Source organism: Eufriesea mexicana, unplaced genomic scaffold (assembly GCF_001483705.2).
Source record: "Eufriesea mexicana isolate 0111107269 unplaced genomic scaffold, ASM148370v2 scaffold474474898, whole genome shotgun sequence".
NCBI lineage: Eukaryota > Metazoa > Arthropoda > Insecta > Hymenoptera > Apidae > Eufriesea > Eufriesea mexicana.
In genome coordinates this window covers 75,925-188,149 of record NW_016907983.1, presented here as the reverse complement: position 1 = coordinate 188,149, position 112,225 = coordinate 75,925, and the positions used below count along the sequence as shown (strand labels likewise).

At 38.5% G+C, this 112,225-nt stretch overlaps 6 protein-coding genes and 3 long non-coding RNA genes across 12 annotated transcripts in view; 6 read left to right on the top strand and 3 right to left on the bottom strand.

Annotated features, from left to right (window-relative positions):
* Positions 1-3,770, top strand: part of Chro (chromodomain-containing protein chromator) — a 6,450-nt gene extending 2,680 nt beyond the window's left edge. Inside the window, exons 5-8 of the mRNA XM_017905401.1 lie at positions 3-190; positions 293-375; positions 475-2,808; positions 2,940-3,770. Coding sequence (XP_017760890.1) covers positions 3-190; positions 293-375; positions 475-2,808; positions 2,940-3,037 — 2,703 coding nt within the window. The 3' untranslated portion in view covers positions 3,038-3,770. The remainder of the gene's footprint in view (positions 1-2; positions 191-292; positions 376-474; positions 2,809-2,939) is intronic.
* Positions 3,771-5,764: 1,994 nt separating this feature from the next.
* On the top strand, positions 5,765-7,557 carry LOC108551284 (uncharacterized). Its single transcript, XM_017905388.1, has 6 exons — positions 5,765-5,861; positions 5,925-6,189; positions 6,282-6,469; positions 6,689-6,919; positions 7,038-7,163; positions 7,251-7,557. The coding sequence occupies exons 1-6, from the start codon at positions 5,775-5,777 to the stop codon at positions 7,371-7,373; spliced, it is 1,020 nt and encodes a 339-aa protein (XP_017760877.1). The 5' UTR covers positions 5,765-5,774; the 3' UTR covers positions 7,374-7,557.
* A 1,099-nt stretch (positions 7,558-8,656) lies between these two features.
* On the top strand, positions 8,657-11,408 carry LOC108551276 (uncharacterized). The gene is made up of 10 exons (XM_017905377.1): positions 8,657-8,668; positions 8,730-8,833; positions 8,908-9,103; positions 9,199-9,420; positions 9,687-9,857; positions 9,951-10,092; positions 10,169-10,336; positions 10,416-10,677; positions 10,744-11,064; positions 11,132-11,408. The coding sequence occupies exons 1-10, from the start codon at positions 8,657-8,659 to the stop codon at positions 11,406-11,408; spliced, it is 1,875 nt and encodes a 624-aa protein (XP_017760866.1).
* A 2,164-nt stretch (positions 11,409-13,572) lies between these two features.
* Arf79F (ADP-ribosylation factor 1) lies at positions 13,573-15,908 on the top strand. 3 transcript variants are annotated; one of them, XM_017905960.1, is made up of 5 exons: positions 13,573-13,948; positions 14,805-14,976; positions 15,116-15,225; positions 15,322-15,447; positions 15,673-15,837. In XM_017905960.1, exons 2-5 carry the CDS (start codon positions 14,829-14,831, stop codon positions 15,835-15,837), a joined length of 549 nt encoding a protein of 182 aa, XP_017761449.1. In that variant the 5' UTR covers positions 13,573-13,948; positions 14,805-14,828. The 3 variants fall into 3 exon arrangements, with proteins under 3 accessions (XP_017761449.1, XP_017761457.1, XP_017761464.1); XM_017905968.1 differs by having other exon boundaries at positions 13,575-13,667; XM_017905975.1 differs by lacking the exon at positions 13,573-13,948 and having other exon boundaries at positions 14,829-14,976; positions 15,673-15,908.
* A 3,379-nt stretch (positions 15,909-19,287) lies between these two features.
* LOC108551724 (uncharacterized) lies at positions 19,288-21,449 on the top strand. The gene is made up of 5 exons (XR_001890497.1): positions 19,288-19,368; positions 19,448-19,554; positions 20,093-20,336; positions 20,472-20,520; positions 20,594-21,449. It is a non-coding gene; the product is annotated as an uncharacterized LOC108551724 (long non-coding RNA).
* Positions 21,450-32,285: 10,836 nt separating this feature from the next.
* Positions 32,286-34,746, bottom strand: LOC108551739 (uncharacterized). 2 transcript variants are annotated; one of them, XR_001890501.1, is made up of 5 exons: positions 33,928-34,746; positions 33,559-33,798; positions 33,351-33,483; positions 32,760-33,282; positions 32,286-32,685 (listed from the first exon to the last, which is right to left on the bottom strand). It is a non-coding gene; the product is annotated as an uncharacterized LOC108551739 (long non-coding RNA). The 2 variants fall into 2 exon arrangements; XR_001890504.1 differs by having other exon boundaries at positions 32,286-32,867; positions 33,331-33,483.
* Positions 34,747-37,353: 2,607 nt separating this feature from the next.
* sog (chordin short gastrulation) lies at positions 37,354-100,216 on the top strand. Its single transcript, XM_017905992.1, has 8 exons — positions 37,354-39,507; positions 75,234-75,337; positions 83,470-83,599; positions 90,472-90,537; positions 90,620-92,416; positions 93,806-93,957; positions 95,055-95,378; positions 99,383-100,216. Exons 1-8 carry the CDS (start codon positions 39,381-39,383, stop codon positions 99,575-99,577), a joined length of 2,895 nt encoding a protein of 964 aa, XP_017761481.1. The 5' UTR covers positions 37,354-39,380; the 3' UTR covers positions 99,578-100,216.
* Positions 69,468-70,053, bottom strand: LOC108551751 (uncharacterized). The gene is made up of 3 exons (XR_001890505.1): positions 69,994-70,053; positions 69,788-69,906; positions 69,468-69,719 (listed from the first exon to the last, which is right to left on the bottom strand). It is a non-coding gene; the product is annotated as an uncharacterized LOC108551751 (long non-coding RNA).
* A 4,593-nt stretch (positions 100,217-104,809) lies between the features above and the next one.
* Positions 104,810-108,192, bottom strand: Agxt (Alanine-glyoxylate aminotransferase). The gene is made up of 7 exons (XM_017905730.1): positions 108,124-108,192; positions 107,311-107,510; positions 106,433-106,633; positions 106,188-106,345; positions 105,810-105,965; positions 105,138-105,485; positions 104,810-104,963 (listed from the first exon to the last, which is right to left on the bottom strand). The coding sequence occupies exons 2-7, from the start codon at positions 107,491-107,493 to the stop codon at positions 104,810-104,812; spliced, it is 1,200 nt and encodes a 399-aa protein (XP_017761219.1). The 5' UTR covers positions 107,494-107,510; positions 108,124-108,192.
* Between the last annotated feature and the right edge of the window lie 4,033 nt (positions 108,193-112,225).

The following is a 112,225-nucleotide window of genomic DNA, read 5'->3' as shown; positions in this document are numbered from 1 at the left end:
CTGCTGAACATGTAGCTACGTGTAAATATTTAATAGACGAATTTGAAAGGAACCTTGCTAAACAAAAAGAAATAAAGGCAGCTCAACAGCAGGCTAATGCAAAAGCAGCAGGACGAGGGAGTCATCCTGCTCAAAAAACTGTTATAAAAACAGAAGCTAAACCTGGGCCAAGTACTGCAGCTCAAGTAGGGTAAGGCAATTATGTTTTACCCATAAAAATTTTTTATAAAATTGTTGGTGTATTTTTTATAATTAATGAAGTTATATTGTAAATGACAAATTTTGCATATAGGCGACCTATGCGTTCAAGTAAATCAAAAGCAATGGATCAAGTAAAACAATGGTGTGGTTCCATGAAAGATGAAGATAATGACCGTATGTGTATTTTTATAATATAACATATATTAGTGTTTCTAATTTTTTTAAGACCCTGCATGCATTGCAAATGTAATCAAAATTGATGAATCTATTTAGTACTAGGTAAGAGAAGGATGGACTATTCCGAGAGCGATTCTGAGGACGGTGGCAGTAGCGCTGCCAAACGAGCGAAAGGCGATTCAGGTAGTGACGAAGACTGGACTGGAGAGTCTGAGGAGGAAAGATTATTGGGTCGAAGCGACGTCATTCAGCGAGCATTTAATCGTGCTAATGCTCAGTCAAACGGATCTAACAGAGCAAGTGGTTCGTCTACAGATCTTGCAACTTCATTGGGACTTCAGTCTCCCGAAGGAGCAAAATCTAATCAACCACCGGTTTTAGTCGCCAATGCCAAAGGAGTGGTGAAAGTTGATCCGAAGCAAATGCCAAACTTAACGTCCGGCGTGTACGTAATGTCACGGAAAGATGGCATCATCAAGTTGGACTCGTCCCCTAGCGGGAAACTGACAGTAAAAGGATCGCCGACTACACAAGGTGTTTTGATGGTTCAAAATCGAGATAATACTAACGTAGTGAGAAAACAAGTGATATCTGCATCACAATCGAATTCTGTTACGCCGGTAAAAGTGGTTTCTAAAATGGATGGAAGTCAAGTAGTAACGCAGATGAAAGTAGTTTCTAAGCCTGTTACAAGTAAAGCAGGAGGTACACAGAAATCAGAGCCTATAAAGATCCAGCCGAAACCAGATCCGACACAGTTACCGCAGATACATGTCGTGACCGCGGTGCAGGCTCCTATAACTTTGCAGCCAAGAATAAGTACAGGAATACGTCCTGGACCTGTTACAGGCCAACGCAGTGCGGACGGTCGTCCTTTGTTACCGAGACCTCCACTGCGTGCGACAACACCAACTAGCGTACTTGGAATTGGATCAACAATCCGCACACCTGTTAGGGCGCCAGCCCCGAGACAAGTTCAGTCCCAGCAAACTCGTCAGGTGCTACAAAAACGTACGACGGCTGTAACTACGCAAAGTAATTCGGTGAGTTCTGGAAGTGTTACTCAGATTAGACCGAAATTTACGGTGCTTAGTCCACAGCCAAAACAAGTGGTAAAGTCTGGAACTAGTCCAGTGCAACAGGCTAAACAGTCGCCGAAAACACCAGTTGGTAAGCCACAGTCATTATTATCTCCGCAGCAAAAGTTACTAATGGCAAAAAGAAAAGCTCAAGAAGCAGCGGATATGATTAAACCAGGTGGCCGTGGCCTCCTAGCAGCCGCTCGTGCTACCGCCGGCCGAGGCAGAGGGAAATTGGCTGAAACGTCAGCGGCAGCTACTCCAGGAAACAAACTGAAAGAAAGTAAATTGGCTGAGGGTGATGGACTTCACATGGAATTCCACGAGGTAGGCTCTGAAGAAAGTAGCAGCGAGGGTGAACCAGAGCTTCCACCTCCCGAAGGCGACACCATTGCCACTACGGAACCTGATAGCCCTCCTAGGCCCTTTACTCTCTGTCCGTTGACGGGACGTATCATTGGACCAGATGGTGAACCCGTTGAACAACCAGCCGAACCAGAACCCGAACCTGAACCTGCAGGAACACCATTGTCCACTATCAAAACTGCTACAACTACATCCGAGAGTATAGATGTCACCGCCACAACCACCACCACAGAATTGGTTCTACCTTCCCTTGATTCTCTTACAGAGGGTGGTGGAATAATGAGAGTCGAAATGAGTCCAGGTGGAACGACAGGTACGATTGTTCAAACCAGTGAACCAGCGCAGATCAATCTGACGAATGTATCCGTTCCGGCACCGGATCTTCCATGCTTGGACGATACAGCCCCTGCTGTAACTACACCAACCACAACCACAGCCACACCGTTAACAGAAACAACACCAACCAGTGAATCTTCTATTGCAGCAGGATTAACTACAGCTACAGTTACTTCAACTAGCACAATAGCAATCGCATCTACTGATGTAACCAAGGCTGAAGAAAAATTACCGGAAGAGAGGAAAGTAGCTGAAGATACATCGAACTTAGTAACAATAACTGGGGAAGACGGTGTTGTTTATCAAGTAGCAGGACAAGCCGAAGATGGTCAAACATTATTGGTGACGCGAGACGCTGATGGCGAGCAACAATGTGTATATGTTACCACAGAGCAACAAGGGGACGAGGGATCCGTATTAACGTTAGACCATGCTGTGGCGGAAGCTGTAGCTCAATTGATACCTGATCAAGTAAACCTGGCCTCGCAGTTTTATGTGAAGGAAGGTGGAACGGAACCTACAGAAAATCCAATGGTCATGTCTATCATGGACAATACAAATACGGGGGATGTGGCGGAAGGACAGGAAGACGGTGATGGTCACGGCCAAGTTGTAGCTCAAGTCGTACAAGCGGAAGAACCTACTCCAGGTAATGTACCAAATTTAATCATTTGTGTTGTGCAAATTTATAAACTAATACACCAAAGAGAAAAAATAATAATAATCAAAAAGAACTCTGCTGTTGAAAATTAATATTAAAATTTTATTACATTATCTTAGGTGGCACTAGAAGAGTAGTCCTGTTGTTACCTGACGGAAATCTTATGATGACAGAAGTGACGGAAGAACAATATGCTGCGCTCGGACTTGGCAAGTGAAGAGACACTTAACGTTAATATCATGCGGAATGAATAAACGATCATGCATCGAACTATACAATTTACAATGGAAGTTGTACGCTTAAAGGGTGACCGTGGGTTGTATATATGTAAGAACGTTCACTTCGTACAATTGCAATGGATAAAATTATTTACAATTTTTCCAGCTAAAACAGATACAATGTGAAAAACGAAAAGAAAGAAACACATAGCTGGTGTATTGTAAAAAAAATAACAGGATCGCAAATACAGAAATCTAGAATTTAGATTAATGGATAAATGATTATGTTTTAGAAATTCATGTTTCAGTGTAAAATTCGCCCGAATTTTAATTTTTATTCGTTTAATTTATAAATGCGAGGAGAGAAAGTAAACATATTGCATCTTCGATGAAAACAATACCATTATACGTTTGAACTAAGCATTGTATTTGTAGGATAGTGAAGTATAATCTGGGGTTTTATATTTTCCACACAATAATAGGCTTTTAATAAAGACCTTTATTCCCCTGCATACAAAGTCCAAGCTTACATGGCGCGATATATTTAGTCAAGTTCTAGTGGAGTCGCGAGGAGTGTATTGATAGTTATCAAGAAACGAATCGGCGCTTCGAAATGTAAATATTATTAAAAAAAAAGGGAGAAAATAGAAAAAAAATGTCGAAGATTTGGACTACTACTTCTATCGCGATCAATTTTTACATAAAGCTTGAACCTAGTTTGACTCTGTGCTAATGTAATTCATCGTACAAGATCTACATAAATTATAATTTAATAGTTTCTTTTGATTTCTAGTTTAAATTACACTATTGGACTTTCGTACGAATTTCATAAATTTGTACGTTGTAAATTACTTACGCGAACGCAAAGAAAAAAAAGGAAAATATTTCTTCTTTTCTGCGTTTCATGGACTGTGTATGCTTATTCTTAATAACTTAAAATAAGTGCACTCTTATAAAAAAGAATTAAACACATAATTTCTGAATCTATAAGGCTTTAACAAGAAAGAAAAAAAAAGAACAAAAAATACAGTGTTGTTTAATGGAACATCACGCGCGTCTCATTATTATCAAGCCCATTCCTTTCCAAGTTGATCGATAATTACACGCGTACAATTAATCGAAAATTTGTTGAATTTTTACAATGCTTGTCAAAACACAATCGCTTTTTACGCTCTATGCTTTTGTCAAGCAAAAGTGTATTAATTTTTTATATGTTAAGAGGAAATTTATGTAAACGATAGACTGTCGTACGCATTAATGCGACGTAGTGAAGTTGAGGATCATGAGACGTTTCTCGCTTGTTTGTATTATTAGAATGTACAAAGCATAATCTGTAATGTCTTATACGCAAAGAAAAGAAAACAAACGTGAAAAAACGTACATATAACTTCTATGCGTATAACATAATTATACATATATATATACTTGTATGTATGTATAATGTATATGAATTTAGAATTACAAACAGGCAAATGAATTCTTTGTATTCATGAATTATGGATTATGGTAAACATAAACAACATAAATAAGTGTACCTTATGTGATTGTATCGCGATTACGTCAAGCGATGTCAGACGTTTTTGTCGATGTTAATAATATAGAGTTAAACTAGATTCAAGCCATTAATTATAAGCAGTCTGAGACTTGCAATAAAATAAAGAGAAAGAACTGCACGGGACGAGAACGATTATTAATTATATCTCGGTATAAGAAGAAACTATTTTGCACGATGTACGGCCAGGAATATAAAATCCTAGTATTTTACTAACGTAATCCTTTTGTACATAGAACTTCATTCTCTAAACCTTTATATAAAAAATCGTTTCCAAATAAATCATAGTCTTAAAATTAATCTACATGTTCTTTTTATTTACTTATTGCGTTCTGACCATTTATTTTCTAAGCAATGTACGTACATTGTCAAATTCTGTTTAAAACAAAGACATTAGTAACTAAGTATGCAATGTATCATTTCATTTGTTAATGGCAATGAAAATTTATACATTTTGTTCACAAAATGGATTCTATAAGTTTCACCCACGTGGTAAATAACGATGAAAACAAACATGCACGATCTGTCCAAAGGGAACTTCAAAACATAATGCAATACACGAACAATGATTGGAAAATGTCGAACAGTTTTGTCAAATTTACCCAGAAAAATATGGTTCTGCAGTATAAATCAGCCTACATAGTCTGTGTTAGTACCTCTCTACTTTGAATAACAGCTACCAAAATAGCTCAACAATAACAATCATTTTTACAGCCTCGTAAAGATAAGTTACAAACTGTCTGTCCAACTGACATAAAATTTCTAAAACAAAGCGTTCAAGAAAACACAAAACCTAAATACACTGAAATATCACGCAGTGATGATTTCGAAGAATACAAAGCAGACCTAGGTACAAGACTGAAAATCTCATTTAAAATTGAATGAACTATCGAAAACTTTTCAGATGCACTTCCTAGCAAATTAACGATAGAACGACCAAAATTGAGAACCCTGGACGAATACGAAAAGCTGATGAAATTATCACGATTAAGGCCAACGATAAAACCTAGATCAAAGCCAACGCTATCGCATATTACGTCCTTGCCAAAACTTCGTATCAACAAGTATTTGTCAAAAACACATCAAAATTGATTTACGTTGTGTAGTTTTCAATACCATACGCCTGAATTAGCGAACGTTTCAAGTCACGGCCACATATGAGTGCTCAGGCGAGGAAGAGTATAATGAAAGCGGATGTTCAAAAGAAGATATTGGTAGCGAGTACGAGTTGCGTGCAATTTCGAAATTTCAAGCTCAAGAAGTTGTACAAGGTTTGTCTTGGTCGACTTCCTTTCCCGTGGACGTATTTCATAACCGACATTGTTGTTTGACAGAGGATAGTGACGTTACAAAACGTTAGCAACAAACCAGCAAGATTTCAAATAGAAAAGAGACCGTATCGTTCCAAGTTTCGGATTATAATAAAGCCGGTGATCGAAAACAGGAGTATTGTTCCACCAGGAATGCAGCTGCAATTGATCATTCTGTTCCGCTGTGACGATATCGATACGCCGGAAGAGATGTTGGTGTTGAACGTCCAACATGGGAAGCCATTAATCATTCGATTACGTGGATACAAGGATCCTCCAATTTTATTAGGTGAAAAATTACTGTAAATATAATAATTAATAATAAAATAATAAAATATAAAAAAAAACTGAAGTAACATGTTCCCCTGATTTTTTAAATAGGAACTTGCCTGTCAGAGAAGATCTCTTTCAGATACTCGGATACAGATTCAAATGCAGAATTGTTGGACCAGGTTTGGCATCCTGAGATAGCAATGTCATTCGATAATTTAGATGTACGATACATTCTGATTATTAATAACGACCATGGTAGCCTATTGTACCTCACGTCTGACTTCTTATGGTGCAAGGTCATTCTCCTGACTGCACTAAAAATGGTTTTGTATTTGAGATCTTCCTTTTTTTTTTTTATCATTATTTACACTTTCCGGACTTGTTCACTTTTTCGGTGTCGTCCTTCCTAAAATATTTATAAATTAAAAATAAAAATGATCGAACGATATAGTCGGGGGAATTGATCTTGCACGGGTAGAAATCTCGATTTTATAGCAAACAAATAATAAAGGAAGATTACTTTTACACATATTCGTGACCTTGATTTTCAGTCTACTACATCGAGTAGCACCGAGAGCCTATTCACAGACATACATGTAGACGATGATTTCGTAGGCATGACTTTCGACTGCAAGAAAGGTTTCATTGGCGAAGAAGTTTATATACCCATAAAATTGAAAAACGTCGGTGGAGTAGGACGATTCTTCATAATGAGCGAAATCGACTGGTTTTCTATGAATATCTTAGTAAAGTATTTTCCTATTCCTTCTATTAAAACGAGATTAAAAAAATATTCGTTTATTATACGTTTTTAATATCTCTATCTTTACCTCCATTCGTATCCTGACTTATATTTTCTGACAGGATATCACCGATAAAAATATTTTAAAATTACCCTGTTTTACCTTATGGCCTGCATACTTTTTATTGAAGGGACAAGAGGAAATAACATTCCACATGCATTTTTCGCCAGAATGCTATGGCATACACGTAAATGGAAAATAATTCGTCTTACTATAACAACATTATTAATTTCGTTCAACCCCATTATTCGATTATCATATTTATTTCTATTAGGTGGAAAAAATGTACATATTATGCGACAACTGTACTCTATTGGCAACGGAAATAATTGGAGATGGATTAATATACGAGCCGAATTTCATCCAGCTTAATAAAGTACCTATACTACAAATTTGATGCAAAATATAACTACGTTTTGTAATATTACGATCGCTTTGGGCACATGACAGAAAAAGCAATTAAAATCAGCAAAATTACAGCAACTGAGGAAAGTAAGACCATCCGAGAGAGACATCGATGAACGAGCTAATTACTACATAAACCTCAGTTCTAATACCACCGATGGTATCGAACAATGCATAATTGCCGTGAAAAATATGAGGTAATAATTTTCTTTCCAATATATCATAATCATATAAAGGGATTCCGATTATTTCCTACGCAGTGAAATAAATATGCATTTTCGCTGGAAGAAACGAAACATACAAACTGACAAGGAGATGATAAACGAAGAAAATTATTTCCCCTTTGAACTTCTTCACATTAAGCCAGATCGAGGAGTTTTCGCTCCAATGTCTGTTCACAATTTCACCATAACCGCTGAATACAAAGATCTCCGACCAAATTACTATCTTGCTGTTCTACAGTGAGTATGTTGCTTAAAAAAAAAAAAAAAAAAAGATTACGAATGACAACATTAATCTCAAAGTATTCTCAAATCAAATTATTTTTAGATTGTACGTAGAAGATATACCTCTTGAAGCGATTCCAGAAAATACAGATTTAGAAGTCGAGGAGTGTACGACAAAACGACGAAAATGCGCAACTGTAAAGCATTTTATTTGATATATTTATTGATTAATAATGGAAGGTTGAAAATGTTTTAAACGAGTACTTGTCACCAGTCTGTAGATATTTGGGTTGACGATGTCGAAGTTTGGTTGCACTACTTGATGGGCACCGAGAGCGAAACGTGCGTGGTTTTTAATGCTGAATTAATCAATAATTATAGATTTCCACTTTTGGAGGAAGCATGCCAATATTTCGCAAACACAATACAATTTATTCCACGAGGAATCGAATGATATGCTAACACTGTATCAACCATGGAATTATTTTTAATTAAATTTTGATTTTTAATTAATTTTAATTATTGGAATTATTTTTAAAATTTGATATTGTAGGCTCGTTAATGTCCTATTTTGTTAATATCCTATTGCTACTAATTTGCAAATAACCTATTTACAAAAATTCTCACTTGTTACTTCCTCCAATAGCGAAGAGTAAAATAATTATTGAAAATTATGTTTTAATTGACCAGTGATCGAACGTCTGAAGAGATCTTGAGACACATCATGGAAACGCCATCAGATTACGAATACCTTCAGCGAGATTACTATGAAGAAAAAGAAAAAAATGAAATAATAGACGAAATAGAAGCTGAGGAAGAATATAAATCAATGTGCCAATTGGTAAATCTTAATTTCTTACTCTTGTTTATCATTTAGAAAATCATAAAATCCTACCATACAGGTAACAGATGAATTATTTTCTCATTACGATCTGATGAACTTAAGACAATTCGAATCACTGTGGCAGGAGCATATAATAAGTATGGGCATCATTAGACCTACAAAGTTTGTAATTTCAAAATAATTCGCATTTCTCTAGAAAATTGTGTAATTACTGTTAAAATTATCGTGTACAACAGGATTTTGTATATTGGTATTGAAGAAACTTACATTTTAATATTAAGAAACCTCGCGAGTAACACTTTGAATTATTCTTGGGGTGAAGTTAATGGTCTAGATTCGACGATGATGGAACTTTGCGTGTGCCCTGAAAAGGGAGAAGTGTTGGCTGGAAATACTCAAAGAATGAAGATAACTATCACTCCCATAAAAGAGGTACTCAATATTTGCCTTCGTGATTTTCCAAAAATTTAATTTTGGAAGGAATATTTGATTTGATTAAACATTATTATTTCTTCTTCAATTTGTAGGGAATCGTGCAATCGTTATTTATACCGTGTTTCGTTGGAGATTCGCGGAAAATAATAATGCTGGGAATCGAGTGTGCCATTGAATCCCTTTATGTTACATTCTATTTTCCCTTAGACGACGAAATGCCGGTGGAGCTGAAGAATAATTTTATTAAAGTCGAGTGGCGAGCAGACAGTTTTCAACTTGCTTTCGACCTGGCAGGAAAATCTAAAAAGCACATGGTATGTTTAATCATAATTTTGGTAAAGATTGCGAATGAAAAAAAAAATACATTTTAAATTTTAAGTATCTTAATCTAAAATTAGCTTCAAATTTTCTCATAAATTTCTGTATTCAAAGTTTTCTAGGATAATCATCTGATATAACGTCTCATACATTTAAAGACAGAGATAGTGTTAAATATCGCTTTTTATGAGTTATGGCAACACACTTTGCACGTATGTTGTAAAATAATATGCACAATTAATATGATCGTTCGATTTTACAGAAGATATTAGACGTGTACATAATGAGGGAAGAACGAGAGTTAATGAACACGAATCTGGATCAGGGAGAGATTCTCAAGGATGCTGCAGCAGGTCCTTCAATGGAAGAAGTGACTGCTATGGAATCTGGCGAGCAATCCTCCACGACTATTCGTACCTCAGAAATCATTCAAGTAATTAAAAGTTATCATTAATTTCCTTCTAGTAAGCAGAAGATACCATGTGAAATACCGTAATGGTATAACGAGTATACTGAGTAATTGTAGATGAGCAATGTAATAACGGAAAATGAGAACAATTCGCACGATGTGGCTTCTTTTGGAAATATTGTTCCATTTTGTAAAAGATATCTACCATCAGTTCCACAGCCTGCTGTAATAGAATTTTTAAACCTGCCATTGAGAAAAGGTATCTTCATTAAGATACGATATCTATAAAATAGATATGAGTAGTTTAAAAAAAAAATAATAATTGCGATCTGCAGTGCAAAAGAAAACTTTTATAATAAAGAACGAAACATCGATATTGACTAATTTTTGGCTACGTATAAAGAACTATTACCCCATCACATGTTCATGCGAAAGGAAGTCGCAAGAGGATCGGATCAAGTTTATCTATAAACGCGTCTTTAGTCGACAAAAGGAATTAATTGGTAAGATATTAATTCTCTTGTTAGAACTTAATAGATTCCAAATATATTATTATCTTTGCAATATCTCTTTTGTTATTAGCGGAAACACTGTACAAAATAAAACAACCTGGATCAGGGGTTGTAATTTATGTTGCCCCATTAAATTCGGATATAGACTCTTTCAGTGCCATACCTGTGGATATTTACGTCTTTGCTGATACATGGGGTATTTATGTGGATGAATTAGAAATAAATATTACTGGCTTGCCATTGTACTCTATAGGAATATGTGTACAAGTCTTTGGATTACCAATTTCATTCTCAATTTCTGATAGAAATGAATTTAATATACCTGTTATCAAGTATGTTCAGAAATTTATTATGCTTTAGAAAGTGCAAAGTCAATGTTCTTAAAAGTGTGGTTGTAGATATGGTATTGAAGCTGTAGGTACACGTCTACATCGTAGAAAAGTGTTATTGACAAATACAAGTGTGGTACCTATAGTTATTGATTGGCATACATTTTTAGTCACACCAGCTGTAGAGACAAAGCCTTTTAATGTAGCATTTGATTTATGTACCCCATTTACCGATAAATTAGCATCAAGACTTAAAGCTAGTAAGCAGAAAAATGAAAGTGAATTACATTTAGAAGAACATGCAAATTTTCCATTATCAAAAAATTTAGATACGTGTGATTCTTTTGAAATCAGCAACATTACTGATATTACAGTGCCATCTAGTTACATGTAAATATTCTAAATACTAGTATAATGATTATTAATAAAACACGATTATATTTATGTATTACTTTAGGAAGTTTCCATTCGTGACATCAGCCTACATGTCTAATAATGAAATTTTACTTAAACACCTTCCTAGAAGTTTCACTAATGACTTAAAAAGAAATTATAAACACACAGAAAATGAAATATATTCAAATTTCTATGCATCTGATCAAAGTGAAACAGAAGAGAAAAAAACCATAGAATTAAAAATTTTAATACTTCCTTACTATGGTTTAATTGATACAAAAATTTGCACAGTAAAAAAATACTTTTATTATAATAAACTATTTAAGAAAGAGTTCTAGAAACATGAATGATAAAGAAAATATTTTGATACCTTCCAAGGTTACACCCAGAGAAATGTTCATTCTACCTAAAGGTAATGCTTCTTTAACTATTGACATACAACTTGAAAAATATAAGGAAATTAATAAAATAAATAAACTCATTGAAGGAGAATTTTTTTGTAAGATTATAGGACTTCTGCGACTTGCCCCAAGTGATGTGTTTGTAATTAATTGATAATACAAATTGATTTAAACTATTCACAGTGAATTACAGGGTACTTTATAATAATGATAGGTACAAGGATAACTTTTATGCTAGACAGATTGGGACCTACTTGTCTTCTATAGAACTTGATGTTACTGCAGATATTATTAAACCTCAATTAGATTTCAATATTTCTAAATCTGATAGGACATTTATATGCTATGCTAATGAAGTAATGCAAAGTCGTAGAAAGAGATTAGAGTATGTAAAAATACAAAATACATATATTCTGATTCCAGCAGTAATTATGTATTACTAGACTACATCTAATATTTTATTTTTTAGTCTAACTAAAACATTTTTCTTGTATAATAATAAAAGCAATATAATAGAGATAACTTTGGAAACGTTTGAACCATTTCACATTAAATCTGTTTCAATTTATGCAGAAACAAATTTATGCAAGTCAGGAACTATATGCATAAATCCAAATGGATGTGCTGAAGTAATTTATATCTTTATTTATTATAATAGAAAGTTGTAAATATTATTTCTTTATAGGTAGAAATAGTATGTGTTGTAGAAGAAGAACTAATTCAAACCATAATAAATACAAGTTCAAGTCAAGATTTACATAATCCAAAAATTACAATAAAGGAACTATTATACATTATATACTGTGATAAACGACACGAGGTATTAATAACCTTTCTCTATTGTTTGGCTTGAATTAACACAATTATATATTAAATTTATATAATTTCAGAATGTGGAATTAATTTTGCAAATATATTTGCCAGTTTTAAAACTATCATCATATACATTAGATTTTGGTCTTGTTTATATACATGATACAAAGAAATTAACATTAACTATCAAAAACTTATCAAGTATATTCATATTTGTTATCTTTTTTAGTAATTATATAGAATAATATCTACAATAATATAGTACTTTGACTAATTTTGATTTTGACAGTCTGCAGTTTAAAATTTACAATAAATAAGAAACACAAGAACAAAAATTTTATGATTGATCAAAAATGTGTAACACTACCAAATCATTATAGTCATGAAGATTGGTACACAATCACAGTTTCTTTTCAACCAAAGTAATTTAATTAATTATAAATATTTTGTTGTTAATTCTACTAATTATAATACTCAATAATTACTGTATGGACAGAAAACCAGGACAATTAGTTGAAACATTAGAAATAGTAACAGATATTCCACATAATACAGAAGAATGTCAACTTTATGGAGAAGGTACATTAGATGAGAAATATCATACTCTGAGTGTATAAATGGAAAAATAATTCTAAATCTAAAAAAATTGATTCATTGAAAATAAAAAAAAATTTGCAAACTGAAATTAACTTAATACATAGCGTTATTAGTAGGATTATACTGTATAAAATGATAAATGCGCAAAATAGAATATAAATATTCATACCGATAACATAATTCCAGGATGTTACATAAAGCGCAATACAACAGGAAAATTGAAACATTTTAACTCAAAACATATTGACACTTAGAGTACTACTACTCTTACTCGTAACCGGCTTTTCATTATTTTGATGAATATTTACTTTTTATTTTTACAAAAATGACAACGATTTAGTTAACACGATATAATTATATTCATTCACGACAAAATTAAAAAATATATGAGCACGAACATAACTTTATATGTGATCTTAATCAATGATAAGATACTTTGTTTTTCTTTAATTACATTATTGGAATTTGTAATTAGGGGACAAAACGCATTTTTGCTCTCATGAGCGTAGGCCTTTCTATGAACAACGTCTATTCACCTATACACTTTCGGAATTTTTGATGACTTACTGAGTTCCTTGGTATCGCCACCTACCGAAGTAAACGCGAATCGTCGAAGATTTTCTCCATCACGTGACCGGCTTAACCAATCGGAGAATTTTGCGGGCCCTATACGTGGCATAAGGTATGAATCCTTTCCACGTCCGCCATTTTGACATACGGTACTTTTCGAGAGTGTTGGTTTTATGTTTTATCGTTTCTCGTGAAAATAATCTTTTTTACTGAAACGTAAGTAACGTAAGTGGCTTATACGGGCAACGTGACATTAGGGGAAAGTCTCAATACTCAAACAACGTTTTTAAATAATGGAACTTTGAGCGGGGAACCTTTGACGATTTGCTGGGGAGTAGGTCGAAGGTGACAGACAACCGGGTGTACGAAGTGGCTTCGCAAACCGCACAATATCTTCCGCCTTGCTCGCAATACTTCGGTATTGGCGTTTTAGGTAGCCGATCACGTTTTAAAAGTGAATAGATCACCAGCAAAACGCTCTAGAGTGATCCTTAACGGTATGCTAGTCCGATAATCATAGCGATGTATTAAAATGAGAATCAATAGCGGGCAGCGTGAGCATCTCGTGCGTGCCTCTACACAATTTTTTTTCTCGTTCAGTTCAATTAAAATCTATGATTTACGTTGTTCACAATATTCATACTTTACCGTTAGTCTCTCGGAAATATGCAGGTTAGCTTTTTGAGCTTTGTGTCAGCGTATCAGTATTTTACGCATGTTTGTGCTCTTCAGCTCCGTCTATGTAATTTCGTTTTTTTCATGTACGAAACGTGTCTTTTGTTCACTCGTACATACATATTTAGAATTCGTTACTTTAGTTGATTGGCCCGTTTTTTTTGTTCCATTAAAGTTATAATTTATTTCGAAATTATATTATTATTATACGTTGATCGTATATACCTTGTATTGTTACATATGTCGGGTACATATTTCTTCAAACAAATTTTAAATATCAAAATTATACGATATTGTACGATAAATAAGTTTAGATAATGTTATAATTTCATAATCATGTGTTTCATTCTTCGTGTTTTTACAAACGATGCTCGTGCCCTTGTTAGTAATTTTTCAATAAGTTATTTATTCACAAATGTTTATACATATCTTTGAAAAAAATACAATTATATTGTATATATAAAAGTTGTTTAGCTTTACAAAGAAGTTTAACTTTACTTAATGAAAGAATAAAAAGTTACGAGATATACATTTAAATAATTAGTGATATTTCAATCACGTGGTATATACATTAAATAAAGTATTACTTTATTTTAATTAAGTTTTTCAAACAATTTATTTTTATTTAATTTTATGTATATGATTCTGATATTTTAGTTTATTATTTTGTTATTCTAGGTATTTACATAATCAGCACTAGCCATGGGGAATATGTTTGCAACATTATTCAAAGGCCTTTTTGGCAAAAAAGAAATGAGGATTTTAATGGTAGGCCTTGATGCAGCGGGTAAAACCACAATTCTGTACAAATTAAAATTAGGGGAAATTGTTACCACAATTCCTACTATAGGTAAATATCAAATTTCTTTTATAGATTTAAATATTGTAAATACACACTGTTGATATTTATGTTTTTCTTAAATATGTATAGAAAAGAACATTTGTATATTTCACAACATAGTTCACTAATTATACATTATGAATTTTAGGCTTCAATGTAGAAACAGTTGAATACAAGAATATAAGTTTTACTGTTTGGGACGTGGGTGGTCAAGACAAAATCAGACCTCTTTGGCGACATTACTTTCAAAATACACAAGTATGCAATTCATTGATAAAGTTGCTTTTTGTGCTGTTGATTAAATTTCAGTAAGTTTCATAAAACTATGTTAATTAACTAACTTTTTACTTTCAGGGACTGATATTTGTCGTCGATAGTAATGACAGGGAACGTATCGGTGAAGCACGCGAAGAATTGATGAGAATGTTAGCAGAAGATGAACTTAGGGATGCAGTACTCCTTATATTTGCTAACAAACAGGTGAGACAGTTTTTATCATTAATCTATATAGAATTGTCTTTTATTTTTATGTATTAGAAGTTAAAATGTTTTAAAAGCGTGTAATATTTATTATATAAACATTGTGTGTTATTTACATAAAATTTAAACATGCCAGGGAATTTATTAATAAAGTACACGAAGAAATAGATTTAGAAAACAGATTATATATTTAAGGCGGTTTTTATTAAGTAATTTATGTTTTAGGATCTCCCAAATGCAATGAACGCAGCGGAAATTACCGACAAGTTGGGGCTGCACTCTCTCCGCAATCGCAATTGGTACATTCAAGCAACGTGTGCTACAAGTGGAGATGGACTTTACGAGGGCCTCGATTGGCTCTCTAATCAGCTCAAAAATGCCAATCGCTAATTGGAACGTTATTCTGTCAACATTCAGTTGCTATATTAACATCATAAAATCAGCTGCACACCTATCCCCCCCATGAATGAATAATAATATAAAAAGAGGTAACACTAAGTGCAAACCATGAGATCTTTTTTGATCTTAAAGTGGAGGGTGGAGATTGTCGAAAGTTGTCATTGTGCCAGGATGTTTTTTGGGGGGAGGGGAGTGGGGAAACCGGCCGGAAGCACACATTCGAACGGCCACACAAGACTATTGCCTTGTGCAACTTATTATTATAATTATTATTATATTAGCATTATAGTTACACTTTTTACACAGAGATACCACGAGAAATGTGGAAAACTTGGAAGTAATTGTATTAAAGTACCTAACTCTGAAACATACAATACACATTGATTAATTAATAAGTTGAATATCTTTAAAAAAAAAAACTTAAGAACAAAAAAGTGAAGTACCCACGGTGTTGTCAGTTTGAATGCGTTGGGCATACTGATTATCATAATGTAGCTGCATATTGTACATTACATTATATAAATACGATGATAAAAATGTGATCAATAGATGAGAGAATATTGCTCTGTCCACTACATTACAAATGTCACATCGGCCCATCAGTTGACATGAAAAATGCAGTGAGTGGTAACTGACGGTGCAATGACTTACTGTTTCTAGTTACAAAAGTTTGTTTCTATTTTTTTAAGTTTTCAGTGGTATACGTCGACAAAAAAAGTAAAAAAAACAAAACTATACAAAGTGGTTGTCTTACTGCTTGTGACTATCAGCAGGTGTTGTAATTGCACCCTCCTTCACCTGCTCGCGATAAACCTAACAGTCGGTCAACCATGTATATCTCAGTGTAAAAGAGATATCATTTATTTATTGCACCTTGATAAGGTAAAATTAGAATATTGTCAACATTCCGAAATTATGCATCGATCGTGGCGGGAAATGCAGATAAAAAAATTTGAATGAAGAAAAATATGAAAGATGGGAAAAATGTGGAATAAAGTAAAAAAGTAAAAAAAAAAAAAATTAGGAAAGAACCTCTCGCAGCAAAGAGAGATAGGCCTCGCAATTTCTAAGCCAGCAATCCAAACTGGTATGGCAGTTTGCCAGATGAAGCCATTTTCGCAAAGCCCTTCAATCTCCTAATGTTTTCCTATCCTTAAAAATACATTGTTTTTACGAAATAATCTTCCCCTAATTGATCAAATCGCCTTTCCGTCATATGCGAAGATTCGTATAATTATATATGAATGTTTAAACGATTTGTGAAATATACTGTAATTGTGCTTTATGTAGTCTATATGTTATTTGCCGTTAAAATAGTTTGTTTTTGTTCTGGCTGGTTCATCAAAGAGAAATTATGGAAAGTCCTGCTTTCGGGGTGCATGCATATTGTGCAAGGAATGGCAAGGATGTAGGAACTTTTACAACGATACGTGAACCGATAACAGAAATTATTACTATTGTTATTTACACCGGACGAAAACAAACACACCTCTATCCTCGTGGCTTCGCGCTCAGCCTGCACGCGTCCCTTCTTCAGATGATGGTACTTCAGTTACACAAGCACGATTACCTTCCTTTTTAATTACTAAAGACTGTGCACCGCCTATATCGCATGTTTCATTTAGCAATATAAGTTCCCCTTTTTCTGAACAATTAACGATACATTAGTTGTGGATAAATTATGAATTTTAAACTTTCATTTTCATTTTTTTAAAAACAAAGGAAAAAAATTTGTAACATTTTCTTTATAGAAGTATACTTATATATGAGAGATTCTTTCGATTTCTAATAACGTGTGTATATTTAATGACTGAAGATAATAGGGATTTTAATGAGGATATTATTTGCTCCAACTCTGTCAGAACAAAAATAAAGAACGTAATATTTAAAATGTACTATATGATTTTTTACCGACACTACGGATGTTCAACTCATTATTAAAGAAGATATGCTTTTATCATAAAGCATTGTTGTTTTTTCAGAACTTGCATTCATCTTCATTAATAGTGAAATACTGTATTGAAAAATCATAAACAGCCGTAAAAGAATTATAGACAAGAACTGCTGCGTAGTTTGTGTTTAATTTGTTTATTATATACGTGTGCATAGAATTTTGTAGTACCAATGAATGTTTCTTTTTTTACTTGAACGTGTATGAATTTGCTTCATATTTTTATATCGATACATTATTTTAATTACCGTTCAAATTAATTAGAAATTGATATTAAAACTTTTGTATTATATATATATATATAGACAACGATAAATGGGTTAAATACTTATAAGTTACATTCATGACATCGCTCCTATGTGCATGACCTCAGTGTCGTGACATTTTCTCGCGTGTAATCTTTGGTGTATGAGTAAGTACTCAATACGGTGTATTGTCATTTAGCTTCAAATGTACATTATCTGCACGAGTGTGAGTGAATCCGGTTTCATTAAGTCTTTGTTTGATAAATAAACGAAATAAAACCATTTCAACCTTAAAGAAAAGTTAAATTTTGCGCGCTATTGCAAAATTCGAGATTCGTTTATTTTTATTCGACTATTCAATTAAGATTTATGTATATGACGAAAAAGTATTTCACGTACAGATGTTTATACAAATGTATTAAATAAATCTTTAGTCTAGTACTGACTTAGATAGTCATCAAAACTATATAATTGATATTTATATAATTAAAAATGATTTCTTGATAAATGACAGACTTAAAAAAAGCGGTGAACATGTGTAATTAAATGTATACTTTTATTGATGAAAATTCATGATCTCTAATATTTTTATCAAATATTTATATTCATAATGTACAGTAGAAGTTAACGGAATTCTGCAGATTTATTCACATTTTTATGTGAAGATATTAAAAGTAAAAATATCTTAAAAATTTTTTATGAATGACATAAAACAATATATGATAATACATTAATTTCGTCTTAAAGGCAAATTATAATCAATTAAGATATTTTAACAATAAATATACATTTTGTCATTAACGTTACGAATAATTAGTACAATGATTAAATCGATTTATTAGAGAGGAAATCATACTTCATTAACATAAACTATAATATCGATATAGCAATAATTCTTAGCGCTTTTTATTTCATCAAAAGCTACAATTACGAAAAAAAGATGGCGCTATCAATCAAATGGGGCCACCCGTTATTCGTATCTATCTAACTCACTTCCTATTCATCACGTTCATGGTTCCCGTGCACTGCGTTTGGAACGCAGATATGGCTTGTGAAACAGCGCAAAGCCGGTGCCTCTTATATTTTTAGAATTATTAACAACCTGCAGAGTAACGATCACGTATTGAATGTCAGACGAAGCTGTTTGTGATAGATACGCCTCGCAGACGGCGCCAGGCTTCTCGTTGGCAATAATGAAGCGTTCGGTACTCGTCATCGCGGCCTTTTAGATTGCGCGCGCGTGCACCTCTTTCCAACCTCCACGTAAACTGTTGAACACCGAATAAAAAATAGCAAGTGAAAAGTTCGTCAATTACGGACAACAAGGTAAGTGAAAATCCTTCGCGAAATGGTAATTGTTCGCACGGCATACACGTACATTAAACACTATCGTTTCAACTTCGAGGTTATCGTATGCACATACACACAGTGCATCACGAGACAGGATATGAATGTCTTTAGACGAGTTTCCTTTCACTGCTTGAATAAAAACCAGTGGCACATCATGTAAAGGTAAATTTTAGTTGATAACAACAAAATTTTTCCATGTTATTCATAATTTTTTACAAACATAATAAGACATTGCTCTACGCATGCCAATTAAAGCGAGGACATTAAGAAACGTTTCACTCGACACCTTGCAGTGTTACACTGCAAAACAACAATCAACTAATTTAATATTAAATTTAAAAAGAAATATCATTACGTATAATTTTTCAGATTCTCGGTATGTAAATATCCGCGTATCCAAGAAAATCCTGCACTTGTATCTTCCTCATTCATCATGTCTTAAAAGTCAATTTTCCTTCAACGCTTAAAGGGAAACGTTTAAAACAGATATATCAACGTCGAATGTAAAAATCTGTCGGTATATGCAATTATTGTTATTGATGGCGCTCTATATCTAGATCATGTCAAAATTTGAACGACTTTCGGCCGTGAAAGCTTCAAGTATAATGCATTTCATTGTCAGGATATGTTTAGCGAGATGTTTTCTTCTGACATGCGGTTGCAATGCGTTCATGATTGCTTCGCCATCTTGTCCTCGTAGAATGACGTTGCCAAAAATGCGACTCTTGAAAACTCCTGACCGGGCCACTCTATGCATCGTACGATAAACTGTTTGAGTTTACATGACCGTCTGTGTTTTCCCTTCGACGAGGCATGGTTATCAATTTCCATCGGACATTGGAAAAATATTATTCCAACTCGAGGCCAGATTGTTACTACGCAGCCAGGCGAAATTCCGAGGGGATGATTTTTTAAGCCAGTTTTCACACTTAGAAATTTCGGAGGTACTTGTCAAGTCAACCTTTCACCAAATAATCTTCTAGGCTGTAATTGTTATTGGAACAAATAATTCTATATATTTGGATTGAATTAGAGGTTCAAGACATACATAACCTGAAGTATTTTATAAAATGTTTTAGCCATTGAGATAAACGAGGCGATGTTGATATGAAACGTAAAATGAAAAAGGTAAATAAATAATTTCACATTATACTTCAAAATATTTCTTTAGATATTAATTCTACGGATATAAATATTTCAGGAAATGCCTACTTTGTACTGAAGCCTAGATCCTGTCACGGAAACAAGTTAAATCACTGGTATCTAGTGCATTGCGTTCGATTTTTTGTCATCACTAGGTTGTGATAAAGATTACAACTACGTACAGTTAAATCGGGGGCGAGATTTTAGCTGTTTTACTTCATGGTTATCGGCTGTGCTATGCAAAAACATAACGTACACGTACATAATGCTACGAGAATGGCGCCAACATTCCCATCTGACGACGTATATGCGCTGTAAAATGTTGGATCGCGTCGCACTCGGGTGCCGATAACGGCCGTGCGTGTGGGTGGTGTGCTACATAGGGAATATAAGACTGAATCGGTGGCGGAGAACGCAAGTCCGATGTATAATGTAGGTAAATTCTAACGGCGTGCAGGAATGTCGCATAATTCAGCTATTAATTGACGCCTGATTGCCACTCATGCAAATCCGATTAATGGAAGCGGTGATTGTCGAGAAATAAATGTTTCTCAGCTGCGTGTAGAGTTGTTGCCTTTGACATTTTCAGCGTTGTTCATTCGATGAAAATCGGCCTTTCCATCGTCCTTTGGTTGGTCGTTAATTGGCGCCACTGGAACTAAACTATTTATAATCGCGCCGTTTATGACCGATGTATTTTCATGGGCGCAAAAAGCGGAAATAGGTTTATGAGTTCGATATCAATTTCGCGAACGTCACGATTGAACATAGGCTACGTGATTTACTGATTGCTCTCGCCACGCGTACCACGCATAATTTATTTTACAGCCCCGTAATTCACGTCGTCCACTCGAATTTACTGATATAGGCTATCCACTCGGACATGCCGCTTTTGGATGATGAAATAAATTTTGTTACTGTACTGTGATCGTCTCTAACTGGGATATTTGTATCAGTGATTAGAGGAACATGCTGAAATTACAGGTTTAATGGTCACTATCGTCTTTTAAAATCCTAATGAGTGTCAATTTGCATAAATCAGTTGCAATTTCATTGGCACCCGTTATTTCTATAAAATAATTTCCGTTAATTAACAAGTCACCGTAAAAATTTATCTCAACTTTCACATTTGCTATTCTCTTCTTTATTATAGAGAAATACCAACCAATCGCGTTGATCTAAAATCTAACCTCAATTTTACTGGTCTTCCTAAACTTTCCAAAAATCGACATAGGTATTTCCATCGAATTTAAATCTTATACTATCAGTTTCGTTACAGCTTGCAATCAAGAATTTATCGTTCAGAATTATTTACACGAGTCATCGCATATTTCGTCAAATGACTCAAAACACGTCGGAAGTCCAATAACCAGAATATGGAAGGCAGATGAAGCACTTGATAAAGTTCTTGCGGAGGCACCCGAAATCCCTGTCGACGGTTCCTGAAATATCGGCAGTCAATTTCGACTGTGTACTTTATGGCGAACTCGGCGGTCTTCCAACATTCCTTTCATACGCTTCAGAGAGTTACGAGCCATCGATCTTACACGTGTGCAGATAGCCGGCTGGATCCTTCGAGAGATAACTTCCTTCGCGAAAACTCTGAACTGACTTTTCGTCGCCGGTGATCTTAATGTTCGCGTAACGTGAATAACGTTTCGATGCGTATCGGCCATTTAGGTATAAGTCACTCGATGCATACGCGGGAAATTTACATAAACACGTGCACACGAGAGCTGAAACGTATCCAGCGTAAAGCAGCGAGGAAGGATCGGCGCGGTAACGATTGTGCGCGTGTAGGAAGAATAATACCTACGACGTCGTGCGTACAGTCAACTGCAATAACGACGATTTTAGACGCTGTTTTATGAACTGCTTGTAACTTAAATCTATGTTGTTCAATAGTTCCTTTCGAAACATGTTCTATTTATAAGTTCATGTAAAAATTTGGTGATGCAATTGCGTGTGTAATGAATTCGCGATTGCAAATATTATTTTATTGTTCTCGACGTTAATTTGAATAACCAAAGACTTGTTATCTTAAAAACTTCATTTATATTTCCTTGTTTGTATCATAACGGAAATAATAAAATTGGAGAAGGTTATCTGGCGTGAAAAAGTTGTTCGAAAATATCGAATAATAATCTTGGTAGGGAACAAGATTTTTCAGTAAATCGGTGTTGAAAATTCACTGCGTGCATGTAGACTTAGATGTGGCGCCACCTATATGACGACCCAGCGAACTTCGTTGTACCTATTTGCATGATAGTTCATTATGTATTAACCAGCGGAAAACGAATAATAGAACGAGTAAGTTTTGTTTCTCTAAAAGTTACTTCCCTGTTAATATAAAAGTTGTCGGTAGTACTTCTTCCTTTTGTGCTATAATTGTAAATATTAGAAATTATTATACGTTATCAAATTACTGGAGTGTAATATTAATTCGCATATATAACCGTCTTGTGCAATAGCTAGTTCACATCCTTTCTGAATTAATTGAAACCGTTGATTGTTATCAGTGATACTAACTACCCTCATGATATATATTGTGTAAAAATTACTGATAGGTTAGTTGTGCTAGGTCGCGTCTTTTTGCGTGAATTGGTTTGAACATCATTCGACGGATATGTCGATCTAATTCTAAGAAGAGCCGGGTCGGCATGAACAGTTCAAAGTGTTCTGGCGTTACTGTACGAGCGAGTGTGCGTGATAATCTCATCGGAGCGTACATGAATACGCGAATGCATATGCGGCCAGAGGCGTGGACTAATAGATCCACGCGAACGTATATTTGTGGATGCAGAAGGGCGAATATTTCTGCCTCGAATACGTAGGCCTGGAAATTGCAGGGTGTGTACTTAGACCGATTATGCACATATATTAAGAACGCTTTATTTACATACGTGTATTTCATGTTTATGTACTGGAAGCATAGTGGAGAAGTCGTTGACAGTGCTTGACGTCAGAAGAACAAGAAACAGTTTTTTCTTAATACACCTTTTTCGCATGACTGAAGTTCTTTCATAACGCTATCATAGTAATGAAATTTTTAAATTTAGTTTAACAACTATTTATCAAAGATATACTTAGTTATTTTTCAATCTACTCACGATCAAACGTTAGACAATTTATTAGTTAACCTCCAATTTCGGCCAATCTCAAATAGTTCGTGTAGATTTCGCACCTTAAAAATAATAGTATGTTTTATAATAGTCTTTTTTACTTTTATTTAACAGTATAGTCGTTAGATTCTTTATCTCCTTTATATGATATTACTTTAATTCCTTCGTTTACAATGTCATGTGAGACACGTGGTAAGAAACTGTAAGAGCCGTGGTGTAGGTAGAGCCCAATGTAATCATGGGTCAGGTGACTTTCAACGACGTTTTTCTGTCTCAGTTACGTGTTATTCTTCACAGAGATCGGACGAAATGGCTCGTCGTGTCCGTAGTGTCTCGACGTATTCAACGCTACTGTTGACTATGGCACGCGCCATCGGTATCATGATAAAGTAAGGGGTTAGCTCCAACTGCCGTATATTAAATTTTCGTGATACGTAACTGCAAAAAAAGAAATCAGAAATATTTTGACGAGTAAATATATGTAAGTATAGAAAACTACGTAAAATATTTAGAGTGCGTGATATTGTCAACGATCAACTTAATTAATTGATCGAGAAGAAAGTATCCGACTTCGAGCTCCTATTTTCTTGTTTCAAATAGAAAAACGTTCTCGGTCATGAACGTGCACTTGTAAGCGAGTAAAGATAGTCGTTTCCATAAAAGACTTTCAGCATTTAGAATCATAACAAGTATCTAGAATTATCGATAATAGCACTGAAATCGCAAATGTCGAACACAATAATAAGAGGTTAGAATCACTGTTCTAACAATACGCTTGATGCAAGAATTTACGAGCAGTTTCTAGTCTCCGACTGTGACATGAAAATGTACAAAAGTATGACTAATTAATTGTTTAAGTGAAACGCCGGTGAAAGCTGGTCGATTATAACCGATTGACGTTTACGATAGATACAGCATTCTTTTTCTTCCACGATATGTATATGTATATACCATGTGAGTTACCGACCGAGTAGCTGCTGAAAAATATAATCGTGCAGCAGTGATTGCGTCATATGGTAGTGTCCATGGTGAGAACTGAAATAATCCTGAAATTATCGCGATCGGTATCGAGACATATTTTAGATAATCGTAACAATTAACCGACGACGGGGTATTGCGCACTCGGTAACGAAAATTAATTTTCAGGAATGTTGAATCGTGAATGAATGGATAATTTATCAAAATGATGAAATTACTCTGTTATCGGAATACAACTCGTTCAACAATCGGGTTTAGTGCCAATTTAGAGCAGAATAATACACACGGACTACGATTACCAGTAGTAAAAACTCAATTTCTTACGTCATTTATCGCTAAAATCTTATATAGCGTACAAAACAGTTGATTCGTATCTAGTGGAAAACGTGGTTCTATTCTCGATGGTATTTTAAACCTAACTTACAGACTTGCGACTATGGAATGTACTAACTATTCAAACTTAGGCAATGATTGAGGTTAAGAAAATTTGTTGTCGTTTGATAAATTGCGACACGAGTAATTTGGAATTTGGAATTGTTGCAATTTGGTGTAAAAATGAGGTTGAGGTTAACTACATTTAACCATAATTAATCCTGAGCAGTATAGGTTTAGTGGTAGACATTGAGGTTAGGTTTACAGAATCACGAAATCATAAAAAAAAATGTTATTAAAACACTTAAACGAAGTACAAAATTGCAAAAGGAAGCAAAAGATAGTCAAAGTGAAATATTTTCAAAACTTCTTATTTCTTATTTCTTCCTTTTCCGAATAATAGGGTAGAATAATAAGTTTCGTCACTGAATCTGGATACTAATCCCGCAAAAAGAGCAACAGAGTAATGGAAATTCGCGTTTCGCGAAGAACCAGCACGGAACTAGTTTATCAAAAACGAAATTTTAATGATCAGCCAGTTTATTTTACTTTCATTGATGATTTATGCGTAATGCTATCTCCTCTCACGATGGTGCGGAGGTTGGTGGGAGGTGCGGGGAACGTTAGAGACCATGAGCGAAAGAAAAAGAAGAGACACACGGTTGTCATAAATATCGAGTCTGCTTTCTAAACCCGTCGCTTCTCTTAAAAACTAGCCTTACCACTGAACCTCTAAATCGAACGACACCGAGTCAGCCGTGACAAGTGGACATGCCGCGACGCGATACGGGGCTCGATTTCGCGCCGGCCATTCACGACTCCACCTGAAATTAAGATCGATTTCACGTCTAACGAGCGTCGCCCTGGCCTGGGTGTCGTTGGACAAATAAGAAGGGCGGGGAAACGGAAAGATGAGATTGAGCCGGTTGGTCGTTCAACCGAGCCAGTTACAACGGACGGCGCCCATGATCCGGTCAGTTTGGTGAGAAACGTGAGAGTAAGTCGCCCGTGATGCGAGGGAGTGAGACAGACGGATTCAGCAACGAAAGAGGGACAGAGAGAGACGAACAAACGACGAACGAAAAAACACGAAGGGGATGGAGTGAGACTCAGATGCGAGACAAGATACGAAGACACGGTTGGAAGTGAGGAAGAAAAAAAAGCGCCAAGAGAAAGACCACGGTGCGAGAAAGAAGGGAAAACGCGGTTGAAAGAATCGAACGAGAAGAGAGAGTGGAAAACGTAGGAAGAGGAACGGAGGTGGTATGACTGGCTGGGAAACTGGCGAGCAAAAGAGGGAGAAAGCGAGTGCGTCGAATACGTGGGATGGATAATACTTCCTTGGCGCGTGTAATGTACTCGTCCGGCGGCGCCGGCGCCTGCATGCATTGCTCTTTCTCTCTTTTTCTCTGTCCTGCGGTGAGTATTTCACTCTCTGTCTTTCTCTGTCTCTCGTCCAGTGTATTTATAGTATATTATTATTATAGTATGTTTACGCGACATGACACAGATTCCTCAGTGACGCCCCCTGGGAAACCTATATGGTTATGTCCGGTGCACGCCAAAATTTTCGGGACGCGCCTAGAACGAGGTTATGGTTGACGTTATGACGCACGACATTTCGTGACTTTAAGACCGTTTATTCTCGGTTGGGAACGTAAACGAACGTTGTTAACACGGAGTTTCGAACGAAAGGTTATCGTTAATACATGCCAGGACATCCGTTAAGCACATTCGAGTCCTTTAATTATATGCCGTGGTAGGGAACAAGAATGACGAACGGTACGCGCGTTGATTTTGCTATCGATGCAAATGTTGATCGACGGTGTTACCGTGATTACAATACGATTATGGTGGATCGAATTGCGTCGTTTCTTATGTCTTCAATGCTATTACCGTGTGTTGTCGAGATTGAACGAGTCAGCAGAAATCGTTAAGGAAAGAAGGATATAAAGGTTATGTACACGTCGAAATAGCGTGTACATAACCTCGTAAACGTGTAAAAATTCGTCGCTGCCTATTCGGGTATTTTGGTTAGGTTATTGATTTATATGGTGACGCGCGTCGTGATACCTATAGTTATTTAATGCAACGACGACAAGAACTGGTGTTTACTGTCGACCAAGAGGAAGAGAGGAGGAGGACAAGAGGAATAACAACCATGTCAGGTCTGCGTACATTTAAATTTTTACTCTTCGGCGTCGTAATTAATTGACCGTATTGCCGACAGGCTCGACCGCGACTGTTTTTATTCTGATCATTTATCAGTAATGAATTTGTCTCGACGTTGTAAATAAAACTAGCAGATTTTTCTCCTATCCGAACTCAACGTTTTCCGCTACAATCGACTGTAATATTCAATCGATCGGATCGATGTAACGTTTTGATTTATAGGTTATGATTCTTTTCTGGGAATATTCGAAATATCCGCCATTTATAGTTCAAAGTCCTTGGGAAAAGATTAGAGCACGCCAAACGGTCGGTACGATCGCGAGATGCCCCGAAATACAGCGATCGTGGCGCCGCCCTCGATCCGGTTTGATTAACGAGTCGCGGTGCCGCGAATAGTTAGACGAGTAATAATAAATCTTTATCGCGGTCTCGAAACCGGCCGATCCTAGTGATTCGTAGGAATATATAAGCGATGGCTGATCGAATATAAACTTACAGGACGTCGCTTGTTCGACGTGTTTGTTGTTCTATCGTCACCATGATAAGATTCGTGACAGCCCGTAGAATAAGATCGACAAGGTTAATGGTCGGTTGGTTTTACACCGGGGATGTATTTAATCGGATTCGTGTATGATTTAACCTGCTTGTCGTGCTGAATGTTTAATCGAATAACAAAATAACACGGAAGCAGTATCTCTTATTTTATTTTTTTTTAAATTAACGAGTTGGTAAAAATATCACTTATGAATAATAATGTGTTGTTTTTTCACCCGATAAACTCGTATTTAAAGCAAATAAAAAATAGTAGTCGTAACAACTGACATTTACTCGTACTACGTTGCACTATTTCATTTCTAGGAAAATGGCGTACGTATTTCAGTAAAACATGAATTATCAGATAATGTATCTATCGCGTAGAATGTTTTCCGTGCAATTAGATTTCGAGGAAAGCGTTTTGTATCATATCTACCTCTACTTGATGCTAGATATATCCCAAAAGCGATCGTTACGGACGTTTCTTGTATGCAACCGATCACTGTCGAATCATCATTAGGCATAACCTCACTTGCCGATCTTCGCAACTAGTTCAACGTCAGTTTTAGAATTACGTCAGGTTAGATCAAATAATCGAGGTTATCGTTTCCCGATTGTTTAAATTCGCTAGTCGGGCCCTTTGTTCGAGGCCGATTTCGATTTCAGAAATTTGCACAACTGGCGTCAGTCCAATACGCACGGCGACTTATTGCGGAGAAGCGGATGCAGTCGCTCGGTCGAAACAGGAACACGCGCGCCGAATGCGCCGATCGCGGTTCCTTTGCGTTCGTATTTTCTCGATGCATGAGCGGATTCCGTCGATAAATCATTCAGCCGGTATTGCGGGAGGAATGTCAATCGCGACGCGCTTAGCTTCGCTTCTTTAGTTCTTTTTTTCGAAGTATTACCGTAGTGTAGTTACGTAGTGCGCGCGAACAGTAGCTTGCATTTGGAAACATACGTTTGATCACGATGCGTTATAAAACGTATAAGACGTTTACCAGTGTGTTTATAGAACTTAAAATATTAATTTTAACGAATGTATCGGACTGAATTCTGCCCCTAATTTAGGTAAGCTTTGTGAATGAAGTAAATTCTAGGAAACTGCGAATATCCTGGAAAACCCAGAAAATTTTAGAGACCTATAAAGCCTACACGTTGCCAAGGCCTTATTTTCTGGGGAAAATCGGGGACCCTGGTCCCTGTAGAACGGTATTCTTTATAGACTCTCGTTGTTAAATACAGGGTGTTACGGATTTTAAGGTTCCCTATGCTTCTACGAATTCTTATTGTTACTATACTGATTTGCTACAGACACACCTGGTGCTCTGCATTGAATCCCGTCAGTATTCTCTGTTTTGTGTCTGATGCAACGAACTTATAATCTATTCTGAATGGTATGGACTCAATACCGGTGTTACGGATACTTAAAGTTCTATATGTGGTTCTATGATTATGATGTATGATTATGAACCCTCAACGTCATGTATCAAACTTCGCAAACCGTTTTAGACTGATCCCGTGAAATCTTAGTATCCTATACATTTTTGCTATTCTATTGCATAGCTAATCTAACAAACTCGCAAAGTTTCATAGGACAAAGTGATTGGAGTAACAATACTAAAGTACTAAAAGTATTTGTGGCGGATCCGCATTATCGGTTCATCCGCCTCGCAAGCCCCAACGACAAATCCCACGGAACCCTTACGATCTTCACCGTCGGTAACTTCGACGTATACCCACCCGTTACAAAACGCATAACGACATGGTCGTTTTAAAGATTTCAGATTCCACGACGCACCGCGATTAAGGACTACGACGGAGCATTCACCATCGGCATTCACCGAGCACACCGTTTACCTGAATGAACGAGCGCGTCGGGAAAGGGGGGAGTATTTTCAAGAATCGCTGCCGTGTATCGCGTTGTGCCTGAGCCGAGGCGTGCGGGCAGGTGTCTCGACCGAGGCGCCGGAAGGTCGTAAACCGTTTCGGACCACGAGGTTTCTGCCTTGGCGGGTACCAAGCGGCGGGCATTATTTACACCTCGTGGCGCGCTGTAAAATCGCGTATACACCCGTGTTCCCTCGCTGTCCGCGCCTGGATGTGTTCAGGTTCATTTAAATTACAGAGGGCGACCGTTCCGGGCCTCTCTTTCTCTCTCGTCTCTTTATCTTTTTCTTCCTCTCTCTGTGTATACCTCGCGCGATCAAACGTGCTTCCGCACTCAACGCCCGGATTATCCGGTTCGTGAACAAGGAAAAGAGGCTGTGGCTGGCGTAGCTCGGTGAAACTACCAGCGCTTACCAGTGGTGGTAACTTTATTCATCGGGCCTGCGGGACCCGGTTCAGTTTTTCGTAGAATCGGCCATTGTCTCGGAGATTAATGGTGCCGCGCGAAACCGTTCGTCCTGCGGACACGAAGACTCGAAAGATTTCGCTCCTTTTGTGTCGCCACCATGCGCTCCCTTGCCCCTTTAGCTTCTCGCAGCTACGAACGCGCGGGGTGACCGGCCTCGTTTCGGGCCCATTCAACCTCGGCTCTCTGCAGCCACGCTCTGCTTCTTCTCGAGGGGTGAATCCATCGACAGTCGGTCCATAGCTCTCTCTCTCTCGGCCTTTTCACGCGCGTGCCCGCTCGTGGGGGATTTCTTAATTGCCGGACGAAATTAATCACCTGGGCCCCAACCGATCTTTTATACACGACGAAATCGCGATTCGGCCGATTTAACGCATTCCACCACACTGTCTGGCTGGAAGACCACGGGTCTGACGTCGAGGTGGCGAAAACGAAATTATGGCGCGGCATGAGACCTACGTGTGGTACCGACGATAGAGGGATACTTTGTCTGCTTTCTCGCTGATGCATCCTCGGGGTGAGTACCTAAGCAGCAAAATTTATGGATGCAGATTATTTCAGCAGATAAAATTGTGGGTAGAAAAATTTGTCGATTAATTTTTGTGTACCTCTTTCTATCTTGCTTTAAAGATGTACTTGTGTTGTTTCTTACATTTTCTACTCGTAGTGAAATTTATGTGACAGCTTTGATGTGCACGTGTTGTTATTATAGTTATTATTGTTTTATTGTCATTCGGAATCGCTGTTTTATTTCAGATGATTTAATAAAAATCAGATATTCTTCATATTTTAGTAAATATATATTCTAATATTTTATATTCATTCGCCCAGTTAAACACTTGCACGAATCTTTTTGGAAATTTATATTTAAATTGGAATTTCATATTTTTGAGAAGCAGTCATTGCAAATATTGGGCAGGGATCATAATCGAATAGCTGTATTTCTGATATACTTTGATCTACGATCTGCGACAGCATGCACAAAATCACGTGTGTTATTGTTGGCTTGAATTCAGATAAATGTTTATAGTTGCTGAAATAACTTAACAACGATATTTTTTCTTCATTGGAAGATGGCTCTCAGAAATATAGTAGTTTTCATGATTATATATTCAGATAAATTCCAAGTTGCAATGGTAGTAACAATTAATGTAATTACCTCTGTCTTTCTCTATAGACTGAATCAAGTGTAAGATATATAGCATGCAAATGAGAGATATTTAGATATTTAATCTTTGGTACTTAACCAATTTTGTTTATTCTTGCTATATCATTGTGGCTATTATACTTAAGCTTGATTAAAATCACGATGGATAGCGTGTGGTTATTAACAGGGTTACTTTGTATACAAATTTAATTTTAGATGATTATTCAGTAAAAGATACAGGAAAATATCTGAAACATGTATTAAATTACAATTTTAATTCTGAACGTTTGTATCTTGACAATAATAAGTCGAACATAATTCTGATAGTAGTAATGCTCTATTTACTCAGTAGTATAACCATATCCTTGGTCTGACTTATTCGTTTTGTTTTATTTTATTTACAAGTACTCCTTTTCGTGATTTTTAGAATCTTCAAAAAGCTCAATAATATTGCTAGAAATGCATAGAGAATGCCCGTTGCGCAATTGCATCAACAGATAAGTTAAAAAGGAAGAACAGCCAACGCGTTGGAATTGGCTGCTTTCGCAACTTTACTTATGTAGCAGAAACATTTTATTCGATGTATAAATGCATATTGCTTCATGAGTACATAAAACCCATTGAATATAAATGGCGTTTTATATTTTTCTGCCTGTGCTCAATAAAATGTCAACGGAGTAGCCAATCTAGATCGCCTATCGAGCCTCAGTGAAAGTAGAAAAGAATTAATATCAGATTAATTTCTCTTCGTGCAATCTCTAGAGACCACTGAATGAATTCACGGCATTCCGTCCATTAATATTAAGTATTTTTCAAGGTTTACCACAGTATTATAGTGTTTCTACTTCGAAAATTTTCCTCCCTTTTTTAATATAAAGATGAAGCCATCAAATATATTTTCCTTGACGAAGTTTATCAACATCACACATAATTAGTAAAAGTTCTGCAAGTAATTAGATATTAGTCGAAATTCTTTGAGATGATACTTCAATAATGCAGAAATATAAGTTATAGATATTCTATAAATATTAGATAGAATTTAACTTAAAACTCGAACCTAAAATGGAGGGTAACAATTGTAAAGGATGAGAAATCAAATAGTGCGCAGCGTGAATGTTGGTGCCAGTCGAAAAGGGGGGATCCACATTTGGAGTGCGCCGACAATACCTCGCTCCCCACATTCCACGACGAGTCGACAATGAGCATTGTGTGTCTCCAGCGCATTATAGGTGAGCAATGGCAGGGCTTGACTTTTTTCTCGGTTCTCCTCTGTGCCCGATCGCGAGAAGGAATATCATTGTTAGAAGGGCAGCAGAAGGGTCTACTAAGCGTTACATCCGTTCATCGAGCGTTGAATAGAAATACTCTCCTCCCTTCTACGCTTGTTTTTATTCTCTTCCTATCTTATGGTCCCCCTTGTGGGGCACCCTAAATCGCCAAGAATCTATTAGATTTGTCATAGCCGTACGCTGTGAATAGTCGTCGGTTAGATGATCCTTTTACACCCATCTATCTTTCTCGTTCTTTCATTTTTTCCTTGTACCTTCATCCTGTTTCCTTTTCCCTTTCATATGCCTGTTGTCGTCTCGGTTCGTTTCTTTTCTGCGACGTCGTTGATCTCCTTTTTTTCCACTCTCTGTCAGTCTCGTACCTGCGGAAACACAAGATGCAGCGTCAGAATTCGATCGTAAAGCTGTGCCACAAAGAGATCTCCGATGATTCCTTGAAGTAATTGAGCTTCTTCTTGTTTCATTCGGCGTGTGGTCCGCGCAAATGATCCTCTCTCGAGCGCCACCGTGGACGACACGCAGCAGCCGGCCGTGATAGGGAATTGAAATAAATCATTTCGTGTCCTTTTGTGCGCTACTAGCAGTCCGCCTTTACCCTTTTTCTTTCTCACTATGTATGTTTTTCATCTTTGACTGTTTTCGATCGAAATCTCAAATTGTACGATTTTCATTCCATCGAGCAACTAACTTTCCTCGACCATGATAGCAAATGTCTCTTTTTACCAATGTCGTTGTTATTATTAGGTATTAAAATGAAGTTTTTTAGCGATCGATGCACTGCAAGAAATAATAATAAATTATAATAGGTTAAGTTATATATCGTACCGTACAATTTTAATACACACTACACACGTCGATGCACTGGAACAGATGTAAGCATCGCGAATGTGGATCTTTACAGTGTTGGTTGCACTTTTATGGCTTTATTTCGGATACCGTATCACGGTCGAAGCCAGGCATGTCCACTAAATGCGCAGACTACCGAAAAATATTAAGATTATTATAGCGAGTTACAAAATTAATTCTCATACATGTGTGATGCAATCTACATACATAGGTAGTCTTGTTGACAATGACACCGTTCTTTAGTGAATCATCTTCCATAATTATTTACAAAATAGGGAATCTCCTCGTGTTTTATAATCCCTTTTTACGCCGCATAGTTTTTTCTTTCTTTAATTAGCTTTTATATATATCTACCTTTGAGGTTATAGAATTTGTAACATGTCTGTCGTCTATTCTGATTCTTTAAACCATACCCTGATTCAACTAAACTAGTGTTACATTCGTAAACTGTAACATAAATAAACAAATTAGATAGGTAAGACACGCAGACCATAAGAATTGCAAGCTTTTCCGTCAACCGTCACCCGAGGCTACAACAACCAATCAGACGCAAGAGATGTATGCGTGAGGGATTACCTTCGATCCGGTGCGCATCAACGGCGCGCACGAAACATGTCAGAGACGCGTAAACGTTGCGGGAAAGAATCACTGCGCGGTTTATCGTCGGATTAGATGTTTTATTGCGGGAGCTTGGTTCCGAGACGGTCCACGAAAATGAAAAAAAGAAAAATAACAAAAACATCGCACATCTCCTTGTCCTCCGTTCGTATATTGAGAAAGAAAAAGAGAGAGAGAGGGAGAGAGAGATAAATAGATAGATAGATAGATAGAGAGGGAGAGAGAGTGATGCTCTCCGGCGGTCTGTCCGCGAACAAAATCTGCCGTAAAATTCGTTTCGTGGCGGAAGATATTTTTCTTGGAAATGAATTCACCGAGCGTCGTCCACGACGAATGTGCATCCGGCTTAATGCCCTGCTGCAGAACGAAGAATGCCGCAGGTATCTCACGTGGAATCTGCGAAAGCGTCGTCCCCTCTCGCCTTCGAACGCGGGACGACGCAGCCTCGGCCTCTCTTCGCCATTTTTCTTTTCTCACCTTAAGGCCTCACACGCACATGCTTCTCTCGCCCGTTCCCCTTTCTCCTCTCCACGCGCCGCTATACCACCCCCACCACATTACTTTCGCGCCCCGTCGTCACTAGAGCCCCCCTCTATCCTTGTCGCTCCCACCACTTTCCCCTGCTACTCGATCTCTCTCCCCCTAGTAGGCTCTCTTCTCTAGTTAACCGTGTATGGGCAAAAAGTATAACGGCGCGACGATGAGACGGCCGCGCCACGATGTCGACAGACTGTCCTGCGAATTTTTACAAGCCGCTTAGCAATTAGTCACCCCGTCTTAGGGACGATTTCGTAACGAGTTTGCCGCTGCCAGTCTCGCTAGTGGAACAGAAGACCGCGAGGAGAGGGAGATACACTCCTCTGTGAATCTTTTCTTCTCCCTCTTTCTACTCTTTTTCTTACTCTCCCTTCTCGCCTGTGGTTTCGAATCTGTATCCGGTCGATCTTTGGTGTTCGAACTGCCAAATAAAGGATGAAAAAGAAACCGTATTCCTTTTGAGAACACCCTTTGCCGTTCTATTTTTAGATCCGAAGTGAGATTCGGGGGAGTAACGTCGAATCGAAGGGTCCCGCCTGAAATTTCGTTAGAGAAGAACATTAAGGCGGACCCTCAGAGGGTGACGGTGGATGGAAATCGCGAATTACTTCGTCGTCGATTCGTAGATATAGATTATGTATAACTACCTGTTTTTACGTATGCGACGGGCATACGGTGGATTTGCATCGTACGCGCGTCGAACGCATTTAATGTCTACGTCATTTCGACACGTGTCGTGAATCGACGAGAGAGCCGAATGGAAACCACCACGATCGCGCCTCCATTCACGGTATCACGCTCGGCTCATTGATGCATTCCCATGGATACTTATCTTTCATGTATCCGGGAATTTTCTTTGTCGCTCGACGCTTTCGTAAAACAACTAATCGCGACATCTAGGTTCCATTTCCATCGTGTTACATCACTGGTACAAAAAATAGCGTAGCATTCCGTCATGATATTCTAGTTTTTATATAGCCATAAATAACGATGTCCAGATCTGTTGTCGTATTCCGTTGCTGCAAATACCCATAAAATGATGAATAAAATATTAATCGGTATGTATTAAGATCAAATGTAAAACTAGAAGCCGTTTACAGTTTTCCCTTGACGACGTTAAAAACATCCGCGAAATGGAGTAAGTACTTTTTTGCCTACCTTCACCGGAATTCCCGTTTCCGTAACTTCGCTTCTATAAATCATAAAAGTGCGTTATGTCGTCACAGCGGGAGCTTCTCGCTGGATTATGTTAGCTGGACCGATCGGTAAATTGTACCCAGCGAACAGGAGAAACAATGCAAGCACGTGTGGGTACCGTATTCCGAGCCGCACATCTCTCACGAGCGCCACCTTTCGCATTGCTTTCTAAGGATTTGTAACCTCGTGCAAAAGTCTGATCGTATCATTCGCGAGACGTTCCTTTTTTCACTCACACGCCGTGTCAGAATTTGAGGTTAGATGAGGACAGCTTAGACTCCGCTTCATAACCACCAGTTTCATAAATGGTCGCTGTAGATAGGTTAGAAACCGTTGAATGATTAGGTTATACAACATGCGTCTAACTACTTTCGAGTCACCGTAAATAATATAAATCGTATATGTGTAAATATTTTTAATACAACCGTGAAAGCGAGAAAAGTGTGGATGAAACGATGAAACGGCAAGAAGTTACGTTTCATACTTGCCACTCTGATACCGGTGTGTATCCACCGCGTTCAGTGGTGCGCACGGATTCCGCGACGATAGTAGTGGTGCCAGCAACCGAGCGCGATGGTGGTGGGAATCGCGATAGTGGTGGTGGCGCGGTAGTGGGGGAAGCACCCACACGCGCGGCACACTCTCGCACACCTCTTGGACAGGGCACAGTCATTCGCGACACCCACCGCGATCGAGGTATCACGCGAGTGGACGACACGAGTTCTCTCGGTTTAACCCCTGTTCTTCTCTCTCTGCCGTTTCTTCGCATGTATATGTATATATGTATATATTGTATATATACATATACGCGTCTCTCTAGCGACACTCTAAGAAGAGAAGCTAGCCGAGAACACGCGACGCTGTATCCTCTATTTCAGACCGTGTATACGTGTATATAGGCATGAAGGAACGTGACGCGTACGCGCGCGCACTTGCACGATAACACGGTACATCGAGCACGTAACGCATACGCACACACGTAGATGCGAGCACGGGTCCCGGTGCGGCAGCGTGGTCGGCTATCCCCATAAAAGCGACGGACTCGACCGGCCTGCGGACAGTTGTCATCGTTGACTACATCGGCGCAACGTGTCTCTTTGTGCTCTAGCCGCGTTTCGACCGGATTACCGAGATATATCGGGGTGGTAACCTTTTCGACACGGAAACGACACATAGAGATCCGTGTATGCTTTTTCACGACGAAATTTCCCACTCACGCGAAATCCCGCGATTATCTCGCGATGCTCCAAAAGGCATGAGATGTACGGATTAGTTAAATTCGCGACCAGAGACAGCAACGGGAGGCAAATAGCGAAGAACAGAGGCATGGTGCTAGCCGGTTGGAAGAATCGTACTATGATCTCACGATCGAATGACTGATTTCGAAGACGAGAGTGGAAAAAGGGAACCGATAAGATCGGCCATTTGGTTGGTCGGTTGATAACGCGATATCTCGAACGATCGAAATCGACGTGCTATAACCAACTGACTTGCTCCGTTTCACGCAAATCGAAATCGAGAAAGATTGTGACCGGTCATTAGCGTTCGATCAACTTACGACTTACTTTCGGTGATTACGGTATACAGCACGTGGTTGAAAACTATTATAAGAGAAGAAGAGACGAGCCGGTAATACCGGTGCAAGCGCCAGACAGAGCGACGCTTCCGCGGGCAAAGCCGTGTTCTGTCTCGTCTTTCGTGTGTATAGAATAACTCACACGCAAAGGTGCGCGCGAGTGTCCAAGCATATACACAAGGACGTAGACTCGTACCTGTGGACAACGTGCGTGCACACGCGTGTACGAAAGCGAAAAAGCGATCCGTGGTGGCGCAAGCGCAAAAGCAGAAGCTTTTTCGAGCGAGCCAGCCGGAGGAGAGACGGTGGTGCCGATGATCAGATACATCGGATTCAGTGGCGGCAAGGGCGTACAGAGCAAGTCGAGTAACAGCTTCCCACCAGTCAGTCACTCACGATCAGCTAGTCAGTCACGGCAGTCACGCGCCGACCGTGTCAGACGCACGCTGGTCTGTTGGTTCACGTGGAAAGAGGCCGGTGAACAGCGAGATATAAGCGGGTGAGGAAAGAATTCAGTGCGAACGTCGCTAATTGGAAATCGTGCGACTGTAATCGGACTTGCTGCAGGCGGTATATAATACGGGCACGATATATTGCCACGCAGGCGCGATGCAACGTTTCATGAACCTTGTCGAGATTCGGTGTCGATGATTACATTCGATACGGAGAACCGGCGAATGGAACGCAAGAGGCAACACGCGCGTATATTCTGAGCGAATCTTATCGGTGTCAAAGACGATCGAGAACGATCGCCGCCTTTAGTTTTACCGGTGGTCCTTGCGTAAAGTCGCGGTAATCTGGGATAATCGTGGCCGTGTCAGATGCGCATACCGGCGTCGTTGCACCGCAAGGAAAGAGACGACAACGGATACGGGGCTCATAGGTTAAGAGAGTTAGTGAGGTGCGGAGGTGCGTGGAAGAGTGCGCCGGTTAAAACCGTGACAGAGGGAAGAAGAGAGAGAGAAGAGTGCCAAGCACGGTACGGCTCGCTCGCCTCGCTCTTTCGTGTCCCTCTCGTCTCGAAACTCGTCGCTCGTTGGTACCGCCTTATAAAACGCGCGCACAGTAACACGGAACGTGCGACGACGACGACGACGAGAACGGGAAAGAATAGCGGCGGGGGACAGACAGAGAGTTAGAGTCGTATGAACTCTCCGTGCACTCGGTAAAACAGAGAAATAAATAGTGATAGTGCAAAAAAGCGACGAACAGAGAAAAAGAGTGCGCGGCAAGGAAGAAGAAAGAAAGAGTAAGATAAATAGCAGATCTCCGTGTGTGTGGAGCTGGTCGAAAGAAAGAAAGAGAGAAAGAATAACGAACCTGCGTGTGTACCTTAGCCTATTAAGCCGTCGGATGCGCTCGTTCAACGTGTCTCGAACAGTGCACGATACCTCGTCGCGTTATCTGTAGTAAATATTGCGGCTAGCACACGGCCTCTGTGGGTCCGCCGCTGATTGTTCTAATCATTATCGCACACGTTCACGACCTGTGTACGCGTACTATCGTCGTGTTCGTCGTTGCCGTCGACTTTTTCGTCATCACAAACGTCGTTGTGGTATCCGTTGTGTCACCATAACGTTATTGTTATTGTTCACGAACGATCTCTTTGTATCGTCGGTGTGCCTTCGCGCGATAGAGGTTCGAAAAAGAATCGGGAAAGGTGGTGTGAGACAACACGCAGTGCAGTAGAGAGTGCAGAAAGTTTTGTGCAGTGAACGTTCGTTAATAGACCAGTGCCACGGCTCCGAAGAATATCAGAGAAAGGGCACACGCGTGCAGAGGAGGGTAGAACGAGACAGACAGCTCGTGGAGCACGCGAAGTGAAAAAGAGATAGAAATAGAAAATACGAGAAAGAGAAACGTACCGGTGAAAAAGAGACAAGGGAAAACGCGCTATATGCGTTGAAGCACCCGTGTCCGAGTGCCAACAACGAGACAGCGAATTGGACATACGCGAGTGCAAGCGTGACATATAGAGAGAAAGAGAGAGAAAGAGAAAGAGAGAGAGAGAGAGAGAGAGAGAAAGAGCGAGCGAGAGAGAGAGATAGAGAGAGAGAGAGATTCGAAAAGACATCGCGAAACTTTTCGAAAATTAGCGAAGATGCATTTTCACGGTAGTTTATTATCGATTTTGCTTATCGTCGTTTCTTGCCCTCTGACTGTTCGTGCACGCAGGGTCGCGCCCTTGATCGAGGAGGACTGGGCTAGGAGACCTCATCGCGCCGCCGGTAAGTCGCCATTTCAACCTTTCAGTTTCAACTTGGTTCTTTTATCGCATTCTACGGGTCATCGCATTTTTTCCTTACTTATATAGTCATTTTCATCGAGTTTATTACAAACGTGACTACTTTTTCCTCATATTTCTATGCCAATATTCCAGTATGCGGTATGCTTCTGTCCGATGTCTTTGGTTGTCGTGATTTCGTCAGAATGCGAGCAGTTTCTTTTCCTTTAAAGGTTAGGGAACGCTCGAAAATACCGTGACTCTCGAACGGCAGTCTACCACATTTACGTAATGAGAGAGTCACGTAAAAAAGGCGGGAATCGAACTCTTCTCGTTTATCTACTTTGAATTGCTGCCGCGTGTCACATTCGTTTCCTCTCTTTTGCCAGCGTTTTTACCGGTAATCGTTTTGATTTATCCCAACCACGGAAATACCATAATCGATGTTTCTACGTAACTGTATCCAGCAATAAACTGAAACAAAATTTTGCATTAGTGTATTTCAGAAAAGTAACAAAAGACGACTGTCCATGGATGTAACAACTAGGCAGGAAGCAATGTACTGGTTCTTAAACACCTCGTACTGACCCAGATGTCAGAACAAGTTAATGGATGTGTATTGTAGTTATCGTGCAAAGCTACTGCGCGACGGAACCGTGAACCTCGATCTCCAGTTTGTTCGTTTTTCACACTTGTCGCGTGTTCTTATTTCATAGAATCGGGGATATGGTCGATTCCATTAGATACTCTACATCTCCTTTCTATAACTGTCCTAGGTAGTCCATGATCCGTTTTCATCGTCGTTTGACACCGTTCCCTGTAATATTTTAATAAATCGTGTAATTAAATTTTCTTGTCAAAAACAAAAAGGATTTCATTCCGATCTATCGTGATTTGTTGTGTTGCAAAATACAAGCACGAGGCTGAACAATTTGAGCAAAAATGTTTCGAGCGAGGAAATGCGGTTGTATAGCCGGGGATTAATTACAGTTGCTTCTAGATTACGTAGCGTAATACTTACCTTTAATAACGATCGAGTTACCATAAGGTATCAAATTCAGATTCTAGTAATCAATTTAATGGAGGAACACCGAAAATCCAGCAGGGAAAAACGTGGATATAATCCTAATCCAGCTCGTGAAAGTCACCAACTAATTAAACAGTTAATTCAACTTATTAATAGGAAAGAACAGGTTTTTCCAATTATCGAGAAAAGGGGGTTAAGTCTCCGGTTATATGTGACGCGTGATTCCCGGTAAAAATTCGATACGCATGCGCAGCGCCGTTAAAGTGCGCGCTGCGTCTGCGCAGCTTGCCGAACCGCGTTACATCGAATTTTCTACCTATTTCTTCGTCGTGCGTTCGCGAGATATACTGACACCGATCGAACAAAACAGGTATCGGAGAATAACGTGATGGAATCTCGTTTTAAAAGCATGTACACGTCGCGGATCATCGCGACGTCATTTGTCAAGGGGGATACAAAGCACAGGCATACGTTATATCGCCTGTTAAAGCATCAATCTATAAACATACCTACCATAACAATACGGTGTTCAACGCGCTCACATTTTTACGACGATGCGTTTCGATGTCAACTTTGTTGCCCGGATCGAACCGTGGCTGCGTAATTTTCTTTTCTGTCGCATCGTTCAGATTGCACGTATATCTGAACAGCCGATAACCCGTTTAACTGCACCCACATACCGACAGTGGTTTACGTTCGAGTTGAACAACTTCTGAACTATACGTTGACCCGAAACCCGTAAGAAAGAGAAGGAGTAAGAGAGATCTAAGATCGTGTGCAGACTGTCGGGGAAAATCTCGTTGAGATATCGATGGCAACTGAAAAGTAGAATTTCATTGGTCCATTGTGAATACGAACGTTACAGAGGATTTTTTCTCCTTTTAACGATATACAGTACTTACTGAAATAAACGAAAAATATTACGTAAACATCGATACGCGCATAACCTATATCAGGTCGTCGTATGTAACCGAATGTTTCGCTATATGTCAAACTCTTTAAACGATCTTGTACACGTGAACCTAAATAAACGGGTATGTCGTAAAATCTCAGAATTTCAAGGTTTCACGAATCTATTTTATTTATTCTCCATTTTCATTTATTTCAAATACTGCATGCCCTTAAAATTCATTACCTTTTCTAGACATCCCCTATTGTGAGTTGTTCCTTCAAACAGGTTTTTGCAATCGTTTCAATCTTTGCTTCGTATCAAACGTTAGGGCAAATGATCCGTAGTCAATGAAATCCTAGAAACTATCTAAATGCTCCGTTGTACCAACACATTGTCCCACAAAGTATCGTAGATGAAGAAATCTGAAGGCCTCTGTGTAGATATAAATCAGCAAAGATTTCGACAATCAGCCAGTAATCAGAATCCATCTTGCTTTTCAGTGTTGACATTTTGATCCTTCGCTTAAAAATCTCCATGGTGGAAATGTTCAACGATCCTCGAAAATCATTATCTTGTCTCCACCTCTCAACAGAGGAAATATTTCAATATAGTCAAGGTACTTGAGCGCACGCATGATCTGTAAATTGATAGCATATCTGCTATACGTTGAAACGTTAAACAATAATTTTAAGAACATTTTAGTGTAATCCTTATTATTTGTTGACACAAGCATAGAGATCTTTGTGTATCGATAACCATCGAGAACGAGACTCGTGCTGATACGATATTTTCCAATTGAAATTAGCTTCAGAATCCATCAACGAATTATTTGTTCTTACTTTTACATACGCTAAGATGATAGGATATATCGGGAATACTTCTCCAAAGTTCCTCTCCTTATAGACATTGTTGCTGGAAGACACCATCAGCAACGTCACACTCGATTACGGAATTCTATTTGTTATTACGTGGTGTTGGTCATACAATTGCGCAATGTTTTTGCAGTTTCGATTGTAAAGCGTATCTCGAACCTTCGTCAAGAGTACGTAGAACAAGGTCGACTCGAGAGGACGTAACGTTAATTTTTAACAAGGCAGAGAGCGTGTCTTGTGCCACTCCGAACTTCTGACTTCTCTCGCTGTGATTAAACAAAATTTTTTGTCACAGCACGGATCATAGTAATAGGATAACAAAAGCCATTGCGTTGTTAATTTTCTTCTCCTAAAACGACATTTATATAGATATGAATATAAAATTTTAAGCAAGCTTGCAAAATTATTTATTTCGATACGAAACAAAAGTTGGTAATCACGTTATTTTTGGGGGGGAATAATAAAATCGACGAAAGTCGATGAAGAGGACAACGAACAGTGATCTACAGGCTTTCATTCGGCTATTCTATACGCGGCTTAACACAACAACCGACACAAAACTCGGTATCCGGTCGCGTTAACCGTGCATCGTCGCAAAGAGAGATCTAAGTGGTTCGTTCTTCTTTATAAGGATCTAGCAGTGTCCAGTATCGTCTGCAGAGTCTCTTTCTCTACTGTTTCCCTCTCTTTCGTGTCCGCTAGAGGCTCTCTTACTCCCCTTTCGTACCTGTTCCACAGCTACTACCTTATCTAGCTTGTTGCCCGTACACCGGATAAAATCTGCCACCTCGAAAATCGTATTTTACGGTGAGATCTAAATGGAAGGCGAATTTCGTCGATGGCCGATTTTATTATGAGAACCGAGTCGACGGGAACGACGATCGAGTGCCTTTAGATACCGTTTTATCGCCAGTGACATCACATTGCAGCACTTTATTCGGTTATCATGGCAACAATAAAAACGGGAGCAATGATATCTTGTCGTGAAGCAAATTAACCGATGATTACTAGCTATATCTCAACCGTCTCCGTTTCGTACAAATCCGACTTAACAAATTTCGAATCCGTTAGTTTAATTTGTTCTAAAAATTATTTCATAATCATATCTTCATTATTCGGTAGTACGCCTGTTAAGACAGGAATTACAAGGAATTCCTCTTACCCTTTCGTTTAATGCTGCAGAACTAGCAACATCTCTGAGAAATACATGGTAGTAAATATAATTGTCTTCCGTGGAATTCGTCGTCTAAGGGCAGAGGATTCCTGAGAAAATCGGTGCAGAAAGCGTTTGTCTTCGAGTTCAGTTTCCTTAAAATCTCTGATACAATTAAGTTAACAGTACGAACTAATTGCAACCGTGCACACGGTGAAAGAGAACGTCTGACATCTTGGAAATGAGTTTCGGTGGTCTAGAGGAGAAAATAAAATTGGATTAGCTCTAAATGCTGTTATCGGTAGTCGATTTTTGATGGTAAAATACAAGAGGAAATCCCCGGAGCAACGAGTCCAGCTGGTACACACTTGTGTATACCTGCCTGACCTACCTTAATTGATTTCTGGTGGCCGTGAGGTTAATTACACGACTACCTGTCGATACACGTTATTTCCGCGTGGATTACCAACCGTTTTTGGGCACGCTCACACAAAGCTTCGAATGATTGTTAGGGATAATCGTTGGAGACCTAAATCATAGAACGAGGGTATAAGGCAGTGAAAAGGAAAACATTTGACAATTTTATTTTTCAAAAGATACAAAGTATGTTTGTTCCACTCACCTTTCATTCTATGTTATTAATAGTAACAAAGAAACGATTCTGCTTTAAAGCGTGTTCTTCATTACGTTATTAACCTCTTAAATGTTGCGTTTAATTTTGAAGGTCTATAATCGTGTGCTTAATTATTTTTAAACAGAGTTAGTTCGTCATGCTGTAAAATTGAAGGGGATTATAACAAATTGAAAAATATCGTTAGTTATTTTTTCGAAAAATGTCCATTTTTGTTACTTGTAGGTCCATTAATATCACTTACGGAATTTAAAAGTCAATCGATTCGTAAACGAAAATAAGATTTGGAATTATAAATATATTTATATTAAATTATCAAATGTTATTATTATTCTAAAATGTGTTGCAATTACGAATACATAATTTTAATTTCACCCATATTGTACCTTAAATAACGAAGGCAAATTATTTTTTCTCCATGAAGAATATACTCAACATAAATATCGAATTATATAGGTTAGAATTTCTTGGAAGAAAATACATACTTCTCATATATAATAAGGTTAGTCAGTAAGTACAGTGTTAATGTATCATCTAATATTACAGATGGCATTCGCATCGATGCCACCCCAAGCGTAAAGGCGCGTCGCTAATCTAGCTATTCCGATTGGTCGAGGCAATCCTTGACTTTTTCTCGTTTCGAATTGCTTTAATTCTATTTTCCGTAAATCTCACCGGAAATACATTACCGTGTAGAACTTGGTCAACGTATTAACGCGGATGAAGATGTTCACTGGAGCATTCCGTATTCAGCATCTGTCGGAAGGGAAGAACGGTAACAAACTTAGAACGTACATATGTCATCGGAAGATTTCTATCTCTATTCAATACCTTCGCTCTTCTTTCTGTTGCACTCGCTCTCCTCCGCTTTCTTTTTCCCCTGCGGCCACCTGCTTAACGTAGCACGGCCGGCGCTAATCTCAATTAGGCTTTATTGCCGGCTTGGCGACGCTGGACGACGGCGAGTTTCATGCACGGACGCTGCTTAATGCGCTCGACGCGACCTCACACGAGCATTCCAGATACACGGCAGAATCTAAGAGAAAGAGAGACGAACGGCTCGCCGGCAATGGAGAGTAAGACCTACCTGAATACCGCCTGGAGCGCTGGCGAGGGTTGTTGATCGAGAATTTATCGAGACTAAATAAACTGGAGAAATGGATAATTAAGGCGGAACGACCGATCGACGTAGAAAGGTCGGAACTCGACGTGAGATCGAGACATGCACGGCGATCTTGGTTGGCAGGTTACTTTTTTCCCTTATCCGAGGTTATTGAAACGTTATGTGCGCGTGTTCGTCGTTCTTGCACTTATCCGGAAGTCGATGCGCGTTCGATGGATCGTTAGTACGGCACAAATGTTTGTATTTGGTGCGTGCTCGAAACTATCGGCATTATGTGTCATTACGTGCAGCATCGTTAATTTACAAATCGATTTATGAGCTCGTACATAACCTTGATAACGACTCGTGGTATAGGCTGTCTAGCTCGTCCCAACAACTGTTATTGCACCCGAGACACAAAAAATCCGGCATTCCATGGAAGAAAAGGAAACGAAGGTCACCTTGAAATCTACTAACGTGTTTACCAAGAAACCACCGTGTTCGGTGTCTTACCAAACGACTTCCGGGAGAACCATTTCTTTATGTTTCATTCCAGTTAATCGTTCTCGATATATCATACGTAATTTTTTTTCTTTAATATAATAATTAGTAACATCCTGAACAAATACCGTTCAAACGGTATATAGATATACGATTATGCACCGAGAGGATAAACGGCGTAACAAATGGACTAACACCGCCATCTCGTTTCGAACTTCGCCAGACGAGGGAATAACCTGTAGCAATGCATGCTAGAAGGTTCCCTATGGTTTCGCGTAAATGGATCTTATTCACGTGTAGCTCTTTCTCTCTCTGCCTCGGTCGGTACTCCTCATAGTCGCTGCACACTCACCGCGATTCTCGTTACACGATTCGCGGCTAATTAGCTGCAGCTACGAAGACAACGTGGCCGTTGTGCGTTAAAGAAGTTTAGTGAGCCAATGTGCGTTTTAAAGTAGGTAAATTGCAACCGATCGCCTCCGGCGGTATTACAGTTCACGCGCACGCATGTGTCCGACGGCTCGCTAATGTTCGGGATGTGGCTCTGTTATTTGTCAAACGGGGGTAAGACCAAGGCCTACCACCTTCGTAAAGCGAGTAGTTTGCCCTTGTACGGGGAAAAGAGCGCGGCTTTCGCGCGATAGTGGAAAAACGGTGACGATACATCGTTGCGATGGGCGCACGCTCTCGCGTGTCAAGAGTCCCGAGTAATAGTCCCTTCACCGGGAAGCTTTTTATTTCGCACGACAAGAGCTGTTCCTTTGTCACTCGCCAATAAATTCGAGATGAATCTCGCGTGTGTCTCTTGTTTATTTCAATTATTCACCGAACGCGGGATGCAGCGTGGCGCCGGGCCTGCCACCTTGCGTTAGGAAACCGCGTAACGCGCAATTATCGACACACGTCCCGAATAAGAATATCGTGTTCGTGCCGAGATCGCGTTTTAATTGAGAATTCCAATGTCACATACGTCTCGTGATTCTATTTATTCACTGGTCACCTCACTTTTCGTCGAAACTAATTTACGCAAATCAACTATGTTCGCACGTCTCTTGGAATTTACGTATAGTGCGCTATGGAACATTCGCGTCGCACCACATCGCGAATTGGTATACACACTGTGACATCTAACATCGATGCCTAACCAAAAATCCCCCTGCGGGCGGTGCGAAATATCGGCAAGGTAGGAATTGTTTTCTTCCTTTTTTTTTTCTCAATATAAACATTTTCATTAGCGCGTTATGTTTTTCTATACGTGTTTTTCGAGACTTCAAAGTCGAACTTGTTTTCATACTCGGTATTACATGTTATTTTATAACCTTTATTATAATATCTTATGTTATGTTTCCTGTTCATTTTCACATAGTCGATGTTTTATCTTCCGTACATATCAGAATTTCTTTAGAAAATCTTTTCTTGAAATCTATATTCGATGATGATTCCGATCAGTTTGTTGAAACGCGTCTTACGCGTCATTCCATAACTCGTGTCTGTTTATGAGAGGATACGAAGTAGGTGGTAATCTAATTTTCAATTTGTTACATCAAACGCTATTTGTAGGACGATCGTTTCTCTTCGGTCCAGCGCCCTTAGCGTCTAATCTTCGTATGATTATGGCGTTCTTGATGGCGTGCACGCATCATCGCATCGATGATGACTACGATGTAAATTCTATTAGGTCCGTTTCGATCTTATTGTCAGTCGAGTTCAAATCCAATAATAGAGCGCGGTCGAATAAACAGGGCACGGCTTGTCCTTGATATATCGACCTCCTTACGAAAGCTCCGACGTATTTTTAATTCTCGAAATCACTTGACCGACAAATGTGACTGTTTCTCGCGTTACGCACACAGATGGGATGACTACGTTTCATTCTCGACGTTTCTCTCCCTTTCCCTCTCTGTCTAGCCGAGTTAGAATAAACGGTCGCGCGAAAAGTATGGCGGTCATTTGATTCGTCTAGCGACGCGTCTGGGATATTTTTTACTCCGAGGTATTCTCGGTGCTGTATTTCATTTTTGTCGATGCGACGTTCATCGCGTGTTCTAGAATGGTTTCACGCGTTATACGTCTTTCTTTCTTTGTCCGCTGCACGGACACTCTAATTTAGAGGTTATGGTCGTTACGGGTTTTATTTTTTCTCTTAACGCGAATATAAATTGCGCAGTTTTAAATTTCAAAATTATATTGGATATCGGGTTTTGAGTCATTTCTATTTTTTTTCATAAGTTTTCACCAGTTCTCTTTCATTTTATTTCGTTACGATTGACACGTGTATGAATATTTAGATATTTTATACCGTCGGAATCTTACATTGTCAAAAGAGATTACGTGATATATCATTTAGATGTTATCTCCATTTGCGTTGACTTCTTAAAGGTAACTACGTATCAAATGTTTGATTTTATCAGGGTGTCAATGAAATTTTAAGTAGTTGTAATTGTTGCATCTATATTTGTATATAGTTTATTCTAAATCTTCTACGTACTACTGAAAATATCCTGTCGATTAATTTCTAATCAAATTGTTCTCTCTACTTAATTGCGATTAAATGGTATATCCGCGAATAAAATGGAGGATATTAAAAGACATAGGTTAGAAATAATTAACACGCAGGATAGGAAACCTAATGAACGATTTCGTGTACTTGCATATATGTATATATATATACACACACAAGGATTCATTTGCTTGTACGTACGTATCGGTGTCTCACGTGTTAGCCAATATTAATCAAGCTACTTCGCATTGCGGATATGGTTAATCGCATGACAAATATATAGACATCTATATTCGCTTGGCTCGAGTCGAAGAATTTATATAGGGTCGAATGCGCGAGACTCAGCATATCTCAAAGGATCATACGTTGAGTCACGTGTGTTTTACTGGGACGTGCCTCTCGATTTATGAATAGGTCTATCTTTGCATTCGGCACCGGCACGTGAACGCTTTGAAGAAGTGTGAAAATAAAAAAAAGGAAGAAAAGAAAAACTCAAGCAAACTCGTGATTCCGCGCAACTGTCGTTGTCGAAAATTAATTCGTTTTTCGAATAATCCAAAATAACTTGGTCGAGTCTTTCGAAAATCGAAGTTGGAAGTAGCACAACGGAACAAAGTTACAGAGTCGAATAAGTCGTGTATATGAATTTGAAATAAAATATGAAAAATAAAAAGTACGAGGTGCATTTTGATTAATTGGTTCCTTAAAATTGCTAGTTTAATTCGAGAAAAAACTAACCAACGTAAGTATACTGATTCATCAGCTTGTCATTGTTGTGCGCGAATTGTCAAGCGAATTGTTTGCCATCGAAAGTAAGGTTATTTGCAAGAGAGCGGCGATATGATAAACACAAGTGTCGCGCGATGTTTTGACTTGCCCGAATACTTCGGAAACACGATATCTCGCGCTTGTTTATTTTAAGAAATCCGTCCGCGCGATCCGTGCACGCGCCTCTTAAGCGAGAAAACCGGATGGGTTTCTCACGCGGCAATTGAACGCGCTACACCCCAAACCTTGCAGACAATTTAGAAGCTTTTGCTAGATTCGTGTGCAGATCTCTTGCTTGCGCGTTGCGGTCGGTAATTTTCGCTTTTTCATCGCACAGAGCAATTTCTCTAACGGCCAAGATAGCCATTGCTGGTCTCTCTCTTTCTCCCTCTCGCGCAAGAAAGGCTGCATTGCTGAGGAGAGGACCGCGTATATTTAGACGGGCTGCAGACACAAAACGACTTACCACTACCTCCGCGTGTAGCTCTTCGTTCCACTCCATCCTTTTACTTGCTGTCTTTGTCGCGCGCGGGAGCTGCTCGCGTTTTTTCTGGGTTTTATTTCCCATCGCTTCGGCAATCACGTTCAACGAGCTATACCGCGTCAAATCGCGCTGCGACGAATCCCTCGCGTGCTTGGCTTTTCTCCCCGCGGCTCCCTCTCGACGAGTCTACTGACGATCCCAAGGAGTTCACACTGGAGATGCGTCGGTAAAAAAAGAACGGGCAATAAGTCGATGCCTAGTCGGTAATTTTTTATCGAACGAACCGCAACGTCCGCGACTAATAAACGTGGCTGCGAGTTAAAACTTAAAATTAATGGTCTGAAAAGCAATGCCTTGCCGTCAGGAATGATGCATTCCTGGTTCAAGGTTTTCGAATCCAACTTGCAAAGGTAGTCAAATAAAATGTCCTGTTTTTTGTATATCAAACGGTTGACCGTTGATTGGTACACGCGGTAGATAATGTAGAGTAAATAGAATTACGCAAGTCGATGAAAGCGAGATTAGTTCGCGGACTTCTAACCGTTCATTAAGACGCGAGCATAATGCTATCTGATTGATGATTGAATCGTACCGACCGGACAGGGCACGGCAGGATACACGAAATAGCCTGTCCGCTAGTAGTACCTATCGAGCACTATTTAGGTGTGGTTTTGCACCCAACGCATTCCATCATCCTGATCAATTTTAGCATTTAACGTTTTCGACGATCGCTATCAGTGTCGCGTGAGTTATTTCCGCGTTGCGATCGATAATAAATTATTCGAAGCACAATTATCATTGCAGCAAAATTTGGGCAAATCTAAATGCTTCGCATAATTATGTGAGTTAAAGTAATTGTTACACGAATTTCTCGTGCGGACTATTAATTCTTGACACAATATAACATTGTAACATTCCTGATTCTCAAGTCACATCTCTTGGTGAAGAGATAATATTGTAATTTGCGTGCAAGAGCCAGCTTATTCATTGGCAACCCGCTGTTGTGACATATAATGACACGCGATGACGATGCAGTATCTCGTGGTCCATCGGCAATTGCGTCATTCATCTTCACTAATAGTTGGCGAATAGCAACAATTTTAATTCGCATGCGACCTGTAGGAGCGACTGTTAAACACTCTTATTATTACCATTCTTGCTAACAGAGGCGCTGACTTGCAACATTTTCCGGTGGGTAATCGGAACCTGCCAAATTAACGATTATTTGTACATTAGTTGTTACAAGCAAATTTTTTACCATCCAATTAATATAAAATCATCTGTCATCGTGCAAAAATGGCTAGCTTTCTTGTTTTCTATTGGTTGGTGAGCGATCGAATGACGAAAAAGGTGGAAAAAAGAAACAAGCGAGTTAAAGAACGAAAGGAAAGAGAGGTTAACTCGTGCAAACTTCTCAAGTCCAAATTATTTATCAATTATTTGTCCTTTTTTTTTTGTTCTTTTTATACAGTGTTTGCTTCTAATGTCACCAGGCGCAACGAAACAAGATTGCTTTATGTATGCACACCAAATGTACACGTGCAGAACCTTGTATTAACCTATTCACGAGATGTACTCGTACCCAATTTTCGCGTACAACTGTATATTAAGACTGTTTTGTGCAATATTATATTTTTGTATCCTTTTTTTTTTCTTATCAGTAATATACCTTTTTCTCCATGTTTCCTTATCTCATATCAGTGTCGCGAGATTTCTTTCGCTAGTGATCGTATCGCTGACGCTATAGATGAATGAATTCTCCATACATTGTAAACCAGAGGGAGTAGGTACGCTCGCGGTGATCGAGAAGGAGGAATCGCACGCGTATTCCAGCTACCGTGGGTACTTGCCGCATCGTTGTAAACTATTGTGACAGTGAAACACAACGGGTAAACAAAACTCGTGCGTAATAGATCAAGCGTGTCGTACTAAAAATCATCGTTATATATATATATGTGTAATAATTTATGTGCATAACAAACGATGTCTACCAACTATGTACCGTTATTTCGTCTGATAAACAAAACTTAACCTATAAACTAACCTGTGTCTTTTTGTTATCGGTGTTTTCTTTTCAAGTAAAATCCATTGTGTTCTCGTACAACAGTGGGAAGAGTTGCGGTGATCATTTAATTTCTCCTACCTGAAAGTTATAGAGAATAGTCAAGGTTATAGCTATCGAAAACTTGTTTTGTTAAATATATTGGGGGTCAGACAACACGCCCATGCATGCGTGTACGCATGCAAGTTGGATGACAAGTTAATACACGTGTAAACGCAACAGATGAATCTAATTACGGGACGAGACGACAATGACACCAACAGTCAACTGTTTAACATTGTATGCAGATATACGCCAGCGTATCGTAAGAGAAGAATGCGTTGATTTCGTCGAAGTGCCAGGAGAAATTTGCTCTTTGTACGTGAGAGTATCGTCTGTCGGCAACGCGGCCGGAGAAATTGCGGACAGCGTCTTTGTCGTCGCGTCGTACATTCAACGACATCGATGCAGGAATGCATGACTGTGAACCGATATTCACGGACAATCATGTCGAGTATAAGCCACATTGTAACCAAATGAAACAATGTAAATTGCGGGCTTTAATTCCGTCTGGGTTATTGATGATCATTTATTATGTAGGCGAACATCTCGTACTTAACACCGCTATGGGATGGAGAAATTACCAGCGCCACTCGTGTAATTTACATTTTGTTCAGTGTGATTTCGATCGAAATAAACAAAATAAAAAAATAAAAAAGAGCACACAATACCCATCGCTGTTCCGAAGTTGTTAGACTGTAGAATGTGTATGCAGCGTTGCGAAATCCCTTCGTCAGATGTACCAAGTATTAGGAATAAATAATTCTGGTGCAATTATTGATCGGTAATTATTTATCTTAAAGTCCTTACCTTTTTCTGCATAGTATTTGGTCGTGTCTGGTTTTGGGAAATGAACAAGAGATGGTGAAACATGACGTATTATCGGTAGGCGGGTGTGATAAATAGACCTCGTTTACTTAAGTAGTTTGCCGTGTGACCAGTGTACGAGTTTGCAGCTTCCCCTTCTTTAATCGATCGAAACAGACTGTTCAGGAACAAGTATAGGAATAAATTTAGGAATAGAAATAAGTTTGGATATTCCATTTCAAATGTTTAATGGAGCAATTATAGTTATTAAATCTCTGAAAATAAATAAATATTTAAACGTAATTATTCTAATTTAACGTGGAAATTAACTACACGTGACAACAGTGCGAACATAACCAAACACGCTTTCGTTGTAACTAGTCTCTCACAGTCAATTGTAAATCTATGCGTTCTTAATGACTTAACGATAGGTCAAATACGTGATTCGACTAATAAAAACGTAACTGTGAAATATGAATGCATAATTGATATCCTTTAAAACGTTGGTAATCCGATTTGCACTATCATTTCGTTTTATTACTCGACCAGTGTATGTTTGTCGTGACAGCCAAAATATTGTTGGCACAACGAAACATGACTAACGATAAATCACACTTCGTGTCGTAAAGGTTCCGATCGAATTTCTTAGTTACTTTTGAAATTGGAACGTGTTTGAAAATTATAGAAATCAAAGGATTAGGTTAGGTGGTGTAAAAGTCGGATAAAAAATAATGTGCGTAATGTTTACGTATCGTCTGTCAGTAAGTGAAACTTTGTGCTCCTACCTGCGAAGAATTAAGCTTCTTTCAAGTTCCTGGAAAGCTTGTGTTTTCAGCATTACGAATAGATGAATAAAGAATCGATAGCGTGCGGTTTGTTTACATCGGTAACCAGACCGTTACATTAGCCTGGTTGCCTGTTCTGCGTACATTGGATTGCTTTGTTCGTTATTCGTTGTCGAAACATAGGCACTGCTCCATGGCGGAATTTTATTGTAGAAACGTGATGCCGTTAAGCGGTTTACTTTTTCTTTTACCAGTACGAATTTGTAAAACCTGTTCGGACTTTTTACGAGGCCGTCTCGTAAATAAATAGAAATACGTGCAACATCTATGGTTGCATAATTTCGCGTGATTCGAATTACCGCTCGACCAGGGAAATTTCAGTGACGATAACAGAGGGCGCTAAGGTTTTCGCCTAGTGGAATACAAAGTGGTATATTACATTTCCATTACACACATTGTTTCTTTTCGACTGTATTACGATAGTCAATGACGCATGTACGCTTCTATACGAATACTCAGTATATTTGTTTAAAGCAGCATCTTTTATGAAAGTCACGTTATCTTTTTTCAAATGACCATACTAGAAACGAAATCGTCGTGTTCGTTCATTTTCTTTTATACTCGTTTACACGCCATTCGAACGTAACGTTTTTACTCTTTCTGTCAGCAGTTTACCGGTCGTACGATCGGGATTCTGAAAAAAGGCACCGGCCTTCCATTTCTCTGCGGGGCTCGTCGTGTTTCTGTAACAAGTCACGGGGAAAAAACGAAGTACACCGACACTGACGTGACTTCCAAATGGCGGGGGAGGGCGGGGGAAGTATCGAAAGCAAGACGAGTCTCGATGCGATTGGATCGTGTGAACCAGCCACTCTCGATTCCCTCTTTCATTCTTTCTTCCTCCTTGCCTCTTTTACTCCAGTGTCTCGCCTTTTTTTCATTCTCTTTTTGTCCTTTTTGGCGCCTGCTTGCATTGCGACGCTCGCCGCATTTCGTGGCACATACACCTCGACTACGTGAATGCTACCTAACGAATCCAGCGACTCCTAACCCTGTATTATTTTCGATACTCTGCGAACACGTGTCTACCTAACCATAATATCCTACCAACTGACGGATTTTTCTTTCTCGTGAAATATCGTGCATTCGAATTGTATTAATACGATTTATCGAAATATAATAATAACAGCAGTAAATCGTTATATTACGTAAACCGTTTTACGAAATATGAAGCGTATTCCGTTGCATCAGTCATGTTTACTCGGATGCAGCGACTCAGTATCCAAATTCAAACGTTTCGACGCGAGCCTTCAAAGCGGGAAATGACCATTTCCATTGATCGACCTATTTTTTTCACGATACAACCCTGTATTCCCGTTTATATCGTGACATTTGCCGTTGTTTTATTCGTCGGTGCACGCAACGTACGTGTCTGGTGAATTTTAAAGCGACGGCCACGAGCCAAGGTGAAAATGCACCGGCATGCGAACTACAGTCGAAAGTTTATATCCTGAACGTTAAGTGGGTGTATTACGTGAATCGAATACGAGTGTCACGGATGATTTACAGAGATGAATCCCGTTTGATGGAAGACACCTAGCAGCGCGAGGCTTCTCGATCGTTGCTCGGTTGGCGCCTGCCAAGTCGCACCGTGCAACCTAGCCTTCCTAGTTCCCACGTGCTCCTTAAGTCCGGTTCTCACGGAGGCTCGTGGAATCTGGTGGCGATCTGTCGCTCGCGATTGTACGATTACGATTTACCGATATGTCTCCCTCATTGTTAATTCGTTGTTATTAAACCATTGAGAGGTGATTCGAAAGAAGTCATCGCCGAAGCCTTTTTTGTGCTTTTGCGCGCGCGAAACCGGTTATCGATTTTATTCACGGGATCCGGTGATTTATTACTGTTACCTTTATGGGTAGAGGAAATAAAAATTCGATTTTTTGTCTAGATCGACGATATCGATGATTTGAGGTTTTGTGATTCGACTTCTTATCTTCCCTTGGTTTTTGTCGTTGTGTAAGTTAAACCGTCTTGAATTATTCAAATAATCCGATAGGCATCATGGTATTCTAGGTTAATAATATAGGATTTCTCGGTTTTGAATCTCTAAAGAATACTGTTACGAAATATGTGTTAAATATGTTCGTAAGGATCGCTTAAACAGTCTGGTTGTTGCATTATATAAGTGATTCGACATTTTCGAAATTTTCCGTTCCGTGTTTGCAGGTTTTCGAAGAAGAGTCGTGGCACATGATTAAATTACGTTCGAAATCATACAGTTTCTCGGTAGACCTTAATGATCAAAGCTGTGTTATCGGAACCTGCTGAATGTTCCTCAAATGAGCCGCTGCCTCTGATTGGTCGCTAGTTATCTTTCATCTGCAACGAGATTGCCAGAACTGTGCGCAAACAGGCTTCCTTAGAACCTTGAGAGCGAAGCCTGCAGCGACGTGCTTTCCCGTGGAATTCTGCGTAACTTGGTTAATCCGTGACTGAGTGTTGTGCACGGATCGTATGGAATTTCTTCTGTGATTCAATCCGAGGAAAAACACGAAAAAATATTTCCACTATTTCTACCAATTATCAGTACTTCTCTTGATAAACTCACGAGAAATCTTACACGTTGAACTGCAAAAAAATCGATAACAATCGAAGTAGGAAATATCAAGAATTGAAATTACTTTTAAGAAATATCGAATCTTCAAATTTTCAAATTTACAAAATTTTTAATTTTCAATTTCAGATCAAAGATTTTAGATTATAAATTAAAATATTCACCGATCTACAAATTCCGGGATTCGAATTTCGAAGAATAGAAAATTTCGAATCCTTTCGAGTGAGGTTATGTAACACGTGGTACGGAGGAGAATTTGTCAAAAGGTCGTTTAATTAATTATCGAAATTAATTATCGTCGAGAGATCTGGTCGACATCCTTGAGCAGAATTTCTCGCAGCCTCTTCTAATTCTAGGTAGCGATCGATTACCGTTCCAATTCAATAGGATGAACGTTCTTCAAGCTGCGGAGTGGAATGTATTATTCATTATTATTCGTTTCCCAGCGCGTCTGCCTTTGCGCCGTTGAACCTAGTGGAGAACCAGGAGGAAAACTACTATTACCACTACATAATCGTTGCTGTCCAATGATTTCTTGTTATCTCGTAGGCGTGGTATTTCCTATAGTGAAACGAATCTAGAATAATTTTTCCCGACGCCTTCGAACGTCGTTTTTCCGTCAGCACAAAAAATCTACCCGTTGAACGTCATCGTATAACCCACTATCTGTCCAGCACATAGCAATAAACTTATTCGACTTTGCAACCTGAACGATTATGTGTTATTACCGTTTTTTGCTTCCTATTTTTTCCTTCCCCCTTTCCGCTTTACAAATTGACAGTTGATTAATGGACGCGTCGGCGTTAACAGCTAGAAATTCGGGTAATTCCATGTTTTATAACTGTCACTAATTATGTATGATAGCAGTCGTATTTATTTCATCGATAGCGACTATTGGTTTAGCGCGATCGTATAATTTGATTTGTCGAATGTCTCCTAATGTAGGATTAGTACAGCAGAATTCATTCATACCTTATTCTATTTTTTTCCGTTTAAATTACGAATACTGATTTCTCTTATCACGGACATTTAAATAATCTTATCCCGATAATTTTTTATATTGTAGATTGATATACGATTATAATAAATCATAATTTGCGACCAATAATTTATTGGTGTTTTTTTTTGTCCATTAACCCATCTAATATGATATACATGCATGTATGTATTATTATCGATCGAGTTAATACCACAGTCATCCAGAAAGTATGTTTGTAATTCGTGTATAGAAATCACGATTTGAGGTTATGAAAATTTCGGTGAAACTTTTTGTTTCGTGTTAGTCACCGTTTTTAGCGCGTCTATCAGCGTCTCTGTTAAAGATATGGCCACCTATATTGATCAAGTGAAATGAGGGAGGACAAGGTAGGAAACCGACTCAATCGGTCAGTTTTCTTGGCTTCAGAATTGACACGTGCCAGCGTGAGCTTGACAGTAGTACGAATGAGCCACTCGCCGACGGCAGATCACTCGTTGAACAGATTTGATTTAAGTCAGCCTTAAGTCTTGGCAGCTTTCCAATACTGTTAGCCGAATACAATGCCCGTGTGTAGGGAACTTTTCGTTTCATCAAAGCGATAATCTCTTAGTAAACTCATGTTTAATATCTCCAAGATAATGTATGCGAAACAATCTCACGAAGTTTATAGAAATGTTTCTATTATCAAAGGTGTTTAATTGGATTTTTGAAATAAGTAATTGAGGTTATGTTCATGTATTTAAAAAGTTTTGGTACGTGAATTTCACGGTTAAAATGGTCTAGACGTATTTTAACGTAAAGAATGCCTTCTGATGTTTTCAATTTTGTGATACTCTTGTAGCAGTATCGTTATCGACATTCTTTCAGGCATATCATTTAATTCATTGCAGACGAGCACGAGAATGAGAATCCATTTGGCGCCGGAAATATAAAAGTTGTAAACTGATCTAGGCGATTATCTGTGACACTTGCAGATTAGCAATGCGAAAAATGATCGCTATTGGTGTATTATAGCACCGTAGAACTAAAGACGTATCAGATCAGTCACGTTGGGATGCTAAAAATAGTTATCATAATCTTGTACTTTTATTTAAATAGATCACTCGGTTCAAAGGCGCGCTCGTTTTAATTTCGTTTATTCTAAATTTAACTAATAATATTCAAAATTATAATAACTGTAAATTAGATATATATTTCAAGAAATATATTTTACTCCATTTTCTTGTTTTCTTTTAAGTAACACATAACTAGTTTCAATACAGGGATTTAACAATAACCAAAATACCCCTCCTTAATCAAAATAAGTAATTATCAAATGTTATACAGGTACTCACACATTGAAGTTTAGTTTCGTGAAATACTTTGAAGTTATGATCCACAGTTATGATCCACAGTTATGATCCAACAGTTTGACAAATTTCTATTTATCAACCTATGCTGCCATTGCAAATCACTATGTCGCTAAAAAATACTTAAAAAGATTGGATGATTCTATAAGCATAAAGCTTTCGTCGATTTCATCCTCTTTGGACCCACAGTATACTCGGGAGGCGACACGACGTACCTTCGTACGGTTAGCTCGCACATATACCTACATACCAGGCTTACGCTCAGCCATGCATATAAGTTGCGAGGCGTAGGTATGCTTATCAGCGCAAACCGATGGTGGGATCGGCCGAAAGGCTTGGCCAATACAAATGCATCGCATTACGCGTGCACTGACTTGAGCCGCAGCCGCAAGGTCGGCATTTCTGACGCGCGCATGACATCACGTAGGCGTGCACGATGGAATATATCGTCTTCGCGTATAATATGCCATCGACGGGTACGTCTATTTACTGCTTCGTACGATTGCTGCAGTGCACCCTATGCTCTCTTCCTTCTTCATACGCTTCGATTTGTACCGCACGATCCACTTCCATTTCATTAGATGTCACTGGTACGTTGATGGAGACTGCCACCATTATCCGTCTTTTTTTACTCACGATTGGATCGTCGTTCGTGGAACGTCGTTAGATTGGGAAAAGATTTGGATTGTTGTTTGTTACAGGGTACGAAGATGCAGATAGCGAGCGTTAAGGCTCGGTGGTTGGAACGATGCAAATTATACGACGTTGCTTGATCGAGACTAAAGGGCGACGCACAATTGACCGTCTCCAAAGCCTGATTGACGCTGCCAGTCTGCTTGTGGTACGATCTCAATCTGTTCGAATATTAATCGGTGCCATTTGAATGGGATAAGGCTCAATTCTCAACGATACTCCACGGCCTGGCCGATTACTCAATACCGTTCGGACGGACATAAAACCTGATTTACAATGATGTTCTAGTCATGGACGTGTATATCCCGATCGAATATGGTTCGTCGTGCCTTCTCACCGATCTAAAGCATGATTTACATTTGCGATCCGCTCGTGCTGTTGTTACAATCTGAATATCAATAGTTCAAAGTTTTTTCTTCTAAAGTGAATAGAAATTGTACGGTGTAGAGGGAACGATATGGCAGATCAGTGTAAATCAAACTTAACCTTTAGCTGGATCCCATCACTCGTATCCACGCTATTTCTTCTTCTTGTAACGCCGAGGGATGATTCTGCATACATAACTTTCTATTTATATTTCAAACAAAATCTGGAAAAGAAAAATACGATAGAAAGCAAGAATTACAGGCATTAATATATTACATACGTTTCAACTTAAGATTACTTTTTTCAATCTTACGCTATTTCCCTCAAATTAAACTACCACAAAACTGCCAGCAAATTCGTTCTTCCAGGCAATTGCTGTACACCACTCGTACCATACAATTTCATTCCCCCAAGCATCCGTCTGACCATGCTAACGAGACAGCAGCGTCGATCGTCGGGCTCTGTTAATTACCCTGCCTCTGAAATAATACAGTAAAAGTGTAACGAATGCGGTGGCTCGCGTTTGCTTCATCGTTTGTGTAACGAGCGATGATAATCGCCCCGCAAGAAATTAACAGTGGCGGCGGCGGCGGCTCGCACGTGTCCGAAAATACAACGTAACAGAGATAACGTCAGAAGAGTAATCACGCCGGTAACCCCACGCTCGTTTGTTTCCATCAATTTCATGCGACCGTGGGGTCATCGTTGCAACGGGGGTTCACATACCACTTATTGCCTTGAGTCACTCAATAATATCGCTGGTATTTTTACTGACCGACCTCACACGGTAATTCTTCGTTACCGCAGTCATTCGCTGATGGATGTTGCGACGAGAACACGACGTCCATCGTCGTCTGCTGCTGGATGTCAAAGAAAACATGGCAGGAAGACCGGAGGGTGGGAGGCGTAACGATCCGTTCTTCTTTCCGACTTTTTGCTCGTATGGCCATGCATTGCCTGCTTCTCTCTACTCGTGCACCAGCGTAACGGTCGCTGTAAAGAGAGAGGAACGCGTGACGGCTAAATCCCTCGCGATCATTCGAGTTATTTAACTGCGGCGCGACAGATGCGTGCGGAGGAAAGAAGAAGGCGAGTATTAACAGTGACTTTAAAGAGCGATGAGTGACGAGGCCGGATCGCGTCCCAACGGGGAAGAAATTGAGGAATCCCGAGTCGGTGCTCCGCTTTACGCATCTGGGCGGCCGAGAATCACCGGAGCTTGCGTCTCTGTCTCTCTTTCTCTTACCGTCTTTTCTGCTGTCTGCTTGTGAGTTCTCTATTTCCCGCCTCCCGTATGACGCGTTCCTTTTCAGCTTCGGCTCGCTTGCGGTGCCGTCGCGTGAATGACCGAGTACCGTGTCGACGAATTTTTCCCTACGGACGCACGCGACGTAATGGGCAACAATTGAGTCCCGACGTGGACTCAGTGGGAAACTTCGTAGACCACTTTATGAGCAACACAGAAACTTGGATCGTCTTTCTTTAATCTTGCATAACCACCGAGGAATCGAGAAAACTTATCGTTGAAATCTAAATTCCAGTTGGTACATGTCGCTGACGGATACTCGAGATGATCGGTTCGGAGAGAGTGCTCTGTAATTTGTTCGAATTATCATATGATCTTGACACTTGGAGCAGTTAATTGTTGAAAGAAGGAACAATTAGATACGATACGAATGCAAAAATTGAAAAATGGAATTAGCGATAGTCGCGGTGGAGCAGCAACGACTAATCTGACGGGCGTGTTAAATTTCAGAGAGGAGAGAGTAAGCAGAGTCGACCGAGTAATTTTCATATCATGGAACAGGCTTTGCGTTTGCAAGAAATTACGATTTTCCAATCGTGCATTTAATTTGTACATCTGGCAGACATTCCGCCGTTTCGTTTTACTTTCTTTGCCGTGCTATTTATTCCATCCACCGTCCAGATAGCTTTTTCTCCGTAAATCTTATTTCTGCTTTTTCCGTTAATTGAATTTCTCAGCTTCGAACGTGTCTGTCTTTATCATTGCGTCTTTATGTTCTTATCGACGGCACCTGAGATGAAATAATTTAGTTTCGCGGCATTTGTAAATTTTACAACAGTTAGTATATCCTTAAGAAAGGAACTCGATGTTAGTAGCTTGGTATATATTAAACTTACCCACTATTAGCGGAGAGGACGAATGATATAAATTTTGGTGAACAAAATAGAATAATTTGGGAATAATTTTCTAGCAAGATAGAGCTTGGCATTCCGGAAATGTAACCACAAGATTGCGATCACTGAAAGGGTAAATGGGATCTTAGCGAGTAACAGCCACTAACAGTTGACAAACATATAACCTGTATATATGGAACGATGTGTTAACGACTTAATAGTATTAACTTAATAGAATTACCGTCTGTAAATGTATATATCGTTACGAACGAGGTCAGAAATCTTCCACAAATTTCACTTAATTTCTAACAAAATATTCCATCATTTCAATACAACAATATCTTATAATACTCCATCAACTTGTCGTAACGATGAATGTTGTAGCTCTGGAAAAAGAAAAAAAATATTTGTTTCTTAAAAAAAACCTCAGGTTAACACCATTTTCTCTCAGCATTCTTCAAACCTTATCAGTTATCATCTTTGGCCATCCGCTGGAAATAGTTTCACGGCGCAACGCGTTCTCCTCTTCCCTTCTTTCCTTTTTTTCTCTTCTTCCCTATAGCAGGCTCTAAAGCGGATTCCGAGGACATACGTTAGTGTCTGCCAAGTATTCCAGAACAGAGTGTCGGCGCCTAGAAGTCAGAGCATTTATCCATTGGGTCCCACAAAACATGTCTCCGGGTGCGTGCATTATATGAAAGGTACGATATACATAGCACGTACGACAAGTAGTAGGGGTAGTGCAGTGGCCCGTGCCGCCTGAAATACACGAACAACCGACTCTCTGGCACTCGACTCCATTCTGAGTGTGGCAGCTCACCGAAGAACTCTCCCCCACACCCGGGACCTCTCTTCCCCTCCTGTTTCGGTCGTTTGCTCTTCAAATGCATCTTCTTGTTGCTTGCTGGCCTCTCCCCGTCCTTTCTCCTTTTCTTACCCTCCTCTTCCACCTCTTCTGTCTTCGAGAGCTCTTTACACTTCGACAGTGTCCATGGTTTTCTCGTCGAAGTCGTCCCGAAACCATCATTTTCTATCACATTCTTCTCCACCCGTTCAGCAGAACTCTAGCAAGGGAAACAGAGAGTTACACCAGCGACATTACCGACATTTTTTGTCTCTCTTGCTCCCGCCATCGCTTCGTTTCGCCCCGCCTTTTTTCCCTTCATTGCATGGTACGCGGTCATGTCGAAAGGGACAGACAGAAGTTTCGGCGAAACGTGAGAGACCCTTGACGAATGGTTTCAACGCTTTCTTACCGCATCGTCGTATTCTTTACGAGACTGTTTCTGCTCGTGCGCCGCTGGGTTACGTGGCCCCTTCCATTTGGCACGTGTTATTCGCGCGCACGATACACCGTAGCCTACACGTTCGGGTCGTCTTGCTATAGTGATGTAAATTCTTATGAGATTCGTTCAGTTGCTATTTCCAGACTGAACTTTTGATATGGACTATCTGAAAAATTACTTTGCATTATGATTCTTGTCAGTCAGGATACGTCAAATATTTAATAATGGTCTCGTGATTTAGATCCTACTCAGTTTCGTGTTTGTGATAAAATATAGTTAATTAATAACAGTAACATTTCTAAATATATATCGACCAAATAACAAAGAATAATGCGAATCTGATCTTGATTTGTATATATTCACTTTTAAATCACAGGCAAACCGTCTTTTCAAAGCGAAGACATCGCACAGATTCAACATCCCCATTCCGTGCGCACTTAAAAAATATACTTTATATGCCACACAGTCCGAGGAATTTACGCGCTACCTAAAAATATCGTGTTGGTATTGCGAGAGCAAAAGTAAGCTGGCGAATACGCGCGTGCACGCGGAAAGAAAGCGTTTGTTAGATTTTTAAAAAGGCCCAGCGTTCGTCGCTAGTTACAATCTAATATTTCCCCACCTCGTTATCAATAAACTCTCCTATCCCTGACTACATAACGTCTGCTTTTGCCAGCGATGTGACGTACACCGGCCTCTTCGTCGAACTCCCCTTTTCTTCCCCTACTCTATCCCTCCCCTTTGCTACCATGCTTGGTCCCTTTTGTATTTTTTTCCGTCGTGAGTTCTTTCTCCTTTGAATTCCCGTTCCACGCGTCTTGCCAAAAAGAAACAAATAATTTTGCGGTGAAACCAGTCTACTCTTACGTTACGCGCGCGTGCATTTGTTGGAAAAGAAAAAGAAAGAGAAATATAGAACATTAGGTGCTTCCGTTCAGCAGAGACAAAAAAAGGCTTCGTGAAATGGAACGGAGACGACTGACCAGGATCTCATTCCGTTACGAAGTCTGCTATTCCGATCTTTTTCCCTTCGTCTTCTGCCCTTTTCCCTCTGCGACGATCGTGAGGGCGAAAGTGGTCATAGCTGGTCTAAATGCTTCTTTTTTCTACAGAGATATATTTTCAGTGCAAGGGTTACAAGGAAGTCAGAAAACGAGAGCGAATTTTAAATTTCGTCATATTTCGTTCCACGAGCGAGAAGGCGAAAACGACGGCGTCGATGTGCACGATGAGCACCGGATATCGTACGTTACACGTTCGCAAGGCTGTGTGCGAGAACGTTCGGATCGATGTGATTCGCGACGGGTGCGATGCGTGGGTGCAACGAGCACGGTATGCTGTTTATATTTCGAACGAATAGGATATATTCAGTTAAAAAATAAACAGGGTAAGATGGAATATGAATAACATCTGCTAGTGCATTCATTCATATACATCTTCGTTCGTTATGTAACATTCGTAATGTAATTTAAAATCGAATGTTCAAAACTCGCTCTACGTTAAGAAATTTTAGGAAAAAATTAACCTTAAGGTCCTGTGGGATATCATTCTTCAACGTCTTGGTAAAAAGGTTAGAAAAATTAACCTCGAAATTGCGAAGAATTTCATTCCTCGACGACTGGATAAACAGGTTAGGATGACACCCTGCGTATGTTTTTCAGGTTAGGAAGAACACGTTTCCATGAAATCGCGTTGCCTGAAATTGAGTTATTGGAAAGTAAGAAATTCTGGGAGAATGCGAAACGTAGAATGTAATGCGAGAGCATTATTTCTTCGTATTGTTCCCGCTTAATTTCTTTCCGCGTCTGTGTAGTAGGTGGTAACGGTGAATGATTGTGCACTACATCTGAGAATCGTTAATTCCGCAATTCGTTAGAAAAACCATTATCGAAAAGCAACGTGTCACAACATCTTCCACACGCGACATATAATGCTGGGTTGCTGAAAACGAAATTTCTGTCGTATTTGGGTTACGATAGATGGAGGAGCAGGCGAAACAAGGAAAACGGCGAAAGGTGGAGTGCCAGTCGTCGTCGAACCGTAGAGAACTATTCGGTATAGATGGAGTGGGGTGGGGAGAAAGATGGCGAGAATAAGAGGAAAGAAACGGGAAAGTCTATAAAAGGAAATTGAACGGAGGTGGAAATGAATATAAGGGAAAAGAGGTGGAGACTGTGGAAAAAATTGATAGGGGGAATGTAGGAGAACAAGGGGTTCGGTGAGGGAGGTATAAGGCGAAGACAAGTTAGTATGGTCGGTGAGCAGATAGGCAGCAGTGATCTCGGTTGTGACGACAAATACGGTCATAATTACGCGTGTAAGGAAGTGTAACAACGAACCTGTCCCTTTTCTCTCCGGAAAGGTTTGGCCATTTTCGGATAACGCCGCTGTCATTGCTTGCAGGGATAACGTGGGGATTTTTCTGTAGGCACTCCAGCCTCCGGCTGACTTATCACGTCGTCCGATCTCCAGCAGGTTTCTGGCGCCACTAGTCACGCGAATTTCAATGATCGCAGTGCACTGAACGTATGAGTTTGACGCACATCTAGAGTCAGTCACAATCAAATGTATGAAGAACATTTTCGTGTTATCTATTTTCGCATAAGGACAGTTACAACATCAATTACATACTTCAGTTACACGAAGTAGAAGAGAAGGAATTATAAAAATAAATGCTACATGTAAAATCTAATGCCGACCACACCCATGATCATGCAAACCGATGACCAACCATCCTACACGAATAATCTGCACGTACATACATCGACTTGGATCAGCTCGAATATGAACGAAAACCTGCATAGTCAGCGTTAACAATCATCTTAATGTAATACTCGAACGTTTAACAAGTGGCAGAGGAATGACAGAATCCGCAGACACCGACTGTATACTTCGAATCGGCTTTTCCTATATATGGATATAAGTGTGCACAGGCGCGCACGCAGCAATGTGGTGTTGTATCAGGGACAAACAATGACGACGATGATGACGCCGACCTGGACGACGTCTGTTGAAAACGCTTTGGCGTGGTCTAGGGTACACCAGCGGCAGACACCGCGTAATGCTTGGCGTAGTTGGTGAATGGCCCCTTGATCCAGATTTTTGTAGGGTGATTTTTGCACACTCAGGGCCACCTATATATAGCACTGGGCACTCGACATTGCATCGCCAGTTGCCGTCTCGACAACAGCGTACGGCCAGGGGAGAGAAGAGGAGGCCAGTCTCCATGTTATGCCTTACTTCGTGTTCTTCGTCTTTTCTTTAGTCATCTTTTCTCTTTCTTATTGCTCTCTTTCTCGTTTTCTCTCCCCTTCTATTCTACTTTTTCACTCCTCAGCTTTATTTTTTCTACTTGTTGCAACTAATTCTCCGGATTTTGCTTTCTGGTAGAATTAGCCCGTTTTTTCGTACACGCTCCTTTTTTACACTCATCACCTGCTGTGTTTCTTTTTCTAACAAGTGAGTCAACTTATCTTAGTCAATTCAATGCACCGTGGCTGGGTATGATTTGTCCTTGTTTAGTGCGCACGCTATCTATGAACACGCGATATTTCGTTCTCTGCGCGTCGCATGGCGTGCGTCGAACTGTTTGTTTATGGGAAGTGGTTAGAGAGATCATTGACTCGTTTGTAGCTTCTCAGCTAGTGTAACGTGTCGGCAGTGTTCCATTAGTTAAAAACAGTATCGTTGACAATGACTAATGACTAAATTTGGAATCTTTCACCGATCAAAAGTTTCGATCCTAACCTATAATTTGTCACAATTTTTTCATCATAATATCATAATATTATTCTTTGCTTCCCAATAATATAGTAGAATTAAAACGCAGTATATGATCCAGGAAATACACGTGCACATACATCATAAGCACATATAAAATTTTGTAGAGAACAGTGCTATTGGATCTGGTCACTCGTATATCAGACACGAAAATATTCTATCTTGGATCTAGTTTCGAGTTTCACTATTATGGAAATGGTAACAAAATTTTTAAAAATTACCGCACTGTAAATATATGAATTTGAAAAAAACATTTTTGACGATCTCGATTTTTTGTTTTTAGGTTATAGAGGAATCGCGCATACGTTTCAATCGAACTACGTCTTTACACTGTTAAGAGCCGTTTCTTCCACGTCTGTAAAGCGACAGCAACATATTTCTTCGTGCGCCCCTTGCAAAATCGCACCATTTGTCATAACTCTTGATGTAGCATTAACATTCCCGTTCTTGAGCCGCACTGGAACTGTTCGACCCGGACTGTTGCGATCGGCTTGCAATATTTCTGTTCCCTCGCGTCCGTTTCTTATTCTGTCCATAATTAAAGCCGCATCAACCATTTGATGACATATTTTTGCGCATTCTGTTTCTCTTGTAACTCCACGTTTGCGTTGCTGAATTTTTCTAGCGTTACTTGGTTTATTTACATAGAATGAAATTTACTGAATATTTTTGAGTTGTTTAAAAAACGAATATACGTAGCATTACTAGTTGGCCAGGAACTTTTGACCTTCCACGTTGCTCGTCGGCATTTCCCTTCACGCGTACCGAAAGAGATTAATTGTACTTCCAAAGCCTCCGGCAAATAGGATCACCTGCGGCTCTCTTAGTTGTTCCACCTCCTACGTCGATGACTAGGAGAAACTGGGGAGAAATTTTACGTGTCCGACGAAAGTAGAATTAAAACTTAAGCGAAAGATGTAATTTTCTTTTTCTTGTAATTTACAATTTCGATTTCATATAACAAGGAATTTTACTAGCTTTCCACTATATCAGTGTATTATATTGCTATATCGTTTTTATGGAATTATGTGTAACTAGAATTTAATGTTGCACAAATTCTCAAGTATATTTTTATTTACATGGAATAACAGATGTTATAAATATGTGTTTATATATATGTCATTACGTATTTTATGGATCATGTTACTCCAGAAAGCATTATCGTAGCCAGTCGTTCAACTATATCATTCGTTAATGGATAAATTTATTCCGTGTCAGTAAAAAAAACATCGCTTCTAATTCGGCATTGGTACGACACGAAGAAGGCGGTATTGTTATTTTCTCGACAGTAATACATTGCGCATATGACAGCCTTTAAACTTTAAAAACAAGATGGAAAATTTTTAGCAAATTTTTAGAAATGTTTGCAATTCGTTACAGTATTGTATTTTATATATTTCTTTTTATCAGCAAAAATCATACAAAAAGAAATTTACAAAATGTTTATAAAAATAAAGGAAAATATCCGATTTTCATATGGCAATAACGTTGTATAAAATTACATTGGAAATAATGGCGTAGTTAATAATACCTACAAGTGTCGAAAATGCCAATTCTAAATCGTTTCATCGATTCTATAAACGCAATAATGATATTTCATTTTAGTCGTATAGATATTTTAGTTTGAATTGCATAATTGCTTTTCATTCGATTCTTGATTGTCCATTTATATTTCATAATGTTCTTCGACTTCTAAAGAAAATTGCTGAAATCGTAGTTAGAACGTGTAGGTGTGTATTGTGTTTGTTCTCAGACAAGAGAGTATTTTCGAAATGAGTGTAGCTGTGTGAAAACATCGCTGGCTACGTGTGGGCAGCGTCATCACGGTTCTCGTACTACGTTGCCGGGGCGTGCGCCCCGAAGCAGAATTGTGGAGGTGTGTCGCCTACATGCCTGCTCGCCCAGAGGCTTAGGCCTTTTTCATACGGACCCAAACATTGAACCAGATATTTTGCTTGCTATAAAAATAATGAATTACATTAATAGCACGTTTATGCTAATTTAATGAATTAATAAACGTCATCACATGTAAAAGTTAATTATATCACTCGTTAATTAATACAAATTCATATTACCCCAGCGAAATTAAATTCGGCATACTTCCCTAACAAACAAGTGATTCTGATACAAGACGATTGTGCTTTAAATGGAATAAAAATTTACTTTGTTATAATGAAAATTTGCAAATGGCCGATATAAGTTCCTGGTTAAAATTAAATTATATTTTTAATTACCATCGATCACAGTGGCATAATTTGTAATAAAAGATTCAAATTCTGACTCCCCCAGTTTCTTCCAATAATCAGAATGTAGACGCTGCATACAGTCCAAACGAGGCCGAGGAGTACTTGATTTTAAATCCTCTGCATATTAATGCCGATCGAGGACCCGGTGAGATATATATTCGGTCGAGGCGCATGTAGGCGTACACCTACGTGAAACCTGTAGTCGAGAGTGCAGGTACGGTCGCGCAACGACGTCGACGTTTTATAACACAGCAGTGAGACAGGCCAGGATGTGTCGATGTCGAAGAAGAGAAGTCGCGAGGAGTGTGTGTCGCCTACGTGCCTACCCACTTGAAGTGTCAGGAGACCAACCTATGACAAAGTGGCTCGCAGGATCAGACCGGAAGACGTAGATATTGCCCTCATATTCGGCGAGACGATGCTTCACGGCCAGGGTGCGTTGCGTAAAGGCAATGTCGACGACACCTAGTTCGCCACGCTGTTCTCTTTCGTTCATCTCCATCTTTTCTTTTTATCTTCTGTGTTTTTTAGTTGCTGGTGTTTTTTTCCTTCTCCATTTTTGCGTTACGATTCCGTTGTAAGTTACGAAAACGACACGTTTTATTTTCGTTCAACTTCCTCCCATGAGAAATTTCTATCCGGAGGTTATTCTATCATCTTGTTCTTTTTTTGAACCTTCTTCGCTACTGTAGTCACATCACTCGATATAATCCATTATTGATTTAATTCCAATTCTAAATGGTTTCAAATCTGATTTTGCTTCAGAGATAACGAGATCATGTAATTTCGTTCTGAAAAAATAAATAAATATAGATAATCATACAGTCGTCATAGTTATACGTTTGGACATCAAGAATTTGACCAATTTATGTCCACTGGGGTGGTCGTTTGATTTTTAAATGCGAATGTCACGTGTTGCGTGAACTGATCTTATACATAGATCTTCTATGAATATCTGTCGAGCGGCAAAGAAGAGAAAAAAAGCTGGACCTATCTTTAGAAGGTATCCCGAACTTCGCGCGTGTTCGTCGTTATTCATAAATTTTCATGTTAAAGACCCGTGGCATGGTGATTTGCTTGGTTGGTATCATAGGTTTCTCTACATTCCAATTAGCTTTAACGCCAGTTCTCGTTACATCTAAAAGTTATTTTGCCCTTGATTATTTTCTTTCTCGCAATCGACATCGGATAACAATTGACTTTTACCTTGGTATAACGTTTCTGTCCAAACTAAAAATGAAATTATAAATCTGCCTTGAAGTCACGGTGAAGCTCTAGACGACTTTACTCCCTCGAAGCGTAATTCGAATGTATTTATTTTCATCCTGCAACAATGTTATTGTTTAGAATGGCAATGAAACATTAGAAATCGTACAACTGAGACGTGTACGTGCGCGTTCAGATAAAATAACCTCGATACTACTCGGTGCATCGCAATGTCACGTGACGTGAGACCGTATACGATGGTAAAGGTGATGTGAAACTCGAGACGGAGATGAGCAAGAGCGCTACTGTACCTAGAATAAGAAAGAAAGAGAGTTTGAGTGAATGTATAAGAAGAGGGAAGAGGGAAGATATGGCAAATCGTGAAATAGGGGGGACAGGAAGTAAGTGTAACGTGCGAGATTCATGGAAAAGAAGCGGGACGGAGAAAAGTGGAAAAAGCGAGGAAAGAAAGTGGCATGTGTTTGTCGTTCACTCACCCGGCTATCGTGTCATTTCTTTTCCTTTTTTATCCGTCGTCGGTAGAGAACGTTATTTATTTTAGCGAGCGAAGACGTACTCATGGCACTGCCATGGAACTATCTAGGGAGCGATGTAGTAGGGAACGACATACTGCTTCGAATGCAAGTGCGATTTAAATATCCTGCCCCCAGCGGAGGGTTCTGCAACTAAGTAAAGACAGTCGAATTCGAGCAAGAAATATGGATTCGCACCGATAGTTACCACGTGATGATTTTTACTGGATTCGCCGGTGTTACGTCTCTCGAACAACAGAGAATATATCGTGAATTTATGTAACCTAGTCTCAGACGAAATTAATATCGCGGTCGAGGCGTGTCGCACCTCGCCTGAACGGTTTATCGTTCTCGAAACTGGATGTGTCCCTGGTCGCATTTCGAATTTCGCGCTCAAGCAAAAAATAAAAAAAAAAATGAGGGAAGCATATATGTATTCGTTGCCACGTTTTCCGCAACTTTCTTCACACCAACGTGTACCATATTCTCGTCCAGTTTATCGAATAACAACGGGAATAAAATCAGGATAAACGTTTTACCGTTAAAAATTTTGGAATAGTCTTTTGACGTCTTGTATAAAATAGCCATCGGCTGCATTTCAACAACATTTTATGGTAAAAACGGTTTATAGCGGCAAAAGTGAGGCACGTTAACGTATCCAATCCTCGCAACATCGGACGGGCGAGTCAACGGTCGACGGCTTGGATATTTTAGGATTAACAGTAGTCTATCCTGTCGTATTTTTCCTAAACGAACCCCGGTGAGGATTCATCGCGGTTCATCGAACTCCCAGCTTAGAAGCGCCACGCGTTCAGCGTTATCCTAGACCGACTACGTGGCTCAGAATAGTGGCAGAAACTGTGTTCCTAGAATTCTTGATGAGATTCGCGGAAAGCTAAACGTAGAAGGAATGAATGGTCCACAGATGATGCTCCATCTTTAAATACCAAATTATCCTGTAACCAAAATTGCTCGTGTGACGCATTAAAGTTTACCGTACCCCATTACCGATTTTCTTTCATATATTATCAAAAAGTAATAAATAATATTGACCTTGTACTAGTAATTTTTTCTTCTTCCTAGATACAATCAAATTTTAACTAACAGCGTAAATTATGACGCATCGTTTTCTGTGATCTCCGTTTTAACTCTAAATCAATATTTATATGACCAAGCGATAACAACCGTTCATGCTCCTTCATCAGAGTGGAGAAATGAATTTACAGAAGCGTATTTCAAAGATGACGTCGTAACTGGTGTCACCAGCGACCGTTTCTCCTGTTTTTGCCATACTCGAAATGAACAACACTTGAACGTTTGAGGACGCCTGTTTTCATTACGTGTCTCCGAACACTGTATTACGTCGTCGCTTTCAGGATGGCCCTGGTTGTCGTCGTAGTAGTACCGCGTTCGAATGGCCTCTTGGTTTTTACGACTGCACTCGTCAACTTTCATCGTGTTCCGTACAATTTTTCTGCCAACCGAGGGGAAGAGGAACGCGTTACGCGAGAGGCCTTCTCCATTTATGCAAATCGCGGTCAATTTACGGACGCAGCCACGACGCTTTTCCATTCGGCTTAATTTATGCTAATCCATTTATGCAAATATCTCGGTAATTCGCGTGAACGCCCTCTATGCTGCTGTTCTCCACTAGCATCTTTAATTTTGTTAAAGCGTGAACAGCACAAAAGAGCCATTATGCATGTACAAAGGAAAATAGTGAACACCGCCATAGGGCAGGCTATTGAATTTCTGATTGGTTTACCGAGAGGGCGCGTTTCGCGTTTCGCGAACTCGACAAGGAAGCTGCGCTAAGCATGAACCATGGCGATTGACCTGTTCGAGATAAAGCCCACAAGATTTAACAGTTGATAAGTTATAGCAGCGGAGTTAACGGTCTATGAAACGTTGGTATATGGGCCAAATTAGCACCGGTAGCTCTATACTCCGTGTCGTCCACTTCGCCACAGCGTCCTATTCTCATCCTTCCAATAATAGATTAAACGTTTAGCGAGATTCGACGCCTATGCTCTCGCCCTATCGCCAGTTACATTCCGTCCCCTGAGTTTAGGCTTACGTGGTAAGTTGTAAGTGCAACGGTATCTATTTACCATTGGATCCTATTTTCATTATGTGGCAGATAACAAGAATTTCTGTAAGAGAGATAAGATTATTAATAGAAGAATAAAGCGGTCGCTGTTGAAAAGTGAAATTTTAACGTTTTCCTTTGAACCGATTCCTTATTGATAAGCTTCGCATTATGTATCGCACACGAATTCTGGAGAAACGGGAGTTTAGAAGGGCGAGAGCCGAGAAAGAGAAGAGGTCCATTAGGAGAATGTCAGATCGGAGCGATAAAGAGCATCGACCGTGCACGCGCGGTGCGCCAACGGTTCTCCCTGAAGCTTTTCTCCGATTTCGATGCTTCAGTGTCGGGATTAATTCGTTCTTTGGCTTTGTCCTCGATACTCGAGTGATTTATTCGATTCGTTGGCGTACTTCGTGTTAAACAGAAGAAGGAAACTGAGCCGGATGAGATGGATAGAATTCATCGAGTTTGTTGGCACCACTGCTTCCCATCGTTTGTTATATTCACGCCCCATCAGTATATAAATCTATTCACAATTTTGATCTATATTTTCTATTCAACTATCGTGGGTCACAATTTTCCATAAGTGTGTCAGACTAGGTGCAAAAATTGTTTAACACTCCGCTGTATAATGCTCAATCAAGACACTGATGCGAACACAGAGAACGAGAGAGTTATTGGGCGGATTTAGATGAATGGCATTGATGATATATGAACACATACGAATAAAGAGTGAGACGATGCGACAACGTAGCATTCGACTCGCATATTTGCGATGTGGTGGCGTATCGAGGTTCTCTTCTCTCGGGCTTTCCTGGTTGCTTAGGACCGACTCTGTGCTTAGAACGACTTAGTACACACGGTGCAACGACCTCGTGCAACGAGCCTTACTGTGTATCTTTCTTCCTCTCTTTCTCTCTCGAACGCGTACACATCTAAAGCAAACGGAACCCCCGGACGAGTCCAAAGAAACCGATCTCCGCTCGTTCTCTCGTTTTCTCGTTCTCGCAACTTGGAGTATCGCGACATTTGCATCTTATTGGAGTTTTGGATAGATTCAAACGTGATTTACACCAGGCTCGGCTAATAGGTTTGTTGGTAATGTTGCAGGAATTTCTAATATTGATCAGCGTACAATCTGTTGCATTTTATTCTTGGCTTTGGGCACATTCTTGTGTCTTGATCAATATGGTACGGTTTTACATTGAATACCTGGGATTGTTTGCATTGCAGCTTGGTTAACGTTGATTTTGAATCAACTATGCTATACTGATCTTTGCTTTCCCATGATAGTAAACGTTATAATCCACTTTTCTTGTGTTATTCTTCTTCAATAGTCGATGGTCGTTTTTATTAAAACCACTTAGTGACCTACGCATTTTTATGAGAAAAGGAAGAGAAAGAAATTATTAGAACTTCTGTAGTAACACCTTTCGTGTAATAAATTATTAAAATTTTTTTACCTATAGTCACTTCTCACTTTTAGTAGCAAATCACTTGCAATGATTTACAATTATCCATTGATAAAATACCAACAAAATATCGGAAACTATTTTGCTTCGTCACGTGACAGGTAGCACGCGAAGCCGTATTACACTACCTGTATAAAGCGATTGATGTTCCAGTCCCGAGAAACTTCTTCATATTGAGGTGTGACACGCACAAATCCCTTGGTTACAGGGCGCGTAATACCTCGGTGGAGGGGATGAAAGTGACTTCTTAGACGCGCCGATAAGTCGCATAATCCGACAGAAAGTGTCTGTTATTTTCGGTACTAGCATGGTCGAGCATTTATTTTTACACGGAAAAATAAAAAGACACCGTAACGTTTAACAGTCATACCCAGACCTAGCTGGCTCTTTCCTCCTCCTTATCCTTTTCCTTTTTCTTTTTTTCGTATTGCGGAACAAGGTGAATCGACGACACTGTTAAATGAGGCAACGGCCTTGCGAGAATGGTTCACGATCTTTTTTCCTTCTTCCAAGATCGCCTTCTGCCACTTTCCCTTCTCCCTTTCTCTCTGAGGCCGTCGCTTTCTTCTTTTACACACCGTCTCATCGTCGTCTCGGCGATTTTTAAGCAGCGACCAAGAACGTTTGCTCCTCCTTCAACCACGATGATGATTCATAGGCTGGCGATTAGCGTATCCCAGCCTGGGAGAGTCATTCATTCTGCGATTTCACTTTTATCCTATTCTGGAACATGAAAGGATTATGTGGTCGTATTACGTTAAAGTTAAATGGAAGATAATTTTTCTTTTTGCAAAAATTCGTAGGTTAAGTACCAAATTTGATAGGTTAAGGTCATTTTCTGTAAGGAGTCGTTATTGTGTACTTGGTATCTCATCGGTTCATGCCACTGTTCGAGAAAATGATTCCTCGATTACGTTAAATAGTGCACAATATACACTTACTGACAAAAGTTAAAAAACGACGTCATCATTTGAGAATTTCGGTATATTCTTTATCTTCTAGGATATATAGATTGAAACTAAAAATAGCATAATAAAATAACATTCCATACATCAGTAAACAATGAGTATTTTTTCAACATACTTGTATGTAGAATATATAGAATATTCCCAAATTACCAAACGATTACGTTGTTTCTTAACTTTTGTCAGTAAGTGTATATTCCTAAACCTTTCTCCACTGGAACGCCTTCTTCCCTCTCCTAACCTCAATCTCCACTTTCTGTTCGCTTTCAAATATTTCAGCCTAGCCATTTTTCAAGCCGTTAAATTCATGCGTATACCAGTTGCTATTACACTGAAATAAAAAAAAAGTGAAATTCATGATACCAATTAAATACTTCTTTGTTACAGAATGTACGTTCGGCAAGCAGATACGGGAACTGGGCACCACTTGGTTCGCGGATTTGGGCCCGCCCTTCGGAGTCATGTACTGCATCAAATGCGAATGCATTCCGGTACGTATTAAAGTGGGTGTGCCCACACGCATTCGTGCGTGTCTGTGTGCACGTATCGAGTCCCCCCTGTTCGTTGAGTCCGACCTTTAACCCCCTCGCGGCGAGGCTCGCCTCAAGCCGCACGTACAACATTACGTTTCTATGTAACTGGTCGACCTGACGCGACTTTTACGGAATTCACGTCGACTATTCGTGTAGGTACACGAGTGCCGGAACACCCTGTTCTCTGCTACTATAGCTCGTTTCAAAGTTCCTCTAGTATATATTCAGAAAAATTCCGTTATTCCGACTACCCCATTTTGATAGCAATTAATATTCTGTTATACAAGAAATCGGTAACTGGTGCCCGCAGACTGATGCATCGATGTTATCGACGGTCTGGTTTACGATATATAACCTCAATTCCAGCTCAATTGAATTGTTATCGTACGTAACTCGTAAGTCGTAATTTAATCAAAGACTTTAAATCGCAAGTGATTTTTTCCAATTTAATTTTCTATAACATCGTGCGATTTTGAAGTTACATACACATTTAACCTTTATAAATTTTATTTTGTTTACTTATCGATCTATTGTTTCGTTTCATTTCTATATTATTGCACTAGCATCGAATAATTTATCTATAGTAATTATTGTTCTCATATAGTTCTGTTTTTTGTAAACGAAGAAAATTCTGGTTATAGAAAGATCAAATATGTTAAATGTATACGATTTACTTGGAAAGATCATAAAGCCTGTAGTGTGTATAAGTTTCCAACTATCACTGTGTAGGACTACCTGATCCATATCGACGCTTTCTTGGATCGCTTTTTCCGAGAAGGTCATAGAAATGGCATTGCCCTTTGGAGAGTGCTGTAGATCGACGTAATACGCGAGGCACGGACTAAATCTCGATCTGGGTGACGTGACCCACGGAGACTTGACGTGCTTTCTAATCCCATTCCTGATCCGAGACAGACTGGCGTCCGCTTCTCAGTTCGTCTACTACTACGGAACGTGCGAGGCGCATATATTGCTCACGTATCGTTTTACGGGTATATTGTGACACGTCATACCGTGTCCTTTAAACTCTGTCATGGAATTCCTAATGTTCCTGTAACATTTGATTATCAAAATTTAGTATGATCAACGTAATCGATAAGATTAAACAACTCTACATATTGTCATCTATTAATTTGAAGACATAAAAGAATTTAGATTTTTATATTAATATTTTTAACATTCATGGAGCCAGTTTCTCATCTTATGTATTTGCAAAAAAACGAAACGAATCTCAATCAGAGATCGAACTTATCATGGAGTATAGCTGAAAGAAGATGAATCGTTTGGGCGTGATTGAACATCTGTGTCTGAAGCTCCATACAAATCAGTATTGTCATGTTCCTTTTTGTCGATGCAAACGTGTCGAATGATGGGTTGGTAGTCTTGTATTTCCGATGCAATCGTTGATGGGCCGCACCTACATTTGGTTATACATTTTGTCACGTGTATACATGACCTCCAGTATTAACGGAGTTGCATCAGTATGACGCAAAGAATGCCGAATTAAATTGGTTCCGATTGTGTGTTCCAAGAATATATTTCTTAGTCTCGCTTAGTCACTGTTGCTTTGGTTTCTATGATCGTTTTCTGCAACATAAAAAATTAAATTTATCTAATTATATTTATGTAAAATACGGTACTTTTTATGGATTCATTACATGCAACTATAAAATAGCTAATGAATATAATTGGAAAGAAGTATCGAAAAAAATCGATATACAATTCTTGCATGATCATGATCGATGTTATTAACAGAAGAATCTATATCAATTTGTTTTGCATTTTCATTAGATAAACTCGCTTAAATTCTTATCGCGCAATAATCGTCATTTGCATTTCCCACATACGTGTCACAGGGTAATACTGCTTTGTTTGGCATTCTATATGCAATCAAACGATAACGTCACCGAGTACCGGCACGTCCCTTGCGCGCGTGTCATCGATGTTCTTACCTTTTCGCATGGACCGACAGTTTTCAATGTTGCAATCCATATCCATTGCCTGACTTATTGCATTTACATGAAAATCTAAATCATTTTTTCTAGCCTTGGCTGTTCTCATTTATGGCGTTTTATCATACGCAGTAGATGCACAACTACGTTTTCTAATAGGATATCGACGATGATAGAACGTTTTTATATGATTTAATTAATTGAAAATCGTAAAACATTGTTCATTTCATTCGCTGATTGAACGACGATGTATCTGTCGGTATTTATTGGACACCCTGTATATACCATCGGTCGTTACGATCGAACATAACGCGTTCGATCTACGAACGATGCCTGGTTGCTAAATCGGGTGTTTTTCTTATCGCCTTTTCTTGCAGACATGTAATAATAGGCTCTGCGCTAATGAGCGTGATTTTGAGTAGATAAAAGACCAGCCCCTGTCGATTAGCTTCGTTTAGTGGTTCTCTTCCGGACTTTCTCGATGAAAGGCGGAGACCTTAATGTTTTTTACTTCGTTTAACTGCGTAGCATACAATTGCCTTCTTTAAAATTGCTTCTAATCAACGATCTGTGATTTTTGTTTCTTTCTCTGTATCTCTCTTTAAAAATGAATAGAATTTTCTTGAGAAAAGTAGGCTTTCGATGGTTGAACGAGTAGGAATAATCGTTGTTAATACTGAAACATTAATTTGTATAGAAACATTTTAAAAGTACAATATTACATTAAGGAACGATAAAGATAGATTTTTATCAAGGGGAACATCTTTTATCCTGCGCAGGAACAAAAGCGTCGTTAAACGATGATCCAGTCGAGATTTTGTTCACACCCACTTATGCTCGATCCACTGAAGCAGAAAAGAGACAACGATGTAAAGGGGATTCGAGGGGGACTTTGATGCCCACGACTTGTCGGCCGCCTTGTATCGTCAGACTATTAAAGATACTCATCTCATTATACAAGATCCACCGACGTCTCCCACGCGATGATATGTTCGTTCATTCTTCTTTGCCATTCACTTTTCCTCTTCTTCCATTTATCCTTATTTGCATAATCCGATCTGTAAAATGAGCGTGAAAATTCCTGTTACTTTCAGTGATACATGTGCATACATAGAATGATTAATTTTATTTCCTAGTTATTGCAAATGAATTTTAATAAATACCTCTTCACCAGCATTTCTTAGTACCTCTTTCTAGTCATTTCTGCCAGGAAAATGAACGGTACAAAGATATATGCAGCTGCAAACATTTCATTAATTAAAATGGACAGTTAAATTGTATATGATTCGATTGTCGATAATGGTATCGCAGATGTCTGTATAAAACTGATCATTAAAATTATGGTCTATTAGGAAAGCGGTTAATTACCATTCAGCTGATTCTCGAACGCTCTATTCAATTATCTATTGATATTACATACCTTGTTGGTAACATACACATAAATGTGCAATATTTAGTTGAAATCGTACTTTCAATTACGACAGTTATTGAAAGAAAATGATGGGACACAATTATTTTGGCACTCCATGCTTGTCTGTCACTATGGCTTTGAATCGTGTTTATAATGTAAACAACATTAGCAGATTTTCACCCGAAAACGAGAAATTCGATCTTTCCCCGAGTGCTCGTGGCTTAGGTTGTTTACACTGTACTGATTCAAATACGTGGTTTACATCCAATGTTTGCTCTGTCACTTTACACGACCCTGTTTATGTACAAACATCATGGGTCATGTTATATCGAAGAGAGCGTTTTTCCTGTTGGATGCAGCGCGCAAGCCCGGGCGCGAGGCGCGACATCTGTTGAATTACGCATCCAATTAATGAAAATAAAAGTAGAAGTAGATGCATTAGCATACATTATACGATTAATAAGTTGTTAGATGAAAAATATACGACAAGTTTAATACGTCGTTTTCATTTACGTTTAAGAATGAATTATGACAAATGGTTAATCAGCTGTACTGAATAAATTTAAAATAAAATTATGTTCGTGTTTTGAACCCTTGTATTATGACGTGTCTATCTCGACATGAGCTTTTCATGCCAAACCGGCTCAAAATCAGCTATACTTATTATACAAGTAAAATTTATATAAATTCTAACAATTTTCATAATTTTAGTGCAAACCAGGCGTATGTATAGTGAATAACTGGAATTAAATGTTTTTACCTTGTGTACCTTGTGTCATTTATCGACAGGATATTGGCAAGGAGAAAGATAAATAATTTCCATGGGGTCCAAAAGTTAAGCCGGCTGAGTCACATTGAGGTTAATAACATTGGGTTAATAATTTGACCTTCATACAGTTGATTGTGGGTTAAAAATATGGAAATAAATTTGGGGTCAATCATAAAGCGATTCGAAGCCCTCGCCCTGTGCGGTTCAATTAATGCTCTCTATCATAGTAACGGGTTCTGTCGCGCATGCATTTATCGTCTGGACAGAACGGTCACGACTGTCCTAATGGAGTTTAATTTAGCCAATCTTCATAAACTCTGTCCTTGACTGGTAACCATTCTTACGTATTTCCCTATACTACTGTCTTAAACATATCATTGTTTTTGTCAGTCCAACAATATATCATGAAGCAATCAAAATTATAAAATTTGGAAGAAATAATACATGGTGTCAAGCTGATAAATAATATTAAGGCATTCAGACACTTTGGTACGTGCTTCTTCATCATTTTCAATACCATAAAGAGTCTTATATATATATGCATGTATGTATGTATGGGTGTATGTATATCTGTTCACACGTTACAGGTTGAAATATCAACGGCAAAAAGAAGGAATGAATTTTACAAAGGAAGTATGAGTATTAACATAGGAAGAAAAGAGCAAGAAAATGGGACTGGACGATAGGTCGACTGAAAGGGAAAATAGAGTGCGACTGAAACAGAAAGAGAAAAAGAGAGAGAGAGAGAGAGAGAGAGAGAGAGAGAGAGAGAGAGAACACGCTGGTAGAGAACTGCTCGGACCCAGCGGCTTATGGACGGACGCGCGAACTCTATTTTTAGCTTCGGTGGAATGACAGTCCCTCTTCAGTGTATATGAGGAGCTATTGATAGGTCGCGAGCTTCGTGTGAGCAGTCAGGCAGACACGTCGCGTGAATCACACGAGACGTCGTTTCTTTACCTAAAGTTATACATCGGGCTACTATCTACCGTTATACATTTTACTTTTCAACGGTTACGTTTGGATATACTCAACACACTCGTTTGTTTAATTTACTTTTAATACTTAATTCTACTTTTTACTTATTTTTATTTATTATTGTCCGTTATATTCTGTTCCTTTTCGATGTATTATTATAGGTATCAAAACGTGTCGACTAATTATTAATATTATTTACGCGAAGAATGCAATAAAAAAGGAATATATATACTGTTCTAAACGCTCTGTAACTACTCTTATTGACTGAAAACGGAACATTGGAATACTACGAACGGTTACGGCATAGATATAAAAATAAGTAGACAAGAAAAGGGAATATCCATGTCTAAATGAGTTCCGTTCACAGCCTCTATATCTAGTAGGTATATAACCTAATCTTTGCATTTCTACCTATGTATATAGTTACAGAGATGTGTAGTCAGTTTCTCTACAAATAATTTCAACATACATACGAAAGAATAATTCGTTATACAAGAATAGTTGCTCGTTTATACAGTAATTAATGTATTTTTATATATATATATATTGCGTTCAGCTCGAATTATATTTTTATATCTTCAAACAGGACATTTTCAGGCTTCTCAAAGTAACGCAGTAAATTATGATACACAACTGTCACCCTAAAATTAGTTAATTTTATTAATAAGTCATATCCAAGTAAAGACATGGTAGGTCAAAAAACTTGAAATTTTTCAAAGATGTGTCTAATAGTAAATTAGAAATTACAAGAGATTGGTAAATTTTATTACAAAATGGTATTAATTAAAAAATTTTCTTTTTTAGTAAGAGTATCTGGGAAAGGAACCATATAATAATTTTCACGCGCAAATCAACACTGATCTCCGATCTACGCGGTGCAAAATATTTGTCTCGCTTCTATAATTATTTTTTACATAGCGTGAGAATAATGAATGGCTGTCGTAGTCAGAAAATATCGTAGGTGGATGATTCACGCTAACCACATTTCTTGAATAGCGAGACGCTTTTTAATGGAGACGATCGCCCAGTTCGATCTTCCTGTGCCTCGCAAAAACGTTCCCATTACATCGTGCACGAGCACTTAACACACTCGTCAGTCGTTTGGTTGCGATATTAACGCAGCCGTGTGATATTTTTGGCCACAGCGTCACACGGCTATATTTACATAGTGTTTGCAACTTCAAAGAATATTCAAAACTTCCTTAAAGAGAAAAAAGGCAGAAATAGATACAGAAATAGCAATAAAGTTCTGTAAGGACTACAAATTTTCGCATAGCCTTACTCATCTGTATCCCACGTTATCTACAGTGCAATTAGATACCTCGGGGTGTTCCCGATGAAAAAATTCACGCTTCATTCTTCATAATGGGCCTTATCGTTGTCGTTTCTCGAGTTTCTAGATCACATGAAAAGTTTTTGGTACATTATATCTCACAGTGTCGCGAAAAGTTATCAGAAGCGTCGACCGGTACTTAAATGTATCTTCGAATGATAAAAAATACACCTACTCGCTTAGCAGGTTCCAGTTAACTGTCCCGCGATCTTACGGGGACCAGTGAAACTCGGAATTTACTCCTGGCGCCCCGATTCCCATGTAATGCGAAGTTTAATGTCTGCGTTGCCTGATTACCAGTCTTCGCCGTTCCGTTACCTTCCTTTTTTCCACTTTGTCACTGGAGTCAACGTCGAATGTATCGTTTTGCGTTTCAGGAATTCCGTGTAGCTCTATAAAACCCTAAACTTAATTTTTCCTCTCGATCCGCTGTAACTGGAACCCTTCCCGGTCCGTGATCTCTTATCCTTTGCTTTAGTCGGCATGTCGTTGAAAAAGAATCTCTTGAGATTGGATTTTCACACCCAGAGATAACTAGGCGCCGCAAATTTGCTTTAAAGTCGGATATTTATCGACCGGCCAACGCATGCCTGTTGTATTGCAGGAAAGTCGCTGTTGTCCAGATCGAACGATTCTAGTTAGTCTATGTTATTTACGCGTGTACATATTACTTTAAATTTTATGTAAAATTTTACCGTGTGTAGTTAAGATAATCAGGAGATATACAATTGTAATTTATAATTATGTTCACACTTACGGTTTTTACTTATCATCAGACAATTCTTGATACCATTACGAAATTTCAGTAAACGTTATTATCTTCGTAAAAGTGGCCAACCAAAGAACATAGATGAATGTTCGAGGTTTATGGATTGAATCGGACATGTGCCATTGGGTATGAATACGTCGTAAAGAACGACATAGTGAACCGCGAGTAAGACATCTGAAAAGGGAAATACATTGGTCAGAAATGACAGATCTATAGTAGAAAGTGGCTCGGATTACAATACCACGGAATATGAATTTATAAGGCGTACCGTATTGTGGAATACATTGGTACCAACGCTGCCATTGACATGGTTTGGAATAAGCCGCGGTAGGTGGACAACCTTTTTTCGCGTAAACTCTTGGAAAGTCGTGACCGACAGAGACGTTAAATGATAATTTATATTAAGGGAAGTGTTGTAAATCGTATCGCAAATAATGGCACCATTGACCGTGATAAACGAGTCCTTTGTGATCAATAACACCTACCAATTACTTGCTAATAGATTTATGTACGCAGTCCATGTAAACGTTACAACTATCGTTAGCGATGCGTAAAGGAGTAATAAACATGTAAGCACGTTTACAGGCTCGAAAACATTACAATCACACTTTCAAACGTCACCGCGAACGTGTCCAGTAGTATGAACAGCCTGATGGAGAAACTCTTAGGAATTCGCATAATTTGGAAGAGGAAAATAACGTATTAGCATTCGTTAGTATTTGAATAATAATTAACTTCAACGTTGTTCTCTGTAATTTTTAAGTTTCTACTTTGTAATGGACATTATTCAGATTTTTTTATACTTAAATTGAAAACTACTTATTACTGATTGATCACGTTTCACATACTTTAACGTATACACTGCATTCTGCTTTCAGGTGCAGAAGAAACGGCGAATCGTTGCGAGGGTCCACTGCCGTAACATCAAGAACGAATGTCCAGAACTCACATGCAAGGAGCCAGTTCTTCTTCCAGGTCGATGCTGCAAATCTTGTCCAGGAGATTTCAGTAAGTAACACTATGGTTTCCCGTACAGACACTTAATACCAGACTTGTACACTATCAAGCTTGAGAAAAGTCACCAGACTTGTGCTGACCCCTATGCAGGAACGCGTCATTGGACACTGTTTACACCTGTGGATGCATATAGTGGCATGTTGTTACTTAATGCGAGGTATCTGCGAGATAAGGAAATTGCTGTAATATGATCCCAAGACTCGTGTATCGATCCACGATTTTAAAGAAACACGTGTGCTTTTATTCGATAATCTCAGATTATGTTCACGTCGTTCTCAATGTTACAGTTCAATGAAAATACTTTGCCAGTAGACTAGTTTGATTTATCAGGATACTTATCTGCAACACTAGAGTAAAATGAACGCTGCTGACACTTCTTCGTTTCGCCGTCCATCATAAATGTGTCAAAGGAAAAGAAAGGCAATGAGGAGAAAAGTTCACTACCAGCAACACTGGAATAGGTTCATAAATATCACGAAAGGATAGAGACAAGACATATTGAGGGACTAGAGGCATTAATGAGAATCAAGTGGTTTGCATAAATCATTTATCAATGATCACCGCCTCTTTTGTCTGTATCTTTGTCTTTATCAGCTCTTAGAAGGCCCTCTTTCTCTTTTCCACACTTCCTCGGTTGCTTCTTCCAGCGTTTCTCTATCGGTCCGATCAACCTGATAATCGTATTTGCAATGCCATGTAATCATGATCGACCGTTATCGCCCAGTACCTTTACTTTTATTATCACCTCGATGCTCGAGTGTTCTTATTAAGGGATTAGCAGATTAACGTGCATGCGCAGCTTTTCTCAAAAGTAAAATAAGAGACATAGATCCGTTATTTCTTTTTTTACCGTAAGTAGAGTTCCTTTTCTTCGTACTGTTATCTCCGATTTTATTGTCTTTGTTCTTGAAAATAGCCCCTAGCTCTTCCTCCGGTTTGTATAGTGTCGCAAAGCAAACAGTGAGCATATAAATCATACACCAATTTTCTGATTTCTATTCTTGAACACGATATTCGAGATTGTATCGATGAAGAAATTTTTTAGCTACTCCTTATTGTCCCTTGGTAGTACTCTCTTTGCTTCATAAACGGCAGACATCCGAAATTAGGATAAGAAATTTAGTTGTCCTATGTTTGTTTTCTCGTGCTGTAAAATGTCTCGTTGATACGCAGCTTTCACTTGAACAGTGCTAAATTCTTTGTATGCTTACGTGGTTCATTTCTTCCATGAACGAATTCCTATATCGACGTTAATTACCATAGAATGCGGATGGAATAAATGAAATCGTCAAAATACTTGTGCTCATTCCATTTGCTTTTAAATGGAAATGTAGTAGATGGTGGGAAATAAAGTTCGTGACTTTAGCATTCTCTGAGGAACTAAGATTTGAATTCTGGCCGGGTAAGCTAATCAATTATAGTAAACCTAATGTTGCTCAAGTTTTCTGACTTCTTTTTTCACGTATTCTTTTAGATGTTGATAAACATCTGTATCTGTAAGAAATATATAAATGTCATATTTACGATACAAAATTATTATTTATATGTATTGTAAAAAACACAGCTTTGAACATAACCTAACACGCACGTTCTCGGAATAATGTATCTTCTTCGAAAATCGTTGTTAATTGCATTGATATTATGACAATGTTCTTCCGGTGTCCTAGCGATATTCTCTTCCATATATTCCTTATTATCATTGCTGAGAAATGAAGATTAAGGTTTTGCAACGAAAAGCACGATTAAGTGCGGGAAAGAACGAACGGACCTTTGATGACGAACAGACGAGAAGATAACGCCAGGCCACACGCGCATGTTGACCATAACCACTTTTACAATATGGACGGCGCAATTTATTGGTTACTTAGAATCAATTAGCGGGCTCGCATTTATTAGCCGCGGACAAGTCTTCTGTCATTGTCCGTGCGCTTTCTATTCCCATTCCGAGCAGTCGAAGATTTCTTTATCACGGTCTTAGAAGCTACTCGACAGCGCTACTTTCCTCATATCCCGTATTTTTTCTCATATCATTCGCAATCTCGTGAATGAGAAATGCCAGCGGGACGGTGTTTCTCGTGGCGCTAGTTTTTCCAATGTCACTGCGACGCTATTCCTTGCTGTTGGCAACAAGAAAAGTAGAGATTGGCGTAAAACTTTTAATTAAAATCAACATTGGATCGATGTGGCGATATCGATTGTTTATTATACCTGGGGAGTTTAGTATGCTCGAACTTGTTCTCGTGATTCAGAACGCTCTATCGCTAATACAGGAAACGTGCTGTTACGTGACAGATTCTCCACGGATCTTGTTTTCTCGGGCTGATTATGGCGTCCGTGACATCTATAATTGCATATGTCAATTAGTAAAAACACGAACTTGGGGCGTATGTTGGGTACGTGTATCCACCACGAGGAAAGATGGCGGGTTGATTTCTCAACAGCGCGAACAGCGCCACCCCGTGGCCGGTCCACGGGATACGGCGGCGTGGCGAGATAAGCGAAATAACAACCCGTAAGAGAAACCGAATTGTGCATAATGGCGGTGGGGGAAGGCTGGTGAAGGAAGAAAAAGCAGCACGGGAAAAAAGGTTGATGATAAAGAAACGGCAGAGTCAGGGTAAAAAAAGGAAAAAAGAAGAAATGAGCATGATGAGGAGAGGAAGAGGAGTAGAAGATTGTTGGCTGAGTAGGCAGAAAGAGAGAAGAGATTGGTCGGGCGCCACGGTTTAGCGCCATGGCGCCGGCTATATTACCGCATGGCGTCACTTCGATTAAGCCGTGCAATCTAAATGTAAATATTAGCATACGTAATGATCGGGCATAACGTGCGCGGGAATGAGAATAGACGAGGAGATGTGGCTTGGTAGGAGGGTTGGAAGGTCGCGAGAGAAACAACGTAGGCGGAGGGGGAGATCATTGCGAACCATTCCTCCTCCAATAAGGCTGACCAATCCTCTCTTTGCTACTGTGCCCCTTCGTGTTCACCTCTTATCGTCTTTTCTCGTATTTCTCTTTATCCTCCAGCATTGATACTTGATAGCCGTTAATTTTGTATCCGCCTTGTCTCCGTCCACTCGTTCCTTTTCCTCCAATGTCAACCACCATTTTCGTCGGTTGCTATCTCGCGTACCTTAAATTGCTTCATAGGGTGCTAATATTTTTGCAAAATACCTACGGTTATGTTTTTTATCTTGAAATTATTGATTGGTATTTTAAAGAACAGGAATAGATACGTATTCGAAAACGATTAAAGTATGGGCATGATTGCACCAGATTCCAGGCAGGTCAGCCTTCACGTGTAAAAATCCTTAGAATGTTTACGTCTACCCGTTACTTATTCGCGAGGAAAATCGTACATGCGACTTTGAGTTAACACCTTTCTCGTTACGTGCGTGGTTACTCCAGCCATAAAAGATTTGTTTTACAACGAAACGTTTGCTTGCATTCCCTGGTGACACATCAAGAATCCCAACTGAAACAGTAATTTTTTATTCTGGAATTAAGTAACCAATAATAAATGTTCAGCCTAAGAGCAAATCGATATAAAGAAATTTACAATAGTCTCATGAAGCTATAGCACATATTGGACTGCTGTTTATCTCGTGTAACAATTTGGTCGCATATCGCCTTACGTTTCCCATTCGCAAGTTCCTTGTCCAAGTATCTATCACTTCCACTCATCTGACACAGCCGATACCCTGAAAAACCAGATTCGAAAAGGTCATCTCGATATGGTAGTTCAGAGCTTAACAATCTGCCCGGTATAGCAAATTTCCGAACCCGTTTCAAGTCACGGAAGTTGATAGTTGGAGGAAAAAAGTTGATATAATCATTAATCATAATCATTGAGAAAAAATTAGATAGAGACGAAAAGTTACATCACGTAGAATCATAAATTTACTTCGGTTTGTCATTAAGCAATTGAAAAATGGCGAATCGTATGTGACACTGCACGATCATTGAATTAAAAATTACCTAAAGACTTTTGATGAAAACATTTTTCCGCCGAGTAAAAGCATCACGTTGGTACATACAATGTCGCAGCATGCAAAAATTCGTTTTCCTGTGTCCGTTTCTCCACATTCTCCGGCCGCTGTCATCGTGGTCGTGTTCGCGTCGACGTCTGGCAGGCTTGTTGCCCCCTGCTGATGTAAGGTGAAGTCGCTTACGATTACCAATACGCGACCGTCTCCCTTTTACGTTCCGTGAAAAGAAACTGTGACCCGTGAGCCCGTCGATTGGACTGTCACATCGATTCTCATCGGCTCGGACGACGGACGACAACGTGTCCTGGATGTTGGCAGGGGACGCGAAAGACGAGCCATTCGCCGGTAATGATGAAACTTGTTGAATCTCTCGCGCCCTCTTTGGAAGGGCAACGTAGGTTCGGATACCAAGAGACGCATGATCGCGGTTAGCATCGCGATATATTAATACGTGGCCTTGTCCAGGGAATTATGGTGGATCGTTTAAAAGTGTATTCATTGCGGTCTTTTCTTACTCCGGAGGTCCACGTCGGCTTGATTACGACCATTCTCTGTTATTCTGGCGTTAACGTGTTTACCAGGATGTCGCCTGAATCATCGCTAATTTCTTGCCTCGTGGGAATGCTGTTTAGTAACGAACAATGAACGATACCTCGTGTACAAAAACGTGCGTTGCTTCATAGATAAGAATTCATAGGTTATATTTGGTTACCTTAGAACTACTAGATTGGTGTAATGTTTAGTAGCTGGATTCAGATTGAAAATCGCTTTCCGATTTAATTTCTTTCTTCGCAGTGCCATTGTCACGTTTTATTGCAGGCTTTCGGGCAGTCCTGGAAGGTTGTAAAGTAGTAAAAAAAGTATGCAATTGTTACGAGATTAGTGTTTTAGAGAATGTGAAAGGCAATTGGTCGGGGAAGTTCCCCTATTTTGGAACTATTTTCATGAGCTTAATCTTGAATAACGACTGACTGTCGGACAGACGCACCACGTAAAATGTCTGTTCTTCCGTGAATGTTATTAAATTGTCCGTAATGTTCTTCCTAATCACGTCCACTGGGCGGTAAAATCCATAATCTATGTCCCTCGGGTTTAACAGAGTAGCCTGTTGTTTAGCACAATGATACCTGAAATATTTGCATTGATTATATATTTAAAATGAAAGGAATTGTTTTCGTTAAATAGAAAAGCAAAGCTCGGAGCTATTGGAAAATGACGTTACTTTTAAATTGAATGTAATTAGAAAAACATTTGGAATTGGCACAAGTAACGGCATTGATTAAATAAGTTTATGGCGAAATTTTATGTACGCGGTTTTTGGCATCATCTCTCACGGTGATGACAGAGATTGATAGTTACATGAACGTATTAAGCTTAACATAAATCTTTGGAACGTGCAGCTTTTTTAGTATCTTCTTTGGCTTTTAATGTACGGGAGATAAAGAATCGAGGCGCCATGAGCCACATGGCTTTTTGGCGGTGCGGTACACGAAATCTGCGAAAACTTCGGTCTAGTGGCATCTTAAAAATTTACTTCATGATTACAGTGCGATTTAAAAGTAATAATGCCCGTGATGGTTACGCAGTAACGTATTACATATCATATATCATATCTTCTATAGTTTCGTAGTCGAATTTCGTTTGCGCGGCAAACATGTTCAAATTTGAATTTAAATTCGAATTCTGAAATATATTCAAAGATAGAGTAATGTTTTCGTATTTGACACGTAACGTAATTAATTTTTACAAAGAGATAATTTTTCATATCTCGGTATACTGCGAAAAGAAAGATGGCCGTTGCGTGCAATTGCAAAAGAGAGCGAGAGAAACGAAGAGAAATTAGCGAGAGAACGTGTTGTAAAATCCTGCGGAACGAATATCCGTAAATCGAGGGTTAAGAGGTATAGAAATGGCGGGTAGAAAGGTGAAACGGCGTGTCACGTTATCCCATGGCTATTGGTGGTTGTCACTGGCACGTACTGTACATATACCAATTAACGTATCCGTGCGGCTGGATCAGCGCGGTATGCGCCATAAAAGCAACATTCAAAGTAGCGGTGGTTGGCGCCAGCCGCCTCTTTTTCCACCCCACGGGCATTCTTTATGGTTCATACACACATCGCGACTGAATGAGGATTCACTCTCTCTGTCCCTTTACTCTGTACCTCGTTTCCTCTCTCTCCTATCCTCTTCCTTACGTCCACTCGTAGTTTCTTTTTCCTTTTACATCCTTCCTTCTTCTTCTCCTTTTACCATTTTCGATCGGTTATTTTTGTTTTATGTTCGTGCCGGGCCATTCGGTGTGTCGCCTTATAATCGATACGCCACCACGCGGGTTCCTTCGACTTCACGATCGACGACGCGACACGCTGCCCGAAACGCGTATACACGCATCCATTATCTTCTTCGGCAGTGCGGAAAGGGTGAAGGAGAAAGAGAATGCATCTTCTCTCTGGTCGCGATGTACGGTTTTAGCGGTAAGAGAGGCTCGATATGGGCGTTACGCCGGCCAGCATAAAACCTCGGCGTATATCACTGCTCCTTACGAAATGAACTTTAACGAGAAGTTTCTCGCCAGAGGGAAGGAGTTTCGGCGACAGTGGCGCGCACACGACCGTTTTACGAGGCAATAAAACGATGTTTTTTTTACAAAGCACGCTATTCCCGATGTCCATGGCTCGTTTCGAGCATGCACATTCTTGGGAAATGGAAATTTCTAATAACGCGGATTTCTGGAATTTCTATGAAGGTTAAAAAGTACAAGTTAGGTTAGGTTATTTCTGAAACGACAATAAATGTCTAAATTTTGGTGAAAATTGTACAAAAGAAATCGACGTTGTCTAAATAGGTAAACATAAGACGTTCATCATGTTGCAGGTATTGACATAGTGCAGGATTTGCCAGCACAGTTGACTTCCGAGGAAGAAGAGCGAAGTCTAAAACGTAATTGTCCCCATCAATCTATTCACTTAATCCTTTCTAAGACATACACGAGCCTCATCCAAAAACCTTCACATTTTTCCAGATTTTGGGACTCTCCTAACCGGTAAAACATCCCAGGCAATACGTCGCGATGAACCTACTCCAACGTCGATGTACAATAGTGCCTACAACTATCTTGCAACAGGCCGTTTCACTTTTCACCGCAAAAATTTATACTATTCCTTCTACTTGTCAACATCAACTCCTCGCCCGAAAAACATACAATTTGTTGATGGATCAGGAAGCATTCTCGAAGAGCAGACAATTGATCCCATTGGTGGGGTATATCAAAATGCAACAGGGAAACTGTGCGGTGTATGGAGGAGGGTTCCTCGAGATTATCGAAAGCTGCTCCGCGAGGAGCGCCTGCATGTATCTTTTATATGGGAACCGTCGGCCACCTTGACTGGACAGTTGTCCCGTTATCGTGCTCTGCCCACGGAACAGTATTCCTCCTTACTGGAACCCACAATGGGTGTGGATCGTTCATTGATGTCAGGTGCAGGTGCCACCGCTATAGTCTCAGCATCGTCAGCATCAGCACCATCTATTCACGTGTCTCTGGTATTCAACGGCGTCTTCTTGCCTAATGATGTTTCTGAAGTTCCCTTGATAGTTCAGCTAGAACACATGGAAAAGGATTATGTGGTTCTGCGAGAAGAAATTATAGTAAAGAAACCATCAAACGAATTAAATTTCGGGGAAGTACGAAGCGCACTTTCTGGGGCGGATCTTCGTTTGCTGACACGCGGAAAACTCTCTATTAGTATAATGTCTAGAAAAGATCCCCAGGCTCTTCGATTGGCTGGCGTAGTGGGTCCACGTGTTAACTGTGAAATGTATCAGACATTGCTTCTCTCAGAAACACCCTCGGCGGCTTCTGGGCTAGCTTGGGCATTCTTGGACCGTGCTGGTTCATTGCGTTATGGCGTTCAGTTGCTTGGACTAGAAGATGAAAGCCCTTTGGTAACTCTAGTAGACGAGGGAGGCAAACGCCGTACTGAATTGGAAGACTTAACGCCTTCTTTGATCGATGGTCTAGCCAATGGATCCTTGGAACGTCCTGGACCGCGTTTTCTCGAACCTTTGTTCAACGGAGAACTCGCAGTCGTTGCTGCTTCACACGTTGGCTCCATGTTACGCGGTAGACTGTTGCAAAGGCCAGTGGCTGACGCTAGAGACACTGCCGCACCTGTTCTGCTTAGAAGATTGTCTCAGGAACCTGTACAGCCTGGTCCAGTTGGCCTTGTCTGGATTGCTGTAGATTTAGATTGTTCTCTTCATTACGAGCTTGAAATTGCTGGTTTCCCGCAGATGTCTTCCACAAATAATCAAGAACAACGTACCTTCCGACTTTATTTAGAAACTATGCCCTTATTAGCTCAAGGAGCACCCGTAGCTAGAAGATTATTGGAAGAGTTTACTGGATACGTATTGGAAGGTTCCGTCACTGGACTTTCGCCAGTGGAACTGTACAGAATTGAATCTGGTATTGGTTTCCTGGAAGTGACCGATAAACAAGCTGAAAGGATTCTGAAGGCTCCGTTTAAGGCCAGAGCACCGCTCAGTTGTCTTCCTCACTATGCAGATAACGACGTTGCCTCGGTAGTTGCGTATAATCTTCAGCCGCCTCGGTCGGATATTGAAACTGGTGCATGTTTCCATGAGACTAGATTCTATGAAGAAGGTACACAATGGACTTCCAGCACAGATCCGTGTTCCATGTGCCATTGTTATCGTGGATTAGCGCAGTGCGACCCAGTACCTTGTCCAGCTCTCACCTGTGCCCAAGGCAAGCAACTAAAGCCAGCTTCTGGTCACTGTTGTCCCATTTGTTCAGGTATGTTATTTTTATCTTCATACTTTCCTTACTTTTTCCTCTTTTTGTGAAATGTTAGGAAAATGACGAGTATATGAATGTGAAAGATTTCTAAAATAACACGGCAGGAGATCTATACTCAAAGTGTTGAAACAACCGTGTTGTTTTCACACCTTTACATTTATTAATACGGTTCTTATGTTCTGTCGTATGGTCATGGTATTCTCATTCTTTACAATTATGTTTGTTAGAGACGCGTGCGGAATCTCGGTAATTCAGAATAATGCATGACAAATGCAGGATCAGCTATTCGCTTTCGACGATGTCGTTTCGATAAATGGCACCGTGGAGAAACAAGAGAATGATCGTGGTCGATATTCAATCCGATTACCCATGACACGTTCCATGAAAGTAATCATGTACCATTAGTTATACTTACTTATAACCTTGTTTAAATTATACAATCGCTTATCGATCATGTTAAAAGCCGAATTATTTCACAGCTTCTTCGAATTTACCTGTTATTGTATATCCTTGTCAAGAAAACATTAGGAATCATTCTGCTAAAACAATTTACAATTGGTTAATATTAAAAGACGATAGTGAGTGTATTCTCAGTCAGTGTATTCTTACCTAGTACTTATAAATTTTCATGTAATCATATTTTCCAAGATAGTTAAATCATCATCATCCACGTGAGCAGGGTATTTATCATTCCCAATAAGCTAATTTAAACAAAAGAATATCGCAGACTTAATCAAGTAAAGTACGTACTTTGAGCACTGCTTTTAATCGAAATCAATTGGAGCTCTGTTTATCAATTACACGTCAGGCAACCACATCATTCCAACAGTCCAAAGTTAGAATCCTATTAACTAGGTCCGTTTCATCATCAATATCCATCGGCTTAACAAATACGATATCACACCAGGCGATATAGGAACAGTAAATTCAACGGGTTCAAACGTTTCTTCCGTTTTTCATCTGTTTAATAGGTTAATGACTACCTCCATTTGACGCGTTCGAACGATAGAGATGTATCGGGTCGATTGTAACTAGTCAAGAAAAACCCCTCTAGCGGAATCGAATTAAAGCAATGCGTCATTTTCTTCCATCCTCCGGTACATTGACGTTCTACTGTATCTAATTAACTTGATTGTGATGTTCTGTTCGTCCGGTTTCTCTATTTGTTGCACTGTTTCTCTCTAAAAACAGTTAGTTGAATTCGTTTTAGATAAACTTGCCTCGTATATCAATTTTTTGAAAAATTACCTTTTATTCGATTTCGACATGTATACATACATACATATATGCTACGAGAAATATCCCAAACCGAAAACACAGGAAATCATTTATATCGACGAATAATAGTTTTACCCAGTGAAATTTAGATATGATTTATATGCATAGGTCCTGGGATCAACATGAATGGGACGGGGAAAGATATCACTCCGGTGACGAGAGGCTGTACACTGGCTGGCCAGTTCCATCTCCCAGGAGCATCATGGCATCCCTATTTACCCCCAGTAGGATTCGATACTTGCGCCGTTTGCACTTGTGACGTAAGTTTTTAAAAACTACTTTATCTATCGATCTCGTCTTGTTATAATCCGCACGAATTTTATCGATTGTGGAAAATTACCGACGGAGTTATGTTCGCTTACCTCTTCTAAACAACGAACCGATTGTCAATAATAATTCAGATCGTTAATGCCTCGTTTAAACAAATTCCCATGATTTCTTTCACCGGCAATTTTTTCCTAACCGCAATAAGCGGTGACGTAAATGTTCTTTAACCTTAGGTCGAATTTCGAAACATGTTGGAATTTAAATGGTCCCGCGACGCGGAACAGAGAGCTGAAACGCGCTAGGCACGACGGTTTCGAGGCACGGTTCGAATTCCACAAGCGGCTGACTTTTTCCAGTTTCTTTGTTTACCTCTTTACTATACGTTCACTCTCGTCGCGGTCGGCCAGAGAATTTCGTAACGATTCCAGCATCGGTGTTGATCCTGCGACATATATTATAATGCGCTCTCTCGTAGGCAACATTTATAAAAGGCCCGTGCGAATGAAAAATTCAACCAGACACTGGGGCGCGCTACCACGCGCGCGTACAAGTTCGTTGCGCCAGAAGAATGCGGTTGCTCTCTGCCGAGTCATGAAAAGGAGCTCCGTGTTGCGAACGCGGCGATCGGCAATCAGTGACAGGCCTTTCTAAATAGATATTAGAGAATTGTTTGAAGTCATGCTTGAAACACATTGCACCAACTCATGTTCATTACTTGAGATAAGATGTTCATTTTGATTCGTTGCTTGTCACATAAATTCTACTTGACTAAGTCTGTGCGTATTATACAGGGAAACATTGATGTCGAATAATTATATTCCTTGACATTTCCTTAGCTTATACATTGGATGTTCTACATAACCTCTTCGTTTTAAATTTACCTTTTGTATTTATTCAAGCGTCGATTGCAGCAGCAGAAATTATTTAGAAATAATAGCATAACATTTTCTGTGACTCCTAATATACTTCTATTCTTCTTCTAATGATAATGGAGATCTTAAAAATCTAAAATAAGGGAGTTTGTACAATTTATAATCTCAATGTAAACGCGGCATTAAGTTTTGACTACGGATGTCCATTTATCTTACAGCTCGTCACGCTGGAGGTGAAGTGTCCACGGGTGCAGTGTCCGCCATTGGACTGCGACGAGAAGATCGCCTTCAGACCCAGCAAGAAGGCTTGTTGCAGACAATGTCCGGCGACGACGCCCAGCACGGCAAATGTGGGAGTTGGGGGCGACACAACGCGTTTACCACGGGACCAGGCGGCGCCATCCACCAGGCGCACTGCTGAGGAGATATTGGCTTCCGGTGGCTGCAAATATCCCCTTGGTGGTCCCTATGAGAACGGGATGGAGTGGCATCCACGAGTCCACTCGCACGGAGAAATGAAGTGTGTGAAGTGCAGATGCAAGGTGAGAACCAATAGTCAATAGCTATTTACTCCATTTCCAATGTTACGAATTTTTCTGTTTATCGGCACTTAAATTCTTTGGGTACTGTTTAAGTCTGGAGAACTTTTGATAGTCTTGAAGAATCTAGGGAATTTTTGGAGGAATTAGTGCTGGAAGATTTGAAATTCGTTATCATTTTCTTATTAGTTTTGATTAGTTGTTTATATGAGAACTGAGGCTTATTTATTTAATGATACAAACTTATAGAAAAGATTTAATCCGAACGGATTGTTGTTATGTTGTATAAACAATTGTCCCGTCCTGTTTCCAAGCAGTAGTCGTTTCCATGTTCTAAAGCTGTTTACAAATTAGTCTAGCGTGACTAATTATGTATATTTATTAACAATCAGCATGTCATATCTCACGCCACTCTTCCGACTAGGTTCCGTTGACTGATTTGTGTACAATCTAATTAAATGTTGAAATAAATCGAAACTGTTGGACTCGTGAGAAATATTGAAATACAAGGTAATTTATATAATATGCCGGAAAATATCTTATAGCTTGAAATAAATGTCTAGCAAGACGAAAATTTATATTCAAATTTATATTTGTTCTGAGAGATAGCGTGCAATTATTCTTGTTCATATAGGAAATTTATAACTGATATTTTTCATTCATCTATATTATAACCTCTACGCGAATGAAAATTCTTTGAAAGAGAAAATGTTATGTCTTAAAACTCTTAAAATTCTCGTTAATTTAAGGTTAATTTCAGACATTTTCCAACTCAAATAATTTCAGAATTAAAATTATGCATTCGAACCGTCTTGTGAACATTCTTGGCGGCACGCAACACCACTAAAGTGATCGAAGATTCTTCGCTGTCGGTTTATTAACGCTCCTTCTTTTCTTATGTACCATAAGTACGGTAAAGGTGGAGTTACGTCGGTATCTGAAAGTGCGGATGAACGTTCCCAGATCGTGACTGTTTTGCGGTTATTATTTGACGCACGGGATAAGAATCTGTTCGATCGATGGTGGCGCTCGTGTGAATTTCGGAAGATTGTTGTTCTCCGCTACATTGTTAGAGGGTGTGTAGCGACCACTCTAGTTAGTACAATAGTGCAGTTTTAAGAAAGTAGATATATCGAAAATATAGATTAGGTTAATCTTACAGAAGTGTACGTTGCAATTGTAAACTGAAATGAATTGCAAAGGAAAATAATAAATTGCGTACATGGTGCAGATTGTGCAATTTTAGGAACACATGAAGTAATAGGGTAGGTTGAGTAATAAGAGTTATAATTTTTACACATATAAGTTGCAAGGTATAATAAAAAAAACTGCATAATTTATGCGTATAGAATAATTTATAAAGTAGGTTTGTAAGTAAGAAGCACAACTTGACACTATACAAATGGATATTATAGGAAAATTGAGTTATAGTCGATGTAGTAATTTTATTTATAAAATAACCTATAAAATATTACACTATTATATAGAATTATCGTAAAGTTGGTTCTGATAATCGAAATATCTATGTGTTTTGTAGCCTGTCAGGTAAATTGATGGCTTGAATATGTGCAGTTTGTAAAGCTATAAGAAAATGAGATCGATTCATAATTGTGTTTATTATGCCAAGAGAAATAGTAACACGTATTGCAACCAATTGCTACTATGAAAGTACCTGAATGATATATAGTAATACCTCCTTACATGATAACCTTGCTACGCTGTTGGTAAGAAAATATACAATTCGAAGTACTAGACAAAAACTACAGTGTCCTTCATTACCGATAGAACACAAAGTTCGAAACGTGTTACAAAATTCAATTAGTAATAATGGATTTCTTTTGACATTGCATAGATATAAAGTGGCTCTTATTGGACATGTACTGTTGAGAACTAGTAGCGCTAGATCGTCACGGTACTTTACTCAGTGAATGCGACAATTTCCGGTTTACACGATCGCTCTTAACCTCTCATCAGCCGCATTCCACTCGTGCTTGAAGTTACTGGCCGACACGATCCAGAAGACACATCTTTACTACCTTTTCAAGGTATCATTGGCAAAGTGAGCAGAGTAGCTATGACTATTTACAAGAGGCACCTGCTTCTCTCTAAAAGATATGTTTAATTTCAATTAAATATTGAGTTTCTCCATAATATCGTGATAAATATGAGGTAATTATTCAGTACCTAGAAATATCTTTTCAATATTTAATTAAAATACACGTTCAGTGCCTTATTTCCGTTTCTAACCTCTCTTTTTACAGATATTGAATATAATCTTTTTTTTTGTAAATAGTATTTCAAATCAGCTACGCATTTTCATCACATGATTAAAGTTAGTTAATAGCAATGTGATTTCCTTAAATAATAATAAACATTAAATAATTTGAACATCGTGATGCTACAAATAAACCGTAGTTTGTTATGAGACTGTAGATAGAGCAGCAAAATATTTTTTTGTACAAAAACCGGTTTCTATGAAACTTGGAGTGACTTTCTTTTGAATGGAAGTGTACAGGAAATTTCAGGGGCGCCGTGATTATTTTTCGCGGACTCGCGTATCCTTCTTTGGTCTCGGTGCAACGACACTTGTCCAGACGCGTTCTACAACTTGAAACAAAGGTCGTTCAAGGTTATGGAAGGTTTTAACATTAACGATACTTATCTTACTAAAAGTGCTCGATAGTAATGGTCGTTTGCACCATATAACCGAATTTACAAGTAACGTGAGTTCATCAAGAAATCAGGTAACAACCTTCTTTGTATTTCATTTGCAGGCCAACATTAATCTTTAAATTAAAGATTGTTATCTTTGAATTTTCAGGTAGTTGTCGATCAATTTTAATAATATTCTCGGTAATTACTTCTGCTTCTTCGATAACACCTGTGATCCTATATGGAAGCAAGAATAGAAAAATCCATAAGAAATTTTAGATCAACTACTAAAAGTATTTCAACTTCTGAGAATTTTTTCAAACTATTTCATACGATTTTGCGATAAGGGTAAAAGTGATTTGGTAATAAGATGGGACGTTATAACCGTAAATTGATATATTTCATACATTGCCAGAATTTTGAAATTTGATCATAAAGCCATTTGTATCGAAGGATTTTCAACTTACTCCAATAGATATTACCGATCGTTCCAATCGATAAGTAAGGAGCAAAAAAGTTTCACTGGCATTTTCGTCCGCATTTCATTATTTATGCGAAGGTTTCGTCGAAAAAGCAATTCGCGACTCACTTTACTTTTGCTCATACGGCCTCACGGTATACACTCGTTAGAAGCGCTCGGTGGTAGCCTCGTTGTAATGTCCAGACACGGCCACGACTAGAGACCTTTAAGGAGAAAACCTTTAACCGGACTCGTTCTCGTGGGTCGACCATTAAAAGGGTCCATCCATTACGATAAAAATGGAACGTGGCCACGGATCGCGCGAGTGGACCAGCATTACACGGAGAAAAAGTATCGCTTCTCTCCAGTACCGTGATCGTGAGATCACCCGCGAGATACTCAGTGTTCCGCTAAATTCTATTGTATATCCATCTTAACGTTTGTAGTTCAACTAAACTTGGTGATGCTAAAATTGACCCTTCATAAGATTAATAGGATTTTTACAATAGTAACATATAAAAGTAGTATAACTAAAAATTAGATAAAATATAAAATAATAAAAATCTAAAGGATGTAAGTATATGTGGATATGAGTAATTATACTAATTATTCTAAAGTTAAACAGAATAACAAAAGAAAAGTTAATTATAGCTTACCTAAAGGCACTTCAGGTTCTTTGCACATTAATGTAAATTTATGAGTCCTAAGAATGAATATGTATCGTTATACTTACTTAATGAGCACTTTATCTTGAATAATGTATAGTACCGTTGAAACGTCTTCACGTGTGTGATGAAAAGAGTGACATTAATGTTGAAATGATAAAATATTTGAATTCAGAGTAAAAGATTGCATCGAGTCTAAAGTGGGCTTTGCCATCTTTGAATGTTTGCAGAATGGCGAGGTCAGGTGCGACAGGAAACGGTGTCCACGAGCGCTCTGCAACACGATCGCGCACCAAATGAAACGTGGCGAGTACGTGGCAGATGGCGATGACTGTTGCACGGTCCAGTGTCGCCGGGCGAGGCGTCATCATCGCAACAATCATCATGCAGCCCGACATTCCGTGACGCCACGCGAACTCAGCTGAGTAGATCCAACCGCTGCTACAAAGCTTTCTTCGAACAGTGTTCTGGTCCATGGAAGCATTTCTGGGCCTTGTTTCTCTTTGTAGTCATCGGATTCATAATTAGCCATGCTGTAGTCGTTATCATCACTACTTTTAATTCCAAAGCGACTCCAGAGCGACCGTGGAGCTATCAAGTGACGGGAGTAAATTGATATCGCAGCATCCTAGATTCAAAAGGAAAAGCTCATGTCAAGGATTTTATAAGTGGTTCTTGGAACCTGCAGCATCATTAGTAGATAGGTTTAGAGATACGTTCAAAATATTGGCCTTCTTTTTTAGGATTTGTGAACGACGTAAAATTACATGGAAGCAACGTTATTAGGTTAAGAGCAGTAGGTGAGACGATCTGAGATTCGATTTACATGGATGGACAGGATTAAACGAGGCCAGGACAGACGAAATAAAAAGAACATAGAAGCACCTCGGTGGGTATGTTGAAGTTGGTCAATTTGGTTGGTTATAGATAAATTGTGTGCAAACTGCATTATTCCTCCGTATGGTAACAAATAACATTTCTACAGAAATTATATTGAATACTCGTGTTAAAGAGATATTCTATGAGAGAGGGGGAGAGAGAGGGGGGGAGAGAGAGAGAGAGAGAGAGAGGGAGAGAGTGAGAAAGAGAAAGAGAAAATGATGCCGTGCTTTGTATCCATCGTAGCAACCATAAATGAAAATGGGATCCTTGAAGAAACGATTGGTACTTCGTTGTAAATGCCTATTCAGAAATGATAAATCACAACCGGAAGATTGTAATGAACGAAACAGAAAGATTTGTCTCTGGTATGACCAGTAACCATCACAGGAAGCTGTAACAGTGATAATATAGCTATGATAAGTCACAATATAACGTGAGCACGGTAAAAAAGGAAGGAACGTAGATCGTTCTCGTCAAATGCTATTCTTATATTCCCGTCGCTTACTCAGTTATTCGCTATGGAGTCCCTTGCAGCACCCACAACCAGACATTTATTAATCAATTGGCTCTCATCAACGGATCAACGGACCGGAAGCCAACTGCTCTCTATCTTCGAGTAACTTCTCGCATATATATATATATAGATATATATGTATATATATGTTACATATGCTATGTACACGTATATAGTCCTATACATACGTACATATATATTGTGGTACAGCGGCTATATTAAAAAGGAGCTAAAAAAAAAAGAGAGAAAAGAGTGGGAGAGAAATAGACGAAGGAGATAAACCTGGAGAGAGTTTAGAGTTGTGGCGGTAAATGCAGAGCTCTATCATACCCACCAACCTCACCGAGTTACCCAGCAACCAAAGAAGACTGAAGAACCTCCGATGGTGGCATCAGTTATCATTATAGCGCAAAATACGCTAAAGTTTATGTCACACTCTATTAACTCTACACAACTTATTATTGCTATGAATTATTATTATTAATATTATTACTATTAATATTATTAATATTATTATTATTAATATTAATGTCGTTAATTTCATGGTTCATTATTCATTTTCATGACGTTCATATCACAATTGTTCATCGTCGCTCATTTTAATCATTTATGGTTCATTATACTCATCATCATAGAAAAGTTATTTTCATTTCGATTTTCATTACTTTTATCATTATCATCATTATTATTATTATTAATGTTTCTATTACTATTTTTAAAAGTATAAAATACCGCTATTATTTTATGAAATATCCATCGCTATTGTCGACATATTCATTAATCGCGATTGTTATTGTTAATATTAACTGAGCGCGACATCTCATTTGAAAGTCTGTAATCTCATCGAAACAGCTTTTTTTGTAACATATAATTTTATTTATTGCTAGGTCCTCTAAGTTATTCAATGTCGAACTCCAATTATCCGAGTAAAATAATTATAGTTGTAAACTCGACGCAAATTCTTTAACCGAAATCATAAAGAATTTGAAAAATTGAAGTTCAGCAAGAATCTACTTTAAATCAGGATCAAAAGTATGCGCGTTAGCATCCTTAAATTTTTTTAGAGTATTACGTGTTATTAGAATGAATGCATTGGAGTGCATCAGTTTTTTATGCGTATGTTAAAACAAAAGTGAATATAAAATGTACAATTTTCTTTTAAACGAATTCGAAACAGTAATAACAGTGATAGGAGAAGGACTATTTGTAAAGATTTCATAACAATTTTAATCCATTACTCTTGCGAATTCGATCAATTGTGTTAATTCTGACGGTTCACATGATTCCAGCTGTTCTTCTTTATGTTGTCATTCAGGACTACGAATAGTAGGATCAAAAATTTATATTCAATTTTGTGATTTGTCAATGTTACATGTAAATCGGAATTATTTTGCAGTCGGAATTTAGTGAAAGTGGACATTCAAAGACACGATGAAAAATATAAGGAAGTAATGAAGTTCAGATAACAGATAATTCTAATTCATCTTAAGCGAATATTCCGTACTTTGTAAAATGAATTTCAACCTCCTTTATTATAAAGTTAACTTTTAATCTGCATCGTGACGCACTAGTTACTTGTTGTGCATTTCTTTATAATCTAGTCTAAACGTCCGGAGCATCTTTTTTTTCTTTTTTTTTTTTCTGACAATCTTGCAGAAAAGAAGCGGTGATCCGATCACCGATGAAAGAGGAGAAGAAGACAGGGGTAGCAGTTTTATGTGTAGCCGTGACAGCTGGCAAGTCTGCTTATTTTCAACACTTTTAGTACGGTATATTTTCCAATAGAGTGTGCACATCAGGAAACTGCAATTGTTTTTCATGATCAATAGGTTGAAGACAAGACAATGAACTGAGCAATCTGTATTACACAGAGTTTCATTGAACAGTTGATACGTTCAGTGCAGTGATTTTTATATTTATTTGTAATTAGCGAGTATTTTTCCCATTAAAAAAATTAACCTATATTTTTACTATATGATAAACAAATATTTTATTGAAGTAGCCATTATCAAAGTTCTACTGAGATAATATACATTTTCTTCAAATGTGATAATTTTAATTAATTAAGAATTGAAAAGTAATATATTTCATAACAAAGTAAACTTCTAAAATTTTTAATCACAAACGTTTTAGAAAATATGAAATACGTAGTTGTAAACAGACATCTAGCTTATTCTTCTGAGCTTCTGTTGAAATAATGCAGCTCTCGTGTAACACGGTCATAGAACAAGTGTTAGAACGGAAAACGCAGTCTTGATCTAGTGAGAACGATTAGAATTTGCTTCGCGCGACACCACTTTTTGTGGGACCACGATTACTAATCGGTAATGTAGTCCGATCCCGGATAAATTTGAAGCGTTTATATCTAATATACAAGAAATTTCTTGACCCTTTGAGACTATTCGTGCCTTAATGATTGTGAATGTATGTTTAGTCAACATTATTAACCCTAGTTGGTTACTTCGTAAAGGCTTAAAAGCTATCGATTTTCAATGTTTTTTTTTTTTGTACATAGACGCATATGTATTATGTAACGAAAATCACGACTACTATTAACGAGCTGTCAACATTGCGATTATTATTCTTATTTTTATTATTATAAGTAGTAGCAGCAGTAATAGTAGTGGTAGATGTAGTCGTAGTAGTATTTATATAAAATTATATGACGTCTTCGTATCTCAGACAGTTTCGATGATGCTTATTATTATTAATATTAACATTATTTTGTTCTACTACATTATTATTATATTCGTATTATTATTATTATTATTATTATTATTTAGTACTATTATTATTATTATTATTATTATTATTATTATTATTATATTCGTATTATTATTATTTTAACGATTATTTAAAGCCATCCTTCGTACATGCATGTTATATATCACTCTTGTTATAAAGACAAACATTTTTAAACCTTAAGAGAATACTGTATTGTCCCGAGAATGCATTAAACTCACATTATTTTTTTTTATTTTTTATTTTTTTTTTCTTATTTTACTAATTGATTGGAATATCGTTGTCGACATTTTTACCTACAATTCGACTGGTGCAAAAATCGAAGATATCGTGAAACATAGTATACTATCGAGATATCGCAGTCACGTGACTGCGATACTGAAGAATCGTGTTTTAGAAATTTCATTAACATCGATAAATCGATTGAACAATAAAACATATTTGAATCGATAAAGGAATAATTAAGTATATAAATCTAAATATATATTTTCTTTTTTTTTTCTTATCAGATGTTACACGACGATGTCGATTTGTAAATTTATGTAAATTATTATATAAGAACCACAGAAGAACGCGGTTTTACAGTGCCTTAAGAAGTTTAATTAACAATCGAAGCGATCCAGTACGAAGTTGTCCGAGGGACAGCATCAAATGATACACCTTGTAGAAATTACAATTAAGTGTAAAATATTGTCGATAAAACCAAAAATCTGTTTTTCGAAACTCACATTTAAATGTGGTAACTATCAGTTGGAACTTTTCATTCGTTAACACGAAGTCGTTAATTTTGTACATTTAGTGAGAAAGATGGTGATATTTTGTACTGTGCCAAAACGATTGTCAATTAAATCGTAATTAATCGTTAATACGCTAGAATCGTTTGTTATTTCGACTAGTTTGTTGCAACTGCATTACACGTATGAGCGAATATGTACGCGTATCATAATTCGATGAGGAACAAGCCAGAGAAAAAGAAAGCGTGATGGAGAAACAGATAGAGGGAACAATGCGAGAAAATGAGAGAAGCGTGTAACCAATTGTTGATATTGCTAATTGATGCAATAAAACGTATAACTGAACATAAGCAAATAATTATATTAGAAGTAATTGTATGCCGATTTCAGTATTTCCATTAATAAACAAATACATTTGATTGAGTCTCGTTTGTGTGTGGTGTATTGATTGAAACACGTGACATCACTGATTTGATGCATTTCGATGTTGGTGTTGGTAAGGCGCCTACTACAGTACACCTGTGAGACTTGGCGATGGTTATGAGAATTGCTAGGCTATTTATAATATAGCAAATAAAATTCGCAATAAATATGGCTATTTTTGCTTTGATTATGCATTTGTAACGAATATTTATTACATTAAATCTAACTTTTATTATAACATGAAAAGATATTATAAAATAATTAAACCTTGTGATACTGAAAATTGTATTAAATGATGAAGTAGATATTTAAATGTAACAATCATAAAAAGAACACTTGACAGTAACATTTCCCATTATTTTTTAAAGTTTAGATTGTGATGCTTGCTTCAAACCCTCGTCCAAAGCAAGCAGAACAAGGTCAACCTTTCTAGGTGTTGCGTTGATTCCTAGCAGTCCAATTCGTAAAATTTTCCCAACAGTTGGTCCCAAGCCTTTACTCACTTCAACCTTGTACCTAAATTACAACATACATCGAGGTCAGAATAATATCAAATGTAACACTGAAGTATTAAAATTGCTACTTTACAATTCTGCAACATACGTAGTCACTTTTTAAGTATTTTAATTGTGTAATTTAAAGCAAAATGAAGTTATAGCAATATTATAACATTTTAGGTAAAAAACTTACTTTTCCATGGCTCGTTGAACAATGATCGTATCATCGACGCCAGGTGGCAACTCTATAGAGATCACTGTAGATAATTGATACTGTGGAATTTTCACATAAGATCGAAGACCCCGTAATTCAAGACCCTTTCTTAATCTGGCAGCTGCGGCAGCGTGTCTGATCCACAATGCTTGAAGACCCTCTTCAGCGATTTCCGCCAACGCTTCACGGAGAGCATAAAGTAGCGTGGCACTTATGGTGTGATGATACACGCGATTCTCATTGTCAAAACACTTCCAATAAGCTCCAAGCATAGTCAAATCCAAGTAATACGAAAGAGGTTTGGTCTTTCTTTGAAACAATTTTTGCCTATTATAATAAATGAAATATGTAAAATAAAGCATATAAACATATGTAGGTGGATAAGGACAGGTTACTTCTTAATGGAGATACACCATGATATGCTGTTGTGCTAGTTAATTCAAAAGCCGTCGTAGAATATAGTAGAGTCTCATCGAATAAGAATTCATTGGGCATCCGCAGTTATGAATCACAGACAAACCGAATGGATTACGAGTCACTGTGATGACCTCATGAATTGGATTGATATTCTAAGTGGATAGCTATAAACCCCGATTCTCAGGCCATTTTCACGTGTGAGTTGTAGTTGAAAAGAAAACCGCGATCACATACTCTGCCCGTGGACTGAACGAAATAGGAGAGAGCCCTGGTGGGGCACCAAGAACCTTCTGGCTGCCTGTGTAAGTCACATCGATGCCCCAAGAATCCATAAAGAATGGCTCACCGCATAGTGACGCAACTACGTCAACGATAAGAAGAGCATTGTACCTAAAAGAATTTTTATTTTCTTTGTATTCTTATTTTGACTATTCTTCGTTTAGAAATTATACTTGAGAAAAGACTCTCACATTGACATATAATGATTAAATTATATATCTATTTATGATATCTTAATTTATACCAATTTTAAATATGTCTTTATGAAAACATTTCAACTAAATACAATTTAAAATATCAAATTTAGAAATTTAAAGATATAAAAAATAACACCTGTGAACAAGATCACCAAAACCTTCTAATGGTTGTTTTAAACCGGTGGAGGATTCAGCATGAACCATGAAAACTGCGACTGGCCTATACAGTACCAAAGCTATTTCCAATTCCTCCAATGTGACAGCTTTAGTATGTTCTGTTTGTATCACTTTTACCTATATTTAAAAGTTTATACACGATTTACATTTAAATGTAAGAAGACTTTAGAACTTTAAAATTGAATCTTTCAGTATGTCACTTACGTTTGCGCCAATTCGATTAGCCATGTCGGCTGCTCGTTCACCCCAAATCCCACATTTCACAATGAGTATAGTTTCTCCAGGTTCAAGTAAATTTGTTAAAGAAGCTTCTATACCGCCGTGGCCTGACGTGCTTAATGCCAAAGTAAGCCTATTTCTGGTTTGAAACACGTACTGAAGACCTGCCTTAATCTCGTCCATTAACTACAAATTAACATCAGTATGATTAATTCTGCGTTGAAAAAAGTAAATGAAAAAAGAAAAAAGGGATATATATAAAAGGTATTTCATCTATCATGCGTTTCTTAATATTTCCAATAATTTTATTTATATGAAAAATGATATCAAAACAAAATTGTTAGGTTAAGAATGACGAATATTGTGATTTATAATTTTTGCCTGAAGGTCATTTTTCCCCAAGTTTTCAATGTCGTTGATATGTTGTGATCACTAATTGACATCTATTTTATTGTAATATAACATTATAGTGAATATCAAGACAAGATCAACAATCTCCAATAACATGACCTTCAAATGGCCTTGAATGGAAAAGTGACAGTAACTTAATCTTGGAAATCGAAGATTTTTTTGTTTACCATACAACAAATGTTCAAAATGATTTCCATTGGCTTCGAGATACCTTCGAACACAAAGTATAAGGTCTGTTTTTGCACGTATGGTGGAGACTATATTATAAACTTATCTTTTCATGTATCTCCTTAAGAAAAAATCATGTGGAGTAAGATCTAATAATCAATCAAATATTGTAAATTTGCCTTAATCATTATTTATGAGCAACAGATACTTTATTAACGATAACGATCAACCTCCTTGTATTTTTTAATGCAATTACTTGGACATAAGTAAAATGAAACGCCTACCTGACAAACTTCTGGATGAAGATGACCAAGAACTTGATTCTGAAGAGACTGAAGAACCCGCTTCGAACAATTAGTCGGACCAGGACCCGTTAATGTTTTTACCGGTAACTGCAGTTTATTTCGAAGTACCTCTGGCGGTTTCTTATGAACAGCCAACTGATTCCATTCGCAACATCTGTCCATTTTTTAATGAAAATAACCTAAATAACAAACGATAAATAAATTCTCTAAATTACTAATCTCATTAAAAAATTTTATAAATGGTAAAGTAACTAGCTGCAGTAGCAGTGACTAATTATCGAAAGATTATTACTTCCGGTTACAGCATACGTTACCATCAATAAAATAAATATACAATTAATTAAAAAATTTCATATTTAAAAAAATTTTATTTCATAAATACACTATAGATTTTACTTGAATATAAGATTGAAATTCGGAAAGTAATATTAAATATAGCATAATAAACATATTGGATATTAAATATACTTGCTATATTTTTGTATTGCTACATAGTAATATATATATATATACTCTGCTTACTCCGCCTGACTCTCATATCATGTGTTGACATAGTAGGATACTTTACATAGATATTTGATTTATCTTATGTTAAATGGTTAACATTGATTCGATTCTATATGACCTCATTCGTAGATATGAAATTTTCGATCAATAATAAAAATTCGTGCATTCTGTCTTTTTCGTGATAATAGGAAAAGTAGTCTTATCGTATTATAACCAATCAGGCCCGCATTTTTTCCGTTAATCGCTTTTTTATCTTTCTGCATAATACGTGATTTTGTTACTTACAATTTATTATTTATCAGTGTACAATTTTCAGTTAGTCAGTGAACCAGTACTGTTCACGCGACCAAAGTGTATAGCAAACTGAGATTTGTTTCTATTATTTACCATGATAATACAGAAGTATTCTGTCGCTAGTGAACTCTTTGGTTAGGGGTGCGCGGGTACATCGATTACGAGCTCGGGTTCGATTCGGAATAAGTCGGGTAAACTCGAGCGGAACCTCGCAACGTAAGAATGCTCAGTACCCCGATAGTTTGGATCGAGAATCGAATCGAAAGACGTCAGACGAAATCCGTTTGGGACACTAAATAGATTACGTAACCCAAACACGTAATATGTACATAATATATCAATTAATAATATATATATACATGATATGTGTTATCATAATTTGTTTGTATTCCATATAAATTTCACCAGGCTTCCTTCTGCTCGATTTTTCATCTGACAATATCGAGTTGCTCGTGTTTCCTTGTCAAAGGTAATACCGCCACCTAACACTGCAAGAATATCTCTTTTTTATAGCTTCAATTTTATTTCAAACATACACATATATAACATAGTAATATTTGCCACGATAGTCTCAATGACGTAAAATTGATATTTGCCTCTAATACAGTAGTAGATTTCTAACATTGTGAAACAACCATTCGACATCGATAAAGAAGGACAATTTTAGGTTATGTAATAAATGGATTATGATTAATTATTTATTATTTACTTATTTGACATGAAATGTCACCCATAACAGCACTTATCATTCAAAGGAAGAGATTTTTGTTAATTTAATTATGTATAATCATTATTCTATTTATTCAAACATTACAGAAATAGTATACATGACAAGAAATTATTAATTTGCAAGCTGTGTCAAATGTGAAAGGGTAGATAATGAATGAGGCATTTCGACTTTTATCAATTTATTGAGTAAACTCGGAGCACAAAGAAATCTCTTCATTGATAGACGAAAATAACTTGATACGCTACTGGGATTTGATAACCTCCTGAATTCAATCATAACTTATGTAAATAAGATAGATGACTGTTAATTGTTAACGTCCACGGGTAATAATGGTGACTATCTATTATTCTTCTTTTTTTTACGAATTAATTAATCCTATTTTAAATTCAATGATAAAATTTGGAAAAATTTTATTAATTCATAGATTTCGTGCTTTAATTATATATTTGATAATTAGATATAGGTAACTTAGAAATTAGTTAACATCTATTTGAAATTATTTTAAAATAGCGTATAATAACTATAATTGCAAAACGCAGAGTTGCAAATAAGATATTTTATTTTCAACAGATAACAGAATAAGGAGGCTTCATTCATAACCGACAGTGGTATTCGCACCTGCTTTCAATTCACTTAATGCTTACTCACGACCACAGTTATCACATTAACACCTTATGGTTCGTACACCTTACAACATATTACAATGACATATACTAATAATCATTTTATCTATTCAATACAGTTACAAGTGTAAACAAATGCGTGGTAACGTCACTAATATACATAATCCTATGATTCAACACGTCATTCCCAATTAACAGACAGAAAATAACAAATGTGGATATTTTCGAAAGAAGATAAACGTATAACTTAAATAAATATTCAGTTTAAATTTACCTTATTCTTACCAGAACTACCAGAATTTATGCTAAGTTAAACTACGACTAATATGTAACTCTTAATTTATCGCTTTCCAAAAACATAGGGTCGAAAACAATATCAATTACTAGGCGATCGTATATGGAAGTGGCTATATACGTATCAAGACCCAGTCTTAAAGGTTTTAATACAATGATCGCCTTATTTAATAGCATTCCGTATGAAACATATGATTGTTAACTTAAAGCTAGAGGAAGAACGTAAAGCTACTGGTACTGTATTAAAAATTTTATTCCTTATAAAATGGAATACGCGATACTGCTTTTTTCTGTCCTGAGTTTTTCTCTGAAACAGTTAAATTTATTTAATAATGGATATTGGAGAAGGATATAAAGAAAGAAAGAAAATTTCAATTAAAGTCACGACACGCCTGGAAACAACGGACATCCATTCACAAGATAACTCCATGCTTTAGCAGTCTCGACCAATCGATCCGTACCCAATTTGAATCACTGTCGATTTCAAAGCGATTTGCACGAATTCGAAAAGAACAGCGTCGAGCCAATAAGACTCACGAAAACAATTGTAGTTTCCTTAGTGAGGACTACTAACCCCTACCTCATGAAGCAGGTATCCCAATTAAAAAACCATCCCATGAGAATTGACTGCAAGCACGTTATGAGTGTCCATACTAGAGAACTCAGTTTGGACAAGTAAATTCAGATACCTAGGTTGACTAGGGCAGTCAAATCTTCGTATACCGAAAGTATCATCAACTCAACGACGTCCCAACAGACTTATCACATTTGGAATTTGGAACCAAATTAAGATAGTGGCTTACAGTTATCAAGTGCATGAGAATGCATTGAATAGGCTAATTGATTCTTTCGATCGATCATGAAACAATAATCGGAAAAGGATATTTAAATTTATTCTCTTGAATAGGAGCACGGGCTCAATAACAATAAATTCATTTCATTATTGCAATCAATATACGATATAATATGTTGCGAAATCAAAGACAACCGGCTGTGTCTGAATTTAATTAAAAATGTATCTTTCTTATTTACAGATACAGTTTACAATTCATCAGCAGTTAAGTTTAACTGTTAGCATTTGGTAAGAAATTTCAAAGCTAACTGTACACATAAATCAGTCAATGTGTACTTATAGGTAAAAAGCATTATGTAGTTCATGGTCCCAGCAAGAGATAAATTCCTTAATATGTATTCAATATACATATCTAGAGCCTCATAACGGAGCACTGGCACAGCATTCCTTTCGCTAGAACACAAAGAAAATACATGGACAAGCGTTGGCATTAACACATTAAGAAAGGAATTTCAAACACTCTTCATTTTGCACAATTCTTTCAAGTTATTGTAAGTATGCTATGACTGTTTTATTTTTATAATGCTGTACTAATATTTGTATTACAATATAAATCTATAAGTTCTTTATTATACAAATATCAAAACAATTTGTTACTTTGTAATGTTTTACAGGTATGTACATATATTTTAGTTTCTAAAGCTGAAGCTAAAATTAATTCAACGGTATAAGAAAATGAACAATACACGTAATGGCATCTGAAATAATTAGTGATTTTCCCAACACCAAACGGTAAAAAAGAATCGAAGGTATTATTTTAAAGGGAGTATTATTAAGATTACAGTAGTACATTTTATTTTTACTTATATCTGTCATTTGTATATTTCAGTAAACGATAATTTTTTCGAGCGATTAAAAACTCGAAATTTTCTGTCGTAAGCAAACCAACGAAAATGCAGATCCACAGAGGGTCAAGTTCGGTTGCTCGACATCGTCTTCCCCTTCCATCGTGTTCACCTAACTCTCAGCTCCCACCCACTTAGGTTCCCTTTTTCCTCTGTCTCTCTTCTGCTCCTCTAAGCACTATGCTTCTCTGTCTCTCTCGTCGCTTTCTACCTCCTTCTGTTCTCCCTTCATAGGGGTCCGCAGTGTTAAACTGCTAGCAATAAATACTCTTCCACGGATATGAAATTGAACGAAATGACTGCAAAGTCAAAGAGAAAAGACAAAGTGATAAGAAGCAAGGACAGTAAATTTTCATCGGTCTTCAAAGCTCTGTGATAGGTTTTTCGTTCGTGAGCGATTGAAGAGTGAACGTGTGCGAGTCGTATGTGCAACTATAAGTTAACCTGTGTTCGTGATGGGTTCGGGACCGGTGGTAACCGGACTACGACATTCATACACGAACGAAAGATCGTGCGTGACTGGTCGGTCGGTTTATAGCCGAGAGTGTGCGGTCGTATCCGCGTGTACGTACTCCCTAACCTGCTTGTCGTGTGCAGACCTTAGCGTGTATTAGTCGGGTGTGCACGTGCGCTACCGCAGCCGCATTTGTGTGTGTGCCACGCTTCCAAGCCAGGAGACAACGAAACAATGGAACGTCGTCGTCTCAAGTCCGAATAGCAAGGCGAGCGGGTGGATCGTACTTGCTTT

Bases quoted from the DNA above. Each gene is read 5' to 3' on its own strand.
- LOC108551284 (XM_017905388.1), top strand. From the start codon at position 5,775: ATGAAAGCGGATGTTCAAAAGAAGATATTGGTAGCGAGTACGAGTTGC. The intron at 5,862-5,924 runs GTTTGTCTTGGT...GTTGTTTGACAG, and splicing joins AGCTCAAGAAGTTGTACAAG to AGGATAGTGACGTTACAAAA. The intron at 6,920-7,037 runs GTAAAGTATTTT...ATTTTCTGACAG, and splicing joins GGTTTTCTATGAATATCTTA to GATATCACCGATAAAAATAT.
- Agxt (XM_017905730.1), bottom strand. From the start codon at position 107,493: ATGGACAGATGTTGCGAATGGAATCAGTTGGCTGTTCATAAGAAACCG. The intron at 106,634-107,310 runs GTAGGCGTTTCA...GTTAATTTGTAG, and splicing joins TTCATCCAGAAGTTTGTCAG to TTAATGGACGAGATTAAGGC. The intron at 106,346-106,432 runs GTAAGTGACATA...TTTTAAATATAG, and splicing joins CTAATCGAATTGGCGCAAAC to GTAAAAGTGATACAAACAGA.
- Arf79F (XM_017905975.1), top strand. From the start codon at position 14,829: ATGGGGAATATGTTTGCAACATTATTCAAAGGCCTTTTTGGCAAAAAA. The intron at 14,977-15,115 runs GTAAATATCAAA...TATGAATTTTAG, and splicing joins TACCACAATTCCTACTATAG to GCTTCAATGTAGAAACAGTT. The intron at 15,448-15,672 runs GTGAGACAGTTT...TTTATGTTTTAG, and splicing joins TTATATTTGCTAACAAACAG to GATCTCCCAAATGCAATGAA.
- sog (XM_017905992.1), top strand. From the start codon at position 39,381: ATGCATTTTCACGGTAGTTTATTATCGATTTTGCTTATCGTCGTTTCT. The intron at 92,417-93,805 runs GTATGTTATTTT...TTATATGCATAG, and splicing joins CTGTTGTCCCATTTGTTCAG to GTCCTGGGATCAACATGAAT. The intron at 93,958-95,054 runs GTAAGTTTTTAA...TTTATCTTACAG, and splicing joins GCGCCGTTTGCACTTGTGAC to CTCGTCACGCTGGAGGTGAA.
- LOC108551276 (XM_017905377.1), top strand. The intron at 9,104-9,198 runs GTACTCAATATT...TTCAATTTGTAG, and splicing joins CTATCACTCCCATAAAAGAG to GGAATCGTGCAATCGTTATT. The intron at 10,093-10,168 runs GTATCTTCATTA...TGCGATCTGCAG, and splicing joins AAACCTGCCATTGAGAAAAG to TGCAAAAGAAAACTTTTATA.